This window comes from Ovis canadensis, chromosome 13 (genome assembly GCF_042477335.2).
Source record: "Ovis canadensis isolate MfBH-ARS-UI-01 breed Bighorn chromosome 13, ARS-UI_OviCan_v2, whole genome shotgun sequence".
Lineage (NCBI taxonomy): Eukaryota > Metazoa > Chordata > Mammalia > Artiodactyla > Bovidae > Ovis > Ovis canadensis.
In genome coordinates this window covers 75,204,619-75,340,645 of record NC_091257.1, presented here as the reverse complement: position 1 = coordinate 75,340,645, position 136,027 = coordinate 75,204,619, and the positions used below count along the sequence as shown (strand labels likewise).

The window sequence follows — 136,027 nt, the reverse complement described above, 5'->3', positions numbered from 1 at the left end:
GTGCAGAGTCAGGATTCGAGCCCAGATGTAAACTGGCCCAGTGTGAAAGAAATCTCACAGGGCCTGGCACCTAGTAACTAACTGCTTACTGTGTGAAGACTTCTATGAATAATTCTGGCTTGCTTTCTGCCTTATTCTCTGATACAGATTATCACTTGATAAGTAATCACTCCCCTAGCAAATGCTTGGGGTGGGAGGTGAGCAGACCCCAGGGGAAGAGACTGGACCCTTCTCTCATCTGGCAGGGGCTCAGGAAGTGTTCAACCCAACTCTGGGTTGCAGAGACACAAGAATTTGGTCCCTGGAGGAGCCTGAAATACCTGTCTTCTTTCCCAGTGACGGCCCCTCCTGACTCCCTGGAAGTTCTGTCTTAAGTGTGACTAACACTCATCTCACAGGTGCTCTTCATGTAATTTTTAATTTTAATTTTAAAATACAGCTTTATTATTAACCTTCAAAGACTGTCTTGTGGCTCACCAAATGAGGACCGGGCTTCATGCTTATGTCCTTTTTCAGTGGGACTAATAGACCATGAGAACTCCATCACTCGCTCTTTCTTATCTGTAGCCTTTGCTGCTTTCAACCAGAACTGCTCACCGTTCTGAGTAGTCACGGTACACATCTAAGTCACCAAAATTTCCCTACTGATCCTTCTGTCAGAATATCCTTTCTGGGAATTCCCTGGTGATCCAGTAATTAGGACTCTGCTATTTCACTTCTTCGGAGAAGGCAATGGCACCCCACTCCAGTACTCTTGCCTGGCAAATCCCATGGATGGAGGAGCCTGGTAGGCTGCAGTCCATGGGGTTGCTAAGTGTCAGACATGACTGAGCGACTTCCCTTTCATTTTTCACTTGCATGCATTGGAGAAGGAAATGGCAACCCACTCCAGTGTTTTTGCCTGGAGAATCCCAGGGACAGGGGAGCCTGGTAGGCTTCCATCTATGGGATTGCACAGAGTCGAACACGACTGAAACGACTTAGCAGCAGCATTTCACTGCTTAGGGCTCAGGTTCAGTGCCTGGTTGGGGAACTAAGGCCCTACAAGTCGTGTAGCGCAGCAATCAACAACAAAACAAAAAGAAAACATTCTGTCTCATTCAGGCACAATCCTGTCCATATTTCACAGCCAATCTCAAACACTACCTCCTCCAAAGAAATTTTCTTGACATCTGTGTCTAACATAACCAGTATACATACACTGGGAACTTAAATATTCATTGCATACGTAAATGAATGAACTCCAACCAAAATGTTCTCTCCTTCCTTGTCATCTCCAGATATATTTTATAGCCTTTGTTGTTTAAATAATAGACTTTAATTAATTAAAGGGTTTTTTTTTTGCCATTTTAAGTTTATGGGAAAATATTCTTTATATAATGGAGCACATTATCAACGTCATTCTGAAGCTTGCTCTTTTGGATTAATCTCTCTTAGAGATCTTTCTATATCCCCAGTATTCAGACCTTCATTCATTGGCTTCATTCATTCAACAAATTATTAAGTGTCAGTTGTCTGTCAGGCACTGTCAGAGATGCTTGGGATATAAAATTGAACAAAATAGACAAATCCATTGTCCTCGGAGAGCTGGTTTTCCTTCTGATGGAGCAAGATGGACAGTAAGGAATAAGGGAATCACTCAGTATGTTAGAGGATATGCTCTGTAGAAAAAAGAGAGCAGATGAGGGGAAGGTGGAGTGGGAAAGGACCCAGCACAGGGCAGGTTGCAGAGTGCAGGGTGCCTGTAGAGCCACTTCAAGGGAATCTCAGCCCAGGGAACTGGCAGGACTTAGAGGTGTACCATCACCCAAAAGCACCAGGATGAATTTAGCTAGCCCCATTGCTTGTTGCCTATCATTTACCATCAAGAACAGCGCTGTAACAGACACTGTGGCAATCTGTCTTTTTGCCAATGTGTGAAATATCTGTAGAATCAATTCCTGGCTGCTAACTACAACATACTTGAGAACAATCACCCAGTTGCTCTCCAAGGATGCCGTGTCAGGACCATGAATCCCCTGCAAAGCACAGCCCCGGGTGATCTCAAACAGGTAGACTCTTCTGTCAGGCCAGGAGGTCGCTCACATTCCAACGGGAGAGTTTCCAGGGAAGACTTCAGCTGATTCACGGCGGATCGCCCATAGTTTCACTCGTAGTGTCTTTCACTCGTAAGGTTGCTTTCCTGACGGGTTGATGGGCAAATGGATTAGAGGTTGGAGGCGCCGCTGCCGTTACTCAGAAAAGCCACGAGGGGGCGCAGGAAGCCCCAAACTCCAGAGATGTACCTTGCATCTTGAGGTTTAGGATCTTCTCACTGAGGGTGTGTGTGTGTGTCTGACTCTGTGTGTGTGAGTGTGTGTGTGTGTGTGTGTGTGTGTCTGACTGTGTGTGTGTGTTGTTGGGCGGAGGGTCTTAAAAAGGTGGGTGATGGAAAGAAGCAGAAAGATCAGAGGAAAAGAGATGCAGGAGAAGGTTAGGGGAAGAGGCCTCCAAGGGTGTCTCCTGATCAGTTATGGATTTGTTTGCTCCCAGTTTAGCCGACCAGGTGCAGACCTCATAAAAATGAGTGCTATCTCATAGCCCTGAGTTGAACTCAGGAGTGCAGAACAGACTGGAGAAAAAGTCATAGGATAAATATGTACAGTATGATGATTCCGTTTGTGTAATATATATATACTGTGCTTAGTCGCTCAGTCATGTCCGACTCTTTGTGACCCCATGAACTGTAGCCCACCAGGCTCCTCTGTCCATGGGGATTCTCCAGGCAAGAATACTGGAGTGGGTTTCCATGCCCTCCTCTAGGGGATCTTCCCAACCCAGGGATTGAACCCTGGTCTCCTACACTGCAGGCAGATTCTTTACCATCTGAGCCACTAGGGAAGCATATCCCTTCTCCAAGGGATCTTCCAAGCCCAGGAATTGACCCGGGGTCTCCTGCATTGCAATCGGATTCTTTACCAGCTGAGCTACCAGGGAAGACAATATGTGTGTGTGTGTGTGTGTGTATTCCCCACAAATAAAAGCTACATATTCTTAGGGCTGTGTGTGTGTTTACCATATATATCACCATAGGAAAAAATCTTGAAAGGTAAGTTTTAAATTGACAATAGTGAGGACTTCCTTGGTGGTCCAGGGGTTAAGGCTCAACCTTCCAATGCAGGAGGCTTGGGTTTAATCCCTGGTAGGCGAGCTAAGGTCCCATATGCCATAGGAGCAGCCAAAACTGTAAAAACATAATAAAATTTAAAAACTAAATTGACAATAGGAGTTATCTTTGGGATTGTGTATATGTGTGTAGAGGGGGTCAAGGAATAGGAAGGGGAATGGGAAATGATCAAAGAGGACTTTCAGAGTTAACGGAAGTTTTTCACTTTTCTAGGAATCTGTAACCCTGTTAGTTGTGTAACCTAAAATTAAAAACTACTTAAGAAAACAATGAAGAAGAAGGAAAAAAAAGAAACATCCAATGCCATCTTAGTGGTGCAGCAATAGAGGTTTTCCACCCAGCTCAGGGGAGGTGAGAGCCTCCTCCGCTCTGCTGAGAGTGTCCCTAGGGCCTCCTTTCGTCTCCTTGGCTCTGTCCTGTGTGGGGACCAATGACAGCTCAAGGTGGATCAGGAGTTAAAGGTGGGGGGAATTGTGGCACCATCTGAATGGGGTAAAGATAGGGGAGCACATCCTCTGCTCAAGTTGGAAGAACTGAGCTGGAATGGGAACAGTGCAGGAGACTTAAGAGATGCAGGTTCAATCCCTGGAGGAGGGCATGGCAACCCACTCCAGTATTCTTGCCTGGAGAATCCTATGGACAGAGGAGCCTGGTGGGCTACAGTCCATGGGACCAAAAAGACTTGGACATGGCTGAAGTGACATAGCACGCACGTGGCTAATGGGTCACTGCAGACTGACCTCTACTGGACACCCTGGTGCAGGATTTCGGGAGTGAAGGGAGGTGGAAATTCCAGCCCAGATGGGATAGAGATTTTCCATCCAGCCAAGTAGGGAAGGTGTGGACTAATTTGGAATGTATGAAAGCTGAGGCAGCATGATGCCTCCTAAGAATGTAGTAATACCAAGGATGGATTCCCTGCGTCTAGGGAGGCTGTGGGGAATTTCGTGCATTACCCAATTGGAAAACAATACGGAGATGAGACCGCAACCGTAGGTGGGCCTCAGTATTTTCATCTATAAAATGGGTGAAGGGTGGAAATCTGGTCACTCTATACCTTCCACTGTCTCTGATTTTTTTTTTTCCCTATTCCAGGGGTCATACTCAATGAAGGGGGCGACAGAGGATGAGATGGTTGGATGGCATCATTGACTCAATGGAGATGAGTTTGAACGAACTCTGGGAGATAGTGGAGAATAGGGAAGCCTGGCGTGCTGCAGTCCATGGGGTCAAGAGTAGAACACGACTGAGTGACTGAACAAGGGCAATTCTTTATGGCCCTTGAGGATTTGCAGTTCCAATCATTAGCCACCAGAGAGCGCCTTCTGACAGGTTGGGGGAAAAAACAAACCAAAACAAAACCAGCCTGACCTGAGGGGGAACCTGAGACTGAGGGGTCTTTCCTCGCTTTGTCTGCTCTTTCACATGACTGCTGATTGGGATTAACTCTGCCCCTGCACCAGGGATAGAGCAAGGAACAGGGACTCCTGTTTTCCCCACACCGCACATCCGATCTCTCAGCAGACCCTGCGCGATAGAGCCTGGCCACTCTGTCCCTTCCACTGCCACCACTCCGTCTGGCCTCCTTTGCGTCGTGCTTGGACTCTGCTGTCGTCTCCTCCCTGGCCATCCTACTTCACCTGCTCCCGCCCTTCACGTCATGACTCAGAGCCTGTCCTGCCTCTGCGCAGACCCCTCCCCGCCTGGCTCCGCCCGTTCCTCCCTGTGGGCCCGCCACTGCGGTCCTGCCCCCCATCACACCGAGCTCGGCTTCCTCCCTCCCCGCTCTCCACTGCAGCCACACTGGCCTCCCTGCTGTCGCTCACCCGGCAGACTCTGCCCTAGGGCCTTTGCCCTTGCTGTTTCCTCAACCCGGGGCTCTTTCCTTAGGCAACCCCAGGTCCCTTCCTCCCTTTATTCAGGTCTCTGCTCAATCCCAGCCTTCAGAGGTGACCCCTTAACAAAGCAGCCCGGTCACCGTCCCTGTCTCCCTCCGCGTGCTGCCCCGCTTTCCTCACTGTGCCCTTGATGCCGGGCTACATCCTGTCCTCTTATGTGCCTTGCCTGGCCTCTGACTCCCACCAGCCTCAGCTTGACCAGGGTGGGGACCGTGTCTGATTTGTTCCTGGCTGAGGCCCTGGTATCTAGTTTGTGCCTGACACACAGATAAGCTCCGGAAATATCCGTTGACTGTGAAAAAGGAGAGCTTGAGGAGGGACAGCTGGGCCCCAGAGTAAGAGTGACCTTCGGGGCCCTGTGTGAGTGACAGGTGAGGGGGAACCTGGCTGCCGCTGCTGGAGGCAGGACCCTCTCCTGTCCGGGGGACCGGGGCTGGGGTTGGGGGGGGCGGCACTGAGCCCTCACCCTCACCTCCTCACATGTCTGGGGTCCTGTCCCTTCCCCCACCCATGACCCTGACTGGCTGGGGGTCAGAGGTCGGCTTCTGACCCTTTCTGTGCCCACAGACCTTCTCTCCACCTCTTCCTCTGCAGGACCCTGTCCTGAGTCCTTTAGGAAGATCCAGGGTCAGGCCTGGGCCTCAGTTTCCCTGTCTGCCTAGTGAGCTAGACAACGAGAGGAAGGGGCCTAGGCCCACGTCCCAAGGTGGGGGATGGTCTGGTGTGAAGGGACTGTGCCCTGCCCCTCCCCCACCCCAGGCACTGGCTCACTGGCTGGGGGCCCCCGGGGACAGTAAAGCTGTTGGCTTCCTGCCTGGCCCCAAACCTGAGAGCAGATGTCCCAGGGAGAGGACAGTCAGTGGTGAGGCCCCCGGAGCTGCTCAGAGAACCAGAAGCCAGCCCTGAGGGGAGAATCAGGGGGTCCCGGGGAAGGGGGGCCAAGCTTCCCAGATACAGGGCTGACTTTCCCCAACCCAGAATGTTCTTCCTGCCTTACCTGGCTTCTTTCACTCTCATGGCAGGTTCACAGTTTTGGCTATACCCAGGATCTGCCATGATGATTGTTTCTCAACGATTTTTTTTCTCTAAGTCAACCAGAAAAGATTGCATTAGAATAATTTTAGACACAGAGAAAAATACAGAATGACATTATGAACTACATACCCAATACCCAGATTTAACACAGGCATTTTCCATATTAGCTTCGCCTATTTCTTCCTGAAATATCAATGTGAATTGTAGATATCCTCAATTTTTGTCCCCAAATACTTTAGTTTGCATCTCCAAAAAGTAAGGCCATTTCCAGGATCACTGTTGCACTTCATAATATTCATAGTTCTCTGATATCTAATATTTAGTCCACAACTGATTTCCCTGTTATCCCGAGAATGTGTGTTACAGTTGGCCATGGACTTCTTATAAGAGGAAACTTCTTGATACATGAAATGAAAAGCAAGTATATTCTGGTCATAAATGGAATGTGCCTCCAGAAATGGGGACAATACTTCTGGAAATGGGGACAGTGTTCCAGGCCGATGCGATGGCCAGGCTGCACGTGAGGCCCGCTGTCTACTTGTTACGCTGGAGCTTAGTGGGCACTGGTGTTAAACACAGAGCAGCAGAGAGGACTGACTCACTCATGCAAGGAAACCTGAAAAGGACTCAGAAAGCAATTAGCCTTTCCAGGTCGGGATCAGAGTTACTGAATGTGGGACGAGCCTGAGGAGCTCAAGCTGAAAGCTGAAAAGTCCTGGGCCAGGCCCTTGGGTGGAGGGTCTTGGGTGTTAAGTTTCCACAAAGATTCTGTCTCTGGGGCCACGACCTTCCAGTTCCAGAGGGAGCCTTACGCCACCGAGCCCACCCCCCCACCCCCCTCCCCACAGCACTCTGGCCTGGCTTTGCCATCTGGGGTTGGGACGCTAAGAGGACAAAGGCCCCTCACTCTCAGAACACTATTCCGTTGAAAAATCCCATCTGTCAGGCCCTGACCCTCCAGGCTCATAGGCAGCAGCGTGGGGGAGGGGAGAGGCCCCAGCCCCGAGGAGACCCAAGGCGCCCCTCTCAGCCTCCACCCTCTGTCCCGGTCAGCACGGGGGTCCTCACGCTTCAGCTGCCTGCTCACTGGGACCCAGGCCAGTCACCTCCCCTTTCTGGGCCTTGGTTTCCCCATGTGTGACGTGCACAGGTGGGATGGGATGGAGTATCATTTGCCACAGTCAGAAAAATATTGGGGAAAAAAAATAATGGATAGAAACAAAACAATGCTATTATGCTCCAGTCTGTGCTGTGTGCTAAGTTGCTTCAGTCCTGTCCAGCTGTTGGCAACCCCACGGACTGTAGCCCACCAGGCTCCTCTGTCCATGGAGCTCTCCAGGCAAGTGTGCTGGAGTGGGTTGCCATGCCCTCCTCTAGGGGATCTTCCCGACCCAGGGATCGAATCCGCATCTCTGGTGTCTCCTGCGGCGGCAGGCAGATTCTTATCCACTGTACCACTAGGGAAGTCTGCATCTAGGACTCCAGACTGAGGAGACTCTAAGGATTTGATGACCTCAGGATTTTAAAATTCTGGGATTTTCAGGTTTAAAACGTGTCCCACCTCCTGAAACCTGAAGGATTTGGGACTGCCGAGCTGATGGGGCTCAGCCTTGGCCAAATCCAGCCTGACCCTCAGGCTTGTCTGTTCCCTTCCCTCAGCTGCTGGCCTCTCCCTAACCTCCGAAGACTGTTGGATGCCCTCATTGTTCATGCTGGCAGCTGGCACAGCTGGCTTCCTGGCTCCAGAGCCCAAGTGCGTGTGCTCTCTGCCAGGATTTGTGAAGATCTATCAGGAGCTTCTGTGGTTGTGCTGTATAATCTCTATATATCATCATTAGCATGTGCTAAGTCACCTCAGTTGTGTCTGACTCTGCGACCGCATGGACTGTAGCCCTCCAGGCTCCTCTGATCATGGAGATTCTCCAGGCCAGAATACTGGAATGCCTTGCCATGCCCTCCTCCAGGGGAATCTTCCCAACCCAGGGATCAAACCCAGGTCTCCCACATTGCAGGCGGATTCTTTACTGTCTGAACTCCCATTAGAATAGCACAGTTTTATTGAGCCTGGCTCTGGCCAGGGTTTTGCTGGCATTATCTTGGGTACTTAGGGTAACACCTTACAATGTAGGTGAAATTATTCTTCTGATTATAGATGAGGAAACTGAAAATTCAGACTTTAAGGAACTTCCCCAATCCAGGTGGTAGAGCTGGATTTGAAACCTTGACTGGTTGATCCCAGAGTTCCCAATCTTGATGTTAAACTGCCATGTTTTAATCTTTAAAACCAGAACTCCTCTCTGTGGCCTACAGACTCTCAGCCATTTAATGTCAGGCTCTTCCTCTGCCTCCAGTCCAGCCACTGGCTTTGGGCTCAAATGGAGTCACCTCATTCTTGCCCCAGGACCTTTGCACAGGCTGCTTCTGCTCTTCCTTCCTCTAGGCTACCGTGTGACTGCCTCTTTCTTACCCTTCCTGTCTCACCTCAGGGGAGAGGGCTTGGCTCACTGACCATGCTGAGTGAGCATGGCCCCCTTTCTTTTCACACCTGCTTTTTCACTCTGCCTCATTTCTATTTATACCATTTCTCATTTCTTGGTTCAGTTATTCATTGATGTGTCTCACCCTGCTGCTGCTGCTAAGTCACTCAGTCGTGTCCGATTCTGTGCGACTCCAGAGATGGCAGCCCACCAGGCTCCCCTATCCCTGGGATTCTCCAGGCAAAACCACTGGAGTGGGTTGCCATTTCCTTCTCCAATGCATGAAAGTGAAAAGTCAAAGTGAAGTCGCTCAGTCGTGTCCAACTCCTAGCAACCCCATGGACTGCAGCCTACCAGGTTCCTCTGTCCATGTGATTTTCCAGGCAAGAGTACTGGAGTGAGTGTGTCTCACCCACTAGAACACAGTTCCTTGTGTTTTCATCTCTCTTCCTAGAAACTGGCATGAACCAGGGGTTCAGATAGTATTTGTTGAATGTGTGACTACATCTTGAAACAAGACAAGGGAAAATAGAGGAGGAAGGTCTACCGGTCAGGCTTGTGCCCAGATCCTCTCTCCAAACCGGTAGCTGCCATCTTCTAATGGTCCAGACAGAAAGCTGAGGCCCAGAAAGATGGAGAGGCAGAGGTATGCTCAACCCCAGCTGCAGCTTAGTGATAGCAGACCAACCTGGACAGCTCTGTTTCTATACTTGCCAAGTTCTTTCTCAGAAACTATGTCCTGGGAGCTATCATACCTCCATTTTCCTGATAGAAGCCTGCAGCCTGGAAGGTCAGGAGACTGTCCCGGGGGGAGGGTCACCTTAGTGTCAGAGCAGGGGGTCCTGGGTTTCCTGTCTCTGTGCAGGTGTTGGCTTTACTCTCAGCCCTTGCTGGGGCAAGAGGTTGAAAACAAGACTCTGTGCCCACCCCTCACTCCTGGACACAACAGAAAGGAACCAGAGACCTGGCTGAGCCAGCGGGGTGTGTCTTGGAATATGCCCATCAGAAGCTGAACCTGAGTTTTTGGCAGGTGGAACCTGGCCCCTAGAGGCATGCAGGGGGTGTGAGAGGCAGATGCTGACGGGACTGGAGATTGGGGACAGTTCCTGGGTCTGTGAAGTCTGGTGCTGGGGGAGAAAGTCTGTAATTTAGGAGGGGCACTGGCAGAGGAGGAGAGGCTCCTGGTCACATCCTGGAGACTCACCCTCTGTAGATGGTGTTTTCACTGTTCCTACAGGCTGTTTAGGAAGTGTTTTGAGGACACAGGGCTCCAGGGTTGAGAATGTTTGGGAAACAGTGGAGTAAGCAAAGAGAAAGAGGAGTTTCTGTTCCAGGTCTTCTCAAAGCCTTTCTCATAGCTCAGTGCATTGCCAACCTCTAATTGCAGGAAAAGTGGGCAAAGAAGTGTGGACCCTGCCTTCTGGGAGCTCACCATCGGTGGAGGAGACCCAGACACAGGAACAAACTGAATATCAGGAGGTTGGAGAATTATGAAGGGAAATGCAAATAATGGGCGGGGGAGGGGGGCGTTTCCCTGGGAGGATGACATTTGGGCAGAGCCTGGAAGGAAGTGAGGGAGGGGGTGAGGGGGCAGCTGTGTCTGGGGGAAGAGAGGCCCAGGCAGTGGGAACAGCATGTGCAAAGGCCCTGAGGCAGGAAGGGTACTTAGTGTATTTGAGAAGCAACAGGAGCCGGTGGCTGGAGCAAGGTGGGCTGAGGGGGAAGGTGGTAGGAGATGGGGTTGACAGGGATCAGCCTCCAAAGGCCACCAGAGGCCAACAAGGCCATTCAGAGCTTGTTGTGGAGCCCTTGGAGGGTTTGGGCAGGGAGTGATGCCTGGGACATGCTGCCTCATGAGCTTGTACTATCAAACAACCTCTTAAGAGCAATAGCAGGAACAGTAGCCATAGCGTGTGGAGGGTAGTCAGGGTACTGTACCTCTTGCAAGCCTGGGAGGTAGGCATGGTTAACACCTATCTTACAGGTGAGGAAACTGAGATTTAGAAAAAGGTGCTCAAAGACATTTCTGGAACAAATAAGTGAATTGAGAGACAGTATTTTTTTTTTTAATCTTTCCATAGATATTTTTTCTGTCTTTCCTATCGCTTATTCTTCAAAAGCACCATTTTTAATGGCTGTGTGGTATTTGTTCTTGTCCCATTCACCATGCATTGTCCTGTGGCCAGGAAATTAGGTTATATTTGGGGGGTGGGTTTTTTTTTTTTTTTGGTGGTGGAGGGCAGTAATAGCAATGCTATAGTAAATATTCCTGTTGTCAAATCTTTCTGAATCTCTTTGGTTAGAGTCAGTTGCTTTTTAGAAGCAGTTTAGAAACAGAGTATAGAACTATGGACACAGCTCAGAATTTCTCAAAAATTTTTGAGAAAAATGACTCTGTTGCCCTCCAGAAAGAATATCTCAGCCATCTCAGTTGACCATCTCAGCCATCATGTTTGGAAGGACATATCTGGGTTGAGTTTTCAGTCACTGCCTTATTTTGTTCTCTCATAGAATATCCTTAGAAGTGTATTTACTTTTTAGTAGGTAATACATTTATAAAGTGGGTTTCCCAGGTAGTGTTAGTGGTAAAGAACACACCTGCCAATGCAGGAGATGTGGGTTCTATTCCTGGGTTGGGAAGATCCCCTGGAGGAGGGCATGGCCACCCACTCCAATATTCTTGCCTGGAGAATCCCATGGACAGAGGAGTCTGGTGGACTACAGGCCATAGGGTTGCAAAGAGTCAAACATGACTGAAGCCACTTAGCACACACGAACGTTTATAAGGTTTAAAAAATATCTTCTGAAAAGCTTTTCTCTTTCCCCTGTTCCTCAGTCAGCCCAATAGCCACCACTGGGACCAGTTTCTGGTGAGTCCTTCCAGAGAAGTTCAGAGGCAAGCAAATGTGTACAGTGAGAACACCCTTTGAATGGAATGAAACAGAACAAAATAAGCCCTAGGGTGCCCAGGAGATTGGGAACTGCCATCTGAGGCTGATTTCATCCTGGTTTTGAGCTGAGTAAAGAAAACTCTGCCAAGGTCAGACTGCTGGAGGAGGCACAGCCACAGGCCTGGGTACAGGATGAGATGTTATTCTTGCACACGTGCTGGGTCAAGATAAGCACACGAGGGACACAAGGATCCTCCAGCTCCCTCTGATCTGGGCACACTAAGGACAGCTTGGCCATCTTCTTATTCTTACAGGTTCTCCTTCCCTACGCTACACAGTGGGGAAGAGGGAGAACTAGGATGCTTTCATTCACTCTGAACTGGTGTCAGGTGCTTAAACCCTGGAAAATAGAGGTCATCCTCAGTATGCTGTTGACACATGAAGATGCTCTGAGTCCTGGAATCTGAGCATGTCCAAATAACCTCTCTTTGTGTGGCCTGACTTGGAATCCCAGGGAAGTTCCTTCTGCCTCAGTTTACCTCACTTTCTTAATTTGGGAATGAGCCTCAGGGTTTTTGTGCTGCTTGTTTGAAGCTCCAGGGCATGCAGTCAGAGGCAGCTTTGAAGACGCAAGAGTCAGCAGGGCCTTTATGCAGGCATCTCAAATATCTCCCAACACGTGATTGAAACTACACATTTCAGAGAAGAATTCAACCATGACACCATTGTTGTCATTCGCATTTTAATGACAGGGAAGGTGAGGTCTGGGAGGCACTCTAGCAACATGTTCCCATGGTAAGTGAGGTAATTTAACCTCATTCTGTTAAAACCACCATCTCCTTCTATTCCAGCTTCCCTTTGTGTCAGATGAAGTTGGAGTGTGAGCATTTTGGGGATCTGGCTAAGAGGACTTTGACATTTAGTTCGGGTTTAGTGGTTTTATTTATGTTGTTTCCAGTTACTTTTTTTCTCTTGCTCACCCGGGACTCAGCTGATTCCTAGTCCTGACTTCAGCTGACTTCAGTGATTTCCAGCTGCTCTAGTACAGGAAAATCTTCCAGGAATACCCTTACCTGGCACATTGAGGTGACTTACCTGGTACTGTGACATGAAAGTGAAGGGTCAGAGGTCATACCTCCATAGGCATGGAGGGTCCTACAGTGTGAATGCCACCAGTATGTAGTACAGGAAAGGTTTGAAATGTCTGTATACATGGAAATGTAGTATACAGAAGCCTGTTTGTGGAAAGTATGGAAATATGTCGAACAGGTAATTCACAAAAAGAATGTTATTTTTCTGAACTTTGTAATCTCTGTAGAAATTGAAATTTGCTAAGATTTCTTTTATCTAACTAAATCATCTCTGTATTACTTAATTTGTAATTTTGTAGTCCTTTTCTTAAACAACACTCCCTAACACTCCTTAAATTGTTTAAGCCTCAGGAAGCACAAAATCTGGACCTGCTCCTACTGTTTTCTCTGTGTCTTTCAGGATCAGAGACCCTCCTTGGCTCTCCTCACTGCCACTGTCAAAGTGCAGTTACATGGGAATGTAACAGAATGGTTCGGAGGACTTCTGCTGGACCCAAACAAACCTTAGTTTTCTAATCTAAAAAATAGGAATATTAGTAGAATCTCCTCAGACAGTAATGAAGTCAAATGAGAAAATGTGTGTATGTTTGAGCACAATCTAGCAGAGGGCACAGTTAGTGCCAGGTCTGTTATTTAGCTGATCCTCATAGACTCCCTGTTTATGATAGTATCTTTTCTGATATGGTTGGTTGGTGCCTATGCCAGAATGTGCAGTCATTGGTAGCTATTGGTATACTATTAGTTCTCCTCCCCAACCTCTCCAAGGTATGTACACAGTCAGTGCTCGATCACTGATAATCCAATCAAAGAATGAAAAACACCATCTGGGATAGAAGGAGGCTGACTCCAAACTGAGCAATGTCCTAGACCCAAACAGTGGCTCACCCTCTCATCTGGAAGGGCTGTTAGAGGTGATTTTTCTAATTCTCTGTTTAAAAATGTGTCTTTGTTTTCCCCCCTGCCTGGTTTAACTATTGGCAATTTGGTAACTTATTTTACATTTCCAAATTTCCAACAGTTAAACCAGTCAAGGGGAAAAAGAAAGAAGAAAGAAGCAGAAAGAAGAAATTAACTTCTGTTATTATAAATGTTTATACAGAAATATGTATATCTAGTCAAGGCTATGGTTCTTCCAGTAGTCATGTATGGATGTGAGAGTTGGACTATAAAGAAAGCTGGGCATAGAAGAATTGATGCTTTTGAATTGTGGTGTTGGAGAAGACTCTTGAGAGTCCCTTGGAGACTGCAAGGAGATCTGACCAGTCCATCCTAGGGGAAATTAGTCCTGGGTGTTCATTGGAAGGACTAAAACTAATGTTGAAGCTGAAACTCCAATATTTTGGCCACCTGATGCGAAGAGCTGACTCATTTGAAAAGACCCTGATGTTGGGAAAGACTGAGGGCAGGAGGAGAACAGGACGACAGAGGATGAGATGGTTGGATGGCATCACTGACTCAATGGACACAGGTTTGGGTGGACTCCAGGAGTTGGTGATGGACAGGGATGCCTGGTGTGCTGCGGTTCATGGGGTCGCAAAGAGTCAGGCACAACTGAGCAACTGAACTGAACTGAACTGAAATATGTGCATTGTGCTCAGTCCTGTCTGACTCTTTGCAGTACCATGAACTATAGCCCTCCAGGCTCCTCTGCCCATGGAATTTTCCAGGCAAGAATACTAGAGTATTCTTTCTCCTTCTCCAGGAGATCTTCCTGACCCAGGGATCAAACCTGTGTCTCCTGCATTGGCAGGCAGATTTTTTACCACTAGGGCCACCTGGGAAGTCTATTATGTAAATATAGTACATGTGATAGTACCATTATGTATTTAATGCATATTTGTGTTGTACATAGTGCTTTGAAACATACTTTTGAAAAATTCAATCTTTCTTAGTGCTAAATATATTTTAATCATATCATTTTTAATGACTGTATAATATTCCTCATCAAAAAGTGAGGATATTTAAAGGTACTTATCAGAGGGTTATGCCATGAGCAGTGATGAGAGTTTTGTCATGCAAAGCTTCTGGTATATATAAAAACCTCAATAAATTCAGTTCTTCCGCAGGATGGATTTATATAACCAATTTCCTTTCACTGAGCACTTAAGTTATTTTCATTATTTTGCCATGATAAAGAACGCAGGGCATATTAATCTTCGCTCACATCCTTAGTAAATTTCGGGACTGCTGGGCATGCCCATCTTCACACTAACTTGCTCAGCATTGAGCAGTTAGGGGAACAGACAGGGAAACTGGCTTGCACTGGTTCACATAGCCTGTCAGCTGAAGTCAGGACTGCTGCTGCTGCTGCTAAGTCGCTTCAGTCGTGTCCGACTCTGTGCGACCCCAGAGACGGCGGCCCATCAGGCTCCCCCGTCCCTGGGATTCTCCAGGCAAGAACACTGGAGTGGGTTGCCATTTCCTTCTCCAATGCATGAAAGTGAAAAGTGAAAGTGAAGTCGCTCAGTCATGTCCGACTCTTAGCGACCCCTTGGACCCACCAGGGTCCTCCGTCCATCAGCTAAGTCCCGGGTGAACAAGAGAAAGAATTAGCCGCTTGAGCTAAAGGGGCTGCTCAAAGAACCTGAGACCACCGGGAAGCTTAGGGGCGGGGAGGGACTGCGAAGACCGGGCGCTCCCACGCCAGGCCGAAGCTAAGCCGTTGCCTGGCAATGCGGGCGGCGCGGAGTTCGAACGGAAGCGAGAAACCAATCAGGATGTCCGGGGCAAACCATTCTGGTGTCGGGGAGGGGGGTGAAGCGACGCGCTCATTTCTCCTTCCCCCGGCGCCCCGGGATTTTCGCTTCCCCTCTGTGCCCCCAGACCTTCGCTCTGTCTGGGACCTTGGGACAGTCAGGTTCTCCGGCTTATCTCGGGTGCGGAGCACAGCTCCGAAGAGGCCCCCGCGGGTCCTCACGTGGGGCTTGGGCCTCCCGAGCCGTGTTGGGTGCGGCCATTCCCCGCCTGACTGGGTCCGAGCTGTCAGCCTCCTCAAGACCCACACTGGAGGAGCGGGACTCGCCTAGGTGAGGCTCCTTGTGAGGGCACGGGTGGTCCGGGGCGCGAACCCGGGTGTAAGGGGGCGCTGTATTCACCCCTGCGGTGCGTGTTCTCTCCGAGTCCTACGAGGGTACCCCATTTCACAGATGAGAACGCTGAGGCTCAGAAAGACGAAGTCTGGCAGAGAATCTGATTCAGATCTTTCTGCTCCATCTCGCAGTCTCTAGCATAATAGTTCTAGATTTGCCTTGAGAGACCCTGACAGGTAACTGGTGGTCGCTTTCTTAGCCTCTGATCAACAGGAGCATGAGAGCCCTGGCTGCATCCGCTCCAGGCTGCCTCTCCCCAGCATCGGCCTGGGGTCTTCTCCCCACCATCTGTCTTCATTTCTCCAGAAAGCCAGGGGTGGACTTGGGGCTCACTTGAGATCCTTCAGCTTGCAGGGCTCTGAATTACAGAGCTCTCCCTCTCAGAGAGAAGATACGGGTGGCTCAGGCAGGACTGACATTTCTGAGCTAGGTGCCAGGTGGGGAGCAGATGCTTTGGCCCTGGAATTGCTGTAGGACTCTTGGGAATCTACTGCGGGTTGGGCAAAAGGGTAGGCACAGCCCTCAGCCAAAGACGCTAGTCACCAGAGACACTGGACTTGGTCCTGGGCCCAGGACCGCTCCTGGTAGAGCATCTGACCTACACCAGGCCTTACCTCCTGGGGAACCCCCTCCCCACCTGCTGGTTGCTATTGGTTTCCTTTCGTAGGTGGGCAAACTGAGGTTCTAAAAAGTTAAGCCCCTGTGCCCAAAACCACATGGTCAGACTTGGCAACTCTGGGGCTGGTTCCCAATCTCTCTGGCTTCCATCTTAGAATCCTAGACACTCAGAATTGTAGCATCTGGGAGTCTAGAATCTCTTCAAGGGGAATTATTTATCCTCTCTCCTCCAAACCAGTCTCCTGGCTTTAAAGGGAGCAGAGCTCTGGAAATTCAGAAAGAAAACAAGTCTTCATTCTTTCAACAAATATTTACTCACTTCATATGCTCTGCCTTGTCTATTTTGTTTTTCTCAGTAGCATTTACCCCATCCAATGTCCTATAATTTCACTTATTAGCGAGTTTATTATCTTCCCGGACTGGAATGTGATGCAGGGAAGGGCTAGGGTGAGGTAAATGAGGTAATCACCTCCAGTGTGAAACTGAGGGGTGCCCAAAGCCCTAGGAATCAAAATGACTAATGCTAACATTTATTGATCATTTGTTGTGTGTTCTGCTGGTGGGAGATCAACTCCCTGGATCACAGTCCCTCATCTCTGTCACAATTACACATGCACCCCCTGACCTAGCTGTCCCACTTCTGGGCAGAATGATATAGGTGCAGTGAGCCCACAGTGTGGGGTTTTTGGGTTTTTTAAGGCTCTGCCTGAGAACTCTTTTATTTATTTGTTTATTTTTGGCCGGGCTGGGTGTTCGTTGCTGCCTGGGCTTTCTCTAGTTGCAGGCTTATCATTGTGGTGGCTTTTCTTGCTGTGGATCATGGGCTCTAGAACTTGGAGGCTTCTTTTGTTGTGGCCTAGTTGCTCCATGGCACGTGGGATCTTCTACCAGGGGTAGAAGCCATGTCCCCTGCATTGGCAGGCAGATTCTTAACCACTGGCCCACCAGGGAAGTCCCACAGTGTGGTTTTTAATAGAGACTAGACACACGCTCAGTGGCCATTGGTAGGGACTGATGGGCTCTTTATGTAGTAACAACATATATTATTTTGTTAATAATATTATAATTAATAACATGCTAATAACATATTAAGAACATATATTATTCAATGAAAGAATAAGATGAAAACAATGCACAGAACATGTTGCTATGTGTAAAAAAAATAGAAAGAATATATGTCCATTGTTGCTTGTATGTGCCTGAAATCTCCCTGGAAGGACATATAACCATCTGATCATAATGATTCTTGCAGGGAGGGGAACTGGGTGGCTGGGGATAGGAGTGGAGGGAGGTGTTTTTCTTTTTTCTTTTTTTAATTTCCTTTACAGCTTATGAATCTTAAGCCATGCACATGTATCACCTGGTTGAAAAAATATGTGTGTATTATAGATTGTTTATCTAATCATGAGACCACTGCCCTGTCTATGATCTGTCATTAACTTTCTTGTGACTTTGGACAAGGTTCTTGACATCTCTGCGCCGAGAAAAGAAGCCCTGATGGTGAGCTTCGGCCCAGGCAGAGAGCAGTCCGGGACAGGAAGTGGGCTTGTTTGTGGGTCTGTCCCAACTCCACCTTCCGCATCCTGTGTGCCAGGCCCTTCCCTAAGGCTTTGCGCGCAGTATCTCTCTTAGTTTGCACTGCGAGTCCCTTTGTCCTCATTTGGCAAGCTCAGGTGCAGACCTGAGGCCCAGAGGACTGTGTTGGTGGAGGTGTGCAGTTGGTGGGCCAAACGGGAGATTGCTGCCTTAGGCAGCTGCACCCACACCGCTTCTGTGGCCTGTTTACCTTTCTCTTCCTGAGGTTTGTGCAAGGTTGCCCTGGGCAAGGCTGACTGTAGGCAGGCCAGGGCACGAACATCTGGGAAAACTCCAGAAATAGTGTGGGGCCTGGCGTGGGCCTGGAGGATGCCCAGCTGGGTGTCTCTGGCCCTGGCAGCTGTCCTGGAGTCTTCTGCTGCCTGGAGCCTTCCTGGCTCCCTCTGGGGCAGGAGAGGGCCTCTCTGTCTCCACCCAAGTCTGGGCTGGACTTCTGCTAAAGAAAAGGAGAAGCAGGTGGAAGGGAGGGGTGAGGTGGAAGTGCACAATGTCATAAAAATGATAAACATCAGAAACCACACCTCCTGCCCCCTCAGCAAAGAATAGAAATCACTGACACCTCTTGATCCCTTACTGTGTGCTAAGTAATTTACAAGTGTGAACTCCTTCAATTCTGTCAATTCTATGACGTAAGGTAGTTACTGCTGTTATTTCCTCCTTATGAAGGGAAACTGAGCACAAGAGATGTTTAATATCTTGCACCTAGAGCTGGAATTGGAATCCCAGGAGTCTGGCTTCAGACTAAACCTTCTTATTCTTTTTTATTTTTTTAATGTATGTATTAATAAAATGCAGTTTACCATTTTAATCATTTTTAAGTGTACAGTCTAGTCGCATTACGTTCATTACAGTGTTGTGCAACCATTGCTAATGGAAACTCCATACCCAGTGAATAGTAACTCCTTGCTCTCTTCACTCTCCCACCCCGGCAGTCACTGTTCTTCTTTCTGCCTCTATGAATCCAACTACTTGAGGAACCTCATATAAGTGGAATCAGGCAGTATTTGTTCTTTTGTGACTGGCTTATTTCACTTAGCATGATGACTTCAAGATTCATCTGTGTTGTATAGCATGTGTCAGAATTTCCTTCCTTTTTAAGGCTAAATGACATTCCACTATGTGTATATACCGTACCCCACATTTTGAGTATTTATCTGTCAGGGGACACTTGGGTTGTTTCCACCTTTTGGCTATTGTGAATAATGCTGCTATAAACACTGATGTACAAGTATCTGTTCAAGTCCCTGCCTTTAGTTCTTTTGGTCATATACCTGAAGTAGGTTTGCTGGATGCCATAGTAAGTCTGTTAAAAATTTTTGCTTAACTGCCATACTCTTTCCATAGTGGCTGTACCATTTTATATCCCAACAGTGCACCAAGTTTCTGATTTCGGCTCATTCTCCATCCACATTTATTATTTTCTGTTATTGTTTGACTGATAATGGCTATCTTGTGGGTGTGGTATGGTATCTCATTCTGGTTTTGGTTTGCATTTCCCTAATCATAAGCGATGCTGAGCATCTTTTCTTGTGCTTACTGGCCACTTGTGTACCTTCTTTGGAGAAATATCTATTCAAGTGACCGCATTCTTAGATTTGTAACCTCTGAGAGAAGTGGTCAACGTTCTGTCTGGGCTGACGAAGGCCTCACAGAGGAGCTGGGCACTGGAGCATCTATTTGGTTGAAGAGTTATCATAGCTCACATTTTGGTGGCATTTGTCAAGCACGGGCCTCATGCTGGGAGGGAGGCACTATTAGGGATCCTGCTTTACAGTTGGGGAAACCAAGGCATGGAGAAGTATCTTACCCAAGTTTTATAGCTGATCGCTGGTGGAGTTGAGATTTGAACTCAGTCAGGCTAGTCCTAGAATCAAGGCTACAGGGGTGGCCAGGGAGAGGGCGTGGAAAAGGGCACTGCCAGCAAAGGATGCGGTGTGTGCAGAGACTTGGATGTAGCATCTTAGGAGGCAAAATAGGATTCAGTTAGAAATATCTGGAGCCCAGCTTGAGTAGGGGCTCCTGGAGGCTGGAGCCTTAGTGGGACTGGTGGAGGAAGGCCTGGACAGAGTAGAGGGGTGGGAGGAGGCTTGGTGCTGAGGGGCCTTGGTCTTTCAGGTGGCCTGGCCACTTGGTCTGTGTTGTCCCCTTTTATGCTTTGTCCCTGGAGGATGGAGTTCTTAGCCCATGGGAGAGATAGGAAACAGGTGGTTGTTGTTGATGTTCAGTCGCCCAGTCGTGTCCAACTCTTTGTGACCCCATGGACTGCAGCATGCCAGGCCTCTCTGTCCCTCATCATCTCCCAAAGTTTGCCCAAGTTCATGTCCATTGCATTGATGATGCCATCCAGCCATCTCATCCTCTGACACCTTCTTCTTCTTCTGCCTTCAGTCTTTCCCAGCACCAGGGACTTTTCCAGTGAGTTGGCTGTTTGCATCAGATGACCAAAATACTGGAGCTTCAACTTCAGCTTCAGTCCCTCCAATGAGTATTCAGGGTTGATTTCCCTTAAGATTGATTGGTTTGATCTCCATGCTGTTCAAGGGACTTTCAGGTGGTAGTGTCATCTAAAATGACAGGGTGCGATGAATGCTTGGAAGGGAACTAACTGGGTAAGAGAGTTGGCAGGAGCCCCAGGGTGGTCAGGGAAATCTCTCTGAGGAAGTGAAAATGGAAGGTTCCAGGCAGAGAAGATGGTGGAAAGGCCCTGAGGCAGGAGAAACCTTGGTGTGCTCAGGAACAGCAGGGAGGACTCAGAGGCTGGAGCAGGGGAGGCTGGAGAGGAGGTGGCAGAGGAGGAGGACTGAGAGGAGGGCCAAGTGGAGAGTTTGGATTTTGTTCTCAGGTGATAGGGAGTCTCAGGGGCTGGGGCTGGGGTGACTTAAGCAGAGCTGTGATGACATCTGATTTCTGTTGGGAAAACATTGCCATTTCTGCCCTCATAGCTGAGGAAACAGGTCCAGAACCATAGCCAAGTTGACTTCTCTCTCTGGGGCCCAGAGAGGGAGGTTAGAGATTCCCTAGGAGTCCCCTGGTGAGTGGCCAAAGACTAGCAGGAGACTGGGGACTGTCTCCTCCACACCCCTGCCCCCCAGACCCAGGCCTCGGTTCAGGTTCTGGCTTTGCCATTTATTAGCCATGTGACCTCAGACATGTGGCTTCACTCTCCATGCCTTGGTTTTCTCAAATGTAAAATAGTCATAATAGTAGTATCTACCTTACAGTGTACGTGTGAGGATTAATAAATGAGTTAATTCCTAGAAAGAGCTTAGAACAAATGCCAGGTACAAAGCAAGCACTTGGAGAAGTTCTACCTGTTTTATAAAACTTGTCATCATTGCCTTGCTTTTACTACTGTTAGAGCCTAACTGAGCACAGCTTCCTTCCCCACTGTTGCCTTAGTAGAGGGTTAGGAAGGGACCCAGCAGTCTGCTGTGGACAATGATGGTCTTGTCACCTCCCTTATCCTCCTAAAATCAGGACCCAGGGACTGGAAGAGGTCTCAGGGCTGATTCACTCCCAGGTGGAAGAGAGTTGTTCCTTGAATCAGTTCCTGTCCCCTTGTGCCCTCCACCTCAATGCTGGTACAGCCCCCACCAGGCACAGACATGGAACTGGGTCCTTTCACTTCCTTGGGGCTCATGTCTGAGGCCAGTGCTTACTTCCTTCTTTGGACCTCAGGATCCCAGTGAAAACTGGCTTCATTGAATGTGCCACCCGATGTGATGTAATAGAGCTTGATGGCAGAAGAGATGGTCACCTCCCTCCCAGGGGTTCCTTCTGGCAGGACTACTATTGACTCTTCATCTGTAAAATGGGGATCAAATAGCTTCTCCCTCTCAGGGTAGTATAGAGATTTAAACAAGGACCGTGTCTGGCAATCTGAAATTCTAGTTATTATTATTGCTGTCAATTACTAATGTTTACAGCTTGCTCAAAGCTTCAGTAGGCACTCTCAAGCTCTAAGAACTCACACTGACCTGGCCTGGAAGCTGGGACTCTCCTTTAGACAGAATGGAAGACCAGAGAGGTTCAGCAACCTATTGAGGGACACACAGCCAGAAAGGGGGGTGGTGTTAATTAAGGTTTGGTCTGAGGAGAAAGAGCCCAATTTGGACTCTGCAGGGTGACTTTGGCAACTGACTCAGCCTGTCCCAGCCTCAGTTTTCCATTAGTCAAATGGGGATAATAATAGAGCTCCCTTCATAGGGATTGTTGGGAAGATTAAAATGGGTTAATTAACACCAGGAAAAGTTAATATATTAACTGGCGGTCATTGTGGCAGTGACAAGGGGGACTCAGTTTTTCCATCCGCAAGATGGGTGCCCTTGCCCTACTGGGCTCCACGTGTGGGCCAGGGCAGCTGGGGATGGGCGGGCCCCGCTCTTCGGAAGGGCTTCCTGGGGTAGGCAGGGCGCCTGAGACCAGGTCCCGGCGCCGAGCTGACGGACAGCAAGCCTGGGCTCAGTTCCGGCCCGCTGCCTGGTTTTCCTTCTCCCTTTTCGAGTAATTCCTGGGCCAGCGGGTTCACTTGCCGGGGGCCGGCCGCCGGAAGTTGCGCAAACGTTGTGTTACCTGAGCCCAGGTGGGCCGGGCTGGAGAGCGCAGAGCGGCGGCCGGGACGCAGCCAGGTATGTGCGGACCGGGGCCTGGGCGCCCGGGTCGGGGTTGCCCGGGCACCTCTCCCTCCTCCTCGGGTAGGCGGGGACCGGGCCGAAACTCAGGCCTGGACGAGGCTGTAGGAATCGTGCCGTCTGCTCTCTCATTTAAGAGCCGGGACTACATGAGCTCGGAGAGGGGCGGCTAGCAGACTAGAGTCACACAGCGTGCTGCTGGGCTCTGGGCCTCCACCGCCGCTAGGAGTCCCCAAGATTGCTCTCGGCTAGGAAGGGCAAGGGCAGAAGCTAGACCGGGGACCCGGGCTCCTCTACGACCCTCTCCCCTTCGCCCCCCGCGGCCCCACACCGCGGCCTCCTGAGGCTAATGCCCGGGAAGCCTCTGGGAAGGGAGCGTGGTGAGGCTACATGCCCGAGGATGACAAGGAGAAGGACCTGGGGCCGGGGTATTTGGGGTCGTTTGTGGGTGTTTGAAATCCGTGGGTGGGGCGTTGGGTGATGAGAGGAGGCCTCAGAGAAGGCACGAGCCCCACCTGGGGACCGGGACCCTGGCTTCAACTGGAGGAGCCACAGCACTTTGGGCTTCACCCGCCTGTGGAATGAGTCTTGTTCACGGATTAAGCTCCTTTGTCCGCGGCTTAGGCTCAGACAAACCCTTCTGGAGAAGACTTAGAGACCCCTGCGAGAGGAAAGGTCTCAGGAGTGGGTCCAATTCGTAATAGAAACGGGAGCCCAGGTCATGCAGTGAACAAAAGTGCTCGACTCGTTTTTTGTCTCTCCATCCTCACGGTGACCTGGAGGATGAGGAAGATCTATTTTTAACAGCATTTCACAGATAAGGAAACCCCAAGTCTGGAAGAGGTGCAGCTGTTTGCGAAAGGCGCACAGCGGTCGAGTGGGCGAGTTCCGGGCGAGCTGGCCAGCGGCCCCATAGCCAAGCTTGGCTCCTAGAATCTGCCCTGGTCTGGCCAGAAGAGCCCCTGGGGCACCTGGTCCGCTGGAGGCCTTGGAAGCCAGAGCCGGGTGGGGGTGGGGGTCGCAGAACTTATGCCCTAGCCCTGCCCATCTGACCTCCTTCCTCCCTCTGTTTCCCCGATGATGCCCGGGAGGAAACTCATGCCACCAACGGGTTGGACTGGTTTGGGAGGTGGCGGCCAGGGGGTGGGGCAGAGCCTACCTACCTTGACAGGGCTTGGCATGGCTACCTTTCTTGTGACCCTTCCCTCCTGAGGTCTCCTTGGGGGTTGGTCCTGAGTTGGGCAGCCTTCTTCTCCCACCTACTTCATCCCTTCTACCTCTGGAGCAGCTCTGGCTCTGGGCCAAAAGCCCCCAAGTTTCTGTTGTCAACTTGCCTTGGTTGCAGAGGCCTCAAACTGGGGTGGGAGGGGAGGGGCTCAGATATGTTTGCAGGCATTTTGTTTGCCCTGTCCGTGCAGTTTTTTAATATTATTATTATTAAATAGACTAACAATCTAGAGTTTCCATGCACTCTGGATTCCCAGCTTCCTAGAACATTCTATATCTACCATTTTGGACCATATGCCTACAGTAGGGTGGGTGTGCCCCCTCTCTAGTTTGTCCCTGGTCTCCCTACTTATATTTGGCCCTCACAGGTATTTTATCTTAGTAAAAATCCATTGACTGTTAGTTATACTTAAAGAGCAATATCTTGAAACTGAGATAGGGGAACAAAACAGACCCTCCCTTGCTGCCCTCCGCCCCCCCACCCCAGCTGTTTTAGGAGAATGTGAATAATAATGAGTAAAACTACTCTTTTTCAGACGAGTGAATTAGGCTTCATATGACTTTGTGTCTTATTTACTGGCTCTGGAACCTAGGTTGGCAACTTCTTTGAGTCTCAGTTTCTCCATCTGTGAAAATGGGATGACAGAGACCTGTATCACAGACTTGTTTCGAGATTACAGGAGAGGATGATGTCAGATGTCTAGAAGACAGATTCCTCTCTCCCCTCCCTAGTCCAGACTCTTCCCTCATGGCATTCTGGATGTCGAGGTGGGGCTGTCCAGTATAGCTTTTTGCTGCAGATGGAAATGCTCCAATCTGTGCTGTCTAGTAGAGTGACCACTGGCCACATATGACTATCGAGCACTTAAAATGTGGCCAGTGTGATTCAGGAACTGAATTATATTTACTATAAATTTAAAGTTAAGGCTGAGTAGCCATATGTGGCTAGTGGCTATTGAATTAGACAGTACTGGTTTAGATGGCCTGAAGGTCCTCTTGAAGATCATCTTGATGGAGTCCCTTTCCCCCCATATTATACTTGAAAAGGTTCAGGACTTGGTCTATGGATTTTCTTCCGGCCCATCTCCAGGGGACTTTGGGGAGCACTTTGGGACTCTAGCCCTTCTTCCTTGGAAAAAGGGACAGGGGTGGCCTGACGGCCAGGGCACTGGCCCTGATGCTTAGGTGATCGTGTGGAGACCAGTGCCTCCAGAGGTAGGCCCTCCTGCCTATGGGTGTCCATACTACTGCTGTTGGCAGATGCAGAGTTGGCTGGATACTCCTGATCAGGGCTGTGATCTTGGGCATTTCCAGCTTCTCCTGGGGCCGCATAGCTCAAGGCTGATGTTTCCACCTGACAGGCATCCATGGATCACCGTGGGCCTGGCATTGGAATTTCATACTGGAAGCTAATGGGTGTCTGGACTCCAGTGGGGCAGGGGTGGGGTAGGGACTTTCTGTGCTCCTCCTCCACAAGCTCTGCTGCCGTGCCTGAGGCCTGGCATGTCCAGGCGGGTGGATGGCACAGGGCAGCTTCCTGCCTAGGTGAGTGTTGGGTGGAGGTGGTTCCAGGCTTCCTGTGGGCATTCCAGGTGGGGTGTGGGGTTGGAGCCCTTTCTCTTGGCCACTCAACCCCAAGACCCCTGCGCGGCAGAGGGACAAGGGAGGCAAGGGACAGCCACCAACTTGTTGAATTAGCTTCCTCAAGCTTGCCTCCCTGGGCTTCAGTTTCCCCAAGTGCAAAATGGAGTTGAGAAGAGGACCCACTGAATGAGCTGGCTGATGTCCAGCACTCAGCCTGGAGCCTACTTTGCTTCCTTTAAAATATACCATCCCCATCCTTTATGCCCAGGCAGCCCGTGTCTGTCTGTGGTACCTTTTTTCTTTCTGCTTCAGCTGGGCTGGGCCCTCCTCGAAGGAGGGGGAGTGGGTGGGGCCGCAGGCCCAGCTTTCTGCCTGCTGATTGGCTCCCTGTGAATCAGAGGCGTGGCTTTTACCTTTTAATAGGGAAGGCGTCTTCGGTCTCTTGGTCTTCCCTGAGCCTTTGTCTGAGTGGGCTCTGCCGCTTTTTTCCACTCCTGCAGCCGTTGTGGAGTCCAGCTGCTAGCTTTCTGCTTGGATCTCTGTCTTCTCATTTCTCCAGTCTCCTCAGACAGAAGCCCTCGGGGAATGTAACAGCCATGCCTGTGGACACGCTGACTCCGGGAGCCCGGGACACCCCTGCCCTACCTATCCGCCTACGGACCAAGGTTCCTGGCTACCTGCTCCGGCGGCCAGCGGACGGTGGAGCCCGGAAACCTAGTGCTGTCGAGCGCCTGGAGGCCGACAAGGCCAAGTACGTCAAGAGCCTGCATGTGGCCAACACTCGTCAGGAGCCTGTGCAGCCCCTGCTGTGCAAACAGCCCCTCTTCAGCCCTGGAACTCGCCGCACCGTGCTCACACCTAGCCGCCGAGCCCTGCCTGGTCCCGGCCGCCGGCCCCAGCTGGACGTGGACATCCTTAGCAGCCTCATCAACTTGTGTGATAGTCCTGTGTCCCCTGCCGAGGCCAGCCGTACCCCTGGATGGGCTGAGGGGGCCAGGCAGCCTCCCCCGGCCACGCCTCCACGCCCACCGCCGAGTATTGCTGCAGTCCGGCGAGTGGACGTCCTGCCCCTGCCGGCGTCCCCTGTCCAGCCCTGCCCATCGCCAGGCCCTGCCGCTGCCTCTAGCCCAGTCAGGCCCCCAGGTTTGCAGCGCTCCAAGTCGGACCTGAGTGAGCGCTTCTCACGGGCAGCAGCTGACCTGGAGCGATTCTTTAACTTCTGTGGCCTGGACCCGGAGGAGGCACAGGGATTGGGTGTGGCCCACCTAGCGCGGGCCAGCTCAGACATCGTGTCGCTGGCGGGGCCCAGTGCTGGGCCAGCCAGCTCCGAGGGGGACTGCTCCCGCCGTAGCTCTGTCACCATCGAGGATCGGGCTCGGGAGCGTGTCCCCTATGGCGTGTCAGTGATAGAGCGCAACGCCCGCGTAATCAAATGGCTGTATGGGTTGCGGCAGGCGCGGGAGTCTCCAGCAGCTGAAGGCTAGGTATCCACTGGAGTCGGGATCTTAGGCTGTTGGCCTCTTGACCTTTCCTGCATCCATTCCCTGGCTTGGAGCAGACCCAAGGCTGCTGCCTTGTGTGAACTTGCTGTGGAGGCAAAGGCTCAGAGCACCCATCTGGCAAGGACTGACCTGGAGAGAGTTGGCTCTTAACCTTGGACCACTGCCTGGCCCTCACATGTAGGGTTTTGACATGAATGTCCCCTGCTTGTGGGTTTGGATTTGGGGCACTTAAGCCTCCGCACTGAGAGTGGAGGGCCAAGGGATCTCACCAGAACTGTCTACCCAGCAGCTCTGTTTCTTTCTTCCTTCCTTGGCCTCTGGCCTTTGCTGACTTCCTCTTCTTTAGCCCGTGGGCCTTGGTTACCTGGGAACTCACCCTGGGGTGGGGCAGGGAAGAGTGGCCTTGGCAGCTTGGGCCTAGGTGGGTAGACTACAGAAGGGACTTGTAGGAGTCTGCACTGCTCTGACTTCCCTCCTTTTGGTTAATAAACGCAAATGCTTGTTTTTCAAAGGCTGGGTCATCAGATTCTTCTGTGTTTACAAGGGGAAAGGGTGGGAAGTCTTGGGATGGGGCCTTCAAAAGTCAGTGATTGTCTACCCTAGGATCTGGGAGAACATGAGTTCAGTGGCTGGCCTGGCCTGAGACTTGCCTCACAGGGCATCCTCAAAACCCCTCTGGGAGGCTCGCTGATGGGCCTTCTTCATAGAATTTGGGATAGAACTGGGAAGAGCACTGGGAAGGGGACTTGCAGGGAAAGGCTGACAGGTATATGGACCTTTCCCAACCATAAGTTATGTGCTCTTTTCCGTCCCAGCCCAGTTCCCAAGGGGGCAGGAAGCTCAGAGAGGGCAAGCCCTGAACTTGAGGTCACACAGTCCATAGATTGGAAGTGGAATTCTTAGAGGAAGCAGGACTTGAGATAGATAGAAAAAAATGAGTGGCCTTGCCCCTAACTCTGAGTGACCCTGGTCAGGCCAGTCTCCCTCTTTGGGCCCTGGTGGATGAATTGGCAGCATGGTCTTATCTGGGCTTGGGGAAAGGGAAAGAGGTGGCTGGCACTGGGCTTTGAGATCTCGGCTCCTTCCTGTCTCCCTCCAGGTTAGTTACCTGCTAGGAGACCCCACCCTTGGCTGATGAAGCATCTAGGGCCAGGCTCATAAAGGGTGAGAACCTGGATGGGCTCTCCATCCCTGCTTTCCCGAGGGAGGGGGGCAGGGCTGGGAGGCGCTTCCTCTCCTGCAGGCTGCCTGGGCTGCAGCACTCAGAAACAGGAAGCTCTAATGGGGGCCCTTGGTGACAGGTTTGATGTAGGTTTTATTTTAAGCATAAAGAGGAGATTTCCGTTGGGCTGTTGACAAACATCCAGGTCAGCCCAGCTGTCTGACAGTCTACCACCAGTCCCCAGGGGACTTGACTGGGCTGGAGCCATTTGGGGAAATAGGGGAAATCAGGTTGTAGAAGAGGATGGTATTCAAATTCATGAGGATGGAGTTCACCCCTCATGATACAGATCGGGAGACTGAGGCACAGGCCGGGGATGACCTGCTGTAGGCTCCCAGCAGGTTTGGCAATGCAGGAGCTGGCCCCCCCACCCCATCCCCGAGTTAAAGGAGTGATGGGGTTGGGCTCATAATTTGTGTCAGCTCTGCAGAGGTGGTGTCTTTTGAGGTGTCAAAACCTTTACCTCCAAGGCAACTCACCTGAATTCCGTGCTAAGGGTTGCCCCTTACCATGAGCTGTCAGTTCTCTAGAAACACAAGGAGGGAGCGTTGGTTGCATTTTACGTGTGAAGAAATCAAGGTTTGGGTCACAGGACTGCTGGTGATGATCTGGGAGAGCCCTTGTTCCTGGAGGAAGTTTAAGAGCTGGACTCAGACCATTCATACTAAACCTGTCACTGAATCCTCAAGATGACTTTTTGAGGGTCACCTGAGAAGATCACCTCTTGTCTTAGAGCAGGGAGGGGTAGTGGCTTTTGGGCTGTCACAGAGTGGTTCTGCACTCCAGCCTGGGGTCACACCCTAGCCTCCTAGGCATCCCAGTCACCGGCTCTCTGGGTCCTTGATTCTCCTGACACATGCCTCACCTCTTCCAAATCCTGGCAGCCTTTCCTCCTCATCACTATGGAACACCTACTGGATGCCCAGCAGTTGGCAAGACAGCCATGGGTCCCGCCAGGTCTGAGGGGAGGGAAGGAGCCGCTAAGTAGAAACTAGTCATATAATTTGGAACAGATGCACTCAGGGACGTCTGCCCTAAGACCAGAGCTGTTCCTAGAAGCTGTGATGGGGGTGCCAAGAAGGGCATTGGGAGGGTCTGATGCAAGAGAGCAGGGAGGGATTCTTGGAAATGAGGAAGGTGAGACAGTTTGAGCCTTGACTTCTCTGACAGAGGTTCCCCTTGGCCAGGATTCTGTGGAGGGAGAGGCTAGCAGCTTCTGCCATTCTCCTTACCCCCGGGCTACCAAGCCTTGGGGATCCACAGAAACAGGCCCTCTATTGTTTCGCCTCCAGTTGGAGTGTGAGGGGCAGTGATTGGCAGCCGCTGTGTTTCAGCCCCTGTGAGGGCCTGCAGCTGCTGCCTTGTCCCCTGGGGCTGCTGGGCCTCCATAGCAGCTTCCCCAGGCCAGACTGGCCCCAGCTGCCTAGCCCCTAATTAGGCAAAGATGAGATTTGCTCCCTGATCTGTTTCTCACCAGCTAATTATACACACTTAGGCTTGGGAGACTAGCAACCTGGCTGCTCACTTCTGTCATGAAGGTGTGATGGGCCCCCTGGGAAAGTGCCCATCCCCACCTGCAGGACCTCAGTTTATCTTGACAGAGGAAGGGATATAGTGAGAGGGTATTGTCCCTGCCCTGATGAAATGGTTCTGCCTTTGCTAATGAGTTGCTGAAGGGGGCCAGGGGGAGGAGACCCCCCATCTTGTCTGACGTCCAGTGTCCAGGGAAGTCTGCAGATCCATCCTGGCCCAAGACAGAAGCCCCATCCAGGTTTTTAAAAAATTTAATATTATTTTTCAGATGATGCATTTATATATTTCCCCCAAATTTTATTAACATGTTCAAACATAAAAGTTGATAGAATTATTCAGTGAATATATATATCACCTACTAGATGGACGGTTGTCAATATTTTGCTATATTTGCTCTATCAGGCATCTCTCCATTCCTCTGTCCATCCAGTAAGACAATTGGATTTTTTGGAAACTTTTCCAAGTAAACTGCAAGCATCAATACCCTTCCCCTCAAAGACACTTCAGCATGTATATCATCAACAGAGTTTCATATTAAATATTTGTTTATGGTTATTCTTGAGGGTGGGGGATAAAATTTATATACAGTGAAATGCATAGATCTTAAAAGTACCATTTGCCAAATTTATACAAGTACATACTGTACCCCAAACCCGGATCAGAACACAGAACCATGAACAATTCCCTCACATTCCTTCCCAGTCAGTTCTTGTCCCCCGCTCATGGAGGTATATGATTCTATATAAATTAAATATTATTAAAAACAACATTCCCTTGCCCTTCCCTTCCCACTCCTAACCCTGCTCTCCAAAGTAAACACATTCAACTTTTTAAACTATTTCTTCTGACATTTTCCTCCATATTTCTAAATAACATTCTTTTCCTGCCATTTTCTTGATTAATTTTAGGCAAATGTTGACTTTCAGGTCTGATGTCCCCAGAGTGTGGTTCTGCAGCCTGACTGTCTTGTGTTTGAACTCTAGCCCTTTCCTTTACTGGCCAGATGACCTGGCAAGTCCTCTTAACTTAGACTTAACCACCTTAAGACTTAACTACCTTTTGCCTTAGTTTCCTCATTTGTAAAATGAGTAATAAGAATATTGAAGATATTAGACTCTTATGAGGATTCAGCATGTAAAGTGCCTAGAATAAGGCACATCACCCAGTAAGTGGTCAAAACTGTTTCTTTTTGTAGTTATTATTATCAAGGAAGACAACTTTTCTTACCCACATCTCTTTCAAAATCAACATTTATCACAATTTTTCATTAAATGATTAATTAGTATTTATATTGTGACCATATAAATATTTTCTTGCCAAGTTGCATATTACAGTTAGATTTCCTTTTTCTGTGCAACTCTATTCTTCCTGGAGTTATTACCTGCTTTGTTTTCCATTTGCTTAGTTTCCTCTTTACTCATATTTGATTCTCGGACATCTTCAATTTCCCCATAGTTACACATAGAGGATAATTTATTGGTTCCAATTTTCTTCCTGAAACCTTTCAAGGGCTTTATAACAATCCTTACAGAACTTTAAAAACAATAATGGAACCAATTTTTTTTAAAAGGCAATTTTAAGCACAAATATAATTTGTAAGATAAGCACTTGTAAGCATCCACTCTCTGTCTCTGCTCACATGTGTCTCTAAGAGGAATAAAAGGCCTCTCCATTTATCCACTGAGCATGTCTGATCACTGCTGCCAACCTCTGGCTTGTCCTGTGCCCTTGGCTTTATTCATCTAACCAAAGTCTACTTCTATTCACCTTGGAACTGTACTTGGCAGTGCCAGCAACATAGAGCTTGGGCAGTGTCGACCCATCTGTTCCCAGACTGGCATTTCCACTGCACATTACATTACATTGGCAGCCTGGAGTGTGTGTGGGGTTAGATGATGGGTGTGTGTGTGTGTGTGTGTGTGTGTGTGTGTGTGTGAGACCTGTAGGGGCATGTGAGTGTTTATATAGGTGCCAACAGACTTGCTATGAAAGCTCATCTGTGTGCATTTATGTGCATGTACTTGTGTGTATAGACATCGACAGTGTGTTCACTAGGTGTATGTATCAAGAAGCCCTTGCTGTGTAACAGACCACCCTAGACCCTAAACAACAAATTATTAGTTCATGATTCTGTGAATTGGAAATCTGGTTTGGGCTCAGCTGGGCAGTTCTGATCTTACTTAGGCTCACTCACATAGCTGCAGTCAGCTGGGGCTGGGTGTTCTTGGAGGGCCTTGCTCACATCTCTGGCAGTTGGCAAGCTGTTTACTAGGGTGCTTCGGTTCACCTCCATGAGGCTAGCGTGGGCTCATTCACATGGTGATCTTAAGGTTTTGTGTTCAGCTCCATTGCACAAGTGTTCTTTAAAGCCTCTTATTGTGTCATGATTACTAAAGTTCCATTGGCCAAATTGACGTGGTCAAGTCAGATTTAAGTGGTAGAGAAATAGACTCCATCTCTTAGTCATATTGCAAAGGGTATGAGTACAGGCATGGAGGAATTTTTGCAGTCAGTTTTCAGTTTATCACAGCCTGTGTGTGCTAGATGGGCTTCCCTGGCGGCTCAGACAGTAAAGAACCTGCCTGTAATGCAGGAGACCTGAGTTCAATCATTGGGTTGGGAAGACCCCCTGGAGAAAGGAAGGGCAACCCACTCCAGTATGCTTTCCTGGAGAATTCTACGGACATAGGAGCCCAGGAGGCCACAGTCCATGGGGTCGCAAAGAGTCGGATATGACTGAGCGACTAACACACACACACACACGTGTGTGTGGTAGGTAAAGTATTGGGGAAACTTCCCAGCTTTGAAATCAGAAAAACTTGGACTTTTGGGTACTACCACCTGTTGTCTGATCTTAGTCAAGTTGCCTCGCCTCTCTGAGCTCTGTAAACTGGATAAAACTGAATAACATGCTATGGTCTTTGTAAGGGCTTGTTCCATTCATGTGTTCATACAATATATATTTATTTGGATCTACTGCATACCAAGTCCTAGGCACACCCTGGAGAGATTGTAGCAAACAAAATGAACCAAACACCTCCCTTGGGAGACTTAGTCTAGATACTATTTGATCATCTCAATAATTTTATGATCACTAAGATTACATCCTAAAGGAAGGAGAGGTTCTTGACCTGACCAAGGAGGTCTGGGAAACCTGAGATATTTGAGCTGAGATGTGAAGGATAAATAGAAGTTAGCCAGGCGAGGTGGGCCTAGGAGTGGAAAAGGATTCCAGAATAAAGGACCAGCCTGTGCAAAAGTCCTGTGGTGGGAGGAGTAGATTATTGGAACAAAGAGGGTAGGTGAGGCTGAACCTGAAACATAAGGGCCTGACTGTGTGAGGCTATCAGGGACTTTGAACAATGCGAGGGTCTATCTTGCCAGGCATCCTGAAAAAGAATAACAACAAAACCACCAAAGTTCTAACAGTATTCTACAAGCCCTCATGACCAGGATCCCTGTTCCTCCTCCTCCTCCCTTTTACCGACCCTGACACAGCCTGCTGCTTCCTTGATATTCTAGAAACACACTAGACACATTTCTACCTCAGGGCCTTTGTACTTGCTATTTCCACTGCCAGTATCTATCCTACCCCAGATATTCACATGACTCACTCCCTCTCTTCGTTCAGGTCTGTGCCCACATGTCACCTTCTCAGAGAGGCCTTCTCTGACCCACCCACTCACGGTCCTTTCCCTGCTAAACCATCAGCTTCCAATAACCATTAGTTCTCTACCCTGGTTCATTTTTCTTACTAGAAAAATACTCCTACCCTCCACCTCCTATCACTACTTACGGTTAACAAAGGCCACATTATGTTTCTTGTGTGTCTCTCACTAGAATGCAGTTCCATGAGGCAGGTGGGTTTGCTTTGTCTAGGCTCAGTCCCCATCCCCTGGGGAACAGGCGGTATCTCATAGCCATTTGTTGGATGAAGGAATGAGTGAAAACAAGTGAGTGAATGGCATGCTAGAAAGAACTGACTCCTGAATATTAGGAGGTCTGGCTTTAAGCCCCCAGCTGGGTGAGCTAGATAAACCATTCACCTTTTGGTTCCTGGTTTCCCTCGCTGTGCTGTGAGGTATTTGTGGCCTCTAGGTTGGCTCTGGGTTTGGAAAGGAAGACTTCAGGCTATGGAGGGTTAGGGCTTGTCAGGGAGAGAGGGAGCTGGGGCCCTCTCCCTGGCCTTTCTGGGGATGAAAATAGCCTAGCCCAGCCCCCAGGGTTGGCCCCCTATGCTCACTATGGCATTCAGCTGGAGCCAGGGGGCTCTGTCTGGAGCCTGCCAGCCTGGCGTTGGGCTGGAATAGGCCTCCTGACAGCTGGGCCAGGCAGCCCTGGGAGGTTCTTAAAGGCAAACTGGGCTGGTTGGATGCCCCCCACTTCCCTCCCTACTCCCCTCTCCTTTATCAGTGTCCATTGGCAAGGTAAATCCCTTAATCCCCTACATGCCTGCAGCCTTTGCAGCTTGCAAAACTCTTCCTTGGTCTGTGTCTAATTTCACTCTGCAGGGTAGCTGCATTACCAGGGGGAACATAAAGCTTCAAAGAGGACAGCTGTCTCATTGGAGGTTACATAGCCAGGACCTAGTGCAGTTACTGGTGAGACACAGGTCTGGCCCAGCCTTGCCCCCTCCCTGAGAACGGGAGTTTGGCAGGCCCAAAGCTTCTAGGTTCTCATGAAAAATGAGACCTCAAAAATGTTTAGTATGTTATTCTCTTGCGATTTTAATGTGAGCTTAATGTTGTTGTTGTTCAGTTGCTTAGTAGTGTCCGACTCCTTAGGACCCCATGGACCGCAGCACCCCATGCTTTCCTGTCCTTTGCCATCTTGCTCAATTCATGTCCATTGAGTTGCTGATGGATCCAACTATTTCATCCTTTGCTGTCCCTTTCTCCTCCTGCCTTCAGTCCTTCTCAGCGTCAGGGTGTTTTTCAATGAGTTGCATCAGATGGGCTTACTGTAAAAATACCTTAAACATAAAAGTATTACTTAAATGTAAAAATACCCCATACAAAAGCTATAGGTATTTATCACGCCATAGTTTGCAATAGCAAACAGTTGAAAATGTCCATTAATGAGAAGTGGTTAAATCAGCTCGGTCTAGCCTTGCACCAGCAGCACACATGGCACTGGGAACATGGCCTGCATGCACTCGTGTGGACTGGCAGGGCACCTGGTTCTGTGAGCAGAGCAAGGTGTGAGACCATGCACCCTGTGCCCAAACCCTCTTGTACCGACCTTCAGTCTCCCTGGAGAGCTACATGGGGAACCTGACACACTGGTGGCCTGTGGATACTGGCTGGCTGGAGCCAGCGGTGAGGGGCGAACTCACTTCCTCTGCTTTGTACCGTTTGAATGTTGAACCTTGTGAATGTATTATCTATGCAGAAAAAAATAAAAATAAATTTAAAATAAAGTAACACATAGTAGATGGCAAGAAACCTGAAAGAGAAAGAGAGACATCAGGTTTGCAGGCCCAGTCGGCTCCCAACCTCCCCTGGGGCAAGCAACCAGGGGCCAAATTCTGGTTCTGCCCAGCTTGGTTTTGTGGTTCCACCCTCTACAGTAATATTTTGGTTTCCACAGACACAGCACCCACAGGAAACCCCAGCCAATGGACATCAGGTGCTGGGCTGGACCGCCTGGTCGTGGGCATGACACATCCTTGTTAATGGCATCATCCAAGTGCCTGAGTGATGATGCAGCCCCCAGTGGAATGGTAACACTTCCCACAGTTCCACAGGCCGGGCTGGTCTAGGGTTTGTCTTGCAATGTCTAGGTGGGTGTGTTGACACCAAAACAACCATCTCCATTAACCAGCTCTGAGCCTTTAGGGACTGAATTCATCCATCCATCCAATATTCATTAAGCCCTTACTATGGGGCAAGTTGGAGAAGGAAATGGCAACCCACTCCAGTATTCTTGCATGGAGAATCCCATGGACAGAGGAGCCTGGTGGGTTTGGGGTTGGCCAAGAGTTGGGCACGACTTAGTGGCTAAACAACAACAACAACATGTGCCAAATCCTCTCCTAGGCACTAAAGAAACAGCAGCATGACGTATGCTCAGCCACATCCAGCTCTTATGTGACACTATAGACTGCAGCCCGCCAAGCTTCTCTGTCCATGGGATTTTCCAGGCAAGAATACTGGAGTGGGTTGCTGTCTCCTCCACCAGGGGATCTTCCCTATCCAGGGATCACACGTGCATCTCCTGCACTGGCAGGTGGATTCTTTGCCACTGAGCTACCAGGGAACAAACCAAATAAAAACCTCATGCCCTCTGGTATGGGGACAGGTAATACCTACCAGGGAGTGAAAGTTCTGTGGAGGAAGAAGAAGCAGGGGAAGGGAGTGGGGCTCTCGGGTTTTTCCATTTTTACTGATGTAGAATTGTGTTAGTTGCTTAGTCGTGTCTGACTCTTTGAGACCCCATGTACTGTAGGCCACCAGGCTCCTCTGTCCATGGAATTCTCTGCTGAGAATACTGGAGTGCATTGCCATTTCTTTCTTTAGGGATGTAGAATTGATATACAATAAAATCAACCCATTTCAGGTGTATGGTTCAGTGAGTTGAAGTTGTATACATCTGCGTACCCACCACTCCAGACAAGGTATGGACATTTCCATGCATCCTGTAAAGTTCCCACATGCACCTTTGTAGTCAATTTCTTGCTCCCACCCCACTACCCATCTAGAGAGCTGCTGATCAGTCTCCTTCCACTGTGGACTGAATTTGTCTTTTCTGGAGTTCCTACAAGTGAAATCTGGCTTCTTTCACTTGGCATAATACATTCATGATTCATGCATGCTGTTGTGTGTTGGTTCCTTTCAATTGCATCCAATGGTATGGCTCTCCGTATTGTTTGTTTATCCAACCTGTTGATGGTCATCTGGGTGGTGGTTTCCACTTTTGGGCTATACAGATAAACCTGCTATGGACATTCATGTGCACCTCTGTGTGCATATATATTTTCATTTCTCTTGGGTAAATGCCTGGGAGTGGAGTTGCTGGGCCTAGTGGGAAGTATGTGTGTAATTTTATTAGAAGGGAGGACTGTGCTCCTAAATAGGATGGTGAGAGCAGGCTTCACCTGATGAAGGTGATGTTTCAGCAGAGGCCAGACGGAGGCAAGGGGAGTGTCTGTGGGGAAGAGAGTTCTAGGCAGAGGGAGCTGGGGGATCGGGTGTCAGCAGAACAGCACGGAGGCCAATGTGGCAAGATTAGAGTGAGTGAGCAGGAACGGCCTGCCTAGGAGGTGAGGTCAGTGTATGACAGGGCTGGATGCTGTCCGGCCCTGAGGTCACGGTGAAGACACTGGCTTTTACTCTGAGAAGCCGCAGGAGGGTTCTGAACAAGAGCTGGGACAGGATTGAGCTTGTATTTTAACAGCAGCCTCCTGGATTGCTAAATGGAGAATGGGCTGTTGGGCAGGGAGCAGGGAGACCAGCTAGGCGGCTGCTACAATGGTCCTGGTGGGAGATGCAGGAGCTAGCTGACTGGCGTTGAGGTGGTGGAGAGTGAGGAGTGTCAGATTCTGGGTCTACTCTGAAGGTGGAGCTAGAGGGGAAGCACTGGGCATGGGAGGCGAGGGAAAGAGATATGAAGGGTGGCCGGGACCTGAGGTGGCCTCTAGGAGCTGAGAGTGACTCCTAGCAACAGCTAGCAAGGTAACATGTACCTCAGGCCGGCAACCCCAAAGAACTGGATTCTGCGAATCACCTGAGTGAACTTGGAAGAAGACCCTGAACCTCCGCAAAGGAACACAGCCCAGCTAAGAGCTTAATTCAGCCTGGTGAGACCCTGAACAGACAACCCAGCTGTGCCACACCCACAGCCTGATCCATAGTAACTGTCACATGGTGGTTTTCAGTCACTAAGTTTGTGATAATGTTTTACTCAGCAATAGCTGACTAATACAGACATCCTGGAATCCTACAGCATCAGAACTAAAGAGTTCCTTGGCAACTATTGACTCCAACCTCCTCGTCTACAGCTGGAGAGACTAGGGTCCAGAGAGAAGACAGGCCTCGAACCCTGGTCCCAACAGGTAGGCAGCATCAGGCAGAAGCTGGACGCCCTGCCAGGCCCAGCCCCTCCTCTCCTAGGAAGTACCAGCTCCTCTGCCAACCCCTCCTTCATCTGGACACTGGTCCCCTAGATAGCCAGCTTCTGGGTATCCACTGAATACCCTCAGTTCCCGGGCCAGCAAGCTTGGGCAGTTTCCCCACTAGGCCAGGCCCAGTGACCAGGAGGGAGGTAGCGTCCTCGTCCCCACAACAGAGCAGGGCCCACGGGCAGAACCACACCTGAATCTGAGAGCCCAGCGGGGAGGGACTGTGCCTAGAATCCCAGCTCTATTGCTCACTGGCTGTAGGACTCTGGCCAAGGGACACCCCTTTGCTGAGCTGCAGGGTCCAGTCTGTGAAATGGGAGCAGGATTGCTGTTCTCCAGGTAGCCAGTGAGCTCAGGTACATGAAACTGTTGGTGGGAGTTCTGTAAATGCACGAATGCACATCCCCAACCTTTTCCTTCATGTGGACCTCAGTTTCCCCATCTGCTAATTGATCTCATGCTTTAGATATGCTTTGGGGGTCCTTTTAGCTCTAACAGTTGACCCATTTTAGGGTTCAGATTATGGCTCTGCTTGTTATCAGCTGTGTGACCTTGGATAAGTAATTTAGTCTCTCTGAGCCTACATTTCTTAACTTGCAAACTGGGCTATTAATAATGCCTATCATATAGGCAAAACTTTCTCTGACATTAGATCCTACCAATGTTTTCTTAGGTCAGTCTCCCAAGGCAATAAAAAAGTAGGACCTAATCAAACTTACAAACATTTACACAGCAAAAGAAGCTATTAAGAAATATGAAAAGGCCACCTGCAGAATGGGAGAAAATATTTGCAAATGATGCGTAAGACAAGGGCTTAATTTCTAAAATATACAAACAGCTCATATAACTCAACAACAAGAAAACAAACAACCCAAGAAAAATGAGCAGAAGACCTTAATAAACATTTCTTCAAAGAAATCATACAGGTGGCAAGTAGGCACATGAAAAGATATTCAACATCACTAGTTATTACAGAAATACAAATCCAAACGACAGTGAGGTACCTCATCACACCATTTAGAATGGCCATCATTAAAAAGTCTACAAATAACAAATGCTGGAGAAGGTGTGGAGAAAAGTGAGCCCTCCTACATAGTTGGTAGGAATTTAAGTTGGTACAGCCGCTATGGAAAAGAGTGTAGAGATTCCTTAACAAAACTAAAAATAGAAATGTCATATAATCCAAGAATACACCTGGAAGGAAACTATAATTTGAAAAGATATGTGAGGAGGCGGCTGGAACTGGCAGCGGCGTGGTGGCTGTGCGCAGGCCTCGCCATGGGCCTCCTGAGCGGGGCGGCTCGCGCCCTGGTGCGGGGCGCCGACCGTATGAGCAAGTGGACCAGCAAGCGGGGCCCGCGCACCTTCTACAAGAGCCGCGGTGCCAAGGGCGTCGGCTTCCACGGTCGCGGCGGCAGGTTCGTGCTGGTCAAGGAAATGGTCCCGGAGCTGGTGGTGCCCGAGCTGGCCGGCTTCAACCTCAAGCCCTACGTGAACTACCGCACCCCGGAGGGCACAGACGTTCCCCTGACGGCCAAGCAGCTCTTTCTGGAGACGGTGGCGCCGGCTATCGAGAAGGACTTTAGGGCTGGGACTTTCGACCCCGAGCACCTAGAACGGTACGGCTTTGAGCCCACGCAGGAAGGCAAGCTCTTCCAACTGTATCCCAAGAACTTCCCGCGCTAGGAGTGGTCGGCGGCCGTGCGGCCGTGCCGGATGTGCCTGCGACCGAGGACTCGGACCCTCTTCGCCCAGCCTAGTTCCGGGGTGGCGGGTGGAGAGGCGGTTCCCTCGTTTTCGCTTCTATTAAAGACCTTGCCTACCGTAAAAAAAAAAAAAAAAAAGAAAAAGAAAAGATATGTGCACCCCCTATGTTCATAGCAGCACTGTTCACAATAGCCAGGACATGGAAACATATATCAACATATGAATGGATAAAGAAGATGTAGTACATATTTACAATGGAATACTACTCAGTCATAAAAAGAATGAAATAATGGCATTTGCAGCAACATGTAACTTTCAGATCATCATACTAACTGAAGTAAGTCAGAAAAAGAAAGAACAAATATCCTATGATATCACTTACATGTGAAGTCTAAAAGACGACACAAATGAACTTATCTACAAAACAGAATCAGACTCACAGACATAGAGAACAGGCTTGTGGTTGCCAAGGGGGAGGCAGGTAGGGAGAGGGGTAGCCTGGGAGTTTGGGGTTGGTAGATGCAAACGATTACATTTAGACAGGATAAGCAACTAGGTCCTACTGTATAGCACAGGGAACTATATTCAATATCCTGTGGTAAACCATAATGGGAAAGAGTATAAAGCATGGATGTATGTGTATAACTGGGTCACTTTGCTGTACAGCATTGACACAACATTGCAAATCAACTATACGCCAATTAAAAAAAAAAAGCAGTACCTGTCATTATATGAGAAATGCAGGTCAGATACCTAGTCTAATGTCTCAATAAATGCCAGCTGGTTTTATTACTGTCATCATTATCATAGTTCCGAACATATGAATTAGGTAGTGCCAGCAGACGAGGGCAATAGGGCAGAGCCTCCCAGGGTGGGTAAGTTCGGTTTCCTTGGAGATAATGTTTGTGGGTTGGGCCTACAAGTATTTCTGGGAAATCCAAACTTTCCCCCGGTCATTAGGTCCTGCACACATCTAGAGCCAGGATCACAGTGCTTATAAACGATAACCCTATAGGCAGGCTTTGGGAAACAAAAATATGCATTTATTTCTGTTCCCAGTTCTGAGAACCGCCTCCTGCTTTTCTCTAGAGGGATGCCAGTCGCTTGTGCCAACACCTGGAGGCGGGGATGTGTATCGTAGACACAAACATGGGTGAGCATCTCTATGGTGTCCATCCTCTGACCACAGCTAACCCACAGGTGTTTCCAGATACCTGACTGCAGGCTGGCCAGGCCAGAGCCTCTCCCGGGAATTTGAAACTTGAATGGAGGGGCCCTCCCTTAAATCCACTGCCAGACTCTTGCTTTGTCACTTTCTGGTGTTTGTCACCCGCTTCACCTTGGCTGACATGGTGACTGGGGGGACAGAACATTGTGAGGAACTGAGGACCGACTGTGGGATGGAGCAGTGACCCTCCAGTCACACAGGCAGCTGGGGGATGCTTCTGGGCAGAAAGAGCACTGGACTCAAATTCTGGTTCTCTACAAACTTACTGGCTGTGTGACCTTAGGCAGATCACTTAGTCTTTCTGTGTGGTCCAGTGGGATGGGACGAGTGGGGACCTCAGTGAGCTGATGGGGAAAATGAAACCCAGAAAGAGGAGGGCTTTACTTAAAGCCACACAGCAAGTTTAGGACAGACCCTGGAGAGCTCTCCTGTCTGCTAAAAATCCCAGCTCTGGAAACGAGACAGTCCCTGGAGCAGGGAGTGTGTCTCTAATTAGTGGTGGGACCGGTTTTCCCTAGATGACCCTCAGGCCCCAAGCACTTCGAAGATCGCAAATTCCTTTCCTAACCAGTTGTCACATTTGTCCTGGCAATATTATCAACATTGCCTCAAAGCTTGAGCAAATGAACCCCAGAAAGCCCCAAGCTGATCACACCCCAAGTTTACTGCAGTTTGAGCCAAATCTGAAAAGTCTGGGCTTTTTGTTCTAAGTGAATGTTTCCCAGGCTGGTATTTGAGAATGCATTGAGGGTAGTGGTTAATGAGCTCCCCATAAGACTTGTTAAGTTGCTTGCTTTTATTCTGATGGTAATCTTTAAAAAGTAACTCGAATATATTCTGAACCATCTGCATGACCACAGATAAGGCCTACTTGGGATTGTATTTGGATCTGGGGTCACACTGGCATCAAAGAATAACATTTGGGACTTCCCTGACAGTCCACTGGGAAGGGAGTGCTGGCTCAATCCCAGGTCACGCAGCTAAGATCCCACATGCCTCCTGGCCAAAAAATCAGAACATAAACAACAGAAGCAATACTGTAACAAATTCAATAAAGGCTTTAAAAATGGTCCTCATGAAAAATATCTTTAAAGAAAGAATAACATTTATTGAGAACTAACCATGGGCCAGGCACTGTGCTTTGTATTTTTCACATAGTATTCATTTAACCCTCACGATAGGAACTATCGTGAGGGTTAAATGAATAGGTACTACCATGTCACAGAGGATGTTGAGGCAAAGAGAGGTTAAGTAATTTGCCACATAATCAACAGCGAGTGATGAGGTGCAGCCAAGATTTGAACCCAGGCTGACTTCAGAGTCTGTGATCTTGATCACAACACTTTACCACTGTCACCTGCTTGAAGGGGTGAGAAAAGGGCAGATGTAGCCTTAATATGTATAATGAATTCCTGCTAAGCGAAAGGCCACGTGATGCAAAGGTAGAGACTGGGAAGGAGGCTTCGCCATGGGAAAAATAGAGCCAAATGGTGGGAGAAGAGTCAGCAGCACACAGGGGTGGGTGGAAGTATGTGACGCACCCAAAAGAAATGGCAGCATGGCAAGTGTCCCACACACACACTGCTAGTGATAATTCAGGTTTAGCAAAGCACCATCATCTATATCACTGAAATTAATGTTGTTACATTGATGCTGTGGCAGCATAACTTAGTGGTTAGGGCTAAAGAGACATGATTTCTGAGTTCAATCCATCTTCCTCCTTGTCTTATCCTCAGACTATGAGCAAGTCACTCAACCTCTCTGAGCCTCCATGTTCTCATCTCTAAAATGGAGCTATAATAGTGCCTGATAGACTGCTGGTTTCCTATGCCATTCCCTTCTCTTCTTTTTCTTTGTTGGCCAAACCCTGATTTTATTTCTTGTGCCAATGTACGCAGCCAAAATGCTACCTAGCCTCTCTTAACAGCTGCCTGTAGCCAATGAGTGGAAGTTATTAGGTGAGGTTTATGCGAAATATCCTTAGAAGACTCGGATGCAGCTGAGAAGGAAACCAATGTGTCCTTTTTCATCTTCCTACATGGAAATCAGGCATTGAGGCAGGAGCCCCAGCAGCCATCTTGGGTCAGAAAGGACCTGGAGGATGAAACCATATGTGGTAAGGATGAACACGAACAATGAGCAGCATGAAGCTGGAAGGAACCTGAGATGTTGATGAACACTGTGGAGGCTGCACCGGCTGGCTCCAGCTCAGGTTGATCTTCTCAGACTTCTTTTTAAAAATAAATCTTTTAGATTTACAGGCCTATTACAAAGATAATACAGAGAGCTCCTATATACTCCACACCCTCCCTTATTGTTAACATCTTATATTAGTATGGTACATTTGTCACCATTAATGAACCAATATTGTTACCTTATTATTAACTAAAAAGTTCACTCCATTCAGATTTCCTCAGTTTTCCCCAAATGTCCCTTTTATATGCCAGGTTCCTACCCAGGACACCAGGATTATGTTTATCATCATATCTCCTGAGGCTTCCTCTTGGCTGTGACAGTTTCTTAGACTTTTCTTTTTCTTTTTATGACCTTGACAATTTTGAAGAGTTCTGGTCAGGTATTTTGTAAAATGTCCCTCGATTGGGATTTGTCTGATGATTTTCTTATAGTTGGATCAGGTGATGTGTTTGGGGAGGGAGGTTGCAGAGGTGAAGTGGCAGCCTCTTCACTTCTGACAAGGGTAGACACTGTCAATATTACTTATTGGTATGGGGGTGAACTTTGATCACTGTCAGGCTCTCTCTGCAAAGTTACCCTTTTCCCCCTCTTTCCATGCTCTGTTCTTTGGATTAATGTCACTATGAACAACCCACACTCTAGAAGTGGGAGTTACTTTCCCTCCTTAAGGGTGGAGTATCTACATAAATATTTGGAATTCTTAGCAGCGTTATCTCTTCTATTTATTTATTTATATCTGTATGGGCTCATGGATATTTATTTTATTCTTTGGGGTATAATCCAGTACAATTTTATTTTATTTTTTTTGCTTAAATTGTTCATCTTTGGTCTTTGGGATCCTGCTCTGCTGGCTCCCCACACTTCTTCACCTGAGTAAAACAATCTGAGATAGATTTTTCACAACAATGGTTTCAAATTCCTCCCATTCCTCCATTCTCATGCCTTCACAATGTGACTTTATTATAGCTTCTGGCATCGAGAAAGACCTGGCCCTCTCTCTGGATCCCTGGAATCTGGGCTGGGCTGTGTGACTTGCTTTGGCCAATGGGAAGAGACCAAGGCATGAAAGGGGCGTGTGCATTGGGGCTGTTGTACTCAGGACCCTAAGACCACCAAGCGAGAAAGTGGCGCTAGCCTGCAGAGGAGAAGCAGTGTGGCCCAGTCACATGCCCACCCTTGCCAACAGCCAGGTAACAGCCACATGCTGGAAGCCTTCATCCACAGCTGACTGCAGATGAATGACGGACCCAGAGGCGAGCTGTTCCCCCTGAGCCTGGGCCACACTGCCCACCCACTGGGTCGTGAGCACAGCAGTGGTCAGTTTAAGCCACTAGCTTATGGGGTAGTTTATTATGCACCAAAAGCTAACTGCTATGCAAGTTACTTTCTTTTAAAAACCTGTTGAGTTTTCTGTTAATTGAAAAGTGAAAGTGAGCTGCACAGCTGTGTACGATTTTTTATGACCCCATGGACTGTAGCCCGCCCGGCTCTTCTATCCGTGGGATTCTCCAGGCAAAAACACTGGAGTGGGTGGCCATTCCCTTCTCCAGGGGATCTTCCTGACCCAGGGATTGAACCTGGGTCTCCTGTATTGCTGGCAGATTCTTCACTGTCACTGCACAATGTAAAGATGAACGGTAAAATTTATGCTAATAATATAAAAGTTTAATTTTCCTTTGCTTGGAACAACATTTAGTAGCAAATAAAAAACATCATGACAAGTTGAGAGCGACTAGAAAAAAAATTTTTATATTTTGGTACCCCTACTGGCATGTTTTTCCTAGTTTTTGAATCCATGTTTTTCCACATTTTCACTTTGCATTGAGCCCGGCAAGTCATCTGGAGCGGGGCATGGTAATCCACTCCAGTATTCTTGCCCGGAGAATCCCATGGACAGATGATCCTGGTGGGCTGCCGTCCATGGGGTTGCAAAGAGTCAAACACGACTGAAGTGACTTAGCACACTGCAAATCACGTTGTTGGCCCTGTTTGGAATGCTTGCTGTCAGGACTCTTCCTCTTAGAACCCAGTTGCCATGTTGGGAGGAACCCCAAGCAGTATGGAAAGAGCATGTGTAGGTTCTCCAGTCAGCAGTCCTGCCCAAGCCTAGCCTTTGGGGTGTCTCAGCCCAGGTGACAGAAATAAAGCCTCCAGATGATTGCATTCCCACCTCTCCTAACCTTCCCCCGGCCCCAGCTTAACTTCCAGACACCTCCGTCCATCTGGGTCTTCCAGCAGACACCCACCCTTCATGGAGCAGAGACAAGTCATTCCTGCAATACCCTGCCTGAGTTCCTGCCCTACAGAATCCCTGAGCAAAATAAAACCCATGGTGGTTGTGTTTCACCAGATTGGGGTCATTTGATATGCAGAAGGAAATGTACCCTTGTTTATTCATTCGAGTTGATTCCAATCTTTTGTTAATACAAATGAAGCTGCAGTGAATAACTTTGTGCATAGTTTGTGTATATTTAGATTCCTAGAAATGAGGATTACTGTGTCAAAGGGTAAAATGCATACACAATTTTGTTAGCTGTTGCCAAATTCCTCTCTAAACAACTTTCTTTGTGCTTACAATATATTTGTACATGTATAATTTCCCTCTCCAACATAACTACAGAGAAACATACATAGAGAAAAACGCACAGAGGTACAGCTTGACAAATTCTCGGGGAAACTAAACATATGCGAGTAATCCTCACTCAGGTCAAGAAACAAACATTCCTGGCCGCCTAAAAGCTGCCCTAGTCCCCCTTCCCAGCTCCCTTCCATGGTATCTGATTTCCTTTTGGTGTTTCCAGTTAGGGGCTAATACATTTTATGCTCTTTGGCTTTCATCATAGTCATCAAAACCTGTTACACCAATGTCAGCTTTGTTAGACCCTCCTCTACGGTTCTGCCAGTCTGTTGGGTTATTGTTTTCAAACTGGGTTCCTGTGGAACCCTGGGGTCCTTTCTCAAATGACAGGAAAAAGAACAAATGCACGGATTGGCTCTTCTACATGCAAACATTTCCCTAAAACATTTGGGGTTCACTCCCACTTGTCTGCTACCAAGTGTTAACAATGACAGATGTTCAAGAAACGGGGGAAACCCAGAAATGCCATGAGCTGCACTGAGAATAAAAGTGGTCCTCCTCTGTGGAGAAGTCATTTGCACCGGGACAGAACTTTTATGTATGTGTGTGCTAAGTCGTGTCTGACTCTTTGCCACCCCATGGACTGTAGCCCTCCAGGCTCCTCTGTCCATCGGATTCTCCAGGCAAGAATACTGGAGTGGGTTGCCATGCCCACCTCCAGGGGATCTTCCCGACCCAGGGATTGAACCCATGTCTCTTATGTCTCCTGCATTGGCATGCAAGTTCTTTACCAATAGCGCCACCTGGGAAGCCCTTTTATGTATAGTAGATAGATTTTCTCTCATTTTCAAAAGTCTTGGTGAAATAGGTACTGTGATCCCTCTTTCACGGGGCGTGAAAACCCAAGCTCTGAGTGGGGAAGTGACTTGGTCAAGGTTCCTTGCTCACACTGAAGGATGGGAGAGGCTGGAGGCTCTGGGCTTCCTTTGATTTAGACCGCATCTTCCTGTCTTCTCTGTCTGGCACCCACGGCTCTACCTACCTCTGCCTCTGTCAGAGTTCCAGCCTCTTCCTTCCCTTCCTGAATATTCTGAAGCTTTCCCCTGAACCAGGCCCTGGGCCTTTGCATGTGCTGTTCGCTCTTCCTGGAACCCTCTTTCTCCTCTTTCACCTAACTTCTCCTTGTCCTCAAGGATGCCTTCCCTAAGTTGCCACGCTTGCCCCCTGAGCACCGTGCAGCTCACCTGTCACAGTCACTGTGATGCTTTTGCTGTTTGGCTATTGTGTTTCTGTCTCCTCCCACCCACCCTAGACTGTAGGCACTTTAGAGCAGGTGTGTCTTTCTTGTTCGTGGCTGTGTCGGCATTGCCTAGTCGTTGGCACACAGCTGGTATTTCAGTAACCATTTGTTGAGGGAAGGAACCATCTTACTTGAGTCTCACAACAACTCCGTGAATCTAGCAGGGCTGGGCTGTTCACTCTCATTCTATGGATGAGGAGGGTGAAGCCCAGCGAGGGAAGGGGTCCAGACCTGTGACCAGCCAGGCCTGGGTGACTGTGGTCCTGACACCTCTCCCAGAAAGAGAGGAAGGCTTCAGCCAGCCCGGGGGCTTCCCAGCCTCTCATGGCCCTCCCCTGCTCTCCAGATTAGAATTGGCAAGTGTGACCTGTCTCTGCCTCCCCCCTGCCCAGGACGTGGTGAGCAGGGGGAAGTTGGGGAGGGGGCGAGGGGATGGGGAGAAGGCCAAGGAAATTGACAAGGGAAAAAGTTAAGTCCTACTTGCAGAAGAGCTGGGGGTGGCAGGGCTGTGGTCGTGTGTTCTGAAGCCAGGGCAGGGGAGTCAGGAAGTCAGAAGCAGGAAGGAAGCTCACATCCCTGCCCCAGGGGGATCCAGCGGAGACAGTGGGCCTTTGTCTTCCTGTGTGTTTCAAGCACTGGCCAGCTTGAACTCAGCAATTCCTTATGTATATATTTATTTTCCTTTAACCTTGGTCATAGGGTGAGCACGCTCTGGAGCAGGTCATCTGGGTCCAAAACTGTCTCCTCACTGTATGACTTTGGCCAAATGTCTTGGCTTCTCTGGGCCTCAGTTCCCCCAAGTGTAAAAGGGGAAGATGATAATAGTACCTATCTTCCATGGTCATTACAGGGCTTCCCCAGATATTCTAAGGAAAATTCTCCATGGTGTGCCTGGCATAGAGAAATAATTGGAGACAGCATCACAGAGAGCTTACTATATACAGGCCCAGTTATAGGTGTCTGCAATTTACTAAGATTTCATGGGGATTTCGGAGGCTCCAGCATGATACTTGAAAGCGGCAGAAGTGGGATGGGGACCCAGCTCTCTGCAGATATCAGAGGGTTGAACCAATGAACCGTGTTACTTAGAGAGAGCAGCCGCTGCATGTTGGGCCCTGCCTTCCATGCAATAGGGACATAAAGATCAAGTGGAAATAGACAAATTTTCCAGGATACCTGGTGGCCATCTGGGACCCTTTCTTCAGCAGGAATGCTTCCTCCCGGAAGCCTCTGAACTCCAGTGTTAAGAACCCCTGGAGCAGGGGTGGAGCTGGGGAAGGGCTGAGCTGAGTGATGAAGTCCTGCTTATAGGCTGAGCTCAGGGTACTTGGGAGCCACTGAAGGTTCTAGACAGGGGAAGTGACATGACTGTAGGCCAGGAGGGAGCACCCCTGGAGATGGGGCCCTATGAGGAGGCTGCTGGGATCTTCCAAGCAAAACATGAGGCTGGGGTGAGAGGGCAGGTGCCGGAGGGGAAGTGGTGCCGGATATCCTGCCTCCCTTCCTGCCAGCTGAGAAGTGTCACCTTTGAGTACAGCTGCCCTGGTCCCAGAGAAAGCAGCTGTGGTCGAGGATGGCAGAGCCACCCGTTAGACACAGACTACTCAACTCCAGACTCGCACAAAAGAGAAATATTTAACTCACTGAGTTTTAGAGTCTTTCTGCTACAGCCACTTAGCCCGAGCCAGAACTCACTGTGTGACCTCAGGCAAGGAACTTTACTTCTCTGAGCCTCAATTTGCACATTTTTAAATTGGGGGCAACAATAGAACCTGCTAAGATTCAGAAATGACATGTGTAGAGCTAACAAGGAAGAGGCACGTGGTTAAAGTCCCTCATTCCCACACAAGCCCCCCTGGCTGACCCCCTAACTCCCATTTAGCCCAAGGGCAAGCCTTTTATTTTCTCTGCCTCATTCTGATTCCCTTGGTGGCTCAGGGCAGTGGACACCGGGCCCTCCAGGGCCCTTGACCCAGGATCTGAAAGACTTTGAGATAGAGGTGATCCCTCTCCTGCATTTTACAGATCGGGAAACTGAGGTCCAGAGAGGGGCAGGGATTTGCCTCAGCTCCACAGGTCCATTCAGAGTGATGCTGAATCCAGTTTTTGGTGGGCCCTGGGCAAGGAATCGATCTCTGATAAAGGTGCTGGGGGAACCTTCTCGACCCTCTCCCCAGCTCACTGGGGAGTGGCAGCACTGGCTCAGTGGCATCACTCCTCCGCACTAACTTCTTTACAGTTCCTCATGACCAACCCAGGGCCTTGGCACGTGCTGTTCCCTCTAGTGGGAGAGCCCACAGCTCCTCACCTGACAGCCTGTTTCTCACGTTTCGTCCTTAAGTGACTTTCTTCAGAGTCTTTCCCTGATCATCCTGCCCAGTTGGACCATCTGAAATCTTTTACCTGTAACGCCTATTTATTTTCTTCACTTATAATATATTAATCAGTTAACTTAAAAGAATTTTGATTTTGGTGAGTCTTTCCCTTTAGTCTCTTAAGCACCATGATGTCTGGACTGTGGCTGTCTGTCTGTCTGTCTTGTTTGCTGCTCTCTCCCCCTCACTGAGGCAGGCTCTGGCCCAGGCAGGTCCTCAGTACATACTTGCTATATGAATGAATGGATATGTGCATGAATGAATAAATACTCAAGTGAACGTGCCAAGCCTGGACATTCACCACTGCCCTGAACCTGCACGACTTCCCTGTGACTAGATCGCAGTCTCCCCATTGTACAGATGAAGAAAGTGAGGCTCAGAGAGGTCTTACAGGGGAGGGTAGAAAGTGCGGGATGTTAAAGGCCACTGGACTTCCCTGCCCTCTGGACACATCCAACGGCAGCTCATAGGATATGTTACACATTTATCTAACATGAGAAGTAACACATTTATGTTGGTTTTGGCCTGAATCAGACTCCATTCTCGGAAGGGGCTGCTCCATCAAAAGATGCTGATGCTGCTTTTGCCAAGGCAACACTGTTAGCTTTCCAAAGCATCTTTCATGAGAGAGGTGAAGGCCCACATGGACACTGTGGAGGGGGGACAGTCCAGAAAAAGGGGACAAATACCCTTTTCTACTGAGACAAACCATCCTGATGCTGGCTACTCCCCTGCCCCCTGCAAAGGGCCACCTTGTACCCCACCCATGGTTGCTGTCTCTGGGCTGTGCACAGTGAACTCTCTTCCCCAGTGTGGAAACTGCCTTTGCTGGAAACATGCAGAGATCTCAGGAACAATGTATTCTCCCTGCCTGGCTCCACCAGGATTTACCAGATGCTAGTGGGAAAGACAGAATAGTCTTGGAAAACTTCCCAGAAGGTTCGTTCAGCCCTTGATATAGGTGGAGAGAACACCACTCCAGCCTTTTTGTGGTTGATGCCAAGATGCCTCCAGAGAGCTCTGGACCAGGGAGGCAACTGAAAGATGCAAGTGCACTGGAGGTGGTGTTGGCTGAGCTACTTGGATGAAACTCTTTCCCCTTTCTGAGCTCTAATTTCTTCATTGCTAAGATGGGGAGAATGCTGGTCTGATGCAGAGAGAGGTGACAAGGCTTCTATGTAGGCACCTGCAGATGTAGGTATCCTTGCAGTTTCTGTAATCAGTGGCTTCAGGAGACCCAGCCAAGGCCAAGGCCTTGCCAGCTAGGCCCCAGGACCCTGTGCACCCAGAGTCCTTTAGCTGTTCATGTCTGCAGCTGTGGTGAGTCAGTGTTGCTGTCTGTTAGGCATCCGCAGGTGCTCTGTCCTTATAGCACAGATGGGAACTATAAAGGTTCAGAGAGGGCCCGGAGTGCTGCTCCAGGGGCAGAGCTGGGACTGTGAACTAGGGTCTGACACCTCTGGGCAGGACACAGCAGTGTCCTTGATAGTCTGGGGCAAACTGGGGATTAGCTGGAGCCCAAGGGACAGGCCTTGGGGGCACAGAGGCTAGCAGGGGCAGGGATAGAGATGAGAGCCGGGAATCTGCAAGAGGGAAGGAGAAAAAGTGAACCCCTATTCTCAACTGCCCAGCATCCCTGCTTCCTGAAGCGGCTCCTCATTTTCTCCAAGGCCAATCCAACGCCTTGGAGGGGACTGACCTCAGTCCCTGGTTCCAGGCATGATCGTGTGACCCAGGTCCGGTTAACCAGAATCACAGTGGTAATTGCAAGGACGGACACAGGACGAGTCCTGGCTGGAAAGAATCCTCTCTTGTTGGAATCACTGGGACAGGGGAGCTTTCTGGCTGAGGGACGTTAAGCAGGCAGAACACGAGCCTGTGGTTGCTGGAGCCACTGTCAGGAGAGAACCTGATGGAGAATGAGGTCAGCGTGATGGATGGCAGGCCTGAGAGGCGAGGAGCGACATCGTTTGAGCACCCAGATCTAACCACACCCGAATCTATCTCTAGACTCCCTGTATGTGAGTCAATCCACTCCTCAGGATAAGTTTTCTGTCCCTTGCACTTGAGAGTCCTGGCACAGAGAAAGAAGGAAAGTTAAAAAGGAAGGATGAACATTAAAAAAAAACAGATATGTGAGGGTTACCCCAATTGGGTTCTTGGCGTTTTTAGACAACTGGGATGCAGGTAGGGATTGGAGCCTTCACCCCACCCAGAGGAGCTCTGTTCCTGGGGCTCCCAGCAGTGCCTATACACTTGCAGTGAAAAAAAAAGAAAATGCTGTAGCTACAAAAATAAAGCACTTACCTTCCCTAGGTCCAGGAGAAGGGGTGGCATGTACTACTAGGGCTGATTTCTCCACCCCATTCACTTCTTTGGGAACTAACATTATTAGGCACCTGCTTCCTGCTGGGCTCTGCTAAGAGGCTGAAAGACACAGTCTCATTTCCTCCTGCCCCGGCACAGACCATCTCCATCTCACAGACCAGATGATTGAGACCTGAGAGGCCGGACCACTGGTTTCAAGTTCAGAGCCGCAGGTCTGTCTGACTCCAAAGTCCTGCCCACGGCACCACGCTGCATACAGTAGATGCTAAATAAAGGCTTGCCTAGCAAATGCTGGATAAGGTGGTGTCAGCCTTCTGGGCAGCAACCTGCCCCTAGGTACTTTTCCCTCCCGCCTGAAATGTCACCATTAGCAACCACACCCTTTGGTTTCCCAGAAGGAGATCAGCAGTAATCTGTGCTGGACTGACTCGGGGGATTAGCACAGGTGGGACTCAGGAGGTGGGGCAGAGCCAGGCGGGACGAAGGTGCCCTGTTTTCATCGCACAGCTTCATCCAGGAGAAAACCTTCTGAAGATAGAGGGGTGTCCGGGCGGGAGGGCAGGTCGGTCCTGAACGGGCCCAGGTGTCGGCTGAGGACAACAGGGCTTCAGTGGCCTCATCAGGATTGACGCCAGTGGCACAGTAATGGGAGTGGGTGGCAGAGTGGCCGTGGCCCCTCTCTCCTCCTGTCCCCTGAAAGAAGCTCATGAGGAGCCCCTGGTTGCCCAGACTCAGCAAAGCCATCTCCATGGATAACTGTAGCATCGCTCTTGGATGAGAGAGGGGGAGACTAGGAGTTCTGGTTTGGAGGCAGGAAGGATCTGGACCCAGCGATTGGTGTCCTGCTCAAGACAGAGTGGGCAGTCCCCAAGAGTCCCTAAACTTGAGAGCTGGCGTGAGTTGGGGATACAAGAAGGGTGGAGGGCAGCCCCAGCCAGAAAACTGGCTTCCTAGGGTCAGAGAAGTGTTGGAGTGCTTAGTTCTAAGACCAAAGACTTAGTTCTAGACACTTCTTCAGTGACAGCATGTCTGTTTCAACCCAAAGCCTCCTTCCAGTTGTTTTTAGAAGCTGTCTGAAAATGTCATGGTGGCCCTCATTGCTGAAAATGGTGAAAACAGCTGGGGGTGGGGATGGGGCCTGGGGTTTAAATCATGACTCAGGAGAACCAATTTTCTCCAAGAGCATCCACAGCCCCAGGAGATGCTCTGAGATAATCAGGCCCCATTTTCAAATAAGTGAATTTGGGGAAAGTGGCCCACTCTAGCCCTTTCATGGGCAGTCACAAAGCACATGACCACATTGATGGCTCTGACAAGGCCCGCAGCTAAAATGCCTGTCTACATTGATTTAACCTGGTGTTTCCCTCCCTCATTAGACCACAGGTACCTTTATTCTCTCTGGAACATATTCTAGAACATTCTAGGGGTAAAGGAGTACCTCTTAGATCTCCTGGAGCCCCTGAGAAACCATGTCTGAGCTTTAGATGCTGGGGCCTAGGAGTGATGGACGGTGTGGGTGCAAATGGCGATTCCCATTATAGGGGGACACAGCTCCTTCAGTCTTGAACAGAAAGTTCAAGGATGTTCAAGGACGTGAGAAAGCTTGGAACAAGAGATGGCCTTTCCAACAACCTGGGGACAGCGTCTGGGCCTCCACCTGGGCGGTTTCCTCCTGTAAATACCTTCCCGCTTGCCTGAAATTCCACCACTAGCTGCATATTCCTTTGCAGAGCCCAGTTAAATCTGCTCTCCACTCATTCAGGATACTGCAACCCTCAGGTGGGCAGGAGGGCCCTGCAAGAGGCAGGAGGGGAGAGGGAAAGGGACACCGAAGAGGCAGGAACCCCCAAACGTCCACCATTTCACAACTTGAGGGGAAAAGGGCCGGAGGCGACTCTTCTGGACTCCTGGGGCAAGGAGGGCTGGCTCAGGGGACCCCCAGGCTGTCCAGGACAAGGTCCTGGCATTGTGTCCTGTGTTCGAGTCCAGCTTGTCCAGGGGATACCACGGCCAAGTCCTCCCATGGGACCAGCCTCCAGGCATGCTGTCCCTTAGATGCCCGAGGGGCGCATCATCATGCGAGTGGCGCGCAGCGAGTAGCTGGGGCCTTGGAAGTAGTGCCAGCGGATGCCGTTGAGCTTGCGCACGTGGTGACGGGCCGGGTAGTAGATGCCGTTGAGGTTTGAGAGGCCACAGGCATCAAACCACCACCCTGGTGGAGGCAAGAGGAAGAGGCTTTAGGGAGGTGGGGATGCAGTCAATAGGGTGAGGGCAGCCCCCTACCCCAAAGGTGAATCAGCGCTGTTGGCCCCTGAGAGAAGCCAGCCTGCTGAGGATGGGGTTGGGTGGGAATGGGCGGGAGATACCCAGACCCTCTCCTCAGCCTGGGGCCTCCAGAGGCTGGGCGCTTGGGTGTGTCCCTCTGATGTCTCTGTCTCTCTTTGCTCCCTGTGACCCTGCCTTTCTGGGTCTCTCTGCCTCTCACCCAGTTCCCATCCGTCTTTCGTGGATGAAACGTGATCTGTGTTTCTCTCTCCACGTTTCCCTCTGTACCTGCCCCCGTCCCCATGCAGCTCTGTATCCACCTCTCTGTCTGTTCATCCTGATGTCTCTCTCATTTCCATCTGTCCCTGTCTCTGTGTCTCTGGAGGTCCCCTCCAATCTCTGTCCCTCTCATTCCATCTCTCACATACCATCTCCCACTCTCTGACGTCGCCCTTTGCAGAAAACACTGCCTGAGTCAGAGCTGGTGGGCAGCTGCCCCTCTGCCCCCGACCCAGGTCTCCCTCTTCCTGATCCTGCTTGGCCTGGAGGAGGGGTGGGGGCGAGTCTCAGATCTGGTGTTGGAGCAGATTAGGCATTTTACCCGCCTAGGGTGCACCCTGGTCCCTACCATCAGTGCTACTCTGAGGTCTTAGGGGGCAGTGAGACCCTGGAAGGGACCTTAAGGACTCAGTGGAAGCAGGGGAGTTTGGATGAGGTACAGCCAGGCCAGCTCGCAAGTGAGTGAGACCCTGACCTGTACCCACTTCTTGATGGCACCTGGCTGCACAAAGACCCAAGTGGGGAGGCAATGAGGGTGTTCAGCCAGGTGAGCCTGTGCAGAGGCATGGGTTCACCCCATCTTGCACCCACCTCCGGACAGCATCTGGGCGCACTTGCAGAGGCAGTTGTCATTGTCTGCGTCACGTGTGCTGAAGTTGGTGCCCTGGAGGACCAGGCTGCTCTGGCGCCCTGCTGAGCCACTGTACCCACTCAGAGAAAGCCTGGAGGCCACCCGGAGGTGGTGATGGGAGAGAGGCACAGAGTCAGGATGGGGCTGGTTGAGGAAGGGGCTCCCCTCTGGTTGTCCTGGGAAGGGAGCCCCATCCTGGGATGCTGGGCCATGTTCCCTCCTGGACTGCCCTCCCTGCCTGCTGCCTCCAGGGACAGAGTCCCCACGTGTGCCAGGCCCCACTCAGCTGGACCTGAGTCTTGGACAGTTGTGAGAGTGATCATGATAATAATAATAATATTAATGAGGACCATGACTAGCACTTTTTGAACATGGACTATGTGCCAGGCATTGTTTAAAGCACTTTACATGAGTTGACTCATTCTTCTTTAATCCTCATCATACCCTAAAACTCCTGTTTTACAGAAGAGGAAACAGAGCTCCTTAGAGCCAAAGGAGCCTGCCCCAAGTGGCCTGACTTGAGAGCTGTGTGCCTTCCCTCACCAGCTGACCATCCTGCAACCCCAGCCCTGTCACACCTCCTCACACTCATCTCCCTGCCCCCACTTCCAGGAAGACTTCCTTGACCACACCAGCCAACATGGCACCCCAACACCTGTGACTTCTACCCTTGAGCCAGCTGGGGAGGGTTTCTATTTATCAGCCTACAAGACACTGGCAGACACCCTGAGGCCTGTGTGGTGATTACAACCACGATCTTTGGGGACAAAATGCCTGTATTCAAATCCCAGCTCTGCTGCTCGCCAGCTGCGTGCCCTTGGGCAGACTGCTTCATCTCTCAGTTTCACTTTTTTCATTTTTTAAAAACGGTAATGATAGCATATTAACCGTCATTGTGAGGGGGTGACCTCAGCATGTGACGAGTGTGGAGCAGCGCTGGCACGCGCTAAGTGCCCAGCATGTTCAGGGCTTGTTGTTATCCGTCCTGTCCTGTCCATGTGTTCCCAGCCCAGGGTGCGCGGCTGGCACAGGCTTCCACTGAGCCTGGCTGAAGACAGTGCTGGCGGCTCATAGCGAGGGAGGGGCTCCACTGACAGCTGCGGCAGGAGCCACTTTGGGAGCAATCGAGGTCTTCCAGGTGGAGGCAAGTGGACACCAGGTGCAGCCAGGGCGGTTCTGGTTCCCCAGGGCAGGGCCTTGTGAGATGCCCCCAGAGGGATCCAGAGGGAAGGTGGTGCCTGGGCATGTGGCCTAGCTCAGTCCCGGTACCTCCCATCCATGGACTGTGCCTGCAGAGAGGGCAGGGCCAGCTCAGGGCAGACAGCCATGAAGCCTCAACTATGCCCTTAAATATATCACCCTGGGCTCGCATGACTGGTGTTGCAAACCCCCTTCCAAGAGGCCCACCTAGCCAGGGCCTCCCTGGGGTGGGAATAGGCTGGCTGGCCCACTTGCTCATATGGTCCCAGCTTTTTGTGGCTGTTGACGGCTCCCCTTAAGGGCTCAGACATGTCACTTCAAGGCCAGGCTTGGGGCTCAGGCTGAGGTTGGGGGTCATGTTTAGTCTGGGGCCGCATGAAGTCAGTGTCGGACAAAGCCAAATGATCTCATGAGGTCATTCAGCAGCATCAGCCCCTTATTGGGCCCAAGTCCTCAGCCTCCCTTCCCTGCTCCTCTGGGAGCCAGAAGGGGGATCTGCGATCTCTAGGGGACCCTCAAGTCATGGGCCAGGAAACCCCACTTGACCCATTTTTCAGATACGCTTTGAACATATTCATGGCCGAGGCCTGGGGAACCCAAACACATGAGTCCTTGGACGTCCCCGAGTGAGATACAGAAAGGGAGTGAGTCTGTGTGTCTGAGTCGTGAGCATTTGGATACGCGTCTTTGTGCCTGCGTGTGTGTGTGTGCGTGTGTTTTGAGTTTGTGCAGCATTATCTATGGTGGGTCTGGTGTGTGCTCTGCAATCTGTCTTTGTGGCTGGGACTGTGCACGTGTTTATCTGCAAGGGCTTCTCTGAGGCATGTTTGCACACGTGGCTGGTTGTGTGCCTGGGCTTGTTTGGGTAGCTATGGCACTTGTATGAGTCTCTGTGCTCTGAAGGTCCGCGTATATCCCCCAGGGGTGTGGTGAGCCCCTCCATACGAATATGTGTGTCTGTGCGTGTCCCTATGTGCCTCTGTGTGTGTCTTGCGCTTGTGCTGTCTGGGAGGGTGGGCACCTCGGGGAGGCCTGTGCCTGCTGCCAGTGCGCGCTGTGCCTTGTCTGTGCCTCCCTCGCCCGGCTCCATGGCTACTTGTCTGCAGGCTTCTGCATGCACCCCAGCTGGGCCCGGAGGGTCCTCATCATTGTATCTGACATATGAGGGTGCTCCTCCTGCCCATGCCCCAGCTGCTGACTGCCAGGCTTCCCCGCCTCTGGGCTTCCCCGAGAGGATCCTCCTCATCTTATCAGGCAGCTGACTCTGGACAGTGGGGGCCCAGGGACCAGTGTCTGTTTCTGCCACTTTCCCCTAGCCCTTCTCTGGCAGTTTCCAAGCCCCTCTGTGTTTTCCAGGATCTTCCAAGCTGTTCCTGAATGAGCAGGGCCTAATCTTTAGGATCCCAGCAGCCTTTGAAAGAGCGTTGGTTAAGTTTACGGTTTCTGTGGCCAGCTAGATGGCAACTCTTCTGTCTGCCCCCTGCCGCCGCCCCTCCCCCTGCCCCGCAGACTATCCCTGCTGCCTGGGGTGTCCTCTCTATCCTCTCTTTGTCTGGAGAATGCCTACTCTTTATAGGCACCATCTCCTCCAGGGAGCCCTCCTTGATAGCACAAGTGTCTCTGTGCTCCTGCGCTGTCCCCTTAGGCAGCTCCTGTACTCCTGGGGGTGTGGGATGACACACTGGACTGTGAACAACTCTGAGGGGTAGAGCGCAGGTCTGATTCTTCTCCAAAGGACCAAGGCCAGCTCACACTTAGCACAGGGCAAATGTTCAATATATTGTTATTATTATTTTGGGGTCGCTAAGGGTCAAATAGCTGTGGGCCCTTTGAGACCTGAGAGTAATGGGCAGGGAGCTTCTCCAGGTTTCAGATAAAAAGTCAGAGGCAGCACATCAAATTCACATAGGAGAGCACAGCAAGTGGTTCCAAATTTAACATAAATGCATATGTTTGTATAAATGGACATAAATAACTGAGATATACATAGATGTAGAGATATTGAATTTCTGTCTTTGGATATATTGTTTATATATCTCTAACATTTACTTAACACTTACCATATGCTAGGCATTTTCCCACAGGTTGTCTCAATTATGACATAGATAGTGTGTTTTACTGAGGCATAGAGAGGTAAGTAACTTGTTTAAGGTCATGAATCCAACAAGTGAAAGAGTCAGGCTTCATACCCTGGGCAATCTGCCTCTAGGGCCATGTTCTTTAGCACAATGAGATATAATACTTTCCTGATATTTCTTCCCTAAGAAAAATGGCAGATCATGGACTTGGGGCCACAGAAGCTGCTGCCCCAGGACTGGGTCATGGAGATGAAATGAAGTTTAACTGTTACATGTGTAGGAAAGGGAGGCACCCCCCGCTTCCTGTTATGCACTGCTATGTCCCAGGCACTGGGGATGGGGACAGCAGTGAATTCGCACAGAGCAGGCCAGCCAAGTGTGTGAAGGGATGGCTTGGGAACAGGAATTGTAATATAATAGTATAATATTATTTGTTGGAAATTTACTAAGTGCCAGTATTAATACTCTATGTATAGTATCTCATTCAAGCTTCACAGCACTTTGAGGTGGGTACACTTTGGGCACCCATTTCACAGATAAGACAGTGGAGGGAGCGACTTGCTCAGGGTCCCTCAGGGAGGATAAAGCCAGGATTTAAGCCTTGGCTTTGGTGGTCAGTGGCTTAAAGAGAGGTCAGCCAGGTGTTGTGGCTACTCACTGGTCAGCTCAAGGAGTCAGGGGGCATTCAGCTCAGCCAGCCTAGCCCAGACCTGGGGATGTTTCATTTAGCTCTAGACCTTACACTTTACGAAAGAGCATTATCAGATTGGGTTGAGTCCCATAAAGAGGGATGTCAGAAGCAGCCAACTGGAGGAACCAGGAACATTCCACCGAGAGAGGAGTTGGGGGCACATCACCGAGAGGCCATCAGAGGGGGAACTAGGCATACAGTGCAAGGAGTCGGAAAGTCACCAGCGATTCTTTGGAAGGAAGTGGCTTCCCATTAATGGAAGCATTCCAGCATGGTTGGATGATGGCTATGGCTGTGGAGGAGGTTCTAGCATCATGTGAAAAAACAGATGACATGTGAGGTCCCTTGTGACTCTTTAGCATGAATCTATGAATTCAACTCTGTCCTGGTTCCAAGATAACTTATCCTCATATCCTCGAGTTTCTCAGAGACATAACATAATGGAGGAGAAACGCAACGAGTTCTGGGAGCAAAAATGAGTTCAAAGCCATGCCTCCCCTACCTTGTAACTCTGGGCAGTTCCTACATCACTAAAGCAGGTATAGCAACACTTACCTCAGAAGGTTATGTGTGTGTGTGTGTGCTTAGTCACTCAGTCGTGTCCGGCTCTTTGTGACCCCATGGACTGTAGCCTGCCAGGCTCCTCTGCCCACGGGGAGTCTCTAGGCAAGAATACTAGAGTGGGTTGCCACGCCCTCCTCCAGGGACCTTCCTGACCCCAGGGATTGAACCCAGGTCTCCTGTATTACAGGCAGATTCTTTACAGTCTGAGCCATGAGGGAAGCCCTCAAAACATTATGGGGAGGATTAAATGGAGCTATGCGCCTGGAACATAGTAGGTGCTCAAGAAATGCTCATTTCTTATTCTGAATGGGACCAAGAACCCAGACTTAGGGGGATGGTGGGAGACTTTGATGATTTTATAAGTTGCTCATATTTAAGCCCATCCTGTGGTACAGAGGTACGGAGAAGCTGACTTGACTCGCCTGAGTTCACACAGCAAGCTGGAGAAAGTGAGAATGAGCCTAGATCTCTCACTTCCCAGCCCGGAGAACTTTCCGTTTCCCCTCATAGCATAGGACAGGCTGGGAACATCACCTCCCCGATTCCAGGCCTCTGCAAAATGATCGACTCAGGGTGACTGACCTTGGAAGGCCCCTTCCCGCTCCCAGCACGGCAGCATCAGTGGCATTCTTTCCACCCCACCCAGTGGCCGGGCTGTGCTGAGTGCTAACCAGCCGCCTCCAGAGCCCATGACGCGCGCCCAGATGGGGGACAGATGGCAGCAACAGGAGACGCCCAGGGACTGACCCCTGGTGCAGACTCTGTAGCCACTAGCCCAGGGTCCCCCGCCCACCCACCAGCCTGGGCCCCAAGCCCACCTGTACAGCTGCCCCTCGCTGCCCAGCTGGAAGTGCTCATACTGGGCGTAGGCCTCGTTGCCTTCCCAATCTTGCAGCTCCACTCGCAGAGAGTAGGTTGCCCTGCTGGTGAGCTGGTGCACCACTTCATTGCCTAACCAGTGCTCTCCGGCTGGGTTGCCAAAGCCCTGGGAAGGGGAGAATGGGGGTGGGTTGCATGTGGAAGACAGAGGCTATGCCTCTGGTTAAGGATCTGGGCTGGGCTGGGCTCTGGGGACATTCACCCAAAGCCACTTTGCTAAATGACCAAGTTCATAAAGAATAGTGTGGGCAGGCCTAAGGGTGGAGCTCCCCAACTTCTAGAGTAAAATGACTAAGACTTTTGTAAATGTAAAAACCTGTTAAAAGCAATTGAAATCACATTTCTATGAAGTTCAAGAACAGGTCAAAAAAAGTCTGTGGTGGTAGAAGTCAGAATAACCACTACTTTGGGGGTGTCTTGACTTGGAGGAGACACAAGGAGGTTTTCTGGGGTGCTGGGAATGTTGCATATCTATCTTTGAATGGTGGTCACATGGATGAATACATATTCACTGAAAAGTCACTGAATCTTACTTAGGATTTGTGCACAGAAATAAATGCCTGTATATTAAATCTCAATTGAAAACTAACTAAAAACTTAAATCAGCTTCATACATGGTAGAGCAAACTTTGTTCAGTGACATGGCAGCCACTGCAAAATTTCAGTAACAGAAATGTAAAATGAAGAGCATTGAGGTGGAAAGTGTCCCAGGGTGACAAGTAGCCAACACCCTTAGCCAGGACAGTAATTCAGCACTAAGGACAGGGCACACCTAAGCCCCACTCCCCATTTTAGCACCACCGATCAGCCTAATGGTTTATAGCCAGCACTCTTTTGTGTATTTCTGCTTTTGAGCACCCTCTTTCTTTTTGCCATTTGAATGATTCTTTAAAACCCAATTGGTTTAAGAACAGTCATAGCTTAATTTGGTATTTATTTTCAAATATTTATCAAATGGACAGCAAGCAGCCACACAAAAAATAGTATTGTTATATCTCCGTTTGAGTATCTTTTCTATTCCTTTTGCTCTTAAAAACTTTAAGAGCTTTTAAGTCAACTTGCCAAAAATCCTTTACTCAAAATTTAATTAAAAAATTGGAAGACAATCAGGCATTATCCCTCATCTTATAAAATGCATGGGGTCTTTGAGCCAGCAATTCTGCATTAAAAAATCTCTCCTTCAGATGTAGTCATGTATGTGTGTTAAACAGTGCATCCAGGGGTGGGCAGCAGAGGTTACTTTTTTCTGTTCCATTTTTTGGTATTTAAATTTTTCCAGCAATGTGTATCTTTTCCAAAAAATAAAATAAAATGAAAACTAAACTTTCGTTTTTAGGATATACGTCAGGACTTGCAAAAAGAAGGTTCAATTTTGGGTGTTGGAGTCCTTGACAGTGAATGTGTGCTGGCCAAACCTGTTTGAAGGGAGTTGGTTTAGGCAGGCTGATTTTTTTTTTTCTGAGAAGGGTTGAGGGCAAACCAGATGCCTGCCCACACCCCACATCCTGCCCCAGGTTTCAGGACTGACAAGATCCTCCCCAGGGCAGCAATGTTACCTGTTTGTAATCCTTCCAGTTCCGTTGGAAATTCACACTGCCATTCTCACGGCGCTGAATGAGGGTCCACCCACCTCCGCTGGCCTCCATGTCACAGAACACCTGGAGAGAATTGAGAAGGTGGGGAGTTGGAAGCCCCTGGAGGCAGCCAGAAGCCAGGTCTAGGCCAGTCTGAGGGTCATCTGACTGACAGAACAGCACAAAACAACCAGGGAGCTTGGTGGTCAAGGGCATCACACAGATTCAGGCCCAAAGCCTTTCTTTCTTCATTTGTCAAACGAGGATGCTGATACCTTCATCTTTTTGTGCCTTAGGTTCTCATCTGCACACTGGAATTGTTGTGAGAATTAGATGAGTCATCCATCTAAAGAACAGAACTCAGTAAACGGAGGCTTTTCATTCACTGTTATTGCAGGGTTCCTTTAAGAATGAAATGCCAAGAGGTGTAAAGTGCTTGATATATGGCATAGACTCAGAAAATGTTATTACAGGGGCTCCCTGGTGGCCTAATCCTAGCAGTTAGGATTCTGTGCTTTTATTATGGAGGCCCGGGTTAAATCCCTGGTTGGGGAACCATTCTGCATGCCACATGGTTGGGACAAGATACCAAAAAAAAAAAGTTATTACACTTGGTGAACAAATGTTTTCTGAGCACTTAGTAGGTAGCAGGCTCCATTCAAGGCATGGAGAATGCCAATATGGATGAGACAAAGAGTTCATTCTTTTGAAGAGCTTACCATCCATTGCAATCACATCTTTCAGTTTAACTTTTGTTTACATATTAATTTTTCAGCCAGTGCAGAAGATTTCAATGTTTGATGAGGAAATACTTGGTGTCTAGTCCCATACTATTAATAGACAAATCAGAGACAAATGAGAGATAAATCAACCCCCAGGGCTGGTTTGATCTACGAAGCTAGCAGATTGATACGGCTAGCAGGTCTAGCTGGAAGACTACTGAATATGAACATCTGGGCAGCTTCAAGATGAGTTTCCAAGAAAGAGTCAGGGGCAGCCCTGGAAGGCTTCCCAGGGTATGTGTTGTGAGGGTAGCAGAGGTTGCAGGAAGGGAAACTGAGGTCCAGAAAGGGGAAAGTACTTGCTCAAGGTGAATGAGCCAAAGTAAAGCTGAAGTTTGAGCCCAGATCTCTTACCTCCCAGGCCAGCTCTTCCCTCTCTATCAGTGTTCCCAAATTTTAGCTATTCACACTTTCCAAATCCCACCATAGCTGAATTTACTTAATTTCGTATAAATATTTACTTTAAAAGTGGTGTCTTTTTTCACTTAATACTCAGACTGAATGCATCTTAAAAAGGGTATCTCAAACTCTTCCACTTTTGGGTTTGGCCCCCAAACCCTCCCTCCTGACATCCACATTTTGCCTTGATTGCCCTCCCTCCACACATTTGATAACTGGTCCTCAAAGTTCAGGGTCTCCATCAGCCCCAGTCCCTAATATCCCACATGGAATAAGCTAGAAAATATCTGCTTTAACTGCATGATCTGACCCCTGATTGGGTCACCCCTACCTTCTCTGGATCTCAGATGTTGGACAAGGCCTGAAGTGAATGTGGGGAGCAGGTCGGGTGAGCAGGGGTCCTTTGGCTCAGCACCCTCTGATAGCCTCAGTCCCCAAGGAGCCCCCTAACCTTTCTGGGCTCTGTCACATTGGCCACATGGATGGTGTAGATGCCACTGGCATTGGCCCCAAAGCGCTGGATCTCTGCACAGTCCTGGAACACCTGTTCAGCTGCCCTCATGGAGGCTGCAATGGGACAAGGTGAAAACAATTAGCAGAGAGCAAAATGCTTCCCAGGTGGCTCAGTAGTAAAGAATCTACCTGCCAATGCAGAGACACAGGAGATTCAGTTTTGACCCCTGGGTTGGGAAGATTCCCTGGAGGATGGCAACCCGCTCCAGTATTCTTGCCTGGAAAACCCCATGGGCAGAGGAGCCTACAGACTAGTCCATGATGTCACGAAGAGTCAGACACGACTGAGCATGAATGTACATTGATGAAGGTGGGTGTGCCTTAGTGATAAATAATTCACCTGCCAATGCAGGAGATGCGGGTTCGATCCTTGGGTCAGGAAGATCCCTTTAGAAAACTTATGAAATTTTGCCTAGCTAAAAATTTATGACAAATTTTGATTCTACTTGACTTAGTATGAATAGAACAGCATATTTCTAATTTAAAAGAAAATAGACAAACAACAAGCAACGAAGGTTTACTGTATAGCACAGGGAACTATAAATAATATCTTAATAATCTATAATGGAAAATAATCTGAAAAATTATATATGTGTATATGTATAACTGAATCATCTTGCTGTATACCTAAAACACTGTAAGTCAACTATACGTCAATAAAATATATATGTTAAAATTAAAAAAAATATATAGTAACCCACTCTAGTATTCTTGCCTGGAAAATCCCATACAGAAGAGCCTGGCGGGCTACAGTCCATGGGGTTGCAAAGAGTCAGACGTGACTGATCAACTAAATAACAAGGTGAGAGGGAAAGGGCCAGATGGGCACTCCTGCCTGCTCTGTGCCAGGTTCTGGGCTGGCAGATGTTGGGGACACAGAATGTATCGGGCCCAGGAAGGTTTCCTAGAGGAGCTGACAGTTAGTTGGGACCTGGACGAGGAGCAGGGATGGCCCAGGTGTAGAAGAGAGGATTGCCTCAGGCTGAGGGAGCAGCACAGACACAGGCTACGACGTGGGGACAGGACTGCTGTGTGCTGGGGTTGGGGTGTGGTGAGGGGAATTTGGGGCTTCCCAGGTGGTGCTAGTGGTAAAGAACCCGCCCGCCAATGCAGGAGACGTACGAGACGTGAGTTCAGTCTCTGAGTGGGAAGATCTCCAGTGTTCTTGCCTGGAGAATCCCATGGACAGAGAAGCCTGGCAGGCTACAGTCCATGGGGTTACAAAGAGTTGGACAGGACTGAACTGACTTCGCACGCATCCACGTGTGTGCACACACACACAAGGGAAATTTGCCTGAGGCCACGGAGAGGAGATGACTCACACCCTGATCTCAGCCCTGAGGTCAGAGGGAGCTCTAGCTGTTCGATGAACTAGAAAGTGTCATCAAGGAAGGAGAGACGGGTCTTGAGATTTCAGTCTTGAACATGGGGCTGAGGAGCGCAGACTGTGACAAGGGAAGAGTGCTCTGGCCAGAGATTAGGACAGAGACTGGGAGGGATGAGACTCGAAGCAGGAAGGGCAGAGATGAGGCTGTTACAGTCTTTCAGGACAGGTAACTGGGGCTCCAGCTCCACTGAGGTACATCTCCATTTCATAGATTAGAAAACTGAGGCCCAAGAGTGAGGTAACTGGAACAAGGACACACAGCTGGATCGGGTGGGAAGGGATCAGCAGGGCTTGCCTTCTCTCTGGGTCTCACTGGGGAGCTGTCTTTAGAGCTCCCTCGGGGTAGGTGGCTCAGGGTCCCCTCCACAGTCCACTCTACCAGCATCTCCTAGGTGAGCCCCTCCCCTACATTCTGCTTGCCCTGGGAGCTGACCATTGGTCTTAAGAGAGGATATTAATATAATTGTCAAATTCCACCAGAGCTCTGGGGGCCTCCAGGCTTAGCAAGAAAAAAGTGACTATTGGTAAATAAACTATTCAAATCCCCTCTCTGGCTCCTTTCGTGGAATCCATTAGAGCTTTAGGCTATGAATCCACCAGAATCCAATCTTTGGGTAGGCGGGTATCCAATAACTAATAATGTTAGTCACTCAGTCTTGTCTGACTCTTTGGGACCCCAAGGACGTAGTCCGCCAGGCTCCTCTGTCCATGGAATTCTCCAGGCAAGAATACTGGAGTGGGTAGCCATTCCCTTCTCCGGGGAATCTTCCCAACCCAGGGATCTAACTCAGGTCATCCACATTGTGGGGAGATTCTTTAATGTCTGAGTCACTAAGTTTAAGGTGGGTATCCATGGACAGGGCTAAAATTCCAGATGGATAGGTATCCTGACCAGGGACAAACCAGAAAGCTACCAAGTGTGTGACTTCCTGTTTTTGGCTTCACGCTTGAACCTGGATCCTGGATCTTGGAGCTGAGGCCCTGTTGAAAGGAGGCTATTATTCCCAGATCGCAAATGAAGAGACAAAAGCCCCCAAATCCATCCCAGTCTGTGCAAACACATTCCCTGGACAGGATCTCCATGGTCTCACTGGCCAGGCCCCTGGTCCCTGGGGAAGGGAAGCAGACATTGGGCCACAACTGGAGACTGGGTTGGCAGTGAGCCTGTGGGGTGAGGTGTTGGCCCCAGGCCCCATGCCTTTGGCTGAGCTACAGGACAAATTTAGGCAGCCTCATTGCCACAGCTCTATGCACAAGCCAGTGATGGGTTGGGGTCACTGTTAATCATGGACAGTATCCACCTCTCTTGCCTGTGGCTACCTCAGACCTTTTCAAACCTCCACCTCGTGTGGGTGCCCAGCTTAGATGGCGCTATGGTGCTGTCCTCTGTCTCCACACTGCTGCCAGCCGCAGCGTCTGGAATCCATCACTATTGTTTGACTCCTGTGCCTTAACGGCTATCCAGCTCCCCACTATGGTGACCCAGCCGCAGTAGGAACCCTTTCCCTGCCTTTCTCTCACCAAGCCATTCTCCATTCCCTGGTTCCAATCACGCTTCCTAAAAGTTAGTCCCTAGAAAATGAGTTAGTCCCACTCTGTTCAAAACCCTCCTGTGACTCCCTGCAGCCCTCAGATTAAAGTCTCCTCTCCTGCACACGGCCTTTTAGACCTTCCATTGTCTGGAAAAGACCATGAAGCTGGGAAAGATTGAAGGCAGGAGAAGGGATGACAGAGGATGAGATGGTTGGATGGCATCAGCGACCCAACGGATTCACGCTTGAGCAAACTCTGAGGGATGGTGAAGGACAGGGAAGCCTGGTATGCTGCAATCCATGGGGTGGCAAAGAGTCAGACACAGCTGAGCGACTAAACAAGTCTGGAAACTTCAGGAACACTGCTAGCAGGGCACCTAGCACATACCAGGCACTTAACAAATATTTGATTCCTCCTCCTTCCCTCAGAGACCCCCAGAGGGGGCTAGCCATTGTTTTTGGCCAGAGACAGTCGTGGAACTATGCTGTTCACTGGTGCACCCCAGCACCCAGCACTGGGCTGGCTCAGTAAGTGCTTGTTGACTGAGTGACTGACTCTGGAACTGAGTGATTGAAGTTGGCCCCATTAGAAGTGGGGGCTGGGGAGCAGGCCCACCCATTGTCCTTTCTTAGGAAACTGATCCAGAGGTGCCTCTCCGCTTCTGTTTGGCCCTCTTGGGTTAGGGGGCGAGAGAAGTCCTTGCAGGGTGGGGTGGGCACTTCTCCATTCTGTAGAGAGGGAAACTGAGGCCTGCAGATGAGGGGGGCAAGCCCAAGGAAGTGGGGATGGAGGGTGGATCCTGGAATCCCCAACTTGTCAGTCTGGGCTGGTGGTGTCCTCCTTATCACCACCCCAAATGAACAGATGGGGAAAGGGAGACGAAGAGAGGGATGGGGCATGCTCAAGGTCACTCATGGAGTCGGGAGAAGGAGTCTGGATTGGTTCCTCTCAGGACTGTGGTTGTTATCACCATGATGACTACTGTTGGTTGTTTCTGTTTCATGGCGGGTAGGGGGGCGGGGATGGTCCTTCCTGCAATGGCTGCCAGAACAAGCATGAAAGGGCAGGAGGGTAAGCAGGGTCTCCCTCCCCTCTGCTGCCCTCCTCCCATACCCGGGGCGCCCCGGTCGCTCACCCGGGCCCTGGGCCATGACGCGCACCAGGCGCTGCACCGACTGGAGCAGCTGGTGCTGCTGGCGCTGCAGGAGGCTGGAGTTGCTGCTAGCGGCGCGCAGGGTGCGCTCGAGGCCGGCGAGGGCGCCGCTCTGGCGGCCCAGCAGGCGCCGCAGCCGCTCCTTCTCGCCGCGGAGGCTGGCCAGCTCCGCCTGCTGCTGCGTCTCCAGGGCTTGCACCCGTGTTTCCAGCGCGCTGCAGGGAGGGGAGGGAGCGCACAGGAGTGAACCCGCCGCCCTCACCGTGCAGTCACAGTCAAGGGCTTTTCCCTGGGTCCTCGGGTGAGGCTCAGACCGCACCGAGGCTCGGAGAGGTAGCGTCCTGCCTAGGGTTCCACAGCAGGGAGGTCCATCCCCACGGATAGCAGAGTGAGGAAGGGAGGAAAGAGAGAGCTGGCCCTTCAGTAAAATGCCTTAGGGTCCAGTAGAGGAAACAGGCGGGGTGGAAGGGACACACCAGCAACCAGGTAGCCGTGATCAAATCCCAAATATGTGTATCCTTTGACCTAGCAGTCCACTCACCAGACAACTTCCAGGGGGCATGGACAAGAATGTCCTTTGGGGGAGTTGGTTGTAATAGGGAAAAACAAAACAGCCAAAATCCACAACAGCCAGGAGTGGCTGAGGCTGTTCTGTTCTGGTTTCCCTGGAAATGATCTGGAGCAGTTCCGAAGAGCAAGGAGGCTGAGCTCCCTTGTGCAGAAGGGAAAAGAGGCCAGGGACCTGGAGGGGCACACCACTGCCTCTAGTCTAACCCCGCATGTGAGAAATTAAAAGAGAAAGCAAAAGCTATTAATGTAAATTGTTGAGGGATACTCGGGAGCTTATAGGAAGAGGCGTGGATAGACATATGGAAGGACATGGTGGTACTTGTGTTTATAGAGAATGAAAGAAAATCCACTAAGTGCTGGTACTTCTGCGGAGCAGGTTTGAGCAGATGGAAATGAAAGGGAAGGGGTGGGTGGAGGGGGCCAACTTTCCTTTTCATTTTGTACAAGTGTCTATTGTCTGAGGATACAATAAGCAGGAGGCATTTTTGTAATGAGTTTTTTTAAAAAAGAAAGAAATTTTTTGACTCAGCTCTTGCACTTCTGGCATTTTGTCCTGCAGATTTGTTCACATGTGTGTTCAATAAGGTATGGGAACAATATTCACAGCACCACGTGTTGGAATCATAAGAGACTGGAACAACCTCAGTACCCATTAATTGGGCACTGGGGAATATATCTGGGGACAGGCGTCCAGTGGAACATTATGCAGCTGGAGAGAAGAATGCACAAGTGTGTCACACAGTTATGGAACCATCTCCAGGATAATTGAAAAAAACAAAAATGAAAATACCATCATGCCAAAGAATAGTATGTTCCACTTGGGTTTAAAAAGGTTAAAAAGGAGACTGCAAGGAGATCCAACCAGTCCATTCTAAAGGAGATCAGTCCTGGGTGTTCTTTGGAAGGAATGATGCTAAAGCTGAAACTCCAGTACTTTGGCCACCTCATGAGAAGAGTTGACTCATTGGAAAAGACTCTGATCCTGGGAGGGATTGGGGGCAGGAGGAGAAGGGGACGACAGAGGATGAGACGGCTGGATGGCATCACCGACTCGATGGATGTGAGTTTGAGTGAACTCTGGGAGTTGGTGATGGACAGGGAGGCCTGACGTGCTGCAATTCATGGGGTCGCAGAGTCGGACACGACTGAGCGACTGAACTGAACTGAAAAAGGGGACTATGCATACATATTTGCCTCTGCTGCCAGTGGGTGGGTAGCTGAGAGATGAAGCAGAAGGGAGATATTTTCTTATGTACGAAACTATGCCAGCCATTCTCCAGTCTAAGAAAATGAGTCCAGCCAGGGCTGGAGGAATTTCCCTGGACCCCAGACTATGCCTCAGGAAGAGAGAGGATTTGGGCACACCTGGATTCTAGAATTTTAGCTGTCTCCATGGGCCAAGCACGTATTGATGACACCCTCCATCTTCACTGGTTTCTGAGTGTGGTGGTCGCTCAGTTGCGTCCAACTCTTTGCAACGCTATGGACTGTAACCTGTCAGGCTTCTCCATCCATGGGATTTTCCAGGCAAGAATACTGGAGTGGGTTGCCATTTCCTTCTCCAGGGGATCTTCCCAACCCAGGGATTGAACCCAGGTCTCCCCCATTGTGGGCAAACTCTACCGTTTGAGCCACCAGGGAAGCCCACTGGTGACTCACTGGTTTCTAGGCACTTTAATTCATTTCAGAGTCATTGGTAGTGTCCCAGTGCTTCCCCCTCCCTTGGGGTGGGGAGTAAGAATAAGGAGGTACACAAACTATCATTAATGGTCCCCAGATCACAGGGAGCTTGAGGATCCTTGTGTCCTTATCTTGACTTAGCATATAAGCTACAATAACATCTCATTCTGTACATAGGCCTGTGACTGCTTACCTGTGTGGGTTTTGCTTTCTCCACCAGCCTGAGCTTGGCAGGTTTTTCTCTACTCAGCTCGAAACTGAGATGAAATCAGCTTCAGAGGTCCATGTCTCTGGCTTATCTGTACCCCAGGACTCTTTCTTTGTAATTTAAAGGGTGTTCCCTTTGTGTTTATTTGCTTATAAATGCTGAGACTCTCTGCTAATACAGATAAGAAACATCACTGTGGTTGTTTCTAGGAAGGAGAGGAGTTGGTAGGGGAGATTATATTTATTTACAGATATGTAGATCAAATTAAGATGTACAGGGTGAATTGTATGGTATGTAAATGGTGGTTCAGAAAAGCTGTTAAAATCTATAAAATAAATAAAGGAAGATAGAAAAGAAGGAAAGAAAGAGAGAGACAGAGAGAAAGAAGACAGGAAGAATCAGGGTGTCCCAAGTCCCAGGAAAATGCCTGTCTCCTGTCCCCTCTCAGGACAGGGCGGTCCGGCCCCATGCCTGCCTAGCCCCTAGCCTCAGCCTCAGCCAAGCCCCAGTGTCCACCTTCACTCTCAACTTTAGTCTGATCTCCTACCCTGGTTTCAGGCCTTGCCCTAGCCTGGCCACATCCCAGCTCTAGCTCCAGCCCCAGTGCCCCCTCACTCCAGTCTTCAGGCCTCTACCTCTGGCCCTAGCCCCCATCCTGGGCACTAGCTCAAGTCCACCTTTTCATTTTGCCCCCTCCCCTCCTGACGGAGCCCAGCTCAGGCTGGTTCTGGGGCTCACCCTGGATCCCCAGCCCACTTGGGTCCCAGCCCAGTCCTGGAGCTCAGCCCTGGTCCCTGCCCCTGCCCCGTGTCAGGGTGCCAGTGCCCACCTGTTGTGGCCCTGCAGCCGGTGGAGTTCATGGCCCTGCAGCAGCAGCTGCTTCTCCAGCTTGTTGGTGGACAGTGAGGTCTCCAGCAGCTGGATCTCCATTCGGGATGTCTGGTTCAGGACCTGCCCCGACAAGGGAGGTGGGGAGAGGGGGCTTTGTAAGCCCTTCAGGAGCCCTGCCCAGCAGCCACGCACTTGACCTCAGGCCCTGCCATTCCAGAAACTTTCTGACCTATTTACACCCTCTCACTCATAGACCCTAATATTGTGGTCCTTTCTTTCATTCTGCCTTGTTTCTGGAAATTCTTTCCCAACCTGTGCACAGACCATGACACCTCACTAGGCTTGTGATTATCTCAGATTTGCTCTTCCCCATCCCTGTACATGGCAGTTCCATTCCTCCTGCCATGTATGTGGGAGGAACCACCCTTGACCTCCCCCCCAATATCTAATCCGTCAGCAATTAGATATTTGCTCCACCTTCCCGATGGCTACATGACCACTCTCCTGCCCCTCCATGACCCGCTTGGCCCTGACCTCCATCTCTCACCCTGTGTCCTGTACTGGCCTCTTCACAGGGCTCCCTGTCCCTGACCTTGTCCTCTACAGGCCTCTGTCTGCTTGGTAGTCTAGGGTAGACTTAAAATGTGGACCCTCTGCTCAAAATCCTCCTGTGGCTCCCACCTCACATGGTGGTGGCCGGCAAAACCCTGTAATGCCATCTGCCCCCATCACCTCTGACGTTGGCCCACCAGTCTCCCTGGGTCACTCCAGCCATACTGGCCTCCTTGATGTTCCTGGAGCTTGCCAGCTCTGTTCCACCTCGAGGCCTTTGCACATACTGCTCTCCCTGTTGGGAAGGCTGTTCTAGTAAGCCTGACCCCAACCCTACCTTCCCAGCAGTGCCTTCCTGGCTGTATTGTCTAAGCTTGCAACTTGTCCCTCTCGCCACTCTGGGCACACACTCTCCACCGGTCATCTCGTCCTTGCTATTTTCTCCCTAGCACTATCACTGTCTCATACACATGTTATTGATCCTGTTTCTTTTCTTGGCGCTCATTAGAAGGAAGCTCCAGTGGGGTACGGATGCATACCTATTTTATTTACTGCTGTAAACTAGAATCAGGCATCTCCAACAGTGCTTGGCACATAGTAAGGTTTAAGAAACACGTGGCCCTTTGTCCGCTATCTTTTCAGCCATTCATTTACTCACCCTCTCGCTTATATTCCTGTCCCTTTCCTTCTTCCCTCTTTGCTACTCCCTGTGGCCTCCTCTTTCAGAGTTGTTGTCCCCCTGAGGTCTAATAAATAGGTCTAATTTGTTATCCACATTTGCCTGAAGCACTGTGAGCCCCCTGAGGGCAGGTGTGTGTGTGCTGCTGAATCCCAGCTCGGACCGGACATGGGAATCACAGAGGCAGAAGAGCCAAACCCAGTGTCTACCGTCCGCCCTCTTCCTGCTCTGGGCTCATGACCTGGTGGGAGACAGTTCTGTGATGGGGTCATCAGGGAGGGATCACAGGGGGCTGTAAGGTCAGAGGAGGCTCTGACCTTCCCCAGGGACAAGAGTCAAAGCAAGATGACTAGGGTTATGAGCCAGCCCGGCCAGCCACGGTGCCCCCAGTACCACCCCCTCACCCTCTAGTACCTGAGCCTCCACGTCGGTCAGCTTGCGGGTCTGGGCAGTGGTCTGGGTCAGGAGACTGGTGCCCAGCTCCAGCATGGTGGCTGTCTGGTTCTGGACCATGTGCTGCTGGGCCTGTGCCAGCTCCAGCCTCAGGTTCATCTGGATGTACCGTTCCAGCTGTGAGGGGAGAGACAGTGCACTGGGGTCATGGGTAAGGGTTAGGGGAAGCTTCCTGTCCCTTCCATTAGTCCCCTGGAAGGACATAGAGCAACTGAGGGAGGCCTTGATGCCAAGTTAGGCTGCCATCACCTCTTGCTTACTCTATTTGTTGCTTTCTCCTCAACCTCTCTGCCTCCATCCTTGTCCCATACACAGCCCATTCTCCACTCAGCAGCTGGAGGGATCCTGTTAAACTGAAGTCAGATCACACTTCTCCGCTCAGAACTCTCCCAGGGTTCCTATCTCACCAAAGTCTTCCTTGGAAAAGTCAGGGAGGAAAAGCCAAAGTCCTCCCTGACTGCAGGTGCCTTTATGACCTGGTCTCCTGCTACCACTCTGGTTTCCTCTCCTAGTCTCCCTCACTCCACTCCAGACACCTTGCCTCTGTGACATCCTTCCAACACAGCAAGTATGGCCCTACCTCAGGGCCTTTGAACATGCTATTCCCTCTCGTCTGGATCCTACCACCCTACACCATCTACAAGGTTCACTCCCTCATGTCATTTCAGTTCTCTTCCAACCCCTTATCATGCCCCGGGTTTGTATTACGTATTTATTTGTTTCTTGCCTTTTAAAACTTGCCCTTGACATGTTAATGCCATGAAGGCAGGAGCTTGGTCTTGCTCTTCACTTTATCTTCATATCTAGCACAGTGCTTAACATACAGTGGGTGTTCAAAAAAAAAAAAATGTGTTCAATAAGTCACTAAGAGGGGAAGCAGCAATTGTCATCATAGTCCTCAGTCATGCCCATGACTTAGCTTCGTAGGACTGAGCCAACAGCAGGAAAAGGGGATGCATCTTTCCCTATACCGGAGTTTGCAAGTCCATCCATCAAACCAGACTTTTATTTTCTGGCCCCCTCCATCTGTGAAATGGAGTTGAACTGGCCAGTCTCCAAGGGTCCTCCCAGCTCGGATATCTTGGGATCTGACAAGCTAATGTTCATTTCTTTGACAGGGCTGCGTTTTCCCAAGAGCAGGAGAAGCTGGCATGAGACCAGGATCAAATTGCAAAGGTGAACGGCCTGTTCTCAGGGCTCAGTGCCTGAGGACAGAGAGCCGGTGCCCCTCCTCCACTCGCTCTCCATTGGGCATATTTGCTGGCCTCTCGCCACTATCTCGGTCCCCCAGCTCTGGCTCCTTCCCACCCTCTGTCACTCAGCCCTCCAGGAGGTCCAACAGGGCAGCTCCCAAGGTCCCTGGGAAGACTGGTGCTTCCCAGGGAGATGGGGTGACCTTGGCTGGGGGTCAGGCTTCAGCTGCTTCTTCCTTAGTCTCTTCACCTGTCTTTCATCTCAACTGTCTGCTCCCATACCTCCTTCACCTCTGTGCTTTCTAAGGGGGCATGGCTCGATGTAGTGCAATGTCAAGTCCTGAAGGGGGCGCAAATGGTGTCGATCAGAGCCTTGCTTCTTCTTTTTTTTTTTTTTTTTAAGAGCCTTGCTTCTTAAAGTGCGTCCTTCGGGCAAGCATCACCAGGGAGCTTGTGAGAAATGCAAGTTTCCAGATCCAGACCTACAGAATCAGAAATTCTGGGGAGAGACTCAGCCAACTGATGCTTGCTCAAGTGGAGAGGTCACAAAGAGGACTTGAGGACCAGGGAGATAAGTGTGTCTGAACTTCTCAAGCCTTTGTCCCTTTGACCCCTGATTTCCTCTCCTGCCCCAGCCTCTGCAACAGGCAAATGTGTCCAAGGGTCCGTCGTTAAAAATTAAAGAAAAAAAAATATCCTTGACTCCACAGATTCCCTCTATTGTGTCTCCAATTTCTCTGCTTACCCCCAAACAACATAACTTCTTGAACAAATTATCTCCATTTTCCATGCTTACCTTTAAAAAATAATATTATTATGGTGTTCTTCACACACACACATTCACACAGCATAAATAATAGTATAATAAAATCTCTGTATTTACTACACTCAAGAAAAAAAATACAACCCATATGGTTGAATCCTGTGCACCACTGACCTGTCCCCAGCCCTGGAGAGACTCTTTAACACACCTCGTTGTAATTGTCTTTGATGAGGGTGGTCAGCGGACACTTCTGTGTCCTCAGCTTACTCTCCATCTCAGCAGCAGTCACACATGTGGCCACTCTCTTTTTCTGGAAGTACTTCCCAGGTATACCCTCCCCTAGTTTTCCTTCTCCCCTCCCTATTCCTTCCCCCTCCCCTCCCATACCCCCTATCTGATTCCTTTTTCAGGCTTCTTGGGGGGCTCTCATGCCCTAGTCCCCCTGGGTATTCTCTCTGTAGGTCACAGTTGCCTAATTGGGGACCACTGGGCCTATGAAGAGAATTCAGGGGGTCCATGTACTTGGGTGAAAGAATAATTACATTTTTTTTTGTTCACTGCTGCTGCTAAGTCACTTCAGTCGTGTCCGACTCGGTGCAACCCCATAGACAGCAGCCCACCAGGCTCCCCCATCCCTGGGATTCTCTAGGCAAGAACACCGGAGTGGGTTGCCATTTCCTTCTCCACTAACCTGTAATAAAAATTTGGCATTTCCTTCAATTACGAGCCAAGGTCCCAAATCATAACACTGTTAGCCGATCCTACAACTGGGCTTCCCCATAGCTCAGTTGGTAAAGAATCCGCCTACAATGCAGGAGACCCCAGTTCAATTCCTAGGTTGAGAAGATCTGCTGGAGAAGGAATAGGCTACTCACTTTAGTATTCTTGGGTTTCTCTGGTAGCTCAGATGGTAAGAGTCCACCTGCAATGTGGGAGACCTGGATTCGATCCCTGGGTAGGGAAGATTCCCCGGAGAAAGGAAAGGCTACCCACTCCAGTATTCTGGCCTAGAGAATTTCAAGGACTGTATAGTCCACGAGGTGGCAAAGAGTTGGACACAACTGAGTGGCTTTCACTTTCAATTATGAGCAGAGATTCCAAATCATAACACTGTTAGCTGATCCTGCAACTTCATTACTGACAGAAATCACAAATATTTCCTATCACAGCATAGATATTATTACAGTGTCATAAAATACCGATCATGACTTCAGAATAATGGACATTCTCAAACCCACCACTGGGTAATGTTACAACTACAGCACATTATAATCACAATGTCACTAGGTGTTCTTATTTTATGCATTTGAAAGCAATATTCTGGACTTCTCTTGTGGTAGAGTGGATAAGAATCCGCCTGCCAATAAAGGGGACACGGGTTCGATCCCTGGCCCAGGAAGACTCCTGGGAGCTACTAAGCCTGTGTTTCCCAACTACTGAGCCTGCAAGCTCTAGGGTCCACAAGCCGCAAGTACTGAGCCCTCGTGCTGCAAGTACTGAAGCCTGTGTGCCTACAGTCCGTGCTCTGCAACAAGAAAAACTACCACAATGAGAAGCCCACACACTGCAAATAGAAAGTAGCTCCTGCTCTTCTCAACTAGAGAAGAAAGCCTGCAGGCAGCCACGAAGACACAGTGCAACCAAAAAAATACGTAAATTTAAAAAAAAATTTTTTTAAAGTAATATTCTGAAAAAGTATCCATAAGCTCCACCCAGGACCAGCAGCCCAACCCCCCAAACTGAGACCCAGAAAACTTGCCTAAGGTCACCAGCTGATGGCCTGGGTTTCAAGACTCCCTGCTCAGGGGGCTCCTCAGGTCTGCACAGCAGGGCTGGGGCCTCAGGGTAGCTTGGGGTCCTCTCTAGTAATGGGAACCCCCTAAGCACTCTGATTAGTCCCCTATTTGTTCTGTGGCTGCAAATGACTGGGTGGGCGAAGGCCACCCATCACCCAACTTGCCATGCCCACTTGTGGGCTCTAGGATGGTAATCTGGGCAAGAAGGGACCCAGTTCAGCCAGCCTGCAGCTCTGATGAGTAAATGTCAGCCTGTGTGTGGGGGTTGGGTCCAGCCCAGGGCTCAGGCACCAGCTGGAAGGGTGGGAAGGGAAAAGTCCTCATGGAGGGGCAAACCTCAGATGGGATCTGCCCCAGTCCCCCAGCCCCGCTCAGGATTGGACCTGCCCATTCTCTGTCACCCTCCTGCTGGTAAACTCTCAGGGCTGAGATGGGAAAGAGGGGGCCTGCATCTCCACCACACCCCTCCCCCAGCCTCCCCCCCCCCCACCCCCCCCCCGCCTGCAAAGAGGTTGATCTTTGGCCCTTGAGCTGCCGTCTTCTCGCCTTGGCCCTGAGTTTGGTTCTGGCTCTGCTACGCCCAAGCGTGGGCCTCTAGCAGTTGAAGGCTGCCTTTCCCTGAGCTTCACTTTACCAACCTGTGACACAGGGACAGTAAACACTGCTTCTTTTGTGGGAGGAAGCATTTGAAAAGGGCCTTGAAGGAAAGGAAATAGTTTTGATAGACAGAGCCTGGGGGAGGAAGGAAGGAGCTCTGGATAGAATACAGCTGAGCGCATAGGCAGGAGAGTCTCAGTGGCCAAGGAGATCTGCTGAAGTCTGCTTTTTTTCCTGCATTATCTAAATGAAAAAGACTTCATCTGGTAAATGGAGAAGCAATTGTGGCCCACTCATCCAATAAACTCTACTCAGCAATAAAAAGGAATGAATTACTGATGCATTCAACAGTAAGGAGTCACCTCCAATAGTAAACTGCATTGAAAAGAGCCAGACTTAAAAGGCTACAGACTGTGGGATTCCATTCATACGACTTTCTGGAACAGTCAGAATCACTCGTTGCTAGAAGCTGAGGCCCAGGGGTGGGGATTCACAGCAAAGGGACACAGGGGAACTTTGGGGGGATGTTGGTAATATTTTGTATTGTGTGACGGCGGTTACATGACGATATACATTTGTCAAACTCAGAGCTGTACATTAAAACGGTGAATTTCACTGTATGTGGACTATATCTCAATATAAAACAAATCCACCAACACAAGGTTCTATAAAATGTCCCGTATAAAACATGTGTTATATAATATGTGTTATATATAAATATGGGCTTCCCTGGTGGATCAGATGGTAAAGAATCTGCCTGCAATGCAGGAGACCTGGGTTCAATCCTTAGGTTGGAAAGATTCCCTGAAGAAGGGCAGGGCAACCCACTCCAGTATGCTTGCCTGGAGAATCTCATGGACAGAGGAGCCTGGCAAGATACATTCCGTGGGAAACATATGTTATAAATGTGGTTCCTCAAACTAATCCCTCACCTTCTGAATTTCATTTATGTAGTCAAAAAATTATTTCTTGAATACCTATTAAGTGCTAGATCCTATTTTAGGTACTCAAGAATAAGGAATGAACAAAACTGGCAAGCTTTCTGATTCCAGGACACTTCCATTGACGATATCAGTTAAATTCCAATAGTGACGAGTGCTACAAAGAAAATAAGACAGGGTAGTGAGCGGGGTCAGGGGCATGTTTAGCCACAATGGCAGGGAAATGCTCAGCAGAGGGGGCCATCTGAGCTGAGCCGACGTGAAGAAGCCAGCTGTGGGAAAGTCGGGAGGAAGGGAATTCCAGGAGGGAAAGGCAGTGCAAAGGCCTTAAGGTGGGAATGTGTCTGGTGTGTCAGAGAATCAATAAGATCAATAACAACGATATGTCCTTCCTGTCTCTTTCGTAGAACTGGTTCACATTTGGGAAAAGCATTTTGTCAACTACAGATAAAAGCCAAGGCAGAAAGAAAGAGTAGTGCCTTATGTATGATGAGCCTGGGCTTGAATCACAGCTCTTTAGCTAAATGGCTCTGTGACCTTGGGCTATGTGACCTCTACCTCTTTGGGCCGCTTCTCTAGAATGCAGATAATCGTAGCTCCTATCTCCAGATGGTAGGCAAGATTCCAGGCATGATCCATTTAAAAGGCCTAGAGCATGATTACATAATTGACACATGAACAATTCTGGTATGTCTGTAAGTCTGTATCAAGGGTTACCAAGCAGCTGTTGAAAAGAATGAGGTCGACCTTCATCAGGAGTAAACGTGAAAAGATGTCCCAGATACACTCTTGAGAGAAAAAAGCAAGATACAGAACACTACCTACAGTGTGGACCCATTTGTGTGTAAGAAATCCCAGATGATGTGTTTTCATGTGTATTCAGATAAAGGTCTGCCTCCCTGGTGGCTCAGGGGTTAAAGCGTCTGCCTCCAATGTGGGAGACCCAGGTTCGATCTCTGGGTCGGGAAGATCCCCTGGAGAAGGAAATGGCAACCCACTCCAGTATTCTTGCCTGGAGAATCCCATGGACGGAGAAGCCTGGTAGGCTACAGTCCATGGGGTCGCAAAGAGTCGGACACGACTGAGCGACTTCACCCTTCACCCTTCACCCAGATAAGGTCTAGGAGACACAAACTAGTAACCGTGGTGCTTTGCTTCAGGGAAGGTGATTACAATGGTGGTGATGGTAATGTTTTGTTTTTGTTTCTTATATTCTGTATCTCTAAATTGTTTCTATTCTAAAAAAACAGAATGAGATTGTATACACGTGTTAGGTAGGTAGAACAGGGAAAAGGAGTCCGAAATGGCGGTGGCTACAAGACAAGGAAGGGAAAAGCCCGCGAAAGAGGACCTCAGGTAAAACAAACGACACTCCTGGCTGGCCCAATTTACACAGGACAGGCCCAGGGAGAGAGAAACATGTAAATAGAGGAGCCAAAGCCAGCTCTCTCTCTCTCTCCCCCGCACGCTGGGGCACGCTCTTCTCCTCGTGTCTTTGGATCGACGTGCCCTCACGCCTCGAAGATGGATTTTCCTGCTATCTTCTAAATAAAATAGAGCTGTAACACTGATTTATCTTAGAGCTATAACACGGTCCATTCGAGACCTGAGAGCTATAACACGGTCTATCCAAGACCTGAGAGCTGTGACTCGCCGAGGGGGCTTTAATGTCCGTCACTCCAAATCTTTGTTGTGCGAGACAAAGAATTGAGGAACACACACTCGTGTGACACAGGCATGCTTCATTTTATCATGCTTTGCAGATATTGCCTTTTTTCTTCTTTTTTTTTAACAAATTGAAGGTTTGCTGTGCCAAGCAAGTTTGTTGGTTCCATTTTGCCAACAGCATTAACTAACTTTATGCCCCTGTGTCATATGTTGGTAATTCTCACAGTATTTCTTTTTCATTACTATTATATTTTTATAGTGATCTGTGATCAGGCATCTTTGATGTAATTACTATGAAAGATTATGACTTGCTGAAGGCTCAGATGATGGTTAGCATTTTTTAGCAATGAAGTATACTTTAATTAAGGCCTGTACTTAAAAAAAAAAGACATAATGCTATTGTACACTGAATGGACTACAATATAGTGTAAAAATAACTTTGCAATGCACTGGGAAACTAAAAATTTCATGATTCTCTTTACTGCAATATTCACTTTATTTTCAGCAGTTTGGAACCAAACTCTCAATATTTTCAAGGTCTGCCTGTACAGATATAATTACTATAATACTGAAAAGCCAGTATGTCAGCCAGGCATTCTTAACAGCTATTCCTGGATCCCTGAGGGATCTGTGAATAGAATTCAGGGAATCTGTGGACTTGGATGGGAAACAGTTTTGTTCAGTTTGGTTTTTTATTTTGCTAATCTCTAACTGAAAGGAGCTTCTCCTACAGTGATGAATGTAGGCCACAAATTACTGCAGCGGTGGTAGTACGCGTGACGGTCACCAGCAGACATCACAGATAATCCCGTGTCTCACTCCAGTGGACAGTTATGACATACTGTTTATGCTTATTACAACTTCAAAATGATGGAAGGGGGCCTTCCTGGCAGTCCAGTGGTTAAGAATCCATCTTCCAAGACAGGAGTTGTGGATTCATTCAATCCCTGGTCAGGGAACTAAGATCCCACATGTCATGGGGCAACTAAGCCCGCACAGTGTAACTTCTGAGCTCACGTGCTCTGGAACCACAACTAGAGAAGCCCAAACACTGCGGTGAAGATCCTGCATGCCGCAAGACACAACACAGCCAAAAAAACAAACAAACAAAAAATGACAGCAAGTACTAGATCCACCAGAGGTCTTGTTATTCAACAGACTAGTACAGAAGTACTATATGACTGTATCACACATCTGCTCTTTTTTCTTTTAATTTGGTTGTTAATTGGAGTATAATTGCTTTAGAATGTTGTGTTAGTTCCTGCTGTACAACAATGTAGATCAGCTCTATGTATATATCCCTTCCGCCCCTGCATCCCACCCCTTTAGGTTGTCACAGAGCTCTGAGCTGAGCTCCCTGCGCTGTGTAGCAGCTTCTCACTAGCTATCTATTGTACACATGGTGTGTGCGACTCTCTCATCACACATCTGCTCTGAAAAATATTTGATATCTGTATCTCAAGGCAATGTATTTCCTTTGTAAATCTATGCATACACAATTTTTTTTTTTTTTTTTTGGCTGCGCTATCTTCATTACTGCTAGCGGGCTACACAGGCTGTAGCCACACAGGCTTCAGTAGTTATGGCACAAGGGCTTAGCTGCTCCAAGGCATGTGGAATCTTCCTGAACCAGGGCTCCAACCCAAGTCCCCTGCATTGGTAGGTGGATTCTTAATACCTGGACAACCAGGGAAATCCTGAAGCATGTAATTATATATGTTTAAAGACATTCTTCTGAGAGAGTCTGTAGATCTTTATCAGGTGCCAGAGGGACCCAGGGCACAGGAAAGGCTGAGACTCTGAAAACCCCTCCCACACACATCTCGGCACGAGTGGACACACAGTGGGCCACTAAATCTGGGTGCAGGGCCTTTGCTAGCAGTTCTTCTGGTGCTTGGAAGGATGTCTGGAAGTTTCTAGGTGTTCCATGAATATTTGTTGGGCTGAATGAATGGATAGATTGGACATCTCCCCTCCTGGAAGAATTCGCTCTGAAATAAACTACCCCATGTAGATCTGTGGTATAGCCATTGGCAAATAGAACAGCAGGAAAGCAGAGAAGTGCTTTTATAAAACCATGGAACCCCAGCCTGAGCTGCCTCGTGGCTTGCCACTTTTCACCTTTGTGCTTCCATTTCGCCATCAGTAGATGGGGTGGTAACAGTACCACTGTGTAGGGTTGGAGTGAAGAGGGAAGATGTGGACCTCGTAGAAAAGGGCCCGAGCAAATAGAGGCTCAGACGTGCAGAGTCACTTCCCTGAGGTCACCCAACAAGTTGGCAGTTGCTGGATTCATATCCAGGTCTGCTGATTTGAGAGGCCGGGAGGTCAGGTCCGGTGAGCAAGAAAGAAACTCTAAGCATATACCAGCAATGAATAGGCTCCTATCCGCCTGCTTCTAGTCTATACCAATATCAGTGCACCATTCCATACCCTGCATCTTTTTTCTTAATGTAATTTGGAGATTGCTCTATGTTCATCCAGAGGAACTTGCCTTGCTGTTTGAAGTGCTCCTCTGGTCCCCTATCGCTGGGTCTGCAGGTCATTTCCAGGCTTTTGCCATCACATCAGGGCTGCTGGGAACATCCTGCCCACTTGTCACTAATCCCTTTGCAAGGCTGCTTGGGGATAAATCCCTCAAACCATAGCAGCCGCTTTAAAGGAAGGACACTTGAAATTTGGACTAACTGCTCTGGGCAGAGGGTTGTGTCTGTGGTTCTCACACTGCGTTTGAAAGTGGGTTGCTGGGGTCTGTCCACAGAGCCAGGGTGTTACCTACTCAAATCCTTCAGCACACATCCACATGCCCCAATCTCAGGAGCTTCCAGAGCTTCTCCTGTCGGCTCTCTTCGGACTTTCAGTCTGCCCACAAGTGTCACCTCCTCTGATGGCCACCCCATCAAAGGTAAGTGCACCCCCAGCCCTACTGCACCTGCCATGACTGGTTTCGTCACAGCATGTCACGTGTCTGAAATCACTGCAGTTGTTTCCTATTCGCCTGTCTCCCGCCATGGGAATGTCAGCTGCAGGAGTACAGGGGTGCCCTGTTCATGGCTCTACCCTCTGTGCCTCAAGGAGTGCCAGTAGCTATACCAACTCAGTAACAAATAAGAGGGGCTCAGTAACCATTTGTTAGAAAAACCCAAATAGGTCCGTTCTGTGTAAAGGGCACCAGATTTCCATGGACTATTAGTTTGGGTGCTAGAAATAAGTTTGGAGACTCTGACTCAGCCCCAGCTGCCCCCTGGATCCCTGTGAGAGGCATGGCCAGAGGGGTCAGAGAGTTTGGAGAGACCACTAGTTCAAGGGCAGGAAGAAAAGGGGAAGCTGGAGGGAGGGGAGAGGAGCAGAGGGAGGCTCACAGCAAGGGAGGGAGCCAGTTTGAGGCATCTGAAGGAGAAATTTCCAGAAACCTGACACAGTCTTGGGGCTCATTTGTCTGTTGAGCAAACTCATTCAGAAGCACTGGACCCATGCGGAGCACTGGGAGGAGAGCAGTGACTAGAGGAGGCTCGTTCCTGCTTCAGAGGTGGTGCCAGGCATTGCCCCGAGGGCCTTATTTGGTCTGTTTAGGATCTTGACTTGTCTCATTGCCCCCATTTCACTGCCAAGGAAAAGGAGCACAGAGAAGACGAGCCCATTGCCCAAGTCTCACAGTTTGTGAATGGCAGAGGCTGGCTCAGGACCAGGCCATCGGGCTCCTGAGACCACGGCTGTCGCCACTTCAGTGGGCTGCTTGTGGCCTCCGGATTCCAAGGAAGCCCCAGTGATCTCCTCCCCTCCCAGTTCTCATGTCCCCGTGTCATCAGACTGGCCAGTGTGAACAGGATACTGGAGACGTGGTGGTGGTGAGCCAGGCTGACGTCATCACATCGTGGCATCATCGCATAGTAGCTTGCCGTTTCTCCCTCCTGAATCTCTTGCTCTGGAGGAAGTTGACCACCATGTCCTGAGGATCCTCAAGCAGCCTGAGAACCCATCTGGAGAGGAACAGAGGCCTCCCACCACGGGCCTGTACTGCCCTCCCAGCCGTATGCTGGGGCCACCTTAGAGGCTGATCCAGTCCCAGTCAAGCCTTCAGGGGACCACAGCCCCAGCTGACACTCGAGTATAATTGCATAGAGAAAAGACCCAAGTCAGAACTACCTTATCAAGCTTCTCCTGATTCCTGACTCCCAGAAACTGTGAGAGATAATAAATGTTTGTGGGTTCAATTAACTTGCTGAATGAAAGTGTGAAAGTGAAAGTGAAAGTGTTAGTTGTTTGGTTTGTGTCCGACTCTTTGCGACCATGGACTATAGCCGGCCAGGCTCCTCTGTCCATGGAGTTCTCCAGGCAAGAATACTGGAGTGGGTTGCCATTTCCTTCTCCAGGAGATCTTCCCAACCCAGGGATTGAACCTGGATCTCCTGCATTGCGGGCAGATTCTTTACCGAGCCACCAGGGAAGCCCAGCTTACTGAATGCCTTCAGTTCAGTCAGTCAGTTCAGTCGTGTCCAACTCTTTGCTACCCCATGAATCGCAGCATGCCAGGCCTGCCTGTCCATCACCAACTCCCGGAGTTCACTCAGACTCACATCCATCGAGTCAGTGATGCCATCCAGCCATCTCATCCTCTGTCGTCCCCTTCTTCTCCTGCTCCCAATCTCTCCCAGCATCAAAGTCTTTTCCAATGAGTCAACTCTTCGCATGAGGTGGCCAGAGTACTGGAGCTTCAGCTTTAGCATCATTCCTTCCAAAGAACACCCAGGACTGATCTCCTTCAGAATGGACTGGTTGGATCTCCTTGCAGTCCAAGGGACTCTCAAGAGTCTTCTCCAACACCACAGTTCAAAAGCATCAATTCTTCGCCGCTCAGCCTTCTTCACAGTCCAACTCTCACATCCATACATGACTACTGGAAAAACCATAGCCTTGACTAGACGGATCTTAGTTGGCAAAGTAATGTCTCTGCTTTTGAATATGCTATCTAGGTTGGTCATAACTTTTCTTCCAAGGAGTAAGCATCTTTTAACTTCATGGCTGGAATCACCGTTTGCAGTGATTTTGGAGCCCCCAAAAATAAAGTCTGACACTGTTTCCACTGTTTCCCCATCTATTTCCCATGAAGTGATGGGACCGGATGCCATGGTCTTCGTTTTCTGAATGTTGAGCTTTAAGCCAACTTTTTCGCTCTCTTCTTTCACTTTCATCAAGAGGCTTTTTAGTTGCTCTTCACTTTCTGCCATAAGGGTGGTGTCATCTGCATATCTGAGGTTATTGATATTTCTCCCAGCAATCTTGATTCCAGCTTGTGTTTCTTCCAGTCCAGCGTTTCTCATGATGTACTCTGCATATAAGTTAAATAAGCAGGGTGACAATATACAGCCTGACATACTCCTTTTCCTATTTGGAACCAGTCTGTTGTTCCATGTCCAGTTCTAACTCTTGCTTCCTGGCCTGTGTACAGATTTCTCAAGAGGCAGGTCATGTGGTCTGGTATTCCCATCTCTTTCAGAATTTTCCACAGTTTATTGTGATCCACACAGTCAAAGGCTTTGGCATAGTCAATAAAGCAGAAATAGATGTTTTTCTGGAACTCTCTTGCTTTTTCCATGATCCAGAGAATGTTGGCAATTTGATCTCTGGTTCCTCTGCCTTTTCTAAAACCAGCTTGAACATCAGGGAGTTCACGGTTCACGTATTGCTGAAGCCTGGCTTGGAGAATTTTGAGCATGACTTTACTAGCGTGTGAGATGAGTGCAATTGTGTGGTAGTTTGAGCATTCTTTGGCATTGCCTTTCTTTGGGATTGGAATGAAAACTGACCATTTCCAGTCCTGTGGCCACTGCTGAGTTTTCCAAATTTTCTGGCATATTGAGTGCAGCACTTTCACAGCATCATCTTTCAGGATTTGAAATAGCTCAACTGGAATTCCATCACCTCCACTAGCTTTGTTTATAGTGATGCTTTCTAAGGCCCACTTGACTTCACATTCCAAGATGTCTGGTTCTAGATGAGTGATCACACCATCGTGATTATCCGGGTCATGAAGATCCTTTTCGTACAGTTCTTCTGTGTATTCCTGCCACCTCTTCTTAATATCTTCTACTTCTGTTAGGTCCATACCATTTCTGTCCTTTATTGAGCCCATGTTTGCATGAAATGTTCCCTTGATATCTCTGATTTTCTTGAAGAGATCTCTAGTCTTTCCCATTCTGTTGTTTTCCTCTATTTCTTTGCATTGAATGCCTTAGGGTGACTTGTTCTAGATAAGTACTGTCCTGCTTTCGCAGAGGTCACAGAGGTCAGACACTCTTGCTCACAGGTGGCCCACCCCTCTTGCCTGGCAGATCGAATCCCCTCCTGTCACCTTCAGGCTACAGTTTACCAATGGAACTAACTAGTTTTATTTTCCCAGTGGAAATAACATTGTATCTGTGGACTTGAAGGCCAAGGTTGGCCCCTCCTCTGCCCATCTCCAGCCCCTCCCATCCCCTTGGGCCCACACAGGCCCTGACCCCTGGGCTCAAGGCAGAGGGGATTTGTCTTGTTTTTTTCAAGCAGCCAGGCCCAGCCTTCCTCGGCTGTTTTCCTCCCTGCAGAAGATTCTGTTGATTTCCTTCTGGGTCAGGGCTCAGCGGAGTGAGTAGGCAGGGAGCCAGGGCTGGAGAATGTCTTGCACCAACAGCCTGTAGAGGAGGGATGCGCTTTTCAGCTCTTAGCTTAAGTTGCAATTCCCGATTCCCGGCACAGGCCTGGCTCCGCCCAGCTTCCAGCTGCAGCGTTGAGTCTAGCGGGCCTGGCACACGGCACTGAGAGTCAGGCGCTGGTTCCATCACTGCTTTGCTGTGTGCTTTCTGGACCAGTGACCGAGCTTCTCTGAGCCTCAGTGGCCTCATCAGAAAATGGGGCTGATTTCTCCTCGCAGAGGGGCTGGCGTGAGCCCCTCTGCCGCCTGGATGTGAGTGCTTCTCGTTAGCTGGGGCAGGGCAGCCAGGGCCTTGGCCTCAGCTGTCCCTTTATGGTTGTCTGTGTCCAAACCTTGATCTTGGGAGGACTGTCAACAGTGAGGCCCAGCAGATGAGTCCTTCTTACTCTCCCAAGTGTAGGAGCTGGGAGTTTAAACAACAGGGTGATGTTTCCTGCAGTTGCTCACCTCCCCGCCACTTGGGCATCAGCCCTTACCTGGAGTGGGATAGTGTGTCCATTTTGCTTGGAAAATGTCTACTTAGTGCTTATTATGTGCTGGACACTGTTCTAGCCACTATGTGTGTTAAATCCCTGTTGCCACCCTCTGTGGTAGGTGATCCTATCAACCTATTTTACAGATGAGGCACAGAGAGGTTAAGCAACTTGTTTAAGGACAAACAGCTCACCAGGGGCAAGTCCAGGATCTCTGGGAATGATTCTCTTAGGCTACACTTCAAAGCTGGCGTGGCTGAAGTGACCAAGTGACAGCACTTTCCCACCTCCACCGCCCCAGCTCCCCCTGGGGGAAGGGAGTCAAGTGCCCTCTAGATGCAGGGAAGCCTTGCTCGAGTATCTCCCCCAGGTAGCACCAGGCTTTCCTGTCTGAGGAACTCTGGTGGGTAACTCTGCCCTTGTCTGATCTTCCTCCTCTGCAGGCTGGAGGGAAAGAGCAATTGCTCCCCACTTGAAAAATGAGTTTAATCCAAGACCCAGAGAGGCCAAGCGTTACCCACAGCTGGTAAGTAAGGAACTGAATCCAATGGCTAAGCTCTTTCTGCTCACCCGTCACTGGTGGGCGAGGCTGACCCTGAAGACAGGGTGACAGGGATAGGACCAAGGTCAGGCAGGGAGGAGAGGAGCAGGTCCAGATGTCCACAGCCACTGCCCATCACTGGGGGCGGGACAGAAAAGTGGCCATGTCAGTTTCCAGCACCCCAGAGCCTCAAGAGCAGGGTAAGATCTGGGGAGGCTGGTCTCATCTGGGCCACATTCTCCTAACTCTCTGCATTCCAGCCACTGTGAACATTTTTCACTTCCTCGAAATCCCTTTGCTCTGTTATCTCTCAGGGCCTTTGCACTTGCTGGTCCCTGTGCTTGAAATGTTTTCCCCTTCTTTTCCTTGCCTAAGAACTCCTAATCTACTCTTTAGATCTCAGCTCTGTTCTTCTTCCTGGAGCCATTCCTCCATCGAGGTTGGGCCCCTTATTATTTACTCCTAGAACAGGTGAGCCCCTTCTTCACAGCATGTATTAATATCATGATTGATCAGTACACATAAGAAATTACCAGGTTAATGTCTTTGCCGCTGCTCCTGGAGGTGAAAGGCCAAGTCTTCCTTGCTTACTGTTGAATTTCCATCATCTGCACAGTGAGTAGCATGTAAGCTCACAGAAAACATCAATGGCTGCTGCTGATGCTTAGTCGCTCAGTCGTGTCCAGCTCTTTGCGACCCCGTGGACTGTAGCCCGTCAGGCTCCTCTGTCCATGGGATGCTCCGGGCAAGAATAATGGAGTGGGGTTGCCATGCCCTCCTCCAGGGGATCTTCCCAACCCAGGGTTAGAGATCCCAGGTCTCCCGCACTGAACGCGGATTCTTTACTGTCTGAGCCACCAGGGAAGCCCTAACATCAGTGGAGGGGGTGATTGAGCACGTGGAGGAATGAACACTCCTCCTGGCAAATTAAGTTCAGAACTGTGCACGCATGCGTGTGCACACAATTCCCGAGTTTCCTAGCATAAGGACGCACGGCTTTTTCATGAGTTTCCTGACGTGCTGTGTGTGCTCTCACCACTAGGGAGAAGAAGCAAAGTTGTCCCTGACATTGACCCTGGGGTGAATGTAGTCAAGTCACTCCCCCGCCCAGGGGAGTGTACCCATCTGTAAAATGGGCAGCAGGGAGAGGCCATCTGTGATAGTGATTAAGAGTGTGAAGTCTGGAACCAGCTTGCCTGGGTTCAAGCCCACCTCCTTCACCTCTCAGATGTATAAACTCTCTGGGCCTCAGTTTCCCTACTGTAAGTGGGGATCGTAACAATCCTCACCTTTCAGGATGTCGTGAGGTTTAAAGAGTCATGTTTGTAAAACACGTATACTAGTGTCTGGCGCAGAGACAGTCCAGTGTGTGGAGTCGCTACAACAACGCAGTGGCTCCAGAAGACGGAAGAAGCCGTAGCAGAATTTCCGATTTCCCTACAAGCAGATGTGGTGCCAGACACGCTCCCAGGCCTCAGCAGGCACTGGTTATTTGGGCCTCACAGCAAACTCAAGCATGTGCTTACCATGTCCCCAGTTCACAGAGGGAAAAACTGAGACTCAGGCTTTTCCCATATTTGCAGAGCTATAAATCTCACAGACACAAGGTTGGGCGAACAAAGGCTAATTGTAGAAAGAGATGGACAGTGTGACCACTCTACAGGATGTGGGAGGGACCTGGAATAAGGGGTCAGCAACATAGAATTCACAGTAGCTATCTCTGGTAGGGGAGGGAGGCAGGGGCGGGGCAGGGGCTTAAAGGGATTGGTAAAATTTTGTTGCTTAAGCTGGGTTTTAGGGACAAGAAATTTCACCTGATCTTTCTCTCTACCTTTTCATCCATCTGAAACATTTCAGTAACCATTTATAATGCACAGAATGAGCAGCAAGGAAATAACCAGGGGATAGTGATGACGATTTTTTTTCCCTCTGTATCTTCACACAATTCCATATTTCTAAATTTTTGCACTCTGAAAATTAGTCAAAAGCTGAGGAAAACAACTAGGGCTGTTGGCAAGAGGTAGAGCTGGGATTGGACCCCAGGTCAGCATAACTCTGGAGGAAGAGGCCCCAGCCCCTCAGCTGCAGCCTCTCTCCAGCTCATCTCTTTGCCTGGGGGGCCCACTTACAGCTTTTGCAGAGCTTTCCTGTGGGGGTTCCCCTCAGCTGCCTGGGAATCACCTTCCTTTCTTCAGCCTCATTTAGCAGACCGAGTGCTGGACTGGAGTCAGGAGCGAAGGGCCGCAAGTCTCCGCCATCCTAGGCTTCTGAAGCTCTGTTTCTCTGTCCAAGGGACGTAGTTTTACTTTCAGCCTCAAGTCCCAGTCATCTCCTCACCTGCCTGCCTACCCCACCAGGTCTCTACATGCTTTACTTCATTTTGTCCTGACCTGAGGTGCTTAGCTTCGTGCCCCACCACTTTGAAGAAGAGGAAACCGAGGCCCAGGGAAAAGAAAAAGGGACTTTCCCAAGATCAACAGGCAGGATGCAGAAAAGTTGGCATTCCTATGCTGATTCCAAGATGGATTCTTTTCCTGGGCCGAGCATCCTCAGTATGTTTTCCTTTCTTTCTTCCTTCTTTTCTTTTTTTTAAAGATTAAAGAAAAATGTGGACCATTTTTAAAGTCTTTATTGAATTTGTTGCAATATAGTTTCTGTTTTATGTCGTGGTGTTTTGGCAGCAAGGCACGTGGGATCTTAGATGAAAGGTAAAGTCTTAACCACTGGACTGCCGGGGAAGTTCCCCCAGTGTGTTTACAACAGCTGGCTTTCCTGGGCTCTGTCAGACACTGTCTTCAGCCCTGCATGTATATTAATTCATTTAATCTCCATGACAACCTGCAAAGTGGCTTCTACTATTGTCCCTGTTTCACAGACAAGAAAATTGAGGCACAAACTGGCAAAGTGAGAACACACAGCAGCAGCAGAGATGGGATTCAGATTGAATCAGTGGGACCCCAACACTCACACTCGGTTTCTGTTGGATTTACCCTAGTAAATCCCTTGGGGAGGGAGATTGTAACCTCCTAGATGGAGGTTTGGAGTCCACTCAGTTCTCAAGGGCTGTTCTTGAAGACTGAGGTGCTATGTGGATCTTCTCTGGCAGAAGTTCTCCTTGGCCGAGGGCCTCCTGGGTGAAGGGGAACATCTAGCTCCTGTGAGTTTCCCCTCTGGCGGCCAGGGGCCTCTGCTCCCGAGGGCCCAGCTGGGTACCCAGGGACCAGGACACAATGGATGGGTCTTATCGATTAGCCAGGAACTGGTCTAAGTGCTGAGAGTGTGGTTTCTGTCATTAGACAGTCTAAGTGTGAATGTGACCCACCTTTCCTGGTCATGGGACCTTGGGCAAGTCACCTCACCTCTTGGTGCCTCAGTTTTTTCATCTGTGAATGGGCAAGCAATCTTCCTTTATAGACTCATTGTGAGAATTCAATGCAATCATTGTCCCAAGGCACAAAGGACAGTGTCTGGCACACAGGAAGGGCTTCATAAATGCCAGCCATAGCTCCTGGTCTGTTTCTTTATCCTACCCTCTCGCTGGGAGGCAGTATTTTAAATTCCACTTTGCAGAGGTACTACTTGAGGCAGGTGGCTTCCCCAGGGCCCACAGCTGGTCGGCGAGCCCCCTGGGACATGGCCCCTGATTCAGGCTCCATTCCAGGCATTTCAGAGCCAACTCCAGGGCTAAGCAAACACTCAGAGGCCAGAGTCTAGGCAGAGGTGCAGGCTTAAGGGCAGACCTGGGGCCTGTTTTCTCACATTTCCCCTTCAAAGAGCAAAGGGGAGAGAGGATCTGTGTATCTTCCAGCCCAGACTGAGCTCTGGGGACCAGGAGGAGAGAGCCAGGAGTATAGGGCCAGCCGATTCCTCTGGGGAATCCCGCATGAGGGGCCGCACTGCCGCTGCTCCGTGGTCATCCCTAGGCCCAGGGCATCTGTGCCAGCTGTTTCTAGGCTCCTTTCTTGGAAAAGGGAGAAGCATTCTTCCAAGAAGCAGATGCTGTTCTCCCCACCCCCTTCCCCAGCCCCGAACTGTCTAGAGGAGCCAGCAGCGAGGTTAGGAAATCAAACCCCAAGACATTTTGTTCGGCAACTGAGATCCATTTCTTGTTTGGATAACCAAAGGCCGAAAATGCCAAGAATTTACGGGCAGTCTGGGGAGGCCAGGGCAGTTGGGAGTCCTGGCCAGTTTGGGAGGATCTTGGGCTGGGCCAGGACCCCACGCTGTGCTCCCGCTGGATGCTCTTCTGACCCACATCCAGCCAGGCAAGGCCTTACGACCACTGGGCCGAGGGGCTGAGTTATTCTGAGATTTGACGTCAGGGTCCTGGAGAGAACAGCAGAGGCTGGGGGGCTCCTGTCCAGCCCTTGACCCTTCCCTGCTTGGCTTTGGGCACAGAAGGGGAAGAGAAGGAGGCCCCAGCTGAGCCTCGCTGGGAGTGGGGTTCTGGCCATAGTGCCGGTAAGTCCTCCCGGGTGGATGGAGCATGCAGACACCCTGGGAGGTAAAGACAGGAGAGATGGATGGCATAGGAGTGGGCGGACCAGGGCGAGCCTGAGTGCGAGGCAGGGAGAACGCTAGGGAGACGCCAGCCAGACAAGAGAGAGAATGAGAGCGACAGACACCCGCAGACTTGGAGAAGGTGAGTCAAGTTACCGTGGGAGCCACAGGACAAGAGACAGAGAGACACAGAGATAGAGAGAGAGAGGCGGAGATGCACAGGAAGACAGGCAGCGAGGGCTAGCTGTTCTTGGTACAGACGAGAAAGTAGCGGGCTCCCAGGTTTGGGGCTCAGAGTCTGCCCCGCTCCTGGGACCCTGGAGACCCAGCGGAAGCTCTGCTGCCCTCAGATGCTGAAGGTGGGACAGGACCCTGGAGACTTGTGTTTCCTCACGCTTCTCATGCGACCAGGGCTAAGACTGGCACTTCCTGATTGAGAGGCCCGGGGCGCTGGGGGATGACAGGACAAGAGTGGGTCTTTATTAAGCACCTGCTCTGGCTGGATGCTTTCTGGGCTCTGCCTCTCTTAAACCCACATCAAATGTCAGGAGTAGGTGCTTTCACTCTCTTGTCTCAGGCACACAGCAAGTATTCCTGAGTGTGTGGTGGACTCAGGAGCCAGGCACTAACCACTGGAATGCACAGCCCAGCAAGGGATGCCTGCTCTCCAGCTGGCTCTGCCCCCCCACCCCCCATTCCCCTCAACATTCCTGCTGCAGCTCTTCACCCAGATGAAGGAGTGGAGCAGAGCCAAGAGCTGATGTGCAGCCCACCGAACTGATGGCTCCAGACATGAGTCACTGGGACAGAGGCTTCCAGGAGGAGGGGGAGGGGGAGGAAAAGGAGATGAGTGGGAAGAAGGGAAGAGGAGGGGTGTGTGGAGGGGAGTGAGGGAGGGGAGAGGGAGCATGGATGGGGCACCCCCATGCACCTTGAGCACAGGCGGAATAGCTGGAGGAAGAGAGTGGGTATTAGGGAATTTGGGATTCTGGAAGGGAGCACCCCGTTGTCTCAGATCTGGCCTCCCCCATCTCCTTCACACCCTCCAGAGTTGTAGGAAGAACCCAGACTTTGGAGAAGTGGACTTTGGGTCTCCCTGCTGTGCCATTCTGGCAAGTTCCTTCCCCTCTCTGGCCTCTCAGTTTGCTCATCTGTACACTGGACTGGGAACAGGGAGAGGGGCTGAGGGCATGAGGGAGGGAGGCTCTTCTCTGCAACTTCCCAGCTGAATGAAACTTGCTGAGAGCTCGGTCTGGGAGGCCAGTCTTCCCCAGTCATTCCCGATGGCGATGGTGATGAGACTATTTTAAAACTCATTTTTTTTTTTTCTCTTCTGAGAGATTGTAGCAGAAGCCAAAAAGAGGCCCTCAAGTTTCAAAGACTCTGAGATAAGCCCAGACAAAGAGAATGCATGAGAGAAGAGCCAGAGGAAGGCCATGGTTACAGAAGGTAGCAAGTATGCCTGACTGGAGGGAGAAAGATGACTGTCCAGGTGCCTCGTACCCCTGAGCCAGGGGCCCCGTGTCTTATTTGGGGAAGGAAGGACTCAAGAATTTCAGGATTTGTGTTTCCTTCTGGGGAGAGTTCCTCATGGAAACAGCCGACATTGACTGAGAATTTACTGTATGACAGGCGCTGGGCCAAGGACTTCATATGCGTTATCTCATTAAACCTTCTTAGAGGTAGGTAATGTTGTCACTGTATTTTATCGGTGAGGAAACGGAGATTCAGAGAGGTGAAGCAACTTGCCATAGGTTACACAGTCAGAAAAGGGCAGAGTGAGTCTCGAATTCAAAAAGTTGGGCTCCAGAGTTGGGGCCCTCACCTTCCAGGCTGTGCTGCTGCCTAAAGAGGTGACGGGACCCAGATAAAAGTGATTGCTGATGGGGTCTGACCTTGCGGCAGGCTCTACTGGTACAGGGTGACCTGGCAGTAAACCAAAGACCAAAGGGCCTGAAGGGAACACTCAACCCAAGGATACTCAGGAGATGGCAGGACAAACCTTTGCTTGGATCGCAATAGAGATTGGGTAAGACTGGGAACTGCAGAGAACACCAGCATGGACAAGTGACACTCCCTGCCCCAAGTTACCTGCCACACTTGGATTGACTTGACCAGGACCAGCGGTGCAGGGCTCCTATAGAGATGATGCTGAATTAAGTAATAGCCAGTTGAGCTACTGTATCCTTGCCCAGGTGAGTTACCCATGCAGCCGAGAGGGGTGAGTTAGCGGTCTCCCTGATCCTCACAGTCAACCCTCTACCATACTGTTGTTGTCTCCACTTTGAGGAAGGGAAAACTGAGCCTTGCTCATCCACAGCCACGTGGCAAGTTAAGTTCTGGGGCTGGGATGTAAACTCAGATCCACCTGATTCCTATATGGGAACTCTTTAGCCCCACAGTGCTCTATGGTGAGTCCTGCCCAGGATTATCAGGCTACGTGGACGGATATCTGGAGAGGACACTCCACTGCCAGATGAAGAGGTGAGCTGGGTGACCTCCTAACCTGAAACTCACTGGTTTAAATCCATCATCTGGCTCAACCAATGTTATCCAAGCACCAGGCACCCAGGGGAGTTGAAGATGGATGAGAGGGTGAGGCTTGGGGTAGAGAAAGCAGGTGCAAGGTGAGAGCAGGGTCCAGGAGAGAGGTGACAAGAGCCAGGGCAGGGAGGAAGTCAGGAGGATGAGCTGAGAAGCTGAGGGGACAGGATGGATAGGACCTGCTGCCTGGGAGTGGGGTGGGCTTAAGGACACCCCAGGGCCACAGACCACCTGCTGGCTGGGTGGTACTACCTTCAGCAGAATAGGTGGGGGGTGGGGAGGGAAGATCTCAGTTTCAGGCAGCTTTGGAGTTGAGAAACTGTGAGCCCTCAGAGGGGAGGTCGGGAGCCCCTCAGGCGTTGGTTTGGTGTCATCATGGGGGTGGGGGGAGATGGTGCTGCGGGAGTGCTGAGACGGCAGCCCTGGGGGTTGTGCCACAAAGTGTGACAGGAAACAACAGAGACTCTGCCCTGGGAAATAGCAACATTCAGGAGGAGGGGAGGAGCAGGAGTGGCCTGAGAGATGGGAAGATCATTGTGCATCCATCCATTCAACAGACATGTATTGAGTGCCTACTATGTGCCCTGTTATGTGCCTACTATGTGCCAGGCACTGTTCTAGGCCCTGAGAACCCAGTAGCAAACAAAACAGACTTGGCCCCTATCTTCTTGAAGCTCACAGACCGAAAGAAATGTTTTTAAGAAAAGGTGGTCGTAGGTGCTAAGGGAGAAAACCAAAGCTGGGTAAATAGACCATAAGGAGGGTGGCTATTTTAAATGTGGTGGACAGGAAGGGCCTCTCCGAGGAGGTGACACTTAAGTAGCAGACCTGAGGTGCTTCAGGAGTGAGCCCCATACATGTCTGGGTGAGGGGTGTTGCAGCTAGCAAGGATTTTCGCTCAATAAGAGAATAACTAAAGAGAATGGGAGCCCCAGGAGGGTTCTGAGGAGAAACTAACCTAGCTTAGGTTTTAACAGGACCCCTCCTCTGTCTGCTGAATACAGAATGGACTATTGGGGTCTGGGTAGAAATGGAGCCTGGGACAGCCGTTGTGATGACCATCCAATAGGAGCTGGAGGTGGCTGGTCCAGGATGGAGGTAGGGACAGCAGTCAGAGTGGTAGATGAGGACTGGCTGATGGAGACCGTTTCTGGAAGGATGATATTGGTTAGTGATACTAAATTTGCCAAGAGGTCAAGTGAGATGAAGACTGAGCCGTGGCCTCTGGATTAGGAAATGGGGAGTGGGAGGCTGCTTCGGGAAAGGATGGGATGAAGGAGGAAGTGGGGGCAGAGCGTGCAGACTTCTGAGAGCCAGGCCAGAATCAGAAGGTGTGGGCTGGAGAAGGGTCTTGTTCTCTCTCCTCCTCCTTCTCCGATTCCTCTTTCTTTCTTTAACATGGGAAATGCAATTAAAGACTGAGGGGAAGGAACAGCCTAAAGGGAGGAGTTGGTAGAGACACAAGAGGCATGGTTGGTTTGAGGAGGTTCAGGGATTGCAGGGGATGTGACCCACAGGTGTGAAAGAGTGACTCTGGTCCATGGAGGAACCCTTCCTCTGAGCCAGAGAAAGGCCCTGGGGGCTGGTGGGTGCATAGGTAGGCCCCACGTCTCTTTGAAGTAGGAGATCCATGGTCTGGTGAGAGGATGGGCACAAACTGAAAATGGAGGCTGAGGAGGAGACGAGGCTTGGCATGACCCTTACAGGACGGGAAACAGCTGCCTGAAGACACACAGATTTCAAGGCAGCATGGAGCCCTCTGGGATCCAGTGTATGAGGCCAAGAGCTCCCTTGAGGGGGGACCTAAGCATGGGATGGTGGCAGCTGTAAGTGTTGCAAGGTAAGAGGGGCAAGTAGGCAGCGACTATGAGAAGATGGTGAATAGGAGGCTGAGGGGATAGATGGTCAGGGCAGGAACGAAACAGTTTAAGTGTGTATTCGAGTATGTGCACAAATCAGCTTGGTTAGATAAGTGTAACTCTCTACCTGGGAGATGGTCAACCCAGGGTATGCAGAAGGCCATCCTTTAGAAAACAGGAGGAAGCCACCGGAACTCTAATTTACGTGATTTCATGTTATCTTCTTAAAGTTTTCATTTGTGTCATACCTAGTAAATATTATATTAATAAGGTGCACAAATACTAAATAAATATGCATGTACCGGGGGAGCGACACATTGTTTGCTCACCAGGCAAACAATTTGAACAATTTGAACCATGGGATAAAGAGGGACTGCTCCCCATCTTGGACATCATAGGATGCTTTCCTCACCCCACCCAGGGCTGAACCTGCTTTGTTCACCTCAGTTTCTTGCCTAGAGCCTGGCACACAGTAGATGCTCAGAATATCTGCTGAAAGAATGAGGACAGGGGATCCTAGAGTGGCCCCAGCATTGGGCCAAAATGACAATGGGGCCCTCAGCCCCCTCATCTCTGCCACCCCATATCCAGTTCATCAGCAGAGCCCATTAACTTCCCCTTCAGAATATACCAGAATCTGACTGGCCACACCCCCTCCTGCTGTCCTGTATCTGGTCATGCCTCCATCACTTCTTGCCTGGTCTCTTCCTTGGGCTCCCAGCATTAAATCTGTCCCTTATAGTCCCTATTCTGTTAAAACTAACTCAGGTGTGTCTCATCTGCTCAAAACCCTGCAATGGCTCCTGTGAAACTCAGAGGAAGAGCCAAAGTCCTTCCCGCGGCCCTCAAGGCCCAACATGGTCTGCCCTCCCCTCACCTCTTGGATTTTGTCCCTCAACCCTCTATTGCCCTCCTCTGCTCCAGCCATGCTGCTGTTCCCCAGGTACCCCAGCTACCTTCCCGCCACACAGCCTCTGCACTTGCTGGTCCCTTGGCTGGAAATAGCCTCCCCCTAGAAACCTTCCCAGGTTGCTCCATCACTTCGCTCATTCTCTGGTCTCAAATGTCACCTCCTCTGAGAAATCCTCTCTGATTATCTGACTTCAGATCGCCACCTCTGGTCACTCCTTGCCTTTTTCTTTCTCACTTTGCTTTACCTCCGACAGAGTACATCTTGCTCATCCCTTTATTGTCTCTTTCCTATACTGGTCCAGAAGGGCATGTACTCTTCTGCTTATGGACGGGACTGGTCCACACTGGATGAATGAGTGGCAGCCGGGGAGTTAGTTCCCAGTTCTGTCTTCTCCCAGTCTTGCTGTGTGGCCTCAGACTCATCTCTGCCCCTCTCTGGGCCTCATCATTCCAATATGTACAATTCAGAGACAAGGGCCCCATTAGCCTGGCCATCTGTGTCCAGGGCAGGGCTCTGGGGTAGATGCTCCACCTGCTGTTCGCTGCCCTCACCCCGCTGCAGACCCAGCCCTTACCTTCTGCAGCCACTGCGTGTTGTTCTCCAGCATTTTTTCCAGCTGTCGCATCCGCTGGCTCGGCCAGTCTCCTAGGTTCAGTGCGGCCGCCGGGGAGTCCCTCTGGAGACTGTTAGAGGCCCCGAAGGCCTCAGGCTCGGGTGGGCAGGGCTCAGGCTCTGGCAGCACGAAGGTGTAGCTGCATTGGCCGTGCTGGACTCGGTGGGCCCGGCGGCGCCCGGTGGCCTCCTGCCCTCTCCGCTGGGCCACGGTTGTAGAGGCCACAATGAGAAGGAGGCCACCCAGCAGCATGGCTGGTGGGGAGGGCATCCAGAGATGTGGTGATGGTGAGGGGGTGTCGAGTCAGAGCCCTGGGGCTGGGCCTGTCCACCACCTATCTCCGTGCCCTGTTGGCACCCGCCGCTGGCCAACAGTGGCCAGGCTTGCCTGCACAGACGCTGCAGCTGCAAAGCCCTGTTTGGCCAAGCTCTGTCCAGGCGGCTATTTATAATTGTTCCAAATACCACAGCTGCTCCGCTTCCTCCCACCGCCTCACGCTCCCGCCCCCAGACACGCCCTCACCTCTGCTCTTCCCTCTTTCCCTTCCTGCCTCCTCGCGCGCGTGTCCACACACTGCTGCTATGTCCCTCCACTGGCTTGCTCTGCCTGCCTCGCCTCTGAGTCCTTTTATGATCCAGTGGAGGCCTGGCCCCCCTGCCAGAGGGGAGGAAAGAAAACAAGACACACACACACTCACACACACACACACACACACACATACCCCAAACCCGCAAGCTGCCCGCTTCGGAAAACCAAAGGCAACTGAATTCTCGTTCTGTCTCTGTCTTTCCATGTCTCTCTCTCTCCAACCTCTCCTCGCAAGGCTGAGATCTCAAATTTCAGCTCCCAGCGCCTTCTCCTTCTCCCCCTCCACCTACCCCTTCTGATTTCGTGTTAGCCTTGGAACACAGCAGAGTGACCTTAGACAGAGCAACGGGGAGGGGGGCAGAAGGGTGAGGCTGGAGAAGAGGCAGCCAGTTCAATCTGTTTCTAGAGACAGAGAAAATCCTTGCAAGGCCAGGGAAGTGGGTGCCCCAGCCAGGCTCCCATCCTCTTCTCCCTTGGGGCCTGGAGGGGCTCCGGTGCTGTGATAGTAATGAGAGCATGTTCTTGTCTTGAGACAGATAGTGCTGGAGCTGCCTTTGGCTGGAATGGGCAAGTAGATTTCGGGGAGGAGAGCCTGAGGTACAGCAGTGTCTTGACCAACCCCCAAGTTAGAGGCTACTGCTGCTGCTGCTGCTAAGGCACTGTGGGCTCTAAATCCTACTCCCCAACCACTGACCCTGAGACCTCGTGCGGGCAGCTTCACCTCTCTCAACCTCCATACCCTGAGGCGGAAACCTCATCTCGTGCATGAGGAATGTATATGAGTTCTCAGCATGGGGACAGAGGAATTTTTGACTTACTTGTTTACCTGTTTACTGATTCAAATCCAGGCTCCACCACTCATCAGCTATGTGAGTTTGGGCAAGTCTCTTAACCTTTCTGTGCTTCTGTTTCCTCTTGGTGAACTGAGAAATAGTATTAAAACTATCCACTTCACAGGGTGTGAAAATTATAAGTCAAAGCAGTGCTGGCACAAGGCGAGCGCACAGTAGGTGTTTTGGTTGTTGTCAGTGCCATAGTTACTATGCATCGCTCCTTCTCCAACCTGCTGGAATATAAAGCCCAAGAGGGCCAAGATTTGCACTTGGGAGACCTGGTCGCCGGGCAGAAGATGCCCAGGAGTTGGTTGGGCCCCTCCTCTGTGGGCTGCCTTTCTTTGCTGTTTTCCCAGAGTGGGGGCCTATCCGGCTGTTTGGTATTGTTTTTTTTTTTTCCCTTTGTTTTCCCAAATCCTGACGAAATTTTGAACTGGACTAGCTTGGGACGGCAGCAAACTAGGGACTCATCCGGGACTAAGAACATGAAACCAGGTGTGTGATTTCCTTTGGCAGGAAAAGGCAAGGCAGCTGGTCCTCAGCCACCAGCATTCATGGAGCCCTGCTCGCCCACCTCTGCCTCCACTGCCTCCACTGTCTCCACTGTAAATGGGGTCACACCACCGCCAACCTTGCAAGGAAGAAGTGTGTTAATTCAAGTCTCATGAGTTTATCACAGGGCCCTGTACAGATGAGCCCAGAGTAAAGGCAACTGCTATTAGGATTGTGCCAGCTGAGACTCGAGATAATCTCAGTAAGGCCAGCAGTATTATCCTCCCCATTTTACAGAGGAGAAAACTGAAACCCAGAGAAGCAAGTGATTTGCCCAAAGTCACACAAGACAAGGAATCGAGAAAAATGGTGCAGATGAACCTATTTGCAGGGCAGGAATAGAGACGCAGATGTAAAGAGGGGACTTACTTATAGACACAGCAGCAGGAGACGGTAGTAGCAATTGAGAGAGTACGGCCGACATATACACACTACCCTGTGTAAAGCAGATAGCTAGTGGAAGCTGCTGCATGGCCCAGGGAGCTCAGCTCAGGGCTCTGTGTCGACCTAGAGGAGTGGGATGGGGGGTTAGAGGGGAGATTCAAGAGGGAGGGAATGTGTGTATACATATAGCTGATTCACTTCATTGGACAGAAGCAACTAACATAATATTGTAAAGCAATTATACCCCAGTTCAGAAAACAAAACAACAAAACCCTAAAACAAATGAAAAAACTCTGGAGGGACTTGACCGGGAACTAGGAACTGGCCAGCCACCCTGGCCCCAGGACCCATTCCACTTCCTTCCACTTACCTGTCAAGGCAGTGCGAGAGGACACTGCTTCTCAGCCTTGGCCTCCTCATCTGAACACTGGAGGGAGCATTAACACTGGAAGATGGGCTCCCCAGGAGGCGCTAGTGGTAAAGGCCATTGCAGGGGACCCAAGAGATGCGGGTTTGATCCCTGGTTGTGAAGATCCCCTGGAGGAGGGCATGGCAACCCACTCCAGTATTCTCACCTGGAGAATCACATGGACAGAGGAGCCTGGCGGGCTACAGTCCATGGGGTCGCAAAGAGCTGGACGCGACTGAAATGACGTAGCACACGTGCATCGAGGTGACAAGGGAAGCTCCTGGCACAGGTAATGCATTTAATCTTATTGGTTAAAAGAACGAATGAATGTTAACTGCCCCCTCTCCCCACTTAATTAAGTAGACATGGGCCCCGTAATTGCATGAACATGGAGTGGCGCTCTGCACAGAGAGGAAATAGGATTACCTACTCACAGGAGAAATGTACGTAGAATCAAAAGAAAAGTTTTGGAAAGCTTGCCAGCCTTCGCACCTTCATTTCAGCACCTCCTTGTCACATCAGGACCTTTGCACATGCCGCTTTCTCTGTCCAGAAACCACTGTCAACATGTCCTCACCTCCTCCACCTTTCATCAGCATTCCAGTTACTGTGGCTGCCAGAAAAGGACCTCAACACTTAGTGGTTTAAATTAAAAATAACCATGTATTATCTTGGGGTTTCTGCGTGTCGGAATTCAGGAGCAGCTCAGCTGGGCAGTCTGCTCCAGTCTCTGATGAGGTTGAAGTCAGATGGTGGCTATTGTTGTCGCTCAGCCGTGTCCAGCTTTTTGCAATCCCATGAACTGAGGCACACCAGGCTTCCCTGTCCTTCACTATCTCCTGGAGCTTGCTCAGGCTCATGTCCATTGAGTTGATAATGCCATCCAACCATCTCATCCTCTGTCGCCCCCTTCTGCTCTTGCCTTCTATCTTTCCTGGCATCAGGGTCTTTTCCAATGAGTCGGCTCTTCACTGGTGGCTGAATCAGGGCCATCTTGAAGGCTTCTCTCACTTGTCAGTGCCTGAGTGAGCACCTCCCTCACTCCCTGCAATGATGTCTCCAGCATGGTGACTCCAGGCAGTTGGCCTTCCTTCCTAGTCCCTCAGGGCTACAAAGGCACGTGTTCCCAGAAAGCTAGGTGGAAGTTACATCACTTTTTTTTTTTTTTTTGCCACAACACAGCATGTGGAATCTAGTTCGCTGACCAGAGATTGAACCTGTGTCCCCTGCATTGGGAGCCCGGAGTCTTAACCACTGAACCACCAGGGAAGTCCCTACATCGCCTTTTATGACCTAGCCTGGGAAGTCATTCAGTGGAAGCTCTACCATATGATCAGGGTGTGCCCAGGTTTAGGGCAGGACCTCATCCCTCAATGGAGGAGTTTCACTGTCATACAATGAGCTTGCAGGACAGGAAAGTGCATTGAAGTAGCCGCCTCTGGGAAAACTACAGGTCAGAGAACTGACACTTAGGCAGCTCAGCCCTGTCCAAACCAGAATCGCTCCTCTTGGAGCCCCACCCCTTTGTCTTTAGCCTTCTCAAGGTGCTCAGAGGTTAATTACTTGTGTAATCACTCATCTCCCTCTGTTCCCAGCATTTGATATACAGTATGTTCTCAGTAAATAAATATCTCTCGAATGAATGAATGAATATTTGAACCGGGTGCTTTGTGTCGTACTGACGAGGGGCAGGAATCTGTGGGGCTCCCATGGGGCTGTGGCACCAGGGCAAGTCCCAGCTGGCATGATGCTGGGAGGCCTCGGGCAGATCAGCATTTGGGGCTGAAGCTTCCTCCTCCTTTGCCGGAGGACATGAACAGGCTTCACCACATCTTCTGAGATCTTGCAGAAAAGAGCTCTGGGGGGAAGTTTGCACACTGTCAGGCCACAGGATCTTTGAACGCAGGGCCTCGGGGCCAGTGTTGGAGATGGTTTGGGCATAGGTCTGGCTGGGAGGTGGAGGGTTTACACAATGACCTCTTGAACTTCAGGGAAATAGGAGCCAGCCATTCCCACCAGAAGCAGCAGGTACCTAGGTGGCGGCAGGCAGGAGGAGCTAGTGGCTGAATCCAGAGAGGAAACTGGAAAGATGCCACCTGGGGTCGGTTAGCAAGCTCAGCAGTGAACTTTGAACCTGGAACGGGCTTTGGTGACCCGCGTGCTCTGTGCTGTGGACTCCCAGTCCTGAATTTCCTTCTGAGCACCAGACCCAGAGCCATTTGCCTTCTGGAGGTAAACCCCTTAGGTCTCAAACAGAACTCCCCATTTTCTCCTCCTCTGACTCCACCCCAAATGAGTTTCTTCTGGATTCTTCCATCTCTGGGAATTGCCCAACCTCACCAGGCACCTGGGCCAGAAACCTGGAAGCAGGCTCGGCTTCATGGGTGTGTGACCTCTGTAGTCACACAGGGCTCCACTCTTAAGAAGGCTCCCACGGCTCGGTTTAATGCTCTGCTGTTACCATCTCAAGATTCTTAATAAGTTCTGAACACAGAGTCTGGCCCTTTTCTTTCTGCACTGGGCCTCTCAAAGTACATAGCCAGTCTTGCCAGGGAGACTTGAGGCCCCACCATCTACTTCACCCCACCTGTCATCCAATCAGACTTGTTCTGCCAACATGACCCTTTAAATAGTTCTCCCCCCATGCCCCTCTTCACTCTTCTGGGCTTACCAGAGCCAGCCTGTCTGAGTCAGAATTCTGACTTTCCCATCTCCCAAATGTATGGTCTAGGCTTCATCTGTTTGTACCTCAGTTTTATCTTCTGTCAAATGGGGTTAATGTTAGCCATTACCTGGTAGGGTTGTTAAAAGGATTAAAAAACTGATGCCTGGCACATACTAAGCACTCAATAAATGGCAGCTAACATTGTCATCATTCCCCCACTGTCACTCTTTTAGCCCAGCATCTTCATCCCTTGCCAAGGGGAGAGTAACAGCTTCGGGACTAAACTCTTCTTGTTAATCCATCTTTGATGCTGCAGTCAGTGATTTTTCTAAGACACAAATGCAGCTCCCAACTCCTTTGCTTAAAACCCTTCAGTTTGAAACTCCAGATTATTTATATGATTTATAAATCCCCACAGGATCTGGCCTTCAGCCTCATTGCTCTTATCCTAGGACTTGGTACTTTATAATGAGGAATTGCTTTTGCTTTCCAACATGCTCTCTGCTCTCTCCGGTTCAGTACCTTTGTTTGTAGTAACCTCTGCTTGGACAATCCTCTTCACCTTTATTCACTGACTTTCTTCTACCTGTCTTCTGGGTCTTAACCTCAGGTATCACCACCTCTGGGAAGCCTTCTCCATCAACCTCCCTCCTTTGGTGCACACAGGTCCTCTTTCTCTAGGAGCCCAAGGCCCCCTGCCTGTGCTTCTCACAGCTTTCTCCCTTGTTTGCAGGCTTTTATCCCCCTCTAGTTTGAAAACCTTTTCAGAGTATCAACCACACTTTCCATTTCTGTGTTGCCTATTCAAAGGTCAGCTTCATAGTAGGTTCTCAAGAGTGTTTGTTGAGTGGTCTCCACTTTGGGATGCGGATTGGAGCTGCAGTCCCCAGGTGGAGACTCAGGAAATCACCCTTTCCAGAGCAAGGTCCACAGGAACTTTGTTTGGGATATTTCAAGTATCTTGCCTCCAAACACTTAAAACAACCCCTCTACCCCTACTTTATTTTCCCTTTGCTGGCCTGTGGTTGCCATGGAGCCAGAACTTGGAGAAAATACTTATATCCATCTGGAGAATTTGGCTTTTGCTCAAATGTCTTGGAGCAAAAGAGAACTTATTGGCTGATGAAACTGAAAAGTGTAGGGATATTTAGCTTCAGGCATAGCTGGATCCAGGTACTCAAATGATATTAGGAATTCTTCCCCACTCCCCACCCCCCAACCCTGCCCAACTTTTCCTCCAACTCTAGGCTGTTCTTGTTTTTCTCTGTTAGCTTATCCTCTGACAGTTCCCACCACCATTACCTCCACAGTTTATGACAGCAGCTCCAATCTATCAACTTAACAACCCCCCACCCCCGCAGAAATGGAGTCCCTCTTTCCTGATAGCTCTTGGGAAAGTTCTGGCTTGTCACATGGCCATTCCTGAACCAACTACTGTAGCCAGAGGGACGAAATACTCTGGTTGGTCAGGCTGGGCTATGTGCCTCTCGTGGGTCAACCTCATGGCATCCAAAGGGATAGAGGGAAGGGTAGGGTGGTTCTCAAGGAGACCTGGGGAAGAGAGACCAGGAGGGAGATGCATACTGATGGGTGCAGACCACCTGCCCACTGCCTCCCCATCCTAGTTATTCATCAACTGGTTTCTTGGTCCCCCTGCCACCAAGCCAGTGGAGCCTTAGCATAACTGGGGATTCCGTGAGTTCCTACCTCACATTTATTTCATGAGGCAACTTGCCCCAAGCACACACTGGAATTGATTTTCTTAGAAGCATGGCCCTTCCTGCTCCTGGGAACAAAGGCAGAGAAAACGGGATCATTCTTGGAGTCACTTGCTGATTTTGGATCCAAAGAAGAGGATTAAGTCACAGGTCTGAGTCTCCCACTCCTGGCCTCATCTCTACAATCCAGCACTTCCCCCGCCCCTTCCCTTTCAAGCTCCCTACATTTCAACACCCAGGGTGATAATTGAGGGTTGCAAGTGGGCAGCTTGCAGCTTCCCAAGGCTCTTGTTCTCTACTCTTCACTTCCCTGAGAACTGGACCTGGCATCTCCTAGTGCCTCTGGTGGCAATGGGGTGAGTCCTGGCAGGAAGCTCAGAGATGCTGACCACACTGGAGATGGTCTGCCAGTGTCCTCAGGAGGCCAAGAGGGATCTTGTGGAGCAGAAGTCATGGTGTCCCCATGATACTTTCCACTCAAGACATCAGTCTGTCAACTGTTTCCTGCCCCTGCTTTCTGCCATCCAAACCTGGAGTCACAATACAATCAACGGATCAGAAGGGACCCAGGTTGGATATTGAGGTCACTCCTGTGACCCACACCTATTGATTAAGAGCTCTCCACTCATGACACTGAATCTTGATTCTGCTTTAGGAGGTGAGACTTGGTTTCTTCATCTGTATAATATGAGAACAGTCCCTCATTAGCAAGGTGTTGCATTGGGGCTTCTGGTTACCAGGGCTATGTAATAAAGTACCCAATGCTTGGTGGTTTAAAGCAATGGCAACACCTATTTTACTTATAAACATGCAATTTAAGCCAGATTTAGCTGAGATGGCTTAATGTGACTCCATTCGACATCAGCTGGGGCAGCTGAGGGTTTATAGCCTGGAATCATCTGAAAGCTCATCCATTGATATAACTGAGACCTCAACTGGGGCTGTCAGCTCTAGTGGCTATGTATGGCCTTCTTATGTTAGAGGGGTGGGGGTGGTTCACGACTGGCCTGGGTATCAGGGGGATCATTTCAAGAGAATCAGGCAGAAGGAACATGATCTTTGCGACCTAGCCTCATGAATCATGCAAAGCCAGCTCTTCTCCACTCTATTCCTAGAGGCACTCACGAAGTCCCATCCGAGTTCAAGGAGCAGGGCAACAGACTACCTCTTAATGGAGAGTGGCCAGGTTTTGGAATAGCATGTGGGATGGGAGATGTGGCCTTTTTTGGAAAAATATAATCTGCCACAAAAGGGCAGGATGAGAAAATGCCATTTAAGTGTTTAGTGCAGAAGTGCTTAATCGTTGGTAGCTGTTATTACTACCCTGCTATTATGGGAAAGATCCAGCATCTCTTTGCACAAAAGTGTCCTCCAGACTTTCTGATGGCTAAAGGTATAGGAGGAAGTGAGATTATTTCCATCGGGACTGCCAGAGAAATTGGCCCAGAAATTCTCTGGGATTTGTCCAAAGTCACCCACCATATCAGCACCCAGTCCAGTGCCCACCAGACGAGCTTCAGACGGCTGCCTCTGCTGTTAGCAACAGTTGCCTCTCCCCAGAATCTCCATCTGGGCCTTGGTTTCCCCTCTGAATGATGGCAGCATGCGGGCTCTGCCACCCCAGAGGGGACCAGGATGGAATATAGGCACCTCGTGGCTGTGCCACTCAGGCTGGGCCACCATCCACATCTGTCCTTTCTCAGGCCTGGGGAGCCCCACTGCCTCTGAGCCCACTCCTGGCACTCACTGCAGGACATGAAGAGTGAGGCTGCCAGGTCGGAGGGCAGATCTATTTTGGGACCTGGCATCCCCGGGAGGCCCAGGGGAGCCTGTGACCCAGAGAACCAACAGGCCCCTCTGTATTTTGTTTGTTTTTATTAAATAAGCACAGCTTGTCCCTCACAGAAGAATCAGAAGATACATACTAGCCAGAAGGGAAAAAATACATGGTGCCTGAGCTCTCCCAAGCCAGGGGCAAAAACCATAGCGAACATTTTGGAGTATCTTTCCCCCAACCATTCTACAAATAGATGCATATAATTTGGGGTGGTTTTGTAGGAAAAAAAAAAATGAAACCCTAAACAAACCTCCCTCAAACCTCAACGCAATATTTTCTAAGTCATTTTTAATTTCATTTTACTTACACTGGATTTATTTTTTTGACACAGGAACTTAAAAAATGCACAAGGTAATATAATACCACCCCCTATACCCATCACTCCAAATGGGCACCTGCCAACATCTTTGCAAGTTTTCCCAGATTTTTTAAAGACATGAAATACTATTACAGGTTAAGTTGGCCTCGCCGACATCCTCCTCCCCCAGTCTCGTTTTCTCTCCTCCAGGCCCACAGGTCCATATGTACATATCCGTATTTAGTGGTACTATTTTTGTGTTTTCAGAACTCAAAGGTATGCTATTAAACTGTCAGCAATGTCCTGTGGGCACACTGTGTTTTCCAGATCTACACAAATATCACATATAGATCCTGTGACAGGGGTCCTCGCCTTTCCACGGCTGTGCAGCTGTGCAGCATGTAATCACACTACTTTTTATTTATTCAGCCTCCGTGGATGGACATGGGGTGAATGCAATTCTTCAGTAGTTCCTAACCAGGCTTCTGTGGCTCCTACACACTAGCCCTTGTGCCATGAACAAGTGTTTATGTAGGGTATGGATGGAGGCATGCTCCTTCTGGGACGTGGGGGACATGTGTGGCCAGTCTGGGTAGATTTCCAGTCTGTGCTTCCAAGTGGAGTGGCTGCACCGAGTTTCCATTCTCTACACTCCTGCCATCCCTTGGTAATGTCACACTTTACTTCAGTAGCAATCTGAAGGCTATGAAATGGTATATGTAATTTAGTAGCCCACACTTCCTATGTGTTTAATGCTCTAGGCGTGCTGCAGTCCATGGGGTTGCAGAGAGTCAGAGATGACTGAGTGACTGAACTGAATTGATGTATTACGAAGTACTTTCTACAGCAGAAGATACTTCTCTAAGCACATGTTTAATGGTGGCATAAGCCTCCACTTGTACAGCCAAGGTTTTCTTAATTCATTCCCTATTGTTGGATACTGGGTTTTGTTTTGGGGTAGACTGCAATACTGACCACAGATCCACACCCCTGTAAGCATGTTTCTTTGCAATGTGTCTTTCCAGCTCCTCCCTTTAAGAGATGGAGACTATGTCTCCACCCCTTGAAGCTGGCCTTGGCCATGTGACTTGCTTTGGCCAGCTGAACACTTTCAAATGTGAGGTTTGAAAGGGGTTGTGCCCTAGGGCCATCTCTCTAGCTCACCTGGGACCCTGGGACCGTGGTGTGAGCAAGCCCCAGCTAGCCTACTGGATGATGAGAGACATGTGGTCAGGTCATCCTATCAGCCCAGCTGACACTAAACTGAACTCCAAATGACTGAAGACATCCCTGACCACCCAGGCCTAGCTAAAGACATTCTAGACCACACAGTCCAGACCAGAAAAATTGTCCAGGTGACTCACAGAAAAGATGACGATAGTAGATATTTGTTTTGTTAAGCCACAAAATTTGGGAGAGTCAGACATGACTGAAGCAATTTAGCACACATTAGCACATTAGCACAAGAGCTGATGTGGCTCCAGTCAGCTCTTCCTTTTGTTCAGCCCATTGAGGCTGTGTAGCATAGGCAAGTTGCTGAGTCTCAGTACCTCCTCAGTAGAATGGGGGATAATACCTACCCCTCAAGTCACTATGAGGATAAATAAGATGGCACATGCATCACCCAGCGAGGCATCGGTACCCGGCAGGTCCTCTTTCAGCTTCCGGTTGTCTTAGACTTGCATATTTTCTCATGTTCCCTTGGTTCTCCCTACATCCCCTCTTTATCCAAAGCTTCTGCATCTTCCAGGTTTTCTGGAGGGTATCACCATTTAAATGTAAAAGCAAACATGAGAATTTAAGTATTTAATGTTCACTTAAGTTAACATCCTGTCCCTACCACTACATCTTCTGGTCTCTTCTCCCCGCAAGACTCTCCTCTTGAAGTTAGGCATGGCCATGTGACTTGCTTTGACCACTGGACACTTTAAAGAACCTTCGTGTGATTCTCTGCTTCCTTTCCTTACTGCAGAGAACCTGAAACCCTGTGTTGAGACAGCAATAGCATCAAATGGTCAAAATTTTTGGTTCCAATGAGGTTCCCATGAACTCACCTGATGATTCCCACTGGGGACAGGAAGGATGAGAAAGAAGAAAGAAACCATTGTTGCATTGTGCTGTTTGTTATGTCAGCATACGCTATTTTGGTCTGACCTGAGTCCCTCAAAATATATGTTGAAGTCTTAACCCCCCAAATGTGAGCTTATTTGGAAAAAGGGATCATTGTGGATGTAATTAGTTATGATAAGATCATAGTGGAGTAGAACAGGTCCTTAATCCAATATGCCTGGTGTCTTCTTAAGAAGATGATGTGAAGATACTGTTACCAAATGGAATTCAGGTCCGCTCACTCCCCAGGCAGCAAAGTCAGTCTACTGACTAGGAAAGTACGGTGTTTATTGCAGGGCACAAAGCAAGGAGAATGGGCAGTGCGTGCTCCAAAGACCCAAAATCCCTACTGGCTCTCAGGGAAGGTTTTTTTTTTTTTTTTTTTTTTTTTTAGTGATTAATTGATTTATTTAAACAATAGTACATATAGACATCATTGTCAGACTTAATATGAGATGTTAAATGTTCGATCCAATTTTCCTTCCTGGATAAGTTTTTCTTTCCTATCTCTGTCAGTTTTGAAAACGTAATACCAGAAGATGAGGGGCCCAATTCCGAACAGAGCTCCTAAGAGGGAGGTCTTGGTATTGGGTCTGAAATTGGGATAGACATTTGCTGATCTTGCATAGGTCCAACGAATCAAGGCAGGATCTTCGACAACCCCTCGGCGACTAGGGTCGTTGTACTGAAGCTGGTATTCCCGTTTAAGCCGGGATCTTATGGCCAACCGCTCGGCTTGTGCTTTCCGGGTTTCAGAAGATATGTCGTATTCAGCTGGGTCGAGGGTAGTAGGTAGGCTGGCCAAGCGCGATGGCTCGTACTTGGGGAACGACATCTTGACGACCCGGCGCTCAGGGAAGGTTTTTAAAGGTAGCATTTGGGGTGAGGGTTGCAGCTCATGTATTTTCTTCTGATTGGTTGGTGGTGAAGTAACAGGGTGATGTTTCAGGAATCTTAACCATCAATCTTCTGGTTCCAACCAGTCTAGGGTCTCCCTGCTTGTGGTCAGCATATAGTTACCATCTTCCACTTGTTATTATATATCCCTTGGGGAATATGTAATTGTTATGTAGATCCCTTGGGGAGGAACTAGGACTTTGCTTTATCATTGAACCATTGTTTACATGATCAGTTTTCTTGCTTGCCTACTTTTCCTTTGTTTCTATGTTCCCTCACTTCCCTAATTAGTAACTGTATGAGTCTGCTCTTTGGAATTCAGGGGAGGCCTAGGAGACTAAAACTTTTTCTCTACAAGTAAGAAACGGGGAACCCCGAGAGGCTTTTGTACCTGGGAAGGCCCCACAGGGTCCTACTCTGTTCCTATACCGGGGCAGGATAGCTGTGGAGTAAGGCAGCTGCAAGCCAAGGAACTCCAAGGATTGGTGGCCATCCCTGGAAGCCAGAGGCTGGGAAGGACCTACACATTTCTCTGAGGAAATGGCCCTGTTGACACCTTGATTTCTAGCTTCCAGAGCTGTGAGAGAATGCACTTCTGTTGTTTAAAACCTCGTGGTTTGCTGTACTTTGTTATGGCAGCCCCTGGAAATGAATCCAACATACCCCGGCTAATGCAACAGTCAATGAAGGTTCCCTCTGGTAATCATCCGTGTCTGTTCAGTGAGATTTTCTGTGTACCAGGCACAGGGCTCAGCGCTCCGCATACAGTATTCATTCATTCGCTTGTATTATTTTTATTTTGACTTACTTACTGTGTGCCTACTGTGCCCAGCACTTCTCTCCAGGCAGTGGGGAAACACTGTGAACAAAATGGCCCCTCCTCAAGAGCTGGCTGACTAGACGGGTCGATACTGAACAGGGTAACTAGGTGGATGTGTGTGTGGATTTTCTGAGGAAGTGGCATTTGTAGAGCTGGGAAGGAGGCCCCACTGGTCCAGTTTTTGGGATTTAGTGGCCCCCTGCCTGAACTCTTCTTCCACAAGGGGAATAGGAAGCCTTAGCAAGTTCATGGGCTGAAAACCAAGGAGCTATTAAAAGTGAGGTTGCTGGAAAGATCCCAGATATATTACATTACAAAAGCAACCTAAGCCAAGATTTCTAAGGACGCTAAAAGCATGACTCATAAGAGAAAAGTTTGATAAATTGATAAAACTGTGGTATTGGCACAAAAAACAGAGGTATACCTCAAAGATTAATAAACTGAAAGCCATCAAAGTTAATTGTTTTTGTTCTTCTAAAACACAACGAAAATAATGAGAACTCAAGTCACAGACTAGGCAAAAATATCTGCAAAATACATATGTGAGAAATATCCGAGTAAAGAAAAAATCTCAGAACTTAAGAACAAGAAAACAAACAACCCCTCACAAACATGGCCAAAGTTTTGAACAAAGTCTCAATGAAAGAAAAGATACAAATGGTAAATACTCACATGAAAAGGTCTTCAGAAGCATTAGTCATTAAGTAAGTGTTAGTTGCTCAGGCGTGTCCAACTCCCTGCGATCCCATGGATTCTAATCGCCCCCCGCCCCAGCCCCCAGGCTCCTCTGTCCATGGAATTATCCAGGCAAGAATCCTGGACCAGGTTGCCATTTCCTTCTCCAGGGGATCTTCCCCACCCAGGGATCGAATTCAGGTCTCCTGTATTGCAGGCAGATTCTTTACTGTCTGAGCCACAGGGAGGAACCCCATTAGTCCTTAAGGAAATGCAAATTAAAGCCACAGTGAGAGGTTACCACACATTTCACCTAATGACTCTGGTCAAATAGACTGAACATGTGGAGCAAATGGCGCTCACGTTCATTTCTGCTGGGAAGGCAAAATGGGACGGCCACTTTGGGAAACAATTTGGCATTTTTTTTAAGTTAAATATATACTTACCATAAAATTTAGCAGTTCTCCTATTAGGTATTTATCCAAAGGAAATGAAAACATATGCCCACAAATATGTATACATATGTTCCTATAAATAGCATTATCCATAATTAAAAATTGCCCTCAAGTGAAAATTTTACCCCCAAATGAAAACAACCAAATGTCCCATTTTGTGACTGGACAAACAAATCGTGGTACATGCACACCATGGAGTACTACTTAGCCACGAAAAGGAATGAACCATGTAGAACAACAAAGATGAATCTCAAAAGCGTTATCCTAAGTAAAAGAAGCCACAACCACAAAAGAATTCATACCGAGTGATTCTATTCCTACAGAACCCTAACAAAGACAGAGCTATCTATAGTGACAGGAAGCAGATCAGTGGGTGCCTGGGCTGGGGACTGAAAGGAAGAGATTGACTGGGAAAGAACATAACAAGAAACATTTGAGGGTTATGGGGGTGCTCTATTCTGAATCAGAGTGGTAGGCACACAGATGTACAAATTTTTTAAATATAATGAACTATAAACATAAATGCATGACTTTTATGGTATGTAAATTATACCTTAATGAAGCTGATTAAAACAGTAACAGGTAGTGTCAGGAAGAAGAACCATGACTCTTGGTGATCATTAAGGTGTTGGACCACCAAGGAGAAGGCACTGTACCTCATCAGCAAGTGAGAATCACTATCCACCTCATTGTGCGATCGCTTGTAAGGACAGGAAATGAGGCAGAAAACAATACTGAAAGCTCATAGTAAGTGATGGTGATGATTGTTACTTCTAATAAACATAAGGGTGGGCTTCCCTAGTGGATCAGATGGTAAAGAATCTGCCTGCAATGCAAGAGACCCCGGTTTGATCCCTGGGTCGGGAAGATCCCCTGGAGAAGTAAATGGCTACCCACTCCAGTATCCTTGCCTGGAGAATTCCATGGAAGTGGAGCCTGGTGGGTTATAGTCTCTGGGCTCACAAAGAGTCAGACATGACTGAGCGACTAACACTTTCACTTTACTTTCAACATAAGGATGAGTGAAGGTATGCTCCGCATCTACTAAGAATTCATCCATCCATGCCTCCATTCATTTACACATCCATCTGACACATATCTATTGAGCAATTGCTACACGTGCAGAACTGTGCTTGGCCTTGTGGATTCAAGAGCAAACGAGAAGAAATGCGATCCTTGTTGGTTCATATTTTAGTGCAAGAAAGTGATGTCAAGCAAAAAATAGAAAATTAATCCATTTGTGACAAATGCTGGAAAGGAGGCGGCTCCAGGGAACCCTGAATCAGTGTAATAGGGTCTCAACCTAGTCAGGGTTAGGAAATGCTGCTTTGGTAAAGGAGCATTTGAGCTGGCTTGGAGGGTGGTCAGGGGTGGTTGGGCACCTTCCAGCAGAAGGCAGAGTAGGGGCTAAAGCCTAACACAAGAAAGAAAGTGTGAAGAAGGAAGGCCTGCCTCGTATGTGTATCAGGAAGAACTGGGCTTCAAGTGGGAATGGAACGGTCCCTCTGTCACTTCATTTTCCCACAGGGCTGGGATCTGGACAGGCAGGGAGGCTGCCTCTGGCTTTCTGTCCAATAACTTCCCCATCTATCCCCACCTACTGCAAGAGCAGGGAGAATCAGATTCAGGAAGGTATTCGGGGTGCTAGGGACCTCAGGAAGGCCTGACAGGGTACGGGATGGGTTCAGATCTGGACCAGGAACATTGACTGGTGTGACCTCCAGGTCCCAGGCATGACCTCCCCTGGGATGCTTCAGGTAGGGAAGAAGTTTATCTGCTGGAGAGAAGAGAGTATGGCACAAAGCCATGGTTTTGAGCTCAGCTTTATAGACAGGCCTTCCTTGGGCACCCTATCAAACAAACTCTTTATCCCTTTCCCCGCTGGAGTTTCTTCATGGTACTCAAACCATCTGACATCATGTTTTAAATGTATTTGCATGTTGTCTGTCTCCTCCATTATAATGTGGGCTCCCAATGGCATAGACTGTGTCTAAGGCATTCACCTCTGTCTCCCCACCATACACCTGACACACAGTAGGAGCTCAGTAAACATTCGTTGAGTGGATAAGTGAAATATTGCAGTCTCTAGGCATTTCCTGAGTATCATCGATAGCCTCTGGGCTGTGGATATGAAAATAAATCAGACACAGTCCTTGGCCTCAAGGGGCACTTGGTCTAAAGGAAAAGGAAAAAGTTGGACAAATGCCACTGCAAAACATGGCTAGAAAATTCATCTTCAGTTTCTGCAAACTGAATGAAAGGAGGGAGGAAGGCAGTTACTATGGGCTAAGGCCCACCTGTGACAGAACCTCTCGCATACCATATTTGGCTTAATTCACACAGTAGCCTGTTTCACAGTGTAAGCACTGGGAATCCGCAGCAGTGAAATGATTTGGCCAAAATCAGACTCAAGGCAGAGCCAGCATTGGAAACTGGGTAGCCTGACTATAAACTCTGAATACTATTTCATCTACCAATGAGGCCTTTCTCGCAGAACAGAAAAAAAGATCTGTATGCTTGTCAAGAAGTAACAGCTACAACTGGACATGGAACAAAAGACTGGTTCCAAATTGGGAAAGGAGTATGTCAAAGCTGTATATTGTCACCCTGCTTATTTAACTTCTATGCAGAGTACATCATGCGAAATGCCGGGCTGGATGAAACACAAGCTGGAATCAAGATTGCTGGGAGAAATATCGATAACCTCAGATATGCAGATGACTCCACCCTTATGGCAGAAAGTGAAGAAGATCTAAAGAGCCTCTTGATGAAAGTGAAAGAGGAGAATGAAAAAGTTGGCTTAAAGCTCAACATTCAGAAAGCTAAGATCATGGCATCCAGTCCTATCACTTCATGGCGAATAGATGGAGAAACCATGGAAACAGTGAGAGACTTTATTTTTGGGGGGCTCCAAAATCACTGCAGATGGTGACTGCAGCCATGAAATTAAAAGTCCCTTGCTCCTTTGGAAGAAAAGTTATGACCAACCTAGACGGCATATTAACAAGCAGAGACATTACTTTGCCAACAAAGGTCCATCTAATCAAAGCTATGGTTTTTTCAGTAGTCATGTATGGATGTGAGAGTTGGACTATAAAGAAAGCTGAGTGCCAAAGAATTGATGCTTTTGAACTGTGATATTGGAGAAGACTCTTGAAAGTCCCTTGGACTGCACGGAAATCCAACCGGTCCATCCTAAAGGAAATTAGTCCTGAATATTCAGTGGAAGGACTGATGTTGAAGCTGAAACTCCAGTACTTTGGCCACCTGATGCAAAGAACTGATTCAAAAGATTGAAGATAGGAGTGAAGGGGACAACAGAGGATGAGATGGTTGGATGGCATCACCAACTCTGTGGACATGAGTTTGAGTAAGCTCTGGGAGTTGGTGACAGACAGGGAAGCCTGGCGTGCTGCAGTCCATGGAGTCGCAGAGTTAGACATGACTGAGCGACCGAACTGAACTGAACCGAAAAAGGCAGGCAAAGGATCGGGAAGATCCTCTGGAAAAGGAAATGGCAACCCACTCCAATACTCTTGCCTGGAAATTTTCATGGACGAGGAGCCTGGTAGGCTACAGTCCCTGGGGTAGCAGAGTAAGACACGACTGGGTGACTTTACTCACTAGGTGGCGCTATCAGTAAAGAACCCGCCGGCCAGTGCAGGAGCCTTTAAGAGACTCCAGTTCGGTCCCTGGGTTGGGAAGATCCCCTGGAGAAGTGCATGGTAATCCACTCCAGTATTCTTGCCTGGAGAATCCAGTGAACAGAGGAGCTTGGCGGGCTAAAGCCCATAGGGTGGAAAAGAGTCATACATGACTGAAGCAACGGAGCATGCACACACATACTGTTTTATATTTAAAAAATTATATAGAAAATAAAGACTATTTGATTATATATTTTTATTTTTAAATTTTTTTGTAAAATTTGTGTCATTGTTATTAATTTTTGCTTATGTAATGAGTATATCCACAAGGGGCAGTCTTCAGGCATGGCTGGATCTAGGATCTTGAACAGCGTCACCAAAATGGACTCATCCATTCTCAGATGACCTCTCACATCATAATAGCAAGACGGCAGGCTGTCTGCAATGCCAGCCCTCCCATTCCTTCCTCACGTCCCCAAAGAACCAAGCTTTGAGGGAAAGAACATCTAAACACAGTCCTGGGACTTGGCTGATCAAGTGCCCATTCCCATCAGTTTCCTTCCACCATAGTAGCTGTGTAGCCAAATCGCCACCGATTCAGCCTCTTCTACAGCTATGGGGGCACATGGCATAGTGCTGGTCAGTGAGACGTGAGTCAAAACCAGCGGGCAGGAAGAGAGTTCTCGCTACTTTGATAACAAGGGCAGCAGTGGCTGGAGCTGCCTCTCTTTACTTTGTCTTGCATTGAACATATAAAAAATTAATAAACAGAATCCTCAATTAAATAAGAGGCAAGAGACCAGAACAGGGAGGCCTCCCGGTCTGCAATGATAGCCGAGCAGCAGGAAGAAGAAAGACTTCCCTCCTGGCGAGGACTCACCTAGTGAAAAGCCATTGGCTCGTTGTTTACTATAGCCCTCTCACTTCCAACTTTCATTTCTTCTCTCTGAAAGCATTCCCCTTTCTTTACCATGCAGGGTCTTGCACCTGGCTTAACCATGGTTACCAAACCCAAATCGCAATCCTCTGTGGATCCTGAATAAACCCATCGTTGCAGGAGAAATATCTGTCTGTCTATTTACTTCAGGTCAACAAACACAAGTGTGATGCTTGGACCATGGACCATCTTGCAACCTTGAGGGAAACACCAAGAAAATCATCATGGTATTAGCCCTGACATTGCTAATCTGCTGAATTCTTACCTTCAGACTTCTTCCTAAGAGAGAAAAATAAGCCTCTGCTGTTGAACTCACTGCATTATTCCCGGTTACTTATAGTGGAAAACATTCTTGACTGTTGTACCTCTCTGTCCAACTCTTGTTAGATCTCTGGGAAGGCATCTCACTGGCTCCGACGGGGTCCTGTCCCACTGCTGGACTGACCGTGGAGGCCCACAGGGATGGGACATGCCAGCTGACTGCCCTGGCAGCAGCCTTCACCACACAGGCTGATAGTGGGCAGGAATGGTTCCTCCGTGGGCAAGCGGAGGGCTGTCAGCAGAGGAGGGAGATGGTGGCTGCCTGCCAAGATCCATGGAGACGATAGACACCTGCTCATGGCCTGAGTTTCCCTCCATCATTTCCTGGAACATGGAGGGAGATATCGGCTCATTTATCCTCCAGACATTGCATTGGGGAGGTGGAGGGAGGATAAATCAGGGGAACTGTCCAGATAGGGGGTCTCCCTGGGAGTAAAGCACAAGCCTTAAAGACTGCATCAAACACCATGTGCACAGAGTCTCATCTGCTCTCAGGACCAGGCTGTGACTATCCTGAACCCATCCTATTGTATCATCTGACTTTCAGACAGCCCCGAAGTCCGGCTCTCACAGCCCCTGCTCTGCCTCTAACTGTGTGACCTGGGCTGTGTCTCTGCCTGTCTCTGGGCCGCCCTTCTCTCTTCTGTTTGAGGAGGGGGCTGGTCTGGCTCTACTCTTTCCTGGCTGGCTGTCCTTGGGTGAGTTATTTAACCCCCGGTGCCTCAATCTCCTCATCTGTGCTCTGGGGATGGCCAAGTCCCTGGGGTTATGGTGAGGATTAAATGTACAGTGACTGGCACTCAGTAACTGCTAGGAGTTAGTGTCATTTGTTGCTATTGTTGCTGTAACCATTAATGCAGGTCCTTTCTGAGGCCTCTTCCAGCTTTCAGACTGACCCAGCTGTTGCCTGTGCCTCCTCCTCTCAGACAGTGTCAAGGAACAGCGCTCACCTACCTCACAGATGCCCTGCGTGGAGTTGGGGAAGGGGGCTTGACCTCTTCTCAGGAAATGGACCCAGCCCCTTCCTTCCTTCCCCAGCCTTGCTCAGCTCCCTTCTGCTGGGACCCAAGGTTGCTTCCACCTTGAGGAGCAGTCAGGAACACAAATCAACCCTGGGGCCTAAATTGTTTGAGAGCCTGGAGGGAGCAAGGATGAGTAGGGAGGAAGCAAAGTCCAATTCTGCCTCCAGGAGGACTGGTCTCAGCCCAGGGGACCAGTGGACCAGGTGCCCCACATTCTTTGGGCTTCTCTGCCTACCCTTCCCTCCCCTTTCCTGAGGGGATGCTCCTTCTCTCCCTTAAGTCCTGCCTCAGTCCCACTGGAGAGCAGAAATGGGCTGGTCTCTTGATGCCCTGCTTGATTAAAATGCAGAAGGCACTTCTGTCCAAAAAATAAGGCTAGGGCCTAATGGCTCCCAGCCTTCTTGGCCGAGCGGCCACTGGCTTCTGGCTGCCCTCACCCAGCACTGGAAGGGGCTGATAGATGAGGGAGCAGAGGCCAGAGTGGGTCACGAGCTGGGCTTCAGACTCCTGGCCCAGTGCTCAGGCTGGGTGGGAGGGCTGTGAGCAGAGAGTTCTGAGTAGAGGGCTGTGAGCTGAGGAGTCCTAAGTGGAAGGTGAGGTGGGCAGCCCATGGGTCACTCCCTCCAGCCTCAGTTTCTCCATCTGCAGAATGGGGATGATAATGTAAGATTTCTTGCTTAAAACCTTGCCTAGCCCTTGCAAGCAACGATAAATCCTCCCTAAGACTTCAGCTCTCAGACTCCCGCTGTCCCCTCCTCTTGACTGTCTGTCACTTCCATCCACACAGTTCTCAGTCAGGTACCTGGAGCCACAGTGCAGGAAGGGGCTGCCAAGGGCCAGCCCTCTTCACCCCTCTCTCAGCCCTGCAGCCACCAGGCGCTCAGAACACCCTCGCCCATTTCAACTGGGCTCCATATGTGTTAGGGTCAGCGCTGCCCGCTGCTCTCTCTCTTTCTGAGATGATGATTCAGTGAAAGACATTCTGGAAGGGTGTAAGAGTTAAAATCACAGGCCTCTGTCCACTTGCACACCCTTCCGCCCCCCTCACCATCCCCTTTGTGCACACAGACCAGCCCCCTCCATCCTCCCACGGCCCCGCAGCCCCTTTGACCACCACACAGAGGGTTGGGCATGGTGTCCTGGCAGTGCAGGGCCCCTGCGTCAGGCTTTTCGATCCCTATGTAGTTCGCCACAGTCTGGCTGGGCCTCAGTCAGTGGGGCCAGTGTCCCAGGTGGACCCCTGAGCTGCAGCCCAGCACCTTCCATTTGTGACAGGGTGTCAGGGTCAGCCCACATTTGTGCTTCTTCATCCACGTGGGCACCAGTTTCTCGAAGGCAGATTCCTGGACCTGAGGCTGACATGCTCCTTACATGCGGGGGTACCATCAAGTCCCAGCTCCCCAGCAGGCTGCTCTAGACTAGCACACTCCCTCCCCCAGTGGGTGCCTGTGGCTCCCACCCCTCCATCCTGGCAGGCCCCAGCCTCCATGCCTCTCTGGTTTGCTTGCTGGCTTCAAGGTGACTGGAGTTCCAGCATCCTCTCCTTGCTGTGTGTTGATGCTCGTCTCTCAGTCAGCCATCACAGCTCGAGACCAGCGCTCATCACCATCTCAGGGGACACTGTCACAGGCTCCCACAGGAATCGGAGGTCAGCAGGGAAGAGGTTTGGGTCCACAGAAGTGGTGTAGGGAGTGCTTTGGAGTAGAGATTCTGGAGCCCAGAGGCCTGGAGTTTGAATCCTGGCTATGACCCTTGCTGGCTGAGTGCCTTTGGAAAAATTATTCAACATCTCTGAGCTTCAGCTGGGTCATCAGAAAAGCCAAGTTAGTAGGACCATCCAGCTCTGATGGTTGTTGTGAGGAGTTAGTACATACTCGATGCTTACGACAATGCTGGGCACGTTAGCTGTTGACCTTTGAGCGCCTGAAAGTACAGGAATGAAACGCGGATGGGTATCAGAGACAGGAACAGTGTGGAGAGCTCGAGAGTCCTGTGGACTGCAAGGAGATCCAAGCAGTCAACCCTAAAGGAAATCAACACTGAATATTCATTGGGAGGACTGATGCTGAAGCTGAAGCTCCAATACTTTGGCCACCTGATACAAAGAACCGACTCACTGGAAAAGACCCTGATGCTGGGGAAGACTGAGGGCAGGAGGAGAAGGGGGTGACAGGGGATGAGATGGCTGGATGGCATCACCGACTCAACAGACATGAGCTTGAGCAAACTCTGGGAGATGGTGAAGGACAGGGAAGCGTGGTATGCTGCAGCCCACGGGGTGGCAAAGAGTCGGACACCACTGAGCGAATGAGCAACAGCTGTGTGTTGAATGCTGGTGTGCGGGTTCTGTGTATGAACTGGCTTGTTTAATCCTTACAACGACAGGAACCCAAAGCTCTGAGAAGTAAAGGGATGTGCAGTCTGGGACTGGTAAGCCACCTCCTGCTGTTCCCTTTGTGCAGGTCCTAGTGGGGAGGGTGGCTGGTGTGAGGGTGGCCTGGCCCGGCTGGGAAATGGGATTTCTAGGGCTGGAGCCCAGTTCAGAGCATGAGCCTTGATGAGGAACAGATGCACAGAGTCTGGGCCCTGCCCATCCTCCTCTGCAGCCCAGGATGTGGGTGGCGATGGCTTCCAGATGGGCTCAGCTCTGAGCGGTACCTTACGTGACTTGGTCTGGGTCCCTGTGGGGCTAGACTGCAGACCTCCTCCCTGGCTCTCAGCCCCGCTGGTCCTGGTAGATACCCAAGAGCGTACCTTGGTTTGGGTGAGATGGCCTCAGGAATGTTGGTCCTGCTTAGAGCCTAGTTTCCCCCTCTGAGAAGCAGACATTGTCCCGCAATGAGCATTCTCCTTCACTCTAGCCTGGCAGGGCCGTCATGCGCCGGGAAGCTTGAGGAGCAGCATGAGAGTGTTTCCCAAGCATGGAGGCCTGTGCGCCAAGGGCAGAATCTTCCAGGCCACGTGCCGATGGAAAAGTAGGGACTTTGTGTTTGGCTTTTATTTTCTGAAAGTATAATTCATATCCATAGTACAAGATCTTGAAGGTACAAAAAGAAAGGGACATAGTGAAAAGTGAATTTCTTTCCCACCCCGTCCTCCAAACATCCAGACCCTCCTTCCTGAGGCAACCCTGCCACCAATTTCTTGTGAATCTGCCCAGAGATGCTTTATGCACATGTAAGGAAGTACACAGGAATTTTTTACCCAGTGATGGCAGACTTCACACACTATTCTGCACCATCCTTTTGTTGTCTAAAACTCCCTTTACAAGTCTTTCTATGTGTTCCATGAAGAATATCTCATTCCTTCTGATGCCTGACCAAGGTGATAGTCAAAATATATTTGGCACAGACATTGACGAAGTAGGATGGATCCCAACAGTGCACAACCTCTACAACTGTACAGCACTGGTGGCTGGTGCCAGCTCTGTGTCTGCATGGTTTTGTCATTGCACGGATGTGTCAACATGTACTCAACCAGTCTTCAAGTGATGGGCACTTAAGTTGTTTCCAATATTTTCCATTTTCAGTCTAGGTTGCAACTGCATTGAATATCTAATATATACATTTGTGGGAAGATATGCGTAGGATATTTTTCTGGAAGTGACATTGCAGTCTTCATCAATATGTAAAATAAAATTATTTTAACCTACAAAGCATAGACAAGAATTAACCTCACACCATATACAAGAATTAACTTGAAATGGGTCATACATCTAAATGTCAAAGGTAAACCCCTAAAATATCCAGATAAAAAGTAGGAGAAAATCTTTGTCAGCTTGGGTTAGACAAACATTTTTTTCAACAAGACACTAAAAGCATGAGTCAGAAAAGAAAAAAAAAATTATGTTTGACTTAATCTAAATTAGAAACTTCTTTTTTTGTAATGACACTGTAAATAAAGTGAAAATGCAATCCACAGATTGGGAGAAAATATTTGCAAAAACTATATCTGATTAAAAAAAATTGGTATCTGGAATATATTGGACTGGCCAAAAAGTTTGTTTGGATTTTTCCTCAACATCATATGGAAAAACCCAAAAGAACTTTTTGGCCAACTCAATAGAAAAAGAGCTTGCACAATTCAATAATGAGAAAACAAATAATCCAATAAAAATGGGCAAAACATTTAGAAAGATACTTCACCAAAATATAGATATTGATGGCAAATAAGTACATGAAAAGACACTCAATATTATCAATCATCAGTGAAACGCAAATGAAAGCCACAATGAGATACTGTGCTGTGCTGTTCTTAGTCACTCAATCATGTCTGACACTTTGTGACCCTATGGACTGTAGCCCACCAGGCTCCTCTCTCCATGGGGATTCTACAGGCAAGAATACTGGAGTGGGTAGCCTATCTCTTCCCTAGGGGATCTTCCTGACCCAGGAATTGAACCCAGGTCTCCTGCATTGCAGGCAGATTCTTTACCAGCTGAGTTACCAGCTATTCTTAAAGAGATGGGAATAACAGACCACCGGACCTGCCTCATGAGAAACCTGAGCAGGACAGGAAGCAAGTTAGAACTGGACATGGAACAACAGACTGGTTCCAAATAGAGAAAGGAGTACATCAATGCTGTATATTGTCACCCTGCTTATTTAACTTATATGCAGAGTACATCATGAGAAACGCTGGGCTGGATGAAGCACAAGCTGGAATCAAGATTGCCGGGAGAAATATCAATGACCTCAGATATGCAGACGACACCAGCCTTATGGCAGAAAGCAAAGAACAAAAGAGCCTCTTGATGAAGGTGAAAGAGGAGAGTGGAAAAAGTTGGCTTAAAGCTTAACATTCAGAAAACTAAGATCATGGCATCTGGTCCCATCACTTCATGGCAAATAGATGGAGAAACAGTGGAAACAGTGACAGACTTTATTTTGGGGGGGCTCCCAAATCACTGCAGATGGTGATTGCAGCCATGAAATTAAAAGATGCTTGCTCCTAGGAAGAAAAGTTATGACCAACCTAGATAGCATATTCAAAAGCAGAGACATTACTTTGCCAACAAAGGTCCGTCTAGTCAAGGCTATGGTTTGTCCAGTAGTCATGTATGAATGTGAGAGTTGGACTATAAAGAAAGCTGAGCACTGAAGAATGATGCTTTTGAACCGTGGTGTTGGAAAAGACTTGAGAGTCCCTTGGACTGCAAGGAGATCCAACCAGTCCATCCTAAAGGAGATCAGTCCTGAATATTCATTGGAAGAACTGATGCTGAAGCTGAAACTCTAGTACTCTGGCCACCTGATGTGAAGAACTGACTCACTGGGAAAGACCCTGATGCTGGGAAAGATTGAAGGTGGGAGGAGAAGGGGACAACAGAAGATGAGATGGTTGGATGACATCACCAACTCAATGGACATGAGTTTGAGTAAACTCTGGGAGTTGGTGATGGACAGGGAGGCCTGGAATGCTGCAGTCCATGGAGTTGCAAAGAGTCAGACACGACTGAGCGACTGAACTGAACTGAACTGAACCAGGGAAGCCCAGTGAGATACCAGTACACACCTATTGCTGCTGCTGCTGCTAAGTCGCTTCAGTCGTGTCCGACTCTGTGTGACCCCAGAGACGGCAGCCCACCAGGCTCCCTCATCCCTGGGATTCTCCAGGCAAAAGTACTGGAGTGGGTTGCCATTGCCTTCTCCGCACACCTATTAACATGACTAAAATTAAAAGTAACACTGATGCCAAGTGCTGATGAGGGTACAGAGCCACTGTAACTTGGGAAAACAATCTGCCAGTTTCTTATAAAATTAAACCTATAGTTACAATATGACCCAGCAATAATACTCCTTGATATCTACCCAAGAGAAATTAAAATTGTGAAAAAATCAGACACAAACAGTTATAGCAGGTTTTCTCATAATCACTCCAAACTGGAAACAACGTGGTCCTGCAACAGTGGTGGACGGATGCAAGATGGAATACTACTTGGCAAGACAGAGGAATGGACTATTGATCCTAGCAAAAATACAGATGAATCTCAAAGGCAAGATGGGGGGGGTGAAAGAAATCAGACTCAAAAAGCTACATACTGTGTGATCTCGCTTCCACCACCTTCTGGAAAAGGCAAACCAAATGGACAGAGAGCAGTTTGATTAGTGTTTGCCAGGGGCAGGTAGGGGAGGAGAGGTGGCTGGAGGAGATCAATTTAAAGGGGGCAGGAAAGAACTTTCTAGGGTGATGAACCTGTTCCAGATCATGACTGTGGTGCTGACTGCATGACTGGCTGTTTGTTAAAACACAATGAACTTTACAACTCAAAGGGATGCGTTTTATTTCCTGGAGTAAATTATATTTCAACAAAACAGTAATAAATTCAATACTGAATATTTTAGTATGGGAAAATATTTAAGGAAACCATACATTTATTTGTAAACTTAACAACTACTTCCAAATGCCCCACAGAGTTAGAGATTGTGGCAGTTTGTTTGCCCTCCTAGAGTGAATAAGGGCAGGGCTTTGAAGGGGAGTAGGGCTTCCCTGGTGCCTCAGATAGTAAAGAATCCGTCTGCAGTGCGAGAGGTCTGGGTTCAATCCCTGGGCTGGGAAGATCCCCTGGAGAAGGACAACCCACTCACTCCAGTATTCTTGCCTGGAGAATCCCAACGGACAGAGGAGTCTGGTGGGCTACAGTCCATGGGGTCACAAAGAGTCAGACGTGACTGAATGGCTAAGCACAGCACAGGGGGCAGGGGATGGGGGTGGTTCAGTGACCAGACGAACCTGCATTCTGGGGCTTTAAGGCCATGACTGGATGCGGATCTTCTGGGGCCTGTGGATGGCACAGGCAGTGCCTGCTGCTTGTCAGGTCACCCCAGACCGCACTCTTGCCCAGAGTTACTTTCATTCACTCATCCCTTCAGCAGTACCCGGGTCCCACCCTTGTACCAGACTGGAAATGGGCTCTGGGGACTCAGAGCTGAGCCAGACCCAGGCCTGACCCTCTTGGGGCTCTCAGTTTCGGGGTGAGACAGGCACATAGAGTCAGGACCTCACAGGGAAGTTGGTGCAGAGCAAATGGGAGAGGTACTTGTCCTGCCTGGGGGGGCTATTGGGGAAGACTTCCAGGAGGAGGCAGAGTCAGAGCTGAAACCTCCAGGATAATGGAGTTAACCAGGTGAAGAGGAGGGCCAGAGGGCTCCAGGTGGAGAGCACAGCTGTGTGTAGGAGGTGAGGGGTAAAATGGGATGGAGGGGGAGTCACATAGTTTGTACCTTCTGCAGCCACGGGCCGTGCACTCTTGCTTGCAGTTGAGTTCCTCATTTAGGGAGGAGTGCCACGACCCGTCCTCTCCAAGTGGGCAAGATGATTCAAGAGAATGTGTGTAAGGTGACCGAAGCGCAGTTAGGGCTGCACCGTGGGGGGAGAGGAGGCAGAGCGACATTTGGGGGCTTGAAGGGGAGTAGGGGGATGTCTAATAGTAGCCTTTTGAAACAGGGTCAGAACCCAGGGGAGGGGGAAGATGTAAAAGTCAAGAATTGTATAAGCAAGATCCTTTGTATCTTGATAAAGGCTGTGAAGAAAAATTTCAAAGATACTAAGCAGAGAATGACTTGTGGGGAGGCGCAGGCTATTCAGATAAGTTTACAAAGGAAGGCCTCAACTGAAGAGGTGGCATCTGACCTGAGAGACTCAGAGGAAGAGATGGAGCCAGGCATGTGAGATCTAGAGGGAGAGCATTCCAGGCAGAGAGGTTAGCAAATGCAAAGACCCTGGGGCCAGAATGAGACTGGTGTGTTTAAGGAACAAAGGAAGCCAGTGTGGTTGAAACAGGCAAGGACAAGAGGACAGAAGACAAGGTCAGAGAGGGCGTGGGGGTCGATTAGGTTGGGCCTTGTGGTCACCATGAGCTCGTACCAGCCCTGACATAGTGCAAGATGCCCTCTGGATCCTTGTTCCTGGTGGCTCCTGGCCCCCTGCTTCCTCCTCTGTTCTTGTCAAGGTCAGTGGGCAGGGTGGCCATCTCCAGATCCCTCCCAGTGCCCCTCCACCCACCCCGGCTTGTCCAACAGTAAGGCCCACCCTCCCTGGACCCCCTTTTCATAGGATCCTCAGTCCTCTTGTTTAATGCTGGGTTAACATTGCCATTGCTCTCTACCACATCCCCCGAGATCACCAAGGAATCAGCAACATTCATTGACTGAGTGGGTGATGAATGCATTGTTGCCATTGTTAGGGAGGTGGTCCAAGGTGAGTGCTCCTCCTTCTACTTCCTGGGGGCCTAAGCCTCAATTGTATCACCTGTAAAATGTGAGAGAATGTAGCCAACAAGTGTGTGAACAGATGCATGTAAACCTCAGTAGGAACTGGAGAAATGTGGGTTATACAGTAAGAGGCACAACCCCTCTGCCAACACCTACTGGACTGGTGGCTCAGATGGTAAAAATCCGCCTGCAAGGTGGGAGACCAAGGTTCCATCCCTGGGCCAGGGAGATCCCTTGGAGAAGGAAATGGCTACCCACTCCAGTATTCTTGCCTGGAGAACTCCATGCACAGCCAGGCTACCGTCCATGGGGTTACAAAGAGTCGCACAGGACTGAATGACAAACACACAGACACAGTGGACTGGCCAAAATTAGGAAGCCAGGAACTACCAAGTATTAGCGAGGCTGTGGGAGATGGGAGTTTCATCCTGCTGGTGTTTGGACTGACGTGGTGCCAGCCCAGCCACCCTTCTCCTGAGTATAAAACCTGGAGAGATTCTGCCGCAGGCCCTGGAGGGGACCGCAAGAGGTAATGGGTCTCTCGCCTGTGCTGAGGTGTGAGGAAGGGACCAGTCAGCAATAAGCCACATCTGATGTCATGGTAAGTGAGCCCAGGGACGCGGAGAACCACAACTTGAGTTAAGAAACACCAGGTACATGTGGGGATAAAAGAAGATAGAAATCTGTAGCACGAGGCCATTTCCATAAATAAAAGACCACACACACCACAAAACATTCCCACATGGTTCACAGGGATCACGAGTATTCAAGCACACAGAGTGGACCCGTAAGAGTCGGTGCCTGGGTGAGAGCGGAAGAGCAAGGGACATTAAGAGGGAAATTAAGCAAGAGAGACTTCCCTGGTGGTCAGACGGTAAAGCGTCTGCCTACAATGCGGGAGACCCGGGTTCAGTCCCCGGGTCAGAAAGATCTCCTGGAGAAGGAAATGGCAACCCACTCCAGTATTCTTGCCTGGAGAATCCCATGGACGGAGAAGCCTACAGTCCATGGGGTCTCAAAGAGTTGGATACGACTGAGCGACTTCACTTCACTTCAAAGCAAGAGAGGGGTTTACGGGAATTGAGAACCATTAACTCAACTTTCTTGGCATCCACACCGTAAAAACAAAATGAAGATAAAATGGGTATGATGGAAGGGTGGCCATAGCAATGTTTTCCTCAATGAGCCAAAGTGGGCAGAGTACTCAGCACGGCCATGGCACACAGCCAAGCTTCTGAGTTGTGAGTCTTTCAGCCACTGGCTCAAGTCCTGCTTCTCTAGCTTTCTGGGCAGTGCTGCCCTCTCGTGGCCAAAACAGTGATAAAACTCAGGCCACTGCCTGTTGTTCCGTTGCTCAGTCTTGTCCAGACTTATTGCGAATCCATGGACTATAGCATGCCAAGCTTCCCTGTCCTCTGTCTCCCGGAGCTTGCTCAAATTCACATCCATTGAGTCGCTGATACCATCCAATCATCTCATTCTCTGTCGTCTCCTTCTCCTCCCACCTTCAATCTTTCCCAGCATCAAGGTCTTTTCCAATGAGTCAGTTCTTTGCATCAGGTGGCCAAAGTATTGGAGGTTCAGCTTCAACATCAGTCCTTCCAATGAATATTCAGGGTTGATTTCCTTTAGGGGTGACTGGTTTGATCTCATTACAGTCCAAGGGAGTCTCAAGAGTCTTCTCCAGCATCAAAATTCGAAAGCATACCCAGGCTACTACCAGGGAATCAGACGAAGGGTGTGAAAGAAGGAAGGAGGATGGAGTCACAAGAGGAAGGGGATTTCCGATTGGGAAAGATATGGATCAAGTCAGGCTTCCTGGAGGAGCATTTCTGCTGAGGATAGATACTATTTGGAGTCTGGGATATTGATGAGCTAATGAAAGAAAATGTGGAGTTATTAATACATTATCAAAAGCTGATTACTGTGGACAGTGACTGCAGCCATGAAATTAAAAGTCACTTGTTCCTTGGAAAAAAAGGTTTGACAAACCTAGACAGCACATTAAAAAGCAGAGACATTACTTTGCTGACAAAGGTCTGTACCGTCAAGCTATAGTTTTTCCAGTACTCATGTAGGAATGTGAGAGCTGGCCCATTAAGTAGGCTGAGTGAGCAAGAATTAATATTTTCGAACTGTGGTTCTGGAGAAGACTCTGGAGAGTCCCTTGGACAGCAAAGAGATCAAACCAGTCAATTCTAAAGGAAATCAACCTTGAATATTCATTGGAAGGACTGATGTTGAAGCTGAAACTCCAATCCTTTGGCAAAGAGCTGACTCATTGGAAAAGAGCCTGATGCTGGGAAAGATTGAAGGCAGGAGGAGAAGGGGGCGACAGAAGATATCTTTGGATGGCGTCAGCAACTCAATGGATATGACTTTGAGCAAACTCCGGGAGACAGTAAAGGACAGGGAAGCCTGGCGTGCTGCAGTCCATGGGATCACAAAGAGTCAGACACCACTTACGGCCTGAACAACAACCATGACTAAGCGAGGCTGTGCGCCCGTCTTCACACACCTGATATTTCATCCTCCAACACCCTGGGGATGAGTGTTAATGCTTTTGGCTTCACTGACAGCTGTGAAAAGGGAGACTCAGGGGGCAAGGTGACACACCCAAGGATTCACACCCAGTCTGGGGGACTGACTGGTATGCTCATTCGTTTTCACTTTGGGGTGGATCAAGGAAACCAGTGATCCCAGGCACAATTTACCCCTGAATCTTGGCATCCGAACAACCCCTTAGCAGAATTTCACATCAGGTTTGCACAAGTAATGCAAATGGAACCCCCTGAGAGAGAGGGAAGCTCACTGTGGGATGGCTGGCAAGGCCTCATCTCGGAAGCTGCCTCTTGCTCTTTGGCAGGCAACTGGGGTGCCCACACTTGGGGATCAAAGGTGGGGTCTCACTCTCTGCACTCAAGGACGTGTCTCTAAGACACTGTCTGAAAAATGCTTCATTTCAGAATTTCTGTCAAAGCCTTTTGAATTTTTATTAAGGATATTATTTAATGACCAGTTTGCAAAATGTCTCCAAAGTATTTCATTTTTACTTTTTGGACTTGGTAATATATTTCTATCTCTTAAAAGTTAAAAGGAACAAGAGAAAAGCAAATCTCCTTTCCATGCCCTTTAACCGCAGCCCATGCACACCACACTTTGCTGTGCAACTGGCCTTTCCCAGGTAACGGTGGGTCTCGGGAGCGCTCTGGGCCAGCACACCTCCTGCCTCCTCAGATTTCCCAGCTGCACGGTGTTCATTCCATCGCAAGCTATGTGATTGTAGTGTAAACAGGTCTCTTAGAGATGTTCAGGATGTTTCCAATTTTTTTGTGATCACACATAGCCTGCAAGGAATAGCCAAGTACCAGCTAGTCCCTTTGCATGTGAACAAGGCTAATTAGAGGATAAATCACTAGAAGTGAATTGCCAGGTCAGGGGACACGCACAATGTAATTCTGATAGATGTTGTCCACATCGCTCAGAGGCTGGGCTCTGGGTAGAGGCTGGGCTTCCCTGTCAGCTGTAGAGGCTTGCCTTTTCCTCTCTGTAGAGTTTGGTTCCCTGGGGAAGGTAGGAGTGAGTGCCAGAAGCTGACCCACAGCCCGGTGGTTTGAAATTCTGGCTCTTTGCCAATCAGATATGTGGAAATAGTAGCTCTGTGTGATTTTATTGTCATTTAATTTGAGTGAGCTTGACCACCTTTGCTAGCGTGTGTGAATTCTTATTCTGGATCAGTGTTTTTGCCATAAGAGAGCAAAGCCTTCAGGTGCCCATGCATGAATGAAAAGGCAGCCTGGTGGAGGGCAACGGTTTGAGCTCCCATTCCACTGCTCACTTTCTGAGACTCAGATTCCATGTCGGTAGAAAAAAACAGGAATAACAATAAAATCTCCTCCAGAGAGATCTAGCAGAGCACAGATTTAAGTTTTTAATGTTAAGTGCCTGGCACAAGTTCCTGGCTCACAGTGCATAAGAAATGTTTGTTGAATGAATAAACAAATATGCCATAATAAAAACTTTTATTGAGCACTAGCTGTGTATATATAAGCCCTTGCTCTTATATTAACCTATTTAAACCTCACAGTGACAATGGGAGGGACACCCATTTCCCCTTCTACAGATGAGGAAACTGAGGCACAGAGAAAACCAGAGTGTGTTAGTCACTCAGTTGTGTCCAACTCTTTGCGACCCCGTGGACTGTAGCCCACCAGGTTCCTCTGTCCACGGGATTTTCCAGGCATGAATACTGGAGTGAGAAAACCAGAGGGTCTTGCCTAAAGGCTCAGTGATGGAGATGGGATTAGTGGCCTTGCTGTCTGTCCCTCCACCCTAGGAGAGAGGTAACACGGTCAACCCCTGTTTCCATTGTCTGTTGCTACAAGACCTCCCAACCTGAGAAGTGGAAAGCATCAACCATTTTTCTGTGCTCATGAGTTCTGAGGATCAGAGTCCAGACAGAACAGAGCAGGGCTGGCTTATCTCTGCCGGGGCCTTGTCTGGGAAGACGCTACAGCTGGGACTAGAAAGGCCAGGGCTGGCGGACCCGCTCCGGAGATGGCTTCTTTAGTGGCAGGTCTGGCTGGATGATATTCTGCCTTGTGGGTGGCAGGCTGAATGGAAAAGCACTGCTAAAGGTGAGGCTGGGAGTCATGGGGGGCAGGGTGGGGAGCCAGCAGGTCCCAGGGCTGTGTCCCCCTGTTCCAGGGTCTAACAGCCTAAGAGCCTTAGGAATTCTGGGCCTGGCACCCCCACGAGCAGCTTCCTCTCCAGGCCTCTCTGCACCTACTGTTTCCTTGAGCTGGGACCCTCCCCGCCCATCACATTCACACCTCCTCACTCTCTGGTCCTGGAAGTGGAGCTCCCAGATTTGCTGTCCATCCTCCTAGATCCTGTTCCCTGTGGAGGGGCCTTATCATACCATTGTATGGACTTGTTCACAGGCTGAAAGATCCAGGGACAAGATCTGGGTCCTTATCACCAACACCCAGCACAGTCCCAGGCACACAGCAGGCACTTTATGCATATTTACCGGGTGGATAAAGAAATGAGATCAATGACTTCTGAATGGCTTTAACTTGAGCCTCAATTTCCTCTTCTATAAACTGTTTTCAGGGATGCCAAGAAGGTGGCAGGAGATAAAGGATGTGAAAATATATGTGCATAAGAGGCAGGCAGAAAAATGGGAGTTAATATAATCTATACTGAGGGGAGGAAAGTAAAGAAAATGAGATACTGCCCCTAAAACACTTAGCAGTGTCTGGCACACAGTAGGTGCTCAACACATAGAAGATATTCTTGTTATTAGTCAGCATTGCCAAAGAATTGATGCTTTTGAACTGTGGTGTTGGAGAAGACTTCTGAGAGTCCCTTGGACTGCAAGGAGATCCAACCAGTCCATTCTAAAGGAGATCAGTCCTGGGTGTTCATTGGAAGGACTGATGCTAAAGCTGAAACTCCAATACTTTGGCCGCCTCATGTGAAGAGTTGACTCATTGGAAAAGACTCTGATGCTGGGAAGGATTGGGGACGGCAGGAGAAGGGGCCGACAGAGGATGAGATGGCTGGATGGCATCACCGACTCAATGGACATGAGCTTGGGTGAACTCTGGGAGTTGGTGATGGACAGGGAGTCCTGGTGTGCTGCAATTCATGGGGTCGCAAAAAGTCCGACACGACTGAGAGACTGAATTGAACTGAACTGAACTGATTGTTATAACTTTTTTTTTTTTTGGTTATAAGAAAGCAGATTTCCTGAGCCAGAACGGCCAATAGCATGGTTTTCATACATGTGGAAATGGAAATGGAGACTATGAAGCTCCAGGTGTTGGGGGTGGGGTGGGGATGTTGTGAGTCTTGGCAGGAGGATCAGAATTGCCGCCGTCATGGAGACTGGCTATGGGATGCTGGGTGAGCGTCCTTTGCTGAGTCCGTTTCCCTTCTGTGCGAGAAAGGGCCTGGGCTCTGGACCTCACGGCCCACCCTCTGGAGCTGTGTGAATGCCACTAATCCCGTTGCCGCTGGTGGTCTGTTGCAAGCCTGTTTCTGGTTGGGCGTCGCCCTCTAGTGACAGAAGGTGGGTAGAACAAGCACCGTGGTACCTGGTCAGGCAGGTATATGAAGTGAGCACAGGCCATGCAGAGACGCGGCCTGGAGAGACAGCCTTAGTGGGCCTCTCTGGAGTGGGGCCTACAGGGGTTAGGTAGGGGAGCCTAAATTTGGGCTAAACTGTTGTTCTCTCCTTCTGGGTAGCATCCGGAAGGGCCATCCCCTAGAACCTCCCCATGTACGCTGTCTGAATGCCCTCTCTTGCTGGGTGGCTCCACCAGTTTCTGAGCTTCTCTCTGAGCTTGATCTGTAAGAGGTGGTCTCCTGGGAGGGTCTTCTTCCAAGGAAGGGGCCTAAATTCTGGGGAGACTGTGGGTGAGGGTGAGATTGTCAAGGCTGCATATTGTCACCTTGCTTATTTAACTTAGAAGCAGAGTCCATCATGTGAAACGCCGGGCTGAATGACTTGCAAGCTGGAATCAAGATTGCCAGGAGAAACATCAACAACCTCAGATACGCAGATGAGATCACTCTTATGGCAGAAAGCGAAGAAGAAGTAAAGAACTTCTTGATGAAAGTGAAAGAGGAGAGTGAAAAACTGGCTTAAAACTCAACATTCAGAAAACTAAGATCATGGCATCTGGTCCCATCACTTTATGGCAAATAGATGGGGGAAAAGTGGAAACAGTGACAGACTTTGTATTCTTAGGCTCCAAAATCACTGTGGATGGTGACAGCAGTCACAAAATTAAAAGATGCTTGCTCCTTGGAAGAAAAGCGACGACAAACCTCAACAGCGTATTAAAGAGCAGAGATATCTCTTTGCCGATTCATATAGTCAAAACTGGTTTTTCCAGTAGTCATGTACGAATATGAGAGCTGGACCATAAAGAAGGCTGAGTGCCAAAGAATTGAAGCTTTCAAATTGTGGTGCTGGAGAAGACTCTTGAGAGTCCCTTGCACTGCAAGGAGACCAAACCAGTCAATCCTAAAAGAAATCAACCCTGAATATTCATTGGGAGGACTGATGCTGAAGTTGAAGCTCCAATACTTTAGCCACCTGATGTGAAGAGCTGACTCACTGGAAAAGACCCTGATGCTGGGTAAGATTGAGGGCAGGAGGAGAAGGGGACGACAGAGGATGAGATGGTTGGATGACATCAGGGACACAATGGACATGAGTCTGAGCAAACCCTGGGAGATAGTGAGGGACAGGGAAGCCTGGGGTGCTGCAGTCCATGGTGTCACAAAGAGTTGGAGATGACAGCGACTGAACGCCAACCAGAGCTGGGGTGGAGGGGCAATGAACCGCCCGAGACCCAAAGGTTGCAGGAGGGGTTTAGGCCCTGAAGAAACTTCATCTCCTAACTTGAAAACGTTTAGAAAAAACCTTGTCTGTAGCCCCCAGTTGGGTGGGGCAGGGAACCAGGTCCTCTGAGGCAAAGAATATAGTCAGGGGATAGCAGGACTGGAACTGTCCATTCCTATCTTTGCGTCTTAGAATTTTGGAATTTAGAACATTCAAAATCCTAGAATTTGACACTTATCAGAAAACTCCATGTAGAATATCAACTCTGTAGAATCAGTTTACACCTTGAGATCAGAATCAGAAGTGCAGTCAACTGAACTTTAGACCTAGTAATCTGGGACTGGAAGTCATCTGAGAGTGTCCCTCACCCCCAGTCTGATCTTGGAATGAGTGTTTGCTCTCACTTCAGTTCAGTTCAGTTGTGTTCAACTCTTTGTGATACCATAGACTGCAGCATGCCAGGCTTCCCTGTCCGTCACCAACTCCCAGAGCTAACTCAAACTCATGTGCATCAAGTTGGTGATGCCATCCAACCATCTTATCCTCTGTCGTTACCTTCTCCTCCTGCCTTCAATCTTTCCCAGCATCAGGGTCTTTTCAAATGAGTCAGATCTTCACATCAGGTGGCCAAAGTATTGGAGCTTCAGCTTCTTCCGATGAATATTCAGGACTGATTTTCTTTAGGATTGACTGGTTGAATCTCCTTGCAGTCTAAGGGACTCTCAAGAATCTTCTCCAACACCACAGTTCAAAAGCATCAATTCTTTGGCACTCAGCTTTCTTTATAGTCCAGCTCTCACATCCATACATAACTACTGGAAAAACCATAGCTTTGATTAGACGGATCTTTGTTGGCAAAGTAATGCCTATGCTTTTTAATATGTTGTCTAGGTTGATCATAGCTTTTCTTCCAAGCAGCATGCATCTTTTAATTTCATGGCTGCATTGGAGCCCAAGAAAATAAAATCTTTCACTGTTTTCATTGTTTCCCATCTATTTGCCATGATGTGATGGGACCAGATGCCATGATCTTAGTCTTCTGAATGTTGAGTTTTAAGCCAACTTTTTCACTCTCCTCTTTCACTTTCATCAAGAGGCTCTTTAGTTCTTCTTTGCTTTCTGCCATAAGGGTGGTGTCATTTGCATATCTGAGGTTATTGATATTTCTCCTAGCAATCTGATTCCAGCTTGTCCTTCAACAAAACAGCCTGGCATTTCACATGATATACTCTGCATATAGTTGAATAAGCGGGGTGGCAGTATACAGCCTTGACATACTCCTTTCCTGATTTGGAACCCAGTCTGTTGTTTCATGTCCAGTTCTAACTGTTGCTTCTTGACCTGCATACAGATTTCTCAGGAGGCAGGTCTGGTGGTCTGGTATTCCCATCTCTTGAAGAGTTTTCCACCATGTGTCATGATCCACACAGTCAAAGGATTTGGCATAGTCAATTTGCTCTCACTGTCTGCTCCTAAATTTGTTCACAATTAGTTAAGTCTGGGGCAGGGCCCTGAAATCTGAATTTTTAGGAAGCACCAGAAAGTGCTGTTAGGCCATCTAGGTTTTTGTTGTTGCTCTCTGGTCACTTCAGTCATACCCGACTCTTTGCAACCCCATGGACTGTAGCCCACCAGGCTCCTTTGTCCCTGGGATTTTTCAGGCAAGAATACTGGAGTGGGTTGCTATATCCTACCCCAGGGAATCTTCTCCACCCAGGGATGGAAGCTGTGTCTCCGGCTTGGCAGGTGGATTCTTTACCACTGAGCCATCTGAGAAGACCCCTCCCCCAGGTTAGGCAATGGATTTAACCCAGTTATGCCTCCTCTTCATCCATCAAAAGGGGGTATTGAGGCCCAGAATGAGGAAATGATTTGGCCTTGACCCCACTGATTGCTGGTGACAAGCTGAGACTTGGACCTGTGCCTCCCAGCGCTAACCGCCACCCCCCGCCCCCACCAACAGCGGCCCAGGGAGTTGGGACAGCTCTGTGGAACAGTCACGCCTCCTCGGTGTCCCTGAGCCTCCAGACACATCATACGGGGCGCAGATGGGTTCCTGGGGCCTCTCCTGTGATCTTGGGGCTGAGAGGTACAGGAGTAGGGGAGCACAGCTCTCGTCTGCCTCTGGCTGAGCCCCCTTCTTGTGAGAGGCCTGGAGGGGCTGAGGGCCCATTCCCCACCCAGTCCCTTACACACCCTGGTCCTCTGGTCCCCGGGCATTCCAGAGAAAACCACCCTACATGGTTTAGGTTCGATTACTCCAAATTCATCAGGATCATGATTTTGCAACACCACTTGATGCCCAAGAAGCATCTGTGAGTTTCTTTTCCCTTTATTAAAAAAAAAAAAGTGGGATCTTGAAACAACAACAGAGCGTTTCAGAGGCACAAACTTTTGCAGAAGAGAAGCTAGTGGCCTGGCCAGGCGAGGGGCTCTTGCGGACCTCAGAGAGACAAAGAGTGAGGCCTTGGGGGACGGGGCCCCCAGAGTCTGCTGGAGGCAGGGATAGGGGGATCTGCCTGTACCGGGTGGAGGGGAGCCTGAGGGTGGGCGTTGTCTCTGGGCGGGGCTGTCCTCCTCCATCACCTTCAACCTCTCCTCCATCCCGCTAACACCCCTGTTCCCAGGCCACCCTGGGGCCCTGGGGCCTCATTCTCTCCTTGTTCTTGGCTGCGGGCAATGCCAATGGAGGAAGCGCCACTTTCTGGGGCGTTAGGAGAGCAAAGGAAAAGGGACGCCCTTGATGGTGGAGTGCCAGGCAGTGAGGAGATGCCCTGTATTGCTCTTCCTGCTGGTGTATGGCCTTGGCTGGCGGCTGGGGGGGGCGTGCCACAGGCTGGGGTGTCAGGGGTGAGGAGGGGAATCCTCCCTTACTCCTGACTCAACAACTTCCTTCCTCACCTCCCCAA

General features: G+C 49.4%; 4 protein-coding genes across 10 annotated transcripts; 2 read left to right on the top strand and 2 right to left on the bottom strand.

The window, feature by feature from the left end:
• Positions 1–15,198: 15,198 nt before the first annotated feature.
• Positions 15,199–89,573, top strand: FAM110A (family with sequence similarity 110 member A). 6 transcript variants are annotated; one of them, XR_011247993.1, is made up of 3 exons: positions 86,034–86,193; positions 86,858–86,940; positions 89,313–89,573. XR_011247993.1 is itself a non-coding variant. In XM_069546871.1 (2 exons), exon 2 carries the CDS (start codon positions 25,900–25,902, stop codon positions 26,785–26,787), a length of 888 nt encoding a protein of 295 aa, XP_069402972.1. In that variant the 5' UTR covers positions 15,199–15,584; positions 25,863–25,899; the 3' UTR covers positions 26,788–27,316. The 6 variants fall into 6 exon arrangements, 4 of the variants coding, with proteins under 4 accessions (XP_069402972.1, XP_069402970.1, XP_069402973.1 ...); XM_069546871.1 differs by lacking the exons at positions 86,034–86,193; positions 86,858–86,940; positions 89,313–89,573 and adding exons at positions 15,199–15,584; positions 25,863–27,316; XM_069546869.1 differs by lacking the exons at positions 86,034–86,193; positions 86,858–86,940; positions 89,313–89,573 and adding exons at positions 15,251–15,584; positions 25,804–27,316.
• On the top strand, positions 35,579–39,502 carry LOC138417125 (large ribosomal subunit protein mL41-like). The gene has a single exon (XM_069546873.1). The coding sequence runs from the start codon at positions 38,850–38,852 to the stop codon at positions 39,363–39,365; it is 516 nt and encodes a 171-aa protein (XP_069402974.1). The 5' UTR covers positions 35,579–38,849; the 3' UTR covers positions 39,366–39,502.
• ANGPT4 (angiopoietin 4) lies at positions 51,200–98,198 on the bottom strand. 2 transcript variants are annotated; one of them, XM_069546867.1, is made up of 10 exons: positions 98,106–98,198; positions 97,346–97,638; positions 72,254–72,409; positions 70,607–70,728; positions 67,302–67,534; positions 63,185–63,300; positions 61,535–61,636; positions 59,918–60,084; positions 54,527–54,657; positions 51,200–53,603 (listed from the first exon to the last, which is right to left on the bottom strand). In XM_069546867.1, exons 2-10 carry the CDS (start codon positions 97,634–97,636, stop codon positions 53,443–53,445), a joined length of 1,479 nt encoding a protein of 492 aa, XP_069402968.1. In that variant the 5' UTR covers positions 97,637–97,638; positions 98,106–98,198; the 3' UTR covers positions 51,200–53,442. The 2 variants fall into 2 exon arrangements, with proteins under 2 accessions (XP_069402968.1, XP_069402967.1); XM_069546866.1 differs by lacking the exon at positions 98,106–98,198 and having other exon boundaries at positions 97,346–97,886.
• A 10,945-nt stretch (positions 98,199–109,143) lies between these two features.
• Positions 109,144–109,622, bottom strand: LOC138416866 (NADH dehydrogenase [ubiquinone] 1 beta subcomplex subunit 4). The gene has a single exon (XM_069546353.2). The coding sequence runs from the start codon at positions 109,610–109,612 to the stop codon at positions 109,223–109,225; it is 390 nt and encodes a 129-aa protein (XP_069402454.1). The 5' UTR covers positions 109,613–109,622; the 3' UTR covers positions 109,144–109,222.
• Positions 109,623–136,027: the final 26,405 nt, after the last annotated feature.

Bases quoted from the DNA above. Each gene is read 5' to 3' on its own strand.
- ANGPT4 (XM_069546866.1), bottom strand. From the start codon at position 97,654: ATGCCCTCCCCACCAGCCATGCTGCTGGGTGGCCTCCTTCTCATTGTG. The intron at 70,729-72,253 runs GTACTAGAGGGT...TTGTCGGGGCAG, and splicing joins TGACCGACGTGGAGGCTCAG to GTCCTGAACCAGACATCCCG. The intron at 60,085-61,534 runs GTAACATTGCTG...TCCCCTTCCCAG, and splicing joins ACTGGAAGGATTACAAACAG to GGCTTTGGCAACCCAGCCGG.
- FAM110A (XM_069546871.1), top strand. From the start codon at position 25,900: ATGCCTGTGGACACGCTGACTCCGGGAGCCCGGGACACCCCTGCCCTA.
- LOC138417125 (XM_069546873.1), top strand. From the start codon at position 38,850: ATGTCATATAATCCAAGAATACACCTGGAAGGAAACTATAATTTGAAA.
- LOC138416866 (XM_069546353.2), bottom strand. From the start codon at position 109,612: ATGTCGTTCCCCAAGTACGAGCCATCGCGCTTGGCCAGCCTACCTACT.